The sequence below is a fragment of the Anomaloglossus baeobatrachus genome, chromosome 5 (assembly GCF_048569485.1).
Source record: "Anomaloglossus baeobatrachus isolate aAnoBae1 chromosome 5, aAnoBae1.hap1, whole genome shotgun sequence".
Lineage (NCBI taxonomy): Eukaryota > Metazoa > Chordata > Amphibia > Anura > Aromobatidae > Anomaloglossus > Anomaloglossus baeobatrachus.
The window spans coordinates 532,084,479-532,228,657 of NC_134357.1; the positions used below are offsets into that span (position 1 = coordinate 532,084,479).

The following is a 144,179-nucleotide window of genomic DNA, read 5'->3' on the forward strand; positions in this document are numbered from 1 at the left end:
ATTAACCCTCTAATTTTCAATGGGGTGAAAAGGGGGGGTGATTTGAACTTTTTTTTTTTTTTATTTTTATTTTACTAGTCCCCCTATATAGTGATCAACAATGCGATCGCTCTGCCCTATCTGTAGATCACAGCTACAGAGCTGAGATCTGCAGATACACTGCTTTACTCTCAATGCCGGAAGTATGCCGGCACTGAGAGCACGTGACTCATGTTAGCTACAGGCGTCATCATATGACCCTGTGCTACCATAGCAACCACCAAAAGTCACGTGATCACGCATGTGACTTACGGTGGGGGCGGCGGTAAGTGAAAGTAATTGCCGCGCGCATATACATCTCGCTGCCAGACTTTGGTAGCGAGATGAAAGGGATTACAAGTTGCAGGTCGAAGTGATTCCACTTGCATCTTGCAGGCGTACATGTCAGCTGTTAAAACAGCGGATATGTGCGCGGATCGCCGCATCCTGCCCACGGCAGGGGGTGGGGATTAACTGCACACGTGAAGGGGCTAACTTCGATCATGGATCCGAAAACCGGAAGAGACGAGTGGTCACATAGTCGTCGCATCACAGGAAGTGACGCAGCGGCCATGGGTACAGGATGTGACGCGGCCTCCGCATTGCAACAGTGAGTCACATGGGGCCGCACCATGCCTGCTTTGCGAAGGGGGAGGTGCATGGCGTGGCTGTGGCTATGGCTGTGGCAACCACGCTATCAGGGGAGTCGGAGGTTCGGGTCGGGAGCAGGAGGTGAGAGCGGACCGTACCTTCTGGACCGGGCCGCCCTGCACCTGGGGTCTGTAGTGGGGCTTAAACGCTGCGGTGGACAGGAAGGTCTGGAAGACCTGCGCCCACTGCTGCTGGGAACCGGCAGGAGGGAGCTGGTGTCCACAAGGGAGGCAAGCCATTTGGCTCCCTCCCGTCCGATCCTTTCTCTTACTGCTGCTTCCAGGGGGTCCATCGGCGATGCTCAACCTGAGGGCAGATTGTGGTAAGAGAAAGGAGGGACTCCGGAGGCTGCTTATATGACCTGGAAGAGGTCCCAGCAAGGAAGGGGGGCAGCGGGGGGCATTGCACAGTAGGGAGTAGGGAGAGGTGACCATGGGGGACATAGCGAGGGGCTCAGCATTCAGGGGCAGCGGCATCAGCCGCAGTGCCCTGCAACCTGCGTCCAGCACCAGCAACGATATTTTGAAAATGAACGACGTGTCAACGATCAACGATTAGGTGAGTATTTTTGATCGTTAGCGGTCGCTCGTAGGTGTCACACGCAACGACGTCGCTAACGAGGCCAGATGCGCGTCACGAATTCCGTGACCTTAGCGATATCTCGTTAGCGATGTTGCTGCGTGTAATGGGCCTTTAGATTACACTTTTCTTACAGCTTGTCTATGCCTCACAGATATCACAATTATTTCAGTTACCAAAAGCTACTAAACAAAGTAAAATAATATAAACACAAGACATCGTTATAATCAAACCTATAAACTAATAAAGAAAACAACTGTATACACACAACACTGTGTACATAAAATAAAACCTATGGGCCTGTTAGCTCAATTCAAGACCGGAGTTGAACTCAATATGTCTTCCCTGTTTGTCACACGACCATCTTTTTGCACATGTGGGATAACACAGGAGAAATAAAACCACTTTTCTGGCTATTCTGTTCTTCTACATTGCTACTCTCCTATACAAAATTGCTTGACTTCTCTGGATTCTGGTCCCCATAGACTTATATGAGTTCCAGATTCTGGACCGGATGAAATTTTTTTTTAACTGTAGCAGGTCCCGGTTTTCTGTGAGTCCACCCAGTTCTAGTAAGGACCGGGATAACATCTGTTGAGGAGAGCCATAAGATGATACTTAATTAACCTCTAGACATAGAGCACTGTGACAAGTGTGTTCAATGAAATCAATTCTCTATATATAAGCCAGTCGATTTTCAGAGGAACTCAAAGATGGCCCCCGATGACATCATAGACCCTACCATCAGCATGGATCCACCAGATGACGTCCCTCCCATCACGATCATCATGGATTCATCCACTGAAGTCAGACTCGCCCATCAACAGCAACACGGATCTCCCCATTGGCTAGCCCATGAACTGTCCCATTAAATGGGCATATCTGAACTTGTGTACGCCCCTGGCCTATATCAAGAGGACGCATGCTTGTACCCGCTCTATTCGGTGCCATTTTTACTGTGACCAAGAAGAGATTTCATATCCGTCTGTGTCTGGTGTGAATTCTTTTACGCATGCACTTGGTCCACACCAATTCGGCCAGGCAGTAGGCAACTAGTGATCTCTGGTTAAGAGTTCACCTTAACACACCGTGATCAGATTATTTATGGGGATCGTTAAATGGCGTAAAAACATGGTGCTATTGATTATTTTTCGCTATTAAACTCATAAGAAAAATTAATAAAAATGTACCGCTGAGGTTGCGTTCACACGTAGCGTAAATGCGTTTTTTTCTGCAGGTGTATGCACCACACAATGCAATAACAATCTTCTCTGATTATTGTATCCTTGCTGCTTTGTTTATGCGTTTTCCACGACATTTCATACATGTTTGGTGCAGATGTGAAGTTTTAATGAATTTTAATACTACAAAAAAGTTTTGATTCTGCATTTAGGCACAAAGAAGCCCATAGAGAAAAAAAACACCATAAGTACACAGTCCAGCAGCGTCTTTAGATGCTCAGCGGGCGGAGATTTCATGACGTGTCATCCACTTTCCATGGACATTAAGGCTATGTGCGCACATTGCGTTCTATTACGCAGAGTGTAAGGTCACTGCATGTGCGTCTCACAACGCAGCCGAAAAGCTGCGTTCTGAGACGCATTGTGACTGCAGAATTCCTGCTGAATTCATGCGTTCAGGATGCTTTCAGAACACACATTTTTGACAGTGCGGTCCCACTCGGCTCTGCTGCACCCCCATAGACTTGCAGCAGAGCCGAGTGGGACCGCACTGTCAAAAAGAGCATGGCTGGCTTCTGCGGGAGACAGTCGCGCGATCAGAATGAACTCGGATGAACTTCACCCGACTTCATTGTGATCGCGCGGCTCTGTGCGTGTGCCGCGGCTTGATTTGCAGTCACAGGTGAGACCGCAAATCCCCTGAGTGACTGCAGTGAGCCTCGCAATCACCGGTGCCGTCACTCAGGTTACCCGCAGCCAGCTGGACTCCTCCAACCCGAGACCTGTGGTCGCGGGTAACCTGAGTGACGTCTCCGCTGACAGCGTGGCTCACCTCATTTGCTGCGTGGAGCTGACAAGAGCGGCGGTGTTCTACGGCCGCTCCTGTCAGCTTCATGTAGCAGAGCTGGATGCATCGTGGGACCTCGTGAGGGTTACGTCGGACCTGCAGGGGTATTTTGGGGATTTTAATAAACTGGCGAAAGAGGGTGTTTTTTTTGTCTTTTATTTCAAATAAAGGATTTTTCGGGTGTTTGTGTTTATTTACTTTCACTTAAAGGTTAATCAATGGGGGTGTCTCATAGACGCCTGCAATGATTAACGTAGGACTTAGTGGCAGCTATGGGCTGCCATTAACTCCTTAGTACCCAGATTGCCACCGCACCAGGGCAATTCTGGATGAGCCGGGTAGAGTCCCGGGACTGTCGCATATAATCGATGCGGCAATTCCGGGCAGGTGCTGGCTGATATTTTTAGGCTGGGGGGCTCCCCATAACGTGGAGCTCCCCATCCTGAGAATACCAGCCTCCAGCCGTGTGGCTTTATCTTGGCTGGTATCAAAATTGGGGGGGACCGCACGTCGTTTTTTTAAAATTATTTATATATTTATTTATTTTACTGCACTACATAGACCCACCCAACCGGCGGCTGTGATTGGTTGCAGTGAGACATCTGTCACTCAGCGTGGGGGTGTGTCTGACTGCAACCAATCATAGGCACCGGTGGGCGGGGGAAGCAGGGAATACAAGATTGAATAATAAGCGGCCGGCATTTTCAAAAGCAGGAGAAGCCGCCGGAGGAGTGTGACAGCTGTGCAGCGCCGCGTCGGTGATCGGTGAGTATGAGAGAGTGGGGAGAGGGATAGACCATGTGAGACTGTGACCGGGCTGGTCCATGACGGCCGGTACGTCTCGCCCCGGTTGTGCTCCCTCCATGTATAGTAAGCAACTCCACTCCAGGGTTAATCCTGTTTCCCTGCAGGCTGAAAGGAGGGTTAAAAGGAAACAGGAACATGGGCGTGGTGCCTAGTGTGTGAGGGAGTGAACACAACTCCCTGAGTCTCTGCCGGAGACACAACTGTATGCTGTATTGGACTTTTGTTTTGTGCAATAAACCGTGTGCTGTGACCCTTGGTGCCTGGATCCCGTGTCTTCGGCCGCGCAGCCGACCGCGCTACCTCACATATGGTGGAGAATCGGCGGGCATGCCAGCCCGGTGAGGTGTAGCTTCCATTCCTGGTGACCCGGTGGCACATGTCCTGGATTCAAGCGGCTATACTACAGCCCAAACCCGGCGACGCCATGGAGGACATACTAAAGCAGCTGGTTCAGGCCAATGCACGTCAGCAGCAAGCCTTGCAATTGCAAGAACAAAGGCACCAAGAACAGATGGTTCTACTGGCCAAGTCGATCCGTGCCGGACCGGCAGCAACAACCCCGGGACCGGGTGACGACGGCAGCGTCCGGAAAACAGTGAGACAAGCGTTGCAAAAGATGACCCCGGGGGATGATGTGGAAGCGTTCCTGGCGGTGTTTGAGCGGGTGGCCGAGCGGGAAAAGCTGCCGACCCCCCAGTGGGCTGAGGTATTGTCGCCCTATCTGACGGGGGAGCCCCAAAAAGCGTACCTGGACCTCTGTACCGAGGACGCCATAGACTATGCGACCCTGAAAGCCGAAATACTTGCTCGATTGGGGGTGAATACCTACGTACGGGCTCAGCGGGTAAATCAGTGGTTCTATGAGGAAGCCAAACCCGTACGCTCCCAGGCCTATGACTTGTTGCATCTGGTAAAGAAGTGGTTGCAGCCTGACACTCTGAGCCCTATGCAAATGGTGGAAAGGGTAGTGGTTGATCGCTTTGTGCGTACTTTACCCGTCACCATTCAACGGTGGGTAGGACAGGGCGACCCAAGTACCCTGGACCAATTAGTGTGCCTGGTGGAGCGGCATGTGGCTACACAGGACTTGATACGGGACACCGAGACTTTGCGTGCCGCCCGTCGGTCCGGCCCCTCTAAGCCTCGGGCCAAGGACCCACCGCTGACACCGGTGCGGGAGTCCGCTACCGTCCCATCTGAGGCCGCGCCCGCCGTCCCGGAGGTCCGGAAGGCTATGTACCCTAAACGACAACTCGTCAAGGGGGTATCCTTCCCTATTAGATGTTGGCGGTGCCAGCGGGTGGGACATATGGAAGCTCAGTGTCCACTCACCACGGAGCCCATGGATTGTGGGGTTACCCGGCGGGGTTCAATGTATGCTCAGGCGGTGTATACCGCGGACCTTGTCTCCCCGGAGACTGAGCCCCACTTGTGCCAAATACAGGTGAATGGATGTCTGGTTACAGGCTTGTTGGATTCCGGAAGCTTAGTGACCCTTGTGCGACCAACCCTAAGGGCTAAAATAAAGGCCACAGGACGTACCGTGGGGGTGGTTTGCATACATGGGGACCGCCGAGACTATCCCACGGGGGTTGTCACCATCACAGCACCCTGCGGGCAGGTGCAACATGAGGTGGGACTTATGAACTCTCTTCCCTATGACGTGATACTAGGAAGGGATCTGCCGTATTTTTGGACTCTATGGAAGGGGCCTCCTAAGTCCCCTCAGGTATTGGACAGTCCGGGACTTGAGCCCGACAATCCCGAATCCGGGACGCCTGCCGTAGGGGTCCTCATGATAGGGACAGAGTGTGAACCCGATAGGTTGCCCCTAGAGGTATTGGCAGGAGAGGCTGAGTTGGTCGAGCCCATCCCGGAGTTGGAGACGTCCCCGGATACGTTTGGGACAGCCCAACTCCAGGACCCTACATTAATACATGCCCGGAGTCGGGTGACAGTGGTTGACGGGGTGGCACAGCTGCCCGGTGCCCAGGTAAGGTACCCCCATTTCGCTCTTAAGCAGGATTTACTCTACCGGGTAGATGAAATACGGGGCGTGGGGGTAGAGCAGCTGGTGGTGCCCCAGCCGTATCGCCGGCGGGTCCTCGACTTGGCTCATAAACACCTGATGAGTGGCCACCTAGGGGTCAAGAAAACGCAGGAGCGAATATTGCAAAGGTTCTATTGGCCCGGGGTCTTTGGGGAGGTAAAACGGTTCTGTGAAACCTGCCCGGAGTGTCAGCTTACCGCACCCCTGGCCCACTTTCGCAGTCCGTTGGTACCGTTACCCATTATAGAAGTCCCTTTTGAACGGATAGGGATGGATCTGGTGGGGCCCCTCGTAAAGTCCGCTCGAGGGCACCAACACATCCTAGTGATCGTTCACTATGCCACCCGGTATCCAGAGGCGATACCTCTCAGACATACTGCAGCAAAGCTTATAGCTCGGGAGTTGTTTGCTGTGTTCTGCCGGGTGGGGTTGCCCAAGGAGATCCTTACGGATCAGGGGACCCCATTCATGTCTAAAGTGACCAAAGAGCTATGCCGGCTGCTCCAGATCAAGCAGTTGCGTACGTCTGTGTATCATCCTCAAACGGACGGTTTAGTGGAGCGTTTCAATAAAACCCTGAAAACCATGCTAAAAAGGGTGATTTCCAAAGACGGGAAAGACTGGGATATGATGCTTCCCTATTTGATGTTTGCCATCCGAGAGGTGCCACAGGCATCCACGGGGTTTTCGCCTTTTGAGTTGTTATACGGGCGACATCCCCGGGGATTGTTGGACCTGGCAAAGGAAACATGGGAGCAGGAGCCCACCCCCCATAAAAGTGTGATTGAACACATTTTAGGAATGCAGAACCGCATAAGCGCGGTCATGCCAATTATGAAGGAGCATTTACACGAGGCTCAGGCCGCACAAAGCGGCCGCTACAATAGACAAGCCACCGTGCGGACCTTTAAACCCGGGGATCGGGTGTTGGTATTAATCCCCACGGCGGAGAGTAAATTCCTGGCTCAGTGGCAAGGCCCCTACGAGATAAAGGAAAGAAGCGGGGTGGTCAACTATAAGGTATTGCAGCCCGATAGGCGGAAACCTGAACAAATATACCATGTCAACCTGTTAAAACCTTGGCAGGAACGGGAAAGCCTGATGGTTGATTTTTCCCCATCTCCCTCCTCTTCGGGTCGTTCAACCCCGGCTCCAGCGACCTCCGGAGAGGACGAACCGGAAGTAAGGATTGGAGAAGCCCTCACCAAGCAACAGAGGCGAGAGGCCAGACGGCTGGTTCAGCAGAACACCGATGTCTTCTCCGAGCTGCCTGGTAGGACAAGTCTGATACGACATGACATTGTCACCGAGCCTCACCTGAAGGTACGCCTGAAGTCATACCGGGTACCGGAGGCTCGAAGACAAGCCATATCAGAAGAAGTGAAGACAATGCTACGCCTAGGGGTCATCGAAAAATCCCGGAGTGAATGGGCTAGTCCCATTGTCCTAATACCAAAACCCGATGGCTCCTTAAGGTTCTGCAATGACTTTAGGAGATTGAACGAAATATCCAAGTTCGATCTCTACCCCATGCCCCGGGTGGATGACCTGATTGATAGGCTGGGACAGGCGCGATATTTCACCACGCTTGACTTGATCAAGGGGTACTGGCAGGTGCCACTGACGAAGTCCGCCAAGGAGAAAACCGCGTTTGTTACGCCGGAGGGTCTCTTCCACTATGTTGTCTTGCCTTTTGGGTTACACGGCGCTCCAGCCACGTTCCAGAGGTTGATGGACTTGGTGCTGGAACCCTACCAGGCGTATGCATCAGCGTACCTTGACATCATTATTTACAGCTCCGAGTGGCAGACCCACTTGGACTAGGTACAAGCGGTGGTGAACGCGCTCCAAACAGCCGGATTGACAGCTAATCCCAAGAAATGTGCGTTGGGACTCACGGAAGCCCGCTACTTGGGCTACGTAATAGGCCAAGGAGTGATTAAGCCCCAAATTAACAAAGTTGAGGCGATCCAGAAGTGGCCTAGACCCCTGACCACGAAGCAGGTTAGGGCTTTCCTGCGTATTGTGGGGTACTACAGGAGGTTTGTAAAGAATTTTGCGGGACTATCGGCCCCCTTGACGGACCTTCTCAAAGGCAAGAAGTCCGTCATGGTGCGCTGGACTCCGCAGGCCGAGGACTCATTCCGGGCCTTGAAGGGGGTCCTGTGCGGACAGCCCGTTCTTGTCAACCCTGATTTCCGGAAGGAGTTTATAGTACAGACTGACGCCTCTGAGGTCGGCCTGGGGGCAGTGCTGTCTCAGGTTGTTCAGGGGGAGGAACACCCCGTCACCTTCTTGAGTAGGAAGCTCACCCCTCCCGAGCGGAATTATAGCGTAGTGGAGAAGGAGTGCCTGGCGATTAAGTGGGCCTTGGAGTCCCTACGCTATTACCTGCTGGGACGGCAGTTTCGCTTGGTGACTGATCACTCTCCGCTGGTCTGGATGCGGTCCGCCAAGGAACGGAATGCCCGGGTTACCCGGTGGTTCCTTTCTCTGCAGAACTTCTGTTTTACGGTTGAACACCGGGTCGGTAGGTTGCAGGGCAACGCCGATGCCTTGTCCCGCGGCACGTGTTTGCTGGCGGGAGTTCAACCCCGCGCGCTTGAACTGAGGGGGGGGTATGTGAGACTGTGACCGGGCTGGTCCATGACGGCCGGTACGTCTCGCCCCGGCTGTGATCCCTCCATGTATAGTAAGCAACTCCACTCCAGGGTTAATCCTGTTTCCCTGCAGGCTGAAAGGAGGGTTAAAAGGAAACAGGAACATGGGCGTGGTGCCTAGTGTGTGAGGGAGTGAACACAACTCCCTGAGTCTCTGCCGGAGACACAACTGTATGCTGTATTGGACTTTTGGTTTGTGCAATAAACCGTATGCTGTGACCCTTGGTGCCTGGATCCCGTGTCTTCGGCTGCGCAGCCGACCGCGCTACCTCACAACCAACAGAGAGAAAGACCAACCGACAGGGAGACAGAGACCGAGAGACAGACCGACATTGCAACCAAAATGCACAAAAGAAGTGAGATGTTGCTTTTTAGAACGCAGTGTCTTGGCAGCAGCCGGAACGCTGCGTTCTAAAACGCAATGTAGGGATGGAGTTTGCACAATCTTCATAGATTGTGCTGGGGACACAGGCAGTTATGCTGCGGTGCAGATCGCAGCGTAACTGCATGAAAATATGCAACGTGCGCACATAGCCTTTGTCCATGTTCACATGTAGTGTAAACGCATGTGATTCCATGAAAGACGACGCTGAAATCTGCGGTTTTGGTGCTTTTTTTATTTCTCTAGGGGTTTCTATGTGGAACTCAGTAGCTGCAGTTTTTCTCCTGCATTTTTTGAGCGCAGGGTCCGAGCTTTTCTGTAATGTAAAAACACATAAAAATGCGGCTTCACATCTGCACCAAAAATGCAAGAAATAATGGGGAAAAGGCAGAAGAAATGCAGCAAAAATGGAATAATCAGAGAAGATTGTTGTTGTGTAGTTTGGTGCAGAAACAAAAAACACCGGATTTAACCCCTTCACGACCGCGGGCAGTAAAATTACGTCCTATTTTAACGTGACTTAACGACCAGGGACGTAATTTTACGGCCTAAAGTTCATTTGATTGCCGTGGCCATAGCAACGGCTTTCAAATGATGTCCCCTGCTGTTTCTTACAGCAGGGGACCTTTGCTTGACCCCCCATCGCCACCCCCCATCGACGATCGTTGTGATTGGCTGTTCAAATCTGAACCGCCAACCACATCGTTCGCACTAATTTCGGCAAAAATAATGCCCGAATTAGTGCGAGACTGTGAGATCCAGCTATGAGATGCCGTAGCAGCTACAGCAGATCATAGGTGGATCTCAAACATGCCGCCCCCAGCCCCTGCAGCACTGATTGGAGCGATCGTGCTATGACGCGCAATCGCTCTAATCAGCGTGCAGTGGGGCGGTCTGATCTGCAGGTGGCCGCCCTCCCCAGGCCTGTGCTGGGCTGGGGAGCCTCCCCCAACATGCCTGCAGCGTGCACTGGCTGGTACTTGTGGTACCACGCCACCGCTGCTGCCGCCGCAGACGCCGATGTCACCGCTTCTGCTCCTGCTCCACGTAAGTATTCCGCTCCCCTTGCAGCCCGTGCGCGCTCCCGTTATGGCCCCTGAGCGCTCCCGTTATGGCCCATGCCCCCGCGATCTGCCCCCCCACGCCCCAATCTGCCGCCCGACATCCCGATCTGCTCCACACGCGATCTGCCTGCCTCCTCTGTCATCTCTATTCTGCTTCCTTCCTTCTTTGCTTCTCCAGTATCCCCCCTCTGCCCCTCACCCCCCCTCTGCTCTGCACCCCCCCTCTGCTTTCCCCCCCCCACCTCTGCTCTCCCCTCGACGTCCTCTTACCTGCCTTCAACGGGTCGTCCGAGGTCTTCACCGGCCCGATCACATCTGCCTCCATCTCTGGGTCCTTCTTCCTGGGTCTTTTGATGATCTGTCCAACATCCTGCCTGCTGCTCCTGTACAGCTGTCCATCTCACTGCCTTGTATTCCTCCTGCAGTTCTTATGGTCAGTGATCCTCCTGCTAATCCTCTGGGTACTGTGAGTATAACTTTTTTTTTTCCCTGTATCTTGTCCATTTTTACACCTCATCTGTCCGTGTGTCCCGCCGAGCACTGATCACGGATGCAGATAACGGATCTGCATCCGTGGTCAATTTTTGGCATGACTTTTTTTTCCGTATCCCCAACGCGTTTTGTATCGCATCTGTCTGTGCGTCCCGCCAAGCGCTGATCAGGGATGCACATAACGGATCGGCATCCCTGCTCAATTTTTGGCGTGACTTTTTTCCAAACCGCGACGCTTTTTGTATCACAGCCGTCCGTGCGTCCCGCCGAACGCTGATCAGGGATGCACATAACGGATCGGCATCCCTGCTCAATTTTTGGCGTGACTTTTTTCCGTATTCGCGACGCTTTTTGTATCACATCCGTCCGTGCGTCCTGCCAAGCGCTGATCAGGGATGCACATAACGGATCTGCATCCCTGCTCAATTTTTGGCGTGACTTTTTTTTTTCCGTATCCCCGACGCTTTTTGTATCTCATGCGACCGTGCATCCTGCAGCGGCCGATCAGTGCACCGCGTCTGTGCGTTTGAAAAGTTAAATGGCGTTCCTTCTCTTCTGAGCCCCACCATGTGCCCAAACAATTACTTTCCACCACATATGAGGTATCTGCGTACTCAGGAGAAATTGCACAATACGTTTTATGGTGCATTTTTTTTCTTGATACCCTTGTGGAAAAAAAAGCTACCTGGTTCAAGTGACAGTTTTGTGGTGAAAAAAAAAACTGTATTCATGGCTCAACGTTATCAACTTCTGTGGAGCCCCTTGGGGCTCGCTAAACATCTAGATAAACTCCTTGAGGGGTATAGTTTCCAAAATGGGGTCACTTGTGGGGGAGCTCCACTGTTTAGGCACCATATGGCGTCCGCTAATGATTCCAACCAATTTTGCTGTCAAATGGCGCTCCTTCTCTTCTGAGCCCCGCCATGCGCCCAAACAATTACTTTCCACCACATATGAGGTATCGTCGTACTCAGGAAAAAATGCACTATAAATTTTATGGTGAATTTTTTGCTGATACCCTTGTGAAAAAAAAAGCTACCTAGTTGAAGCAACAGTTTTGTGGTAAAAAAAATAATTTTCTTTTCACAGCTCAACGTTATAAACGTCTGTGAAGCCCCCAAGGGTTCAAAGTGCTCACCAAACATCTAGAAAAAATATTTGAGGGCTCTAGTTTCCAAAATGGGGTCACTTGTGGGGGAGCTCCATTGTTTAGTCACCTCAGGGGGTCTTCAAACCTGACATGGCGTCCGCTAATGAGTGCAGCTAATTTTGCACTCAAAAATTCAAATGGCGCTCCTTGCCTTCCGAGCACTGCCGTGTGTCCAAACATTTGATTTCCACCACATATGAGGTATCTGCGTACTCAGGAGAAAATGCACAATACATTTTATGGTGCTTTTTTTCCTGATACCCTTGTGGAAAAAAAACCTACCTAGTTGAAGCAACAGTTTTGTGGTAAAAAAAAATAATTTTCTTTTCACAGCTCAACGTTATAAACGTTTGTGAAGCCCCCAGAGGTTCAAAGTGCTCACCAAACATCTAGAAAAATTATTTGAGGGCTCTAGTTTCCAAAATGGGGTCACTTGTGGGGGAGCTCCATTGGTTAGGCACCTCAGGGGGTCTTCAAACCCAACATGGTGTCCGCTAATGAGTGCAGCTAATTTTGCGTTCAAAAATTCAAATGGCGCTCCTTCCCTTCCGAGCTCCGCTGTGCGCCCAAACAATTGATTTTTACCACATATCAGGTATCAGCATACTCAGGAGAACATGCACAATAAATTGTAGGGTGCACTTTCTCTTTTCTCCCTTGTAAAAATGAAAATTTTATGGCTAAAGTAACATTTTTGTGTTAAAAAGTAAAATTTTCAATTTTTCCTTCCACATTGCTTTGGTTCCTGTGAAGCACCTAAAGGGTTAATAAACTTCTTGGATGTGGTTTTGAGCAGTGTGAGGGGTGCAGTTTTTAGAATGGGGTCACTTTTGGGTATTTTCTGTCACCTCGGCCTCTCAAAGTCACCTCAAATGTGATGTGGTCCCTAAAAAAAATTATTTTCTAAATTTGGTTGGAAAAATGAGAAATTGCTGATGACCTTTGACCCCTTCTAACTTCCTAACGAAAAAAAAAAATTGTTTTGAAAATTGCGCTGATGTAAAGTAGACAAGTGGGAAATGTTATATAGTTACTATTTTGTGTGACATATCTCTCAGATTTATGGGCATACATTTTCAAAATTTTCGCAACATTTCCTAAATTTTCACAAATAAACGCAAAAATTATTGGTTTAAATTTACCACTGACATGAAGTACAATATGTCACGAAAAAACAATCTCAGAATCGCCAGGATCCGTTGAAGCGTTCCAGAGTTATAACCTGTCAAAGTGACACTGGTCAGAATTGCAAAAAATGGCCCGGTCATTAGGGTGTTTTAGTGGCCGGGGGTGAAGGGGTTAAGCAACGTGTGAAGACGGCCTTATAGGCACAAATAAGCAACATGTCATATAGTAACACATATAAATATAAGAAAATTCTGGCTGCTATGACTATGAATGAACAGTCCGGGACATCTGCTGATTGACCCTTACTGCCAAATGGGTGTGGCTAGCGGTGTGGTCAAAATTTGCCACTGCGCGCGCCACATACTTTGTCCCTCCTTCTCTTCTTCAAAAGTTTGGAGGTATGCATGAGATTTCACAAATCTCAGACTTTGCTGGAACTGGAAAAGGAGCATTGCATGAACATAGCCTAAACCCCTCCTGACCCCACACATAACCTTCCCCTCATCCACCACCATGACACCCAGCACAGCAGAGTCCTGCATGCACTGAGGAGCTGATCATGTGACCCCTGACTCCTCCCCTCCATGTGACATCATCACAGGTCCTGGAAGCACAGAGCAGCCATATATCTAGTGTGCGGCTCTGCAGGTGGAGGTATGTGGAGATTCCCCATTACTGGGCATGATAATAATAATGATAAATCCTCGCTTCCTATTCCACTTTATGTAGACCCCGGGACATGAGATAATCCCCGCACAGCAGATGTAGAGGATAATAGAGGATAATGAGGCCGTTATGGGGGGATTTCACCAACATTGTGCAGGGAGTTTGTCCTCCCTATAATGAGGGATATTTCTCATTCCTAAACCTGATATTTGCCTTTAGCAGCGCTCATTAGTGCGATCATACAACATGGCGGTATTATTATATCTCTGTACAATGACAACACTCGATGCCAGATAGCGAGATACCTGCTCTGTGTAACCGCTACATGTGAGAATCGCTATTGATTGCAGCATATAAGGGGTTAAAAATCCAGATTTTGAATCTTTCAATCATCATGTATAGATCATGGAGAACATCGGTTTATATCTTCTCATTCAGGTCCCTACAATATCAGATCCTGTCAGTGGAGATCTTCTATATCAGAGAATTGTCCTGATTGCCCCATCAAGGATGGATAAGGACAGGGACAAGATGGCGGAGAGGATATTACACCTCACCCTAGAGATCCTCTTCCGGCTTACTGGACAGGTGAGAGATTCTGATGACGTCACATTACATCATTCTTATCTATGGGAATAACAGATGGACAGAACTGGAGAGGTGAGGACTCTGGAAATGTCTGTAGTGAGGTTTATTACTGTGTCTCTCCATATCCAGGATTACACAGTAGTGAAGAAGACCTCTAGTGACCGCTGTCAGGACCCTGTGTCTGAGGGATGGGGAAGACCCCTGAGCCCAATCACAGGCCCTCCACCTCACCCCCCGATACATGAGGACATCAATGACCAGAAGATCCTAGAACTCACCTACAAGATGATTGAGCTGCTGACTGGAGAGGTGACACTGCTGGGAATGCTGGGACATTATACAGTAACGCTATGAAGGGATCGGGGGATGACGGTATCATTGTATGTGTCAGGTTCCTATAAGGTGTCAGGATGTCGCTGTCTATTTCTCCATGGAGGAGTGGGAGTATTTAGAAGGACACAAAGATCAGTACAAGGACATCATGATGGAGGATCCCCAGCCCCTCACATCACCAGGTAATAGACAGGACTAAATACACACGGCCTGTAATTATCTGTATGTAAGGAATGAATTCAGTCCCTGTATGTGTCTCCTCCAGTTCTATCCAGTAAGAGGACAACACCAGAGAGATGTCCCCGTCCTCTTCTCCCACAGGACTGTAAACAAGAAGATCCCGATGTTCCTCAGGATCATCAGGTAGATGGAGAGAAGGTGTCATGAAATCTCCCTATGATGTGTAGACGGCTGTGAAGGTCTTGTGCTCAGTCTTGTTTTATCCTCCAGTATTATATGTTTTATACTTGTGTAATGAGAGCGGTGGAGATGGCAGGATTAGACCTGATCATAGATGTGACTTCTCCATCTGTCTGTGACGTTTACAATATTTTTTCAGGCTGAAGATCTGACCCATGTTAATACTACAGAGACATATGTGAGGGGTGATGAGCGGTGTAAAGAGGAGACTCCTACATATGACTACCCAGGTGAGTAGAAACCACTAAATGCAGAGAAGTCACAGATTCTTCTCAGTCACCGTCTGTGTCTGGTTTATCTGTCGTGTAGTCCGGCCATATCACAAGCAAGTGGTCACCATTCTTCGCTAAACCAAAACTGTCCCCATTACTTTGGGCATTGGAAGTCCTTCTGGTGGAGTGAGATCTGTTCCGGACAGAGATTACAGCCCGGAGAACGCTCCCTACTCTCTTGAATTAGAAGATGCTGACCCTTACCTTCCCAGATCCCTAAACTTCAAGGCCAAATGACAGTATATAAAAGACGTGCTGACAACTTAGAAAATCATGCGAAGAAAAATATAATCCATTTAGTGGGCCTTCTTTTTGTGAGACACCAGTCCTTGTCCTTTTTATTTATATGCTCAAATACGACAGTAGATTCATTAAATAGAAACTGTCCGCAGGTTTTTGCTTCCTCAATTTTATAGCAGCGTGATGTAGGCAATGAGACCCTGAATCCAATGATGTATCACTGTCACGCAGTTGCAAATGGGATTTTACCATGTACCAGGAAAAACCCCAGCAGGTGCCGTAACACACAGGGTAATCAGAAGCTACAATATAATATAGGGCCCTGGCGCTAGGGAGAAGGGAGCAGGTTCACCACCTCCACTCTGTGACTTCTCTATACAGGTTCTTTCACCCCGTTGCCAATCACAATCCTAAGCTTTTGCTTGCCCTAATCTCACCCGGGCTAGTGAGCAGGCCGGTGTGAGCACTAGTCTTGCCTCTGTAATTAACACAAGGGTAAGAAAATAAACAGGGGAAATTGACACAAAAAGGAAAAACACTTCCAAGCATCTATTATGTAGCTAACACCAAAGCTGCAAATGACAGAAAACAAATGCTTCTTCCAGAGCCAGGCTCCTTCCAAAGTGGACCACAAGAAAATGAAGTTTCAGATTCTATCACCAGCATCATATGATCAGACATATGACTTTTCTAGTGATGGCAAAAGAGCTGCACCTAGGATTTAAAGCTTCAGCCAGCAGCCAGACAGGAAAGGGTGCTTAACTGTTACAGCATTGCAAGCAAGTAGATGTCATTTAAGTAACAGTAGTGCATCTGTAAGCAATAAGGTGTTGTGACCTTCTGATCCCACACTCGCTGGAGAGCTGCCCCGGGCAGGACACACTCATGAAAATCGCTTAGATTACTGTGTGCAGCAGTTCTGATACAATCAGAGTTTTTAGATATAGCAATGCAGAAGAGCTCAGAAAGCTGCCCCCACCTACAGAGGGGGATGGGTGCGAACATAGAACGAGGAGCATGGGGGTGATGAGTATGGAGGTCATGAGGAGACCATATGGGATGAGAAAAATGTGAAGAAGCCTTTTTTGCAATATCACATTGATCTGTAAATGGTATAAATAATCTATACTTTGGCTGAATAAACAGAAAACTGATCATGCTCAGTTGAATGCAGGTCCTTTCACCGAGCGCTCGATATTGACAAGGGCAAAGAGGCCTATGTCAACAGGACCTCACTGGTGATCCCTTAAGCTGACTTTTGTGACAAAACAGAACAGCTACAACAGGTGGCACATAGTAGACTGGGTAGTGTGAGGGCAGGTTGGATGCCGACACATTTGGGTAGTGTGAGTGGGGACGGTATGTAGAGGGGGCTGCATGGGGGGACAGTGTGAGGCCACAGCAAGGATCGGACAGTTTGGTGAGAAGGGGGAGTGTGATGAGGGGGAACAGTATAAAGACTGGACAATATAGGGGGTACACAGTATATAGGACAGTGAGAAGAGGCCCCAGTGTGGAAAAGAGAGGACATTGTGGAGTAAATATACCATACGTGGGACAGTGTGTGTGTCATATATTCAAGAGCGCAGTATATGGCAGATATTTTATTCAGGGACATAATTACACTCTTATTTTTTCAGGTAATGTGTTGGGATATGCTGCAGAAAAACAGGGAAGACGTGAGTCTGCAGAGACGAGCTGTGGCCATGAAAAGTCATCATGGCATCAGGACAAGATGAAGAAAAGAAAAAGAACAACTCCAATCAGAGACAACGTCCTCTATCAGGTATCTGGATGTAAATGATCATTTGTGATACTAACTAATTCTCATCTTCTCATCAGTACTGTGGTTCCCGTATGGTCTGATGATGACTGGTAACAACAACTCCCAGTATCTTCTTACCATTAAGGTCATACTGGAAGTTGTAGGTTTACGCTATATGTATATATGTGTGTGTATGTATATATGTGTATGTGTGTGTGTATATATATATATATATATATATATATATATATTAGTGTAGGCCAAAAGTATTGGCACCCCTGCAATTCTGTCAGAGAATTCTCAGTTTCTTCCTGAAAATGATTGCAATCACAAATTCTTTGGTATTATGTTCATTTAATTTGTCTTCAATGAAAGGGAAAAAAAATTGTCAAGCCAAATTGTATATAATTCCACACCAAACATAAAAAAGGGGTCGACAAAAGTATTGGCACTGTTTGAAAAATCATGTGATACTTCTCTAATTTGTGTAATTAACAGCACCTGTAACTTACCTGTGGCACCTAACAGGTGTTGGCAATACCTAAATCACACTTGAAGCCAGTTGACATGGATTAAAGTTGACTCAACCTCTGTCCTGTGTCCTTGTGTGTACCACATTGAGCATGGAGAAAAGAAAAAAGACCAAAGAACTGTCTGAGGACTTGAGAATCCAAATTATGAGGAAGCATGAGCAATCTCAAGGCTACAAGTCCATCTCCAAAGACCTGAAAGTTCCTGTGTCTACGGTGCGCAGTGTCTTCAAGAAGTTTAAAGCCCATGGCACTGTGGATAACCTCCCTAGATGTGGAAGGAAAAGAAAAATTGACGAGAGATTTCAACGCAAGATTGTGCGGATGGTGGATAAAGAACCTCGACTAACATCCAAACAAGTTCAAGCTGCCCTGCAGTCCGAGGGTACAACAGTGTCAACCCGTACTATCCGTCGGCATCTGAATGAAAAGGGACTGTATGGTAGGATACCCAGGAAGACCCCACTTCTTACCCCAAGACATAAAAAAGCCAGGCTGGAGTTTGCCAAAACTTACCTGAGAAAGCCTAAAATGTTTTAGAAGAATGTTGTCTGGTCAGATGAGACAAAAGTAGAGCTTTTTGGGAAAAGCCAGCAACATAGAGTTTACAGGAAAAAAAAGAGGCATTCAAAGAAAAGAACATGGTCCCTGCAGTCAAACATGGTGGAGGTTCCCTGATGTTTTGGGGTTGCTTTGCTGCCTCTGGCACTGGACTGCTTGACCGTGTGCATGGCATTATGAAGTCTGAAGACTACCAACAAATTTTGCAGCATAATGTAGGGCCCAGCGTGAGAAAGCTGGGTCTTCCTCAGAGGTCATGGGTCTTCCAGCAGGACAATGACCCAAAACACACTTCAAAAAGCACTAGAAAATGGTTTGAAAGAAAGCACTGGAGACTACTAAAGTGGCCACCAATGAGTCCAGACCTGAATCCCATAGAACACCTGTGGAGAGATCTCAAAATGGCAGTTTGGAGAAGGCACCCTTCAAATCTCAGGGACCTGGAGCAGTTTGCCAAAGAAGAATGGTCTAAAATTCCTGCAGAGCATTGTAAGAAACTTATTGATGGTTACCGGAAGCGGTTGTTCGCAGTTATTTTGGCTAAAGGTTGTGCAACCAAGTATTAGGGGCACTTTGCACACTACGACATCGCAGGTGCGATGTCGGTGGGGTCAAATCGCACATCCGGCGTCGCTGTCGACATCGTAGCGTGTAAAGCGTTTTTGATACGATTAATGAGCGCAAAAGCGTTGAAATCGTATCATCGGTGTAGCGTCGGTCATTTCCATAATTTCGGAAAGACCGATGTTACAATGTTGTTCCTCGTTCCTGCGGCAGCACATCGATGGGTGTGAAGCCGCAGGAGCGAGGAACATCTCATACCTGCGTCCCGCGGCTATGCAGAAGGAAGGAGGTGGGCGGGATGTTTAAGTCCTGCTCATCTCCGCCCCTCCGCTTCTATTGGCCGCCTGCCGTGTGACGTTGCTATGACACCGCACGACCCGTCCCCTTAGGAAGGAGGCGGGTAGCCGGCCACAGCGACGTTGCAGGGCAGGGAAGTCCATGTGAAGCTGCCGTAGCGATAATATTCGCTGCGACAGCTATCACAAGGTGAACGGATGGACTCTACATGGCTGGTTCCCACCGTGAAGCATGGAGGGGAGGTGTGATGGTGTGGGGGTGCTTTGCTGTTGGGGATTTATTTAAAATTGAAGGCATACTAAGCCAGCATGGCTACCACAGCATCTTGCAGCGGCATGCTATTCCACCCGGTTTGCGTTTAGTTGGACCATCATTTATTTTTCAACAGGACAATGACCCCAAACACACCTCCAGGCTGTGTAAGGGCTATTTGACCAAGAAGCAGAGTGATTGGGTGCTACGCCAGATGACCTGGTCTCCACAGTCACCAGACCTGAACCCAATCGAGATGGTTTAGGGTAAGCTGGACTGCAGAGTGAAGGCAAAAGGGCCACCAAGTGCAAGCATCTCTGGGAACTCTTTCAAGACACTTGGAAAACCATTTCCGGTGACTACCTCTTGAAGCTCATCAAGAGAATGCCAAGAGTGTGCAAAGCAATAATCAAAGCAAAAGGTGGCTACTTTGAAGAACCTAGAATATAAGACATATTTTCAGTTGTTTTACACTTATTTAAGTATTTCATTCCACATGTTTTCATTCATAGTTTTGATGTCTTCAATGTGAATCTACAATTTTTAGGGGCACTTTGCACGCTGCGACGTCGGTAACAATGTGTTACCGACGCTGCAGCGATAGTACCCGCCCCCGTCGCAGGTGCGATATATGGTGATAGCTGCCGTAGCGAATATTATCGCTACGACAGCTTCACATGCACTCACCTGTCCTGCGATGTCGCTCTGGCCAGCAACCCGCCTCCTTCCTAAGGGGGCGGGCCGTCCGGCGTCATAGCGACGTCACACGGCAGGCGGCCAATAGCAGCGGAGGGGTGGAGATGAGCAGGATGTAAACATCCCGCCCACCTCCGTCCTTCTCATTGCAGCCGGGACGCAGGTAGGAGATATTCCTCGCTCCTGCGGGTTCACACACAGCGATGTGTGCTGCCGCAGGAACGAGGAACAACATCGTACCTGTCGCTGCACCAGCATTATGGAAATGTCGGACCCTGCACCGATGATACGATAACGACGCTTTTGCGCTCGTTAATCGTATCAAAAAGGATTTGCACACTACGATATCGACTGCGACGCCGGATGTGCGTCAATTTCGATTTGACCCCATCGACATCGCACGTGCAATGTTGTCGTGTGCAAAGCCCGCCTTAGAGTCATGTGTGTCCAAACATTTGATCAGTACTATATATATATTTCTCTTTCGTTTCATTGGGGGACACAGGACCGTGGGTGTATGCTGCTGTGACTAGGAGGCTGACACTAAGTAGACAAAAAAGTTAGCTCCTCCCTAGCAGTATACACCCTGAGCCGGAGGCGGACTTAAATCAGTTTTTGCTTAGTGTCGTAGGAGGCTGATGTGGGCTCTCTCAGCCCCCCTCAGCCACATTTTTCTTGCGTATTTTTTCATTTTTTTTCTCGGCGACGCTCATCGCTCTCATTCTTCTGCTTCTCTGTTTCTGCAGGTGTCGCCTATTTTCGCCCTCATTCCCTCCAGCCCTGTGGGTACCACTTCCCATGGTCGCAGAGGTTTGAGATGTCTGGCCCTCGCCCCCGTCCATTCCCGTGGTACCACTCCCGGGTTTGCATGTGGGGCAGATCGTACATGGGCACCCCTGATCTGCCCTGCGGTATCACCCCAAAGGGCGCACAGGGACAAACTACAGAGGCTGGACCCCGGCAGCGTTTTCATCTCGGATGGGGCCCGCATTGCTGCCTACAATCGCAGGGGAGTTTTTCTACCCCCACCCGGCGTCCACCTCTCTGCCTCTCCGGACGCCTCTCCACGTGTCCCTGGAGCCCACAGCCTTACCTTCAGGTGTGCGCTGCACACAGGCAAGTGCAGAGCCCTCTGCCTGCACACCGGACCATCCCTGGAGTGGCGCCGCAGATGTCAGGTAGGACAGTCTTCCCCTACCTTCTCCCCCTGGGGCGGCTGAAAATTTAGGCCCCGGTCTCGGCCTAGTCTCCCTGCGTCCCAGCCACGCCCCCTGCTGCAGCGCTATTGGCTGGCCGGCCGTTCTGACCCCGACTCCGCCCACTGCTCAGCCTCCAGGCATCACAGTGTGGGCGGTGGATGCCCTGTTTCCCACCCTCACACGGCCCCTCCCCCAGCCAACTCCAGCTTCCCATCGCCATTTTGCTCACACAGGCAGATTAGCTGTAATCTGTCAGTTATGTGGTTGTAAGCAGAGTGTAAAGGATCTCTAATCACACAGGATCGATTTCATGTGAATGGACTGCTGATGTATGACAACTCACGATATAATACATGTAGAATTCACAAATTAGGTGAAAAATCTCAGTTTTATGTGTTTTTTTAACCCCAGAAGTTTTTTTTCTACAATTTAGAAGAAAAAAAAAAAAAAGGATTTATTTCCAGATTTCATGATTCACTTTCAGCATGTCTATAGCACCGTTCTGCGGTACGTCGGCCAAGATGCCGCCTCCTATTGGATTCTGCAGGTCTCTGGGTATCATTAGGATTTAATTGCCGTAATGTTGGTTTCTTGATTCTCTCATATTTTTAAATAGCAGAATCTGACAGGAACTGTATTACCAGGAACGCCCTAAGGGGAAGGCCACTGCTTCTAGCAAACAAGTATATATGCTTAGTACCAGACAACTCCTTTAGATCATATATCTGTGGGGCCTCAACCCTGTCTTTTCTTAACAATGACGCAGCAGCGCCCTGATTCCCTGGCTCCGGCGTGACCGGGATCCCTCTCTCTCGACTCGGAAGGCAGCACACAGGTTCTGGGTACGATTTGCTCCTACGGAGATAGCCCTCATGTATGAGCGACAGTTTAGTCGTTCTCCTGTCTCCGGCCTAGCAGTCCCAGCGAGAGTACCTTTGCATAATCCCGCTCCGCCCGACCCAAACCGTTTCCCATGCCTTGGTGTAGTTCCCCTAGGTCAGGATGTCCAGCTATGCTCTGGCTGCTCTGCAGACCCGTAGCATCCACAGGACTCCTCTCCCGACGCGGACCCGCCAGGTCTCGTCTTCAGCGCCTTCCCAGGCTTCACTCTCATCCCCAGGTCCAGACTACCACTCCTTCCTGGAGTCCTCCGACCTCCCGGGTGATGATTCAGATGCAGCACCTCTGCTGGATTCCGTACAAGCGGCTGATGTTCGGCGCATGGTGGATAGCCTGGTAGAAGCGGTGAATCAGTCTCTGAGGATACAGGTAGATCCTGTCTCTTTTCAGAGCACCCATGTCCCCTTTCAGCGGACGAGGCGTGTCCATAACGCATTCAGTGGACATCATGAGTTCGCTGAGTTACGAAGTAACCACAGGCAACAGCCAGTCACGGTATGTACCGGCGGTAAGTCCATTATTTTACATTATCCCTTCTCTGAAGGGCTCCGAGAAGAATGGGCAGACTCCCCTGTGGTCAGCCCGCCAGCTCCCGCCTATCTTCTCACTCCTAACAGTGCGTCTCTCAGGGACTCCACAGACCGTACCATTCACAGGTGGGCCCGCTCTGCCTTCGAGCCATCAGGAACTTCCCTTTCCCCGGCCCTTGCCTTGGTTTGGGTTGCGAAGCCGCTATGTCCTGGACGGACATGCTGCGCAGGGACTCTATGCCTTCTCTGCTGTTCCAGAACTGGCTAACATCTCTTCGCAGATCACACTCGCGGGTGAGTACCTTCGCTACGCAGCCCTGGCGCCTGCCAATGGAGCAGCCCAGGTCCCAGCAACAGTGTAGCTATCCGCCGAGCCCTCAGGCTCAGGACCTGGAACGCGGATCTGGCTTCTGAGGGTAGCTGGCTTCCCCTCCGTCTTAGGGGAGCGCCTTTTAGGACCTAGGCTAGTCCAATTGACCTCTGAGGCTACGGGAGAAAAGAGTACTCTTCTTCCCTATTTTCGGCCCAAGCCGTCCGGAACTCCTCATCCTCAGAGAAAAAAAAAACATCCTCCCCTCGGATGGACAAGGGGGCCCCGTCTTTTATGCCCAATCCCTCCTGGCGTTCGCGTCCCCACTAGTCCACGAAGTCCACTTCCAGGTCTCAGCGCCGCTTCTCCGAATGACTTGCGGTCTGCGGACAGCTGCGCCAGTCTAGTGGGGGGCTTCTGTCCCGCTCCAGCAGATCTACCTCCCATTAGAGGCAGATCCTAGGTCAGAGAGATCAGTCTCAGACTACGAAATAGATTCGATTCATTGCCACAAGACGTTTTTTCCGTTCTCGCCCTCCTGAGTCTCCTGTGCGTGGGCGCGTGTTCCTCCCCTCCATGGGGTCGTTCCTCCACTTTGGACGTGTGCAACAGTCCCGCCATCAGAACTTTTCCAGCGGTTTTTATTGCAGTCTCTTGTGGTCCCCAAGAGGGTCGGCTCGGTCCGCCCCCTGCTCGACCCGGAGTTTTTTCTAGCAGGTCCGTGTGACCTCGAGCATTTTGCATGGAGTTCCTCCACTCAGTGTTCACCTCCATTGAAGTCGGTGAGGTTCTGACGTCGCTGTACATTCAAGACGCCTACCTGGCAGGTAGTCCTCGCTTCAAGCAAATGGTCCCTCAACAGGGAAAGCCTCAACCAGATCGGCAACAGATAAGACTCCTAAGGTGGTCCTAATGACCTCCCGAATCGACTGGCAGGTTCCATGGTTCATCGCGGGCTACCATGACCACCTGCCGCTAGGGGTCGACGTGTGGACCCAGTGCAGGCCCCGTCCTTCTTTCCACTGCGGCCCCTGATCCCGAAGGTTCTTAAGAACATCAGGGCGGAAGGATTTCCAGCCATTCTAATGGCTCCAGAGGGGCCCAGACTAGCATGGTTCGCGGAACTTCTTCAGGACCCACGCTGTCCTCCCGGGACGCCTTCCATACCGTCCAGCTCCTTGTTGGCAGAGCCTTCTCTCTCTCTTTCTCTCTTACGAGAACCCAGAGGTCCTAAAATTTGACAGTCTGGCTACTGTCTCCTGGGTAATACCTCAGGCAGGCTTTTCGACAGAGTTAATACAGACAATGATTACAGTCAGGTTTCTATCTTCTGTGAGAATCCACTACCTCACGGGGAGCGTTCTTCCTTCGGTGGTCTGAAGAACACAGCATCTCTTCTCCCTCCCATCAAGGCAGGTCTAGATGCGAGTCTCACATTCTCCACACTTAAAGCCAACTGTCGGCTCTGTCAATCCTGGTTCAGAAGTCTCTCGCTTCTCGTCCACGGATCAAGGCCTTCATTCAGGGATTTGTCCATCCAGCTCCGCCGTATCGTCGGCCACTAGAACTGTGGGATCTTATGCTAGGGCTGGATTTGCTTCAAGGTCCGCCGTTTGCACCGTTCGAGATTCCTTCCTTCTCACCGGTTGTGGAAGAGTGGTGTTCCTCGTTGCCATCACTTCTCTGCGAAGAACGTCAGAGCTAAAGGGTCTTTCGGTACTTACCCCTTTTTGGATTTGTCTCCAGGACAAGGTCGTGCTCGGGCCGGCTCCCTCCCTTCTGCCTAGGGCAGTCTCGCCATTCCAGTCAAATGAGGAGTTTGTTTTCCCTGTCCTCCGGTCCTGGTCCTTCTCACAGCCTCAAGAAGGTCTTCCAAACTCTGGACCTGGTGCGAGCCCTCACACTCTGTGCCTACAGGACCGCACCTTCCCGTGAAACAGTTGTGCTGTTCATCATCCCATCCGGACTCAAAAGGGACATGCTGGTACCCAGGGCCTCAATTGCCAGATGGATCCGTTCCGCCATTTCCGAGGCCTCTTGGATAAAGGACAGATCTCCACCACGGGCAGTAAAGGCGCACTCTACTAGTGCAGTGGGAACCTTTTTGGCCGATTACGCATTAGACGTCGGCCGACCAGGTCCGTAGCACCGCCGCCTGGTCTAGTCTGCATTCCTTTAACAACTTCTACCAGGTTCACACCCAAACATCGGCAGAGGCCATTCTTGGGAAATAGCTTTTGCAGGTGGCAGTAGCACACCTGTACAAGGCGGGTACATTCACTTCTTGGGCAAGCCCGCCGAGGGAGGCCGTTTTTCTTACAATCCGCGGGGCTTGCCGCTCCCCACCCAGGGACTGCTTTTGGACGTCCCACGGTCCTGTGTCCCCCAATGAAACGAAAGAGAAGGATTTTTGTGTACTCACCGTAAAATCTCTTTCTCTGAGTCTTCATTGGGGGACACAGCACCCACCCTGCTTGTTTTATTACATATTGACTGTCTATCTCAGTGGCCCGTGTTCCCTGGACTCGGGTCGCACGACTACTTTGTTTACCTTGTCTTATGTATGGTTGTGTTTTTGTTCTCCTCCTACTGCTTGTGCACTAAACTGATTTAAGTCCGCCTCCGGCTCAGGGTGTACACTGCTAGGGAGGAGCTAACCTTTTTTGTCTACTTAGTGTCAGCCTCCTAGTCACAGCAGCATACACCCACGGTCCTTTGTCCCCCAATGAAGACTCAGAGAAAGAGATTTTGCGGTGAGTACACAAAAATCCATATATATATATATATACAGTGCCTACAAGTAGTATTCAACCCCCTGCAGATTTAGCAGGTTTACACATTCGGAATTGACTTGGCATTGTGACATTTGGACTGTAGATCAGCCTAGAAGTGTGAAATGCACTGCAGCAAAAAAGAATGTTATTTCTTTTATTTTTTTTTTAAATTGTGAAAAGTTTATTCAGAGGGTCATTTATTATTCAACCCCTCAAACCACCAGAATTCTGTTTGGTTCCCCTAAAGTATTAAGAAGTATTTCAGGCACAAAGAACAATGAACTTCACATGTTTGGATTAATTATCTCTTTTTCCAGCCTTTTCTGACTAATTAAGACCCTCCCCAAACTTGTGAACAGCACTCATACATGGTCAACATGGGAAAGACAAAGGAGCATTCCAAGGCCATCAGAGACAAGATCGTGGAGGGTCACAAGGCTGGCAAGGGGTACAAAACCCTTTCCAAGGAGTTGGGCCTACCTGTCTCCACTGTTGGGAGCATCATCCGGAAGTGGAAGGCTTATGGAACTACTGTTAGCCTTCCACGGCCTGGACAGCCTTTGAAAGTTTCCTCCCGTGCCGAGGCCAGGCTTGTCCAAAGAGTCAAGGCTAACCCAAGGACAACAAGGAAGGAGCTCCGGGAAGATCTCATGGCAGTGGGGACATTGGTTTCAGTCAATACCATAAGTAACGTACTCCACCGCAATGGTCTCCGTTCCAGACGAGCCCGTAAGGTACCTTTACTTTCAAAGCGCCATGTCAAGGCTCGTCTACAGTTTGCTCATGATCACTTGGAGGACACTGAGACAGACTGGTTCAAGGTTCTCTGGTCTGATGAGACCAAGATCGAGATCTTTGGTGCCAACCACACACGTGACGTTTGGAGACTGGATGGCACTGCATACGACCCCAAGAATACCATCCCTACAGTCAAGCATGGTGGTGGCAGCATCATGCTGTGGGGCTGTTTCTCAGCCAAGGGGCCTGGCCATCTGGTCCGCATCCATGGGAAGATGGATAGCACGGCCTTCCTGGAGATTTTGGCCAAGAACCTCCGCTCCTCCATCAAGGATCTTAAGATGGGTCGTCATTTCATCTTCCAACAAGACAACGACCCAAAGCACACAGCCAAGAAAACCAAGGCCTGGTTCAAGAGGGAAAAAATCAAGCTGTTGCAGTGGCCTAGTCAGTCTCCTGACCTTAACCCAATTGAAATCTTGTGGAAGGAGCTCAAGATTAAAGTCCACATGAGACACCCAAAGAATCTAGATAACTTGGAGAAGATATGCATGGAGAAGTGGGCCAAGATAACTCCAGAGACCTGTGCCGGCCTGATCAGGTCTTATAAAAGACGATTATTAGCTGTAATTGCAAACAGGGGTTATTCCACAAAATATTAAACCTAGGGGTTGAATAATAATTGACCCACACTTTTATGTTGAAAATGTATTAAAATTTAACTGAGCAACATAACTTGTTGGTTTGTAAGATTTATGCATCTGTTAATAAATCCTGCTCTTGTTTGAAGTTTGCAGGCTCTAACTTATTTGCATCTTATCAAACCTGCTAAATCTGCAGGGGGTTGAATACTACTTGTAGGCACTGTGTGTATGTGTATATGTGTGTGTGTATATATATATATATATATATATATATATATATATATATATATATATGTGTGTGTATGTATATATATATATATATTTATATATATATATATATATATATATATATATATATATATATATTGTGTATATGTATATATATATATATATATATATGTGTGTGTATGTATATATATATATATATTTATATATATATATATATATATATATATATATATATATATATTGTGTATATGTATATATATATATATGTGTATGTATGTGTGTGTATATATATATATATATATATATATATATATATATATATATATATGTATATGTATGTGTGTGTATATATATATATATATATATATATATATATGTATATGTGTGTGTGTGTATATATATATGTATATATGTGTATGTATGTATATATGTATATATATATACCGTATATTACACATTACACTACAGTTCAAAAGTTTAGGGTCACTTAGATATTTTCTTATTCTTGAAAGAAAAGCACTTTTTTTTTCAATGAAGCCGATATTAAATTAAACAGAAATACACTATACATTGTTAATGTGGTAAATGACTATTCTAGCTGCAAACGTCTGGTTTTGAATGCAATATCTACATAGGTGTATAGATTTCCAAGAACCACCACTTCAGTGTTCTAATGGTACATTGTATTTGCTAACTGTGTTAGAAGGCTAATGGATTTTTAGAAATCCCTTGAAGACCTTTTGTGCAAGTATGTTAGCACAGCTGAAAACAGTTTTGCTAATTAGAGAAGCTATAAAATGACCTTCCTTTGAGCTAGTTGAGAATCTGGAGCATTACATTTGTTGGTTCCATTAAACTCTCAAAATGGCCAGAAAAAGAGAACTTTTATGTGAAACTCGACAGTCTGTTCTTGTTATTAAAAATGAAGAATATTCCAGGTGAGAAATTGCCAAGCAACTTAAGATTTCCTACAACGGTGTGTACTACTCCCTTTAGAGGAGAGCACAAACAGGCTCTAACCAGAGTAGAAAGAGAAGTGGGAGGCCCCACTGCACAACTGAGCAACAAGACAAGTACATTAGAGTCTCTAGTTTGAGAAATCAATGCCTCACAGGTCCTCAATTGGCAGCTTCATTAAATAATTTTCGAAAAACGCCAGTATCAACGTCTACAGTGAAGAGGCAACTCCGGGATGCTGGCTTTCAGGGCAGAGTGGCAAAGAAAAAGTCATTTCTGAGACTGGCTAATAAAAGGAAAAGATTAATATGGGCAAAAGAACACAGACATTGGACAGAGGAAGATTGGAAAAAAGTGTTATGGACAGACAAATCGAAGTTTGAGGTGTTTGGATTACACAGAAAAGTGGGAGATTGTACAATATAAAAGGGATTTTAAATAATGAAGGCTATCACTCCATTTTGCGACATACCCTGTAGACAGCGCTTGATAGTGTTTGTCGCACCACCTCTGGCTTTTATAACAGCTTGCATTCTCTGGGGCATGGACTTAATGAGTGACAAACAGTACTCTTCATCAATCTGGCTCCAACTTTCTCTGATTGCTGTTGCCAGATCAGCTTTGCAGGTTGGAGCCTTGTCATGGAGCATTTTCTTCAACTTCCACCAAAGATTTTCAATTGGATTGAGATCTGGACTATTTGCAGGCCATGACATTTGACCTTATGTGTGTTCTTTCAAAGAATGTTTTCACAGTTTTTGCTCTATGGCAGGATGCATTATCATTTTGATAAATGATTTCACCATCCCCAAACATCCTTTCAATTGATGGGATAAGAAAAGTGTCCAAAATATCAATGTAAACTTGGGCATTTATTTTAGATGTAATGACAGCCATGTCTTTACCTGACATGTCTGGCCAGTGTCTTTACCTGACATGCAGCCTCATATGATCAATGACTGGAAATTTACATGTTCTCTTTAGGCAGTCCATTTTTTTTTATTGTTTAGCTTTTCTTTATGTAAATCCCATTTCCTTTTGGCGGTTTGTTACAGTTCAGTCACAGACATTTCCTCCCTTTCGTTCATCATCTGTTTTATTGTGCATTTCCTGTTTTGGAGACATATTGCTTTAAGTTTCTTGTCTTGACGCTTTGATTGCCTTTAACAACCTTCCCATGTTGTTTGTATTTGGTCCAGATTTTAGACACAGCTGACTGAACAACCAACATCTTTTGCAACATTGAGTGATGATATACCCTCTTTTAAGAGTTTGGTAATCCTCTCCTTTGTTTCAATTGACATATCTCGTGTTGCAGCCACGATTCATTCACTTGGTGCAACAGCTCTCCAAGGTGTGATCACTCCTTTTTAGATGCAGACTAATGAGCATATCTTATTTGATGCAGGTGTTAGTTTTGGGAATTAACATTTACAGGGTGATTCCATAATTTTTCCTCCTAATTGAGAGATTCCATAATTTTTCCCCCTGTTTGGTCGTGAAAAGTAACCGTTACTGGCCAGCACATTATGTTTTCATGATTTTTTAGTGTTTCTTAAAGGCAGAAAGTTGCCATTTGAAATAACTTTAGTTTTGTGCCATGTCTGTGATCTGCTTTTTTTAAACAAAAGTAAACAACTGAATGAACATCCCCAGAGCCAGGTAATTCCATAATTTTTGCCAGGGGTTGTACCAGTGACTACTAGAGTAATAAAAGTCCCATAGGAGAACTAAGTAAAAAGAGGTAAAAAAAAAAATAATAACAAAAAATAATAATAATAATAATAATAATAATAAAAAAAAAGAATAAAGCATCTTACAACTTTTACAACATGGTGAACGGCTAAAAACAAGCAATTCCTTAATTACTGTTTCTTCTTAATTCTGCATCAAAAGAGTGTAATACAAAGTGATCAAAAAACATTGTGGCCTAAAATGGTGCCAATAACAACTCCAAAGAACAAGCCTTCAGATGACTGTCGGCAGAAAATTAAAAAAAAAACTACTTCATTCAAAATTTGGTGATGCAGAAAACCTTTATTTTGTATAAAAAAAAAAGTGTTCTTTAGCGTGATAGCAGCCAAACCTAACATAAAATATATAAATCAGATATTGCTGTAGACGTACTGACCTGAAGAATAAAGACGACTTATCACTTATACAGCAAAGTGAAAGGTGTAAAAATAGTAATGAAGCCAATTCTTTAACTACTTTTGATTTATTTATTCTGCCTCCCAAAGATTGAAGTAAGGCTCAGCTCACATTTATCCTGCGCTCTTCATCAACCGCTTACACTGCAGATTATTTGTATATTTCTGAAAAACCAGATTCAGATAAAATTCCCAATGGAAAATTCACTGCAGATGGAGTCACATTGAACTCCTGTTTGGCCTGAGGTCCAGTGGTGTACATCTTTTTACTCGTCTTTTTAGGCGTGCACACAAGTACAGTCAGCAAGAGTTGTGTGCACCTTTGAAAAGGATTACATTGCTGAACAGAGTCCAAGTGGAGTCTGGAGTAATTTTGCTGCCTCATTAGTGATTGGACCTGTCAAAAAAACAAACACTGCCCACCCACCTTAGGAAATGTTTTGCTCTTGGCCATAGCAAAAGACTTCCGGAGGTGGGTGGGCGGTGTTGTATTTTTTTTTTCTATATTCTACGTAAAGAAAACAATTGAGAACGCTGAATGTAAGCTGATCACATACATTCCGCAGCACGCACAATGCTGCGCATCACTCAGACACCAGCACAGCTCAATACTCACCAGCATGATTTTCACGGCATTTTCCAAGCAAAACACCAAGTCTCGAGCCTAAAGTTCACTCATCTCTACTCCCGAGCCCTGTGGTGTGCCAAACAGTACTGTGCAGTCACATTTGGGGTATTGCCACATTCAGGAAAACTTGTATAACACATTATGGTTCCTTTTTTTTTTTAACCTATTTCCCTTGTGAAAATTGGAAATCTGGGGGTAAAGAAACATTTTAGTGATAAAAATGTAAGGAAACCTACTGAATAAAAGGGCGGTACACCTCTCCCACACATCAGTTGGTTTTCAACCTTGGAGGGGGAACCTGCTGGAGACGGTACTCACCAAAGAAGAACAAAGTTCTCGGGCCTCACTCATCTGGATGGTCAGGGGAGGGGTCCCTGCCACGGTGGAAGCAATTGGCCCTGGAGGTGCTGCTGTGGGCCCAAGGGGGCTTTCATGTCATGTGCGAGCGCATGCCATTGCACCTTCCAGAGTGTTCTGACAGACTGCCGCATTGTTCCACGTGCTCATGCGCGAGGTACGCATCCATATGGCACGTTCTAATGACTCGCACACCCGGAATCATGTCACCCGAGTCACATGACTGGAAGGCGGGGACCACTTCCAGGCTACCGGAGGAAGCAGTGTTTGGAGAGGGGGCTGTACCTGGCAGGTCCTGCACTTGGTTAAAAGTGCGGTCTGACTGCGAGTGGAGCACCTTTGGCTCCAGCCCGTTATTCCCTCCAGCAAGATGGAAGAGCAGACACCACAACAGCAGCAACAGTAATAGCAGACCAGGCCCGGTCAGCAGCAGAAGGCCTGACAAGGTAAGCCTGGCGTCTGCACTGATGGACGATCCGGGCGAAATGTTACTGGAACCAGCCAGCAGAGTCACGGATCCAGTAAGATGGACCTGGGAAAAAAAGCGCATTCCGCAGCCTCCAGAGGAAATGCGTCACCTGACTCTATTTATCCTCCTTATCCGATACCCTCAGTGACATCTTTTTGGTAAGTGATATACGTGAAAGTTCACTTTGTAAAGGATTCTTTCTTTATCGTTCCTTTGGGAGACCCAGACCATGGGTGTTTAGCTTCTGCCTCCGGAGGACACACAAAGTACTACACTTAAAAGTGTAGCTCCTCCCTCTGAGCTTATACACGCCCTGGTAGCCAGTCCTAGCCAGTTTATCGCTTTGTGTTCAGGAGGCATACATCCACACATGCATTCTCATCTGATTTGTTTGACTTTTGGAAAGAGTTTGAAGAAAAGCGGGTCCATGTCTGAACTCCCGGCATGTCCCTTCTCACCCCACTGTGTCGGCGGTGTTGTTAAGGTTGCTTTACAAGGCTGAAGCCTTACATGCCGCGCTCCTTCACCATCCCTTCTGGGCTCTGGCTTGAAGTGGGAGCCAGCACGGTCTCCATGCCTGGCAGGAGTCCGGTCTCCATCCACAGCCCCTTGAGGATTCTGTTGGACCGGAGCACTCATCCCCAGGGACATGGCCCTGCGTCTCAGCAGCTAAGTACCTGAGACGTTTATGTTGGGGGTCCCGGTTCTTTATTGTATGGGGAGAGTATGCTGTATGTGATTGTTTTTAACTTTTCCGGCGGGTTCTCCAGCTTTTGCCCGAGAACCGCGCTGATGGTGCCTGCTTGTCGGCCTCGCTGCTTAAATTTAGGCCCCGGCTTTGCCGGAGGCCTAGTTTCGTTTTCCTGCCCTCGCATGTCACTCATGCAGAGGGACAGGTTCGGCTCCTCCCGGCGGCCCTTCTACACAGGGGAGGGACACTCCCCACTGCTGGGGCGTCCCTCCTTCCCTGCAGGTCTTATAGCCCTCCAGTTCCCGCTCTTTTATAGGAACGCCCCTAGTCCCGCCCCCTCTCTTCGCTCCGGCGGCCATTTCTCAGGCAGAGTTCACTCTGCTCTGGGACATCCTGCATTCTGCATCTCTGCTGAGGTGCTGCACACTGGGGGACCGGGCTTCGGGATCTGGAGGGCACACAACACCGCGCTCAGCGGTCTGGTAAGCCACAGCCGGTCTCCGGTTGTGGACCTCTGTATATTCTCCCTGGGGTTCATTCTCTGCAAAGCCCCCACTCCAGCAGCATGTCTCACACAAGGAGCAAGGCTCCAAAGCTTTATTCTGCATGCACTGCATGTAAGCTCCTGCTGCCTGAGCCGAGCATTTATCCACACTGTGATGGTTGCTCTAACTTGGCGGTGCCACAGCCTGGAGTCTCACCCCCAGTGGTCTCTCAGGCTGCTGCTGCACCTGTGATTGAACCCCCGGCCTGGGTAGAGTCCTTTTCTAGGTCCATATCCCAGTCATTTGCTGAGTCCATGGGACTTTTGTCCAGGACTTTGATGAATATGCATCAGCCCCCTTCACAGGGTGCCTCTAATACTCTTGACAGAGGACTCCTATCCTCTGACCTCCGTCAATCAGAGCTGACGGAGGATTCATCATCTGATCCCAGACCCCGTCCTTCTAAGAGAAGGCGCAGGTTTTCCTCCTCCTCCCCATCCCACGGCTCTGTCTCAAGAGCTGACTCTCAAGATGAGGAGGATGCCCTCACTGGGGGCTCAGAGGCTATGTATCCCATCGATTTCTCTGAGGGTGACTCAGATCTTAGTGATTTGATTGCTTCTATTAATTCTGTGCTGGATCTCAATCCGCCATTGTCAGAGGAGCAACTCTCTTTGGCAGAAAAACATCAGTTTACCTCGCCTAAGAGAGTGAAGAGTGTGTTCTTTAACCACTCCAGTTTTCAGACCGCTGTGACCAAACCCAGGGCCTGCCCTGACAAACGCTTTCCAAAGCGTGGTTCTGATGACCGGTTTCCATTTCCACCTGAGGTGGTCAAGGAGTGGTCTCACTCCCCAAAGGTAGACCCTCCGTTGTGTCGGTGGCTGACGGCACCTCACTTAAGGTTCCACTGACCGTCAGATTGACCTTCTGGCCAAATCTGTGTATGAAGCTGCGGGGGCCGCGTTTTCCCCGACTTTTGCAGCAGTGTGGGCTCTCAAAGCCATCTCTGCTTCTCTAGAGGAGATGCATTCCCTCACCAAGGAATCTATGCCTGAGATGGTTACCTTAACTGCTCAGGCTTCAGCTTTTTCATCTTATGCCATGTCTGCCATGCTAGAGGCTGCTCACCGCACTGCGGTGGCTTCAGCTAATTCTCTTGTTATCCGCAGGATTTTGTGGCTTCGAGAGTGGAAGGCAGATGCTTCTTCCAAGAAGTTTCTTGCTGGGCTCCCTTTTGCTGGTTCACGGCTGTTTGGTGAACAGCTGGATGAAATCATTAAAGAAGCTACTGGCGGGAAGAGTACTTCCATGCCACAAACCAAGACCAGGAAACCCACCCAGGGTAGGAATCAATCGAGCTTTCGTTCCTCCAACTGGTCATCCTCTAAGCCTTCCGCCTCGTCCGCTAACTCAGCCAAGGATCAGAAATCCAACTGGCGCCCAAAAGCGCGTCCGCAGAAGACCGCAGGAGGTTCTGCCACTAAGGCAGCTTCCTCATGACTCTCGGCCCGCTCCAGCCACGTCCTTAGTCGGTGGCAGGCTCTCCCACTTTGGCGACACTTGGTTAAAGCAAGTCTCCGATCAGTGGGTGAGAGACATCATATCTCACGGCTACAGGATAGAATTCTCTTCCAGCCCTCCAAACAGATTTTTTCTCTCAACTCCCCCCTGCTCCAAGGCCGCTGCCTTCTCGCAGGCCGTGGCGTCCTTGCAGGCAAACGGAGTGATTGTCCCAGTTCCCGCTCAGGAACGGTTCAGAGGTTTTTACTCAAATCTCTTCCTAGTTCCAAAAAAGGACGGTACCTTCCGGCCCATCCTGGATCTCAAGCTTCTCAACAAGCATGTCCGGGTGCGGCATTTTCGCATGGAGTCTCTGCGATCAGTCATTGCCTCTATGACCCAAGGGGAGTTCCTGGCGTCCATCGACATCAGAGATGCCTATCTACATGTGCCAATCGCAGTGTCACATCAGCGTTGGTTACGTTTTGCGATAGGAGAGGATCATTTCCAATTTGTGGCTCTCCCCTTCGGGTTAGCCACGGCCCCTCGGGTATTCACCAAGGTCATGGCGGCAGTGATTGCGGTCCTGCACCTCCAGGGGTTAGCAGTGCTTCCTTATCTGGACGACCTTCTGGTCAAGGGTCCATCCAGCGCAGACTGTCAGCGGAGTGTTTCGCTCACTCTCGCCACCCTAGCCCAATTCGGGTGGATTGTCAATCTTCCCAAATCCACTCTGACTCCGACTCAGAGTCTCACGTACCTAGGGATGCAGTTCGAGACTTTGCCGGCACTTGTGAAGTTGCCCTTAATCAAACAGCAGTCTCTCCGGCTAGCGGTGCGCTCTCTCCTGAGGCCCCGCCGTTATTCCCTCAGGCGCCTGATGCAGGTGCTGGGTCAAATGGTGGCTTCCATGGAGGCGGTTCCCTTTGCCCAGTTCCATCTGCGTCCTCTGCAGCTGGACATTCTCCGCTGTTGGGACAAGCGGCCTTCCTCCTTACAGAGGTTAGTGGCTCTGTCGCCACGGACCAGGAGCTCTCTTCAGTGGTGGCTTCGACCCCTCTCCCTGTCCCAAGGGCGCTCCTTCCTGGCTCCGTCCTGGGTGATTCTCACCACGGATGCCAGCCTATCCGGCTGGGGAGCGGTACATCTCCACCACAGAGCTCAGGGCACTTGGACTCCGTCCGAGTCAGCCCTTTCAATCAATGTGCTGGAAACCAGAGCTGTGCTTCTAGCTCTCCTAGCCTTTCACCACCTGTTGGCGGGCAGGCACATTCGAGTCCAGTCAGACAACGCGACAGCGGTAGCCTACATCAATCACCAAGGCGGGACACGCAGCCGCCTGGCAATGTTGGAGGTCCAACACATTCTTCAATAGGCGGAGGACTCCAAGTCCACCATATCCGCAGTCCACATCCCTGGCGTAGAAAACTGGGAGGCAGATTATCTCAGCCGTCAATCCGTGGACGGTGGCGAGTGGTCCCTGCACCCGGCAGTGTTTCAGTCAATCTGCCGCAAGTGGGGCACTCCGGACGTGGACCTAATGGCATCCCGTCACAACAACAAGGTTCCGGTTTACGTGGCTCGCTCCCACGATCCTCAGGCCTTCGCCGCGGACGCTCTGGTTCAAGACTGGTCCCAGTTTCGTCTGTCCTACGTGTTTCCCCCTCTAGCTCTCTTGCCCAGAGTCCTGCGCAAGATCAGAATGGAGGGCCGTCGAGTCATCCTCATTGCACCGGACTGGCCCAGGCGAGCTTGGTATCCGGACCTGCTCCAACTGTCCGTGGAGATGCCGTGGCATCTTCCGGACCGTCCAGACCTGCTCTCGCAAGGTCCGTTTTTCCGCCCGAATTCTGCGGCACTCAAATTGACGGCGTGGCTCTTGAGTCCTGGATTTTGACGGCTTCTGGTATTCCTCCTGAAGTCATCTCCACTATGACTCAGGCCCGTAAGTCTTCCTCCGTCAAGATCTATCACAGGACTTGGAAAATTTTCCTGTCCTGGTGTCGCTCTTCTGGCCATTCTCCTTGGCCATTCTCGTTGCCGACCCTTCTGTCTTTTTTTACAGTCCGGTCTGCAGCTAGGACTGTCCCTCAACTCTCTCAAGGGACAAGTCTCAGCTCTATCAGTGCTGTTCCAGCGGCGTCTCGCCCGGCTGGCTCAGATCCGCACCTTCATGCAAGGTGCGTCTCACATCATTCCGCCTTATCGGCGGCCCTTGGATCCCTGGGACCTTAACTTGGTCCTCACGGTATTGCAGAAACCCCCCTTTGAGCCTCTTAGGGAGGTTTCTTTGTATCGTCTTTCTCAAAAGGTGGCCTTTCTAGACTCTCTCTCAGGAGAGTCTCTGATTTGGCTGCGCTCTCCTCGGAGTCACCTTTTTTGGTTTTTCACCAAGACAAGGTAGTTCTCCGTCCGACCCCGGACTTTCTTCCTAAGGTGGTCTCTCCCTTCCACCTTAACCAGGATATTTCCTTGCCTTCCTTCTGTCCGGCCCCTGTTCGTCGCTTTGAGAAAGCGCTGCATACTCTAGATCTGGTGCGTGCTCTCCGAATTTATGTGGCTCGCACCGCTGCGCTTAGGCGGTGCACCTCTCTTTTTGTGCTAACCACAGGGCGGCGCAAGGGTCTTTCTGCTTCTAAGCCGACCTTGGCCCGTTGGATTAGATCGACCATTTCGGACGCCTACCAGAGTACTCAGGTGCCTCCCCCACCGGGGATCAAAGCACACTCGACCAGAGCTGTCGGTGCCTCTTGGGCTTTTAGGCACCAGGCTACGGCTCAACAAGTCTGTCAGGCTGCCACTTGGACTAGCCTGCATACCTTTTCGAAGCACTACCAAGTGCATGCTCATGCTTCGGCAGATGCGAGCTTGGGCAGACGCATCCTTCAGGCGGCTGTCGCCCACTTGTGAAGTTAGGCTCCGCCTACTTCTTAGTTTTTTCTGTTTATTCCCACCCAGGGACAGCTTTGGAACGTCCCATGGTCTGGGTCTCCCAAAGGAACGATAAAGAAAAAGAGAATTTTGTTACTTACCGTAAATTCTTTTTCTTATAGTTCCGTATTGGGAGACCCAGCTCCCTCCCTGTTGCCTGTTGGCAATTTTCTTGTTCCATGTGTTATCACCGGCTGTTGTCGTGGACAGAGTCTCCGGTTGTTCCGGTTCTTACTCGGTTCTACTTGTGGGTGGCTATTCTCCTTCAGCTTTTGCACTAAACTGGCTAGGACTGGCTACCAGGGGGTGTATAAGCTCAGAGGGAGGAGCTACATTTTTAAGTGTAGTACTTTGTGTGTCCTCCGGAGGCAGAAGCTAAACACCCATGGTCTGGGTCTCCCAATACGGAACTAGAAGAAAAAGAATTTACGGTAAGTAACAAAATTCTCTCTTTTTTTTTCCTTCTGTTGTGTTTTGGTAGGAAAGGCCCAGGAAGAGTCTTACGAATACTAAGAACAGGGATTGTGCCCTCTGTAAGGAAGGGTTACCCAGTTCCTGGCCCAAAAACTTTGCTGTCATGTATACAGCAGACTGTCTATGAAGATACCTCTGGATTCGCCTTGGATCTTTAGAGCCATTATAAGATCCGAAGTGAAAAGCTCCCTAAAATCCCTATCTCAGGGAATGGAAGAGAAAGGGAAAAAGAGACTTAGAAGATCTTCCCCTCAGTCAAGTGAGTCGGACAGATCAGAAGGAGAGTGCAGGTTCTCTGACTCCTCCCGGTCACCATCCTCTTCCGACACCGATATTGGAGGCGTCACTGGTTCCATATACAGGATACAGATAGCTTAGTCAGAGCAGTTAGGCCCACCATGGGCACTGTCGAGGAGTGGGGAGGCTACTGTTTGTTATGTTTTAATTAGCGAACACTGATGTCACTCATGATAGAAGTGATGTATAGGTTAGCCATAGACGTCTAATAAGTCTGAATAGGGAATCCCTTATGGCTAGGATGATCACCTATATAATCTTAAGACAGATCATGGTCCTCTGCATTTTTAAATAGTTTGTCCTAAAGATCTTAAAGTAATGAATTAAAAGTTATATATAAATATATTAATTAATCAGTTTTTAGTTTAGGGCTTTAGTTGCCAATGACAAATTGTAAACTGCCGAGGATTGAACCCGCAAGACTGTGGAGGACATCAGCTTTGGGGACCTTGAGCAGAAAAAGCGTCGGGCCTTCCCGATCAATGAAAAATCGGGTCCCTTATCAAGAGGGAGTTGAAGAAGCCAGAGAATAGGGGTCCTCTCCCTTCTTCCTTCAAAAGGAAATATCCTTTTGATGAATCTGCTACAATATCGTAGAGTAAGGCACCGACACTGGAATATTTGGCCAGAGTCCGTCACTGACTAAATCACCACCATTTTTATAGTATCTTCTAATTCCAGAGCTTACAGCCCAGAGAATGCACCCTACTACATCGAATTAGAAGATTGAGGCATTTTTATAGAATCTTCTGAGCTGTAAATCAGACAAGATGTCTAATGTGATTACAGCCTGGCGAAGGCGGTAAACATTCATATAAGCGGCTGGTGGTGATGTCGTCAGTGACTGACTATGGACAAATATTCCAGTGTCGGTAAATGAGACATGGAAGATGAGTCTATGAGAAACATATCCAGCTGCGGACTCCGAGGAAGAAACTGCTTGTGTATGTCCTAAAAAATATATAGGATTTTTTAGTAGTTGTAAAGAAGAAAAAGTAAATACTGTAAAATAATGAAAAATAGTAACACTTCATTGGCCGAAGTAGTGACCAACAATAGCGAGTAAATGGTACAAGCTGACTGTCACCAATTCAACTAATGTTCCAGTGTATACAATCTAAGGATACAACATCTACACATTACATCTCATATGTATCCCCTATTATCTCTGGTGATTGTATCATTATATGGATTATTTACGATGATAGATTTTGTCATCTTCCCATTCAGGTCCCTTCAATATCGGATCCTCTCAGTGGAGATCTATATAACAGAATTTTTCTAATTGACCCGTCAAGGCTCGATATGGACAGGGACAAGATGGCGGAGGGGATATTACACCTCACCCTAGAGATCCTCTTCCGGCTTACTGGAGAGGTGAGAGATTCTGATGACGTCACATTACATCATTCTTATCTATGAGAATAACAGGTGGAAAGAACTGGAGAGGTGAGGACTCTGGAAATGTCTGTATTAAGATTTATTAATGTGTCTCTCCATAACCAGGATTACACAGTAGTGAAGAAGACCTCTAGTGACCGCTGTCAGGCCTCTGTGTCTGAGGGATGGAAAAGACCCCTGAGCCCAATCATGGAGTCTCCACCTCACTCCCTGATACATGAGGACATCAATGACCAGAAGATCCTAGAGCTCACCTACAAGATGATTGAGCTGCTGACTGGAGAGGTGACACTGCTGGGAATGCTGGGACATTATACAGTAACTTCTATGAATGGATCGGGGGGATGACAATATCATTGTATGTGTCAGATTCCTATAAAGTGTCAGGATGTCGCAATCTATTTCTCCATGGAGGAGTGGAAGTATTTAGAAGGACACAAAGACCTGTACAAGGAAGTCATTATGGAGGTTCCCAAGACCCTCACATCACCAGGTAATAGGATTAAATACACACGGCCTATAATTATCTGTATGTAAATAATTAATTCAGTGTATGTGCTTCTTCCAGTTTTATTCAGTAAGAGGACAACACCAGAGAGATGTCCCCATCCTCTTCTTCCACAGGACTGTAAACAAGAAAATCCCAATTTTCCTCAGGATCATCAGGTAGATGGAGAGACAGTGTCATGAAATCTCCCTATGATGTGTAGACGGCTGTGAAGGTCTTGTGTTCAGTCTTGTTTTATCCACCAGTATTATATGTTTTATACTTGTGTAATGAGAACGGTGGAGATGGCAGGATTAGAGCTGATCTTAGATGTGACTTCTCCATCTGTCTGTGACTTTTACAATATTTTTTTCAGGGTGAAGATCTAACCCATATTAATACTACAGAGACAGTGAGGGGTGATGAGCGGTGTAAAGAGGAGATTCCTACAGGTAACCTCCCAGGTGAGTAGTATCCACTAAATGTAGAGACGTCACAGATTCCTCTCAGTTACCAGCTGTGTCTGTTTTATCTGTGGGGTAGTCCGGCCATATCAAAAGCAACTGGTCACCCTTCTCCTGCTAAACCAAAACTGCCCCCACTACTTTGGGCATTGGAAGTCCTTCTATTGGAGTCAGATCTGTTTCGGCCAGAGATTACAGCCCGAAATACGCTCCCTACACTCTAGAATTAAAAGATGTTGACCCTTATCATCCCAGGTCTCAAACTACAAAGCCGAATGACAACTTAGAAAATCATGTGAAGAAAAATATAATCCGTATGGTGGGCCTTCCTTTTATGAGACATTAGTCCTTGTCCTTTTTATTCATATGCTCTAGTACCGTGTTTCCCCGAAAATAAGCTCTAGCAGGAATTTTGAGCATTTTCGGCGTAAGGCGTAAATATAAGTGTGCCGCCCCGGCGCAGACCGGGGTGCTCAGCTCCGGGGTGGTCATGGCTCGAGGGGTCTGGACCCCGGCTCTTCTAACACTCCGATCCTTGGAAAGGGGATATTTACAGGGGAGAAGTTCGTGAAGCCTCCTGCGGGTTGCGGTAATGGGAGTACCGCCGCTGCTGGAAGAAGTACCGGGGCAGATGGTGTGGAGCAGCAAGGTGTCAGTCCCTCCGCAGGTAGGGAAGGCCCCGGCCTGTGGGGATTTTTGGTGTGGGATGTTTGGGAGCTCAGGGCGCAGGGGGAACAGGTTACTCACTGTAGGTAGTCGTGGTGCAGGATGAGGATTATAACGCAGACACTCACACTGATGATAAACCAAAGGCTCTGTGCATCACAGTCTCTACAAGGGAGCCCGTCCAGGTGTCCGCTCCCAACGGTGTCACTTGATAGTCCGGAATCTGCCTCCGTGCACAATTTTAGTTGTCTGTTGTGGTCTCTTGGCATGAAGCTGTTGGGGCCCCCGCTACCTGTGTGTAGGGAAGCTATGCTCTTGATGGCTGGCACTTGGGATTTCATTTGGGCTACTTTTATGGAGAACCCTATCGGGTGTGCTGATGCCTTCAATCTCTGAGCTCTTAGGGAAGTTCATGAAGATACTCTCCCTCCCAGGTTAATTATCAGGATGGATAAATTGTCCTGTACCCCGCCATGCTCGGTACCGGTCAGTTCTTTTGGGGTTCTGTTGTCGACAGTCCTCCTGGACTATGAAAAATGCCACTTGCTAACTTGAAAGTGTGAATAATGAAATGCATACCTGCCATGAATATTAGGAAAAAGATATTTAGCAATCGCATTGATCAATGTAACTGAGCCCCTAAACCTCGTCAAGGTATATCAGCTCTGCCCCTTTCGGCCATGTTTTTTTCCATCTCCTATATAAGAAAGTCCTTGGTTACCCCTCTCCACCCACAGCAGTTTTTAATTGCAATGAGATGACACACAGTTAGGGTCATAGAGCTAGGGACCCCAATATAGAGATATACCTTGACGAGGTTTTGGGGCTCAGTTACATTGATCAATGCGATTGCTAAATATCTCCTTTTTCCTAATATTCATGGCAGGTATGCATTTCATTATTCACACTTTCAAGTTAGCAAGTGGCATTTTTCATTGTATGCTTCAATGTTTTTCGGTATGCTTATAGCATTATACTATTATCTAGCTTTGATGTGCAGCCTTATCCTTATGTACTATGTGTTTTTTTTTTTTTTGCTTGCACTCATAATATATATTAGTGCTCACTTCAGTTATCCTATTTAGTACTCCTGGACTATGTCCGACACACTATTTCCAATGTCACTGCCACCGGTCCCCGACTTCTGTGGTCCTGGACCACCGTCTGCGACCCAACCTTGGTCTCGCTACTACTCCCAGCTCCTCACTCTTTGAGGGCTACTCTCAACTCCCTTCCTTCAGCTCCCCAGGAGCTACCACTCCAGCAACTCTCACGCTGAGAGCTGTCACTCTTCTCCTCAGTCCCTCCAACCAGTCTGCTTGTCCCCTAGGTGGGTGGCCCTACTCCAGCTTGACCATCACACTGGTGTGTCTGACAGGTTTGATGTGAGGTGTGGTTGGGATTTGTAGTGCTGATGGTGTGAAACCGGTTATTGGGAACCTGGAACCATGACGGTTGGGTCCTGCATCCTGGGAGACAGGATGCAGTTCCCTGTAGCACCCTGATATAGTCAGGGGCGCTACATAAGCCCTCCCCGGAAAATAAGCCCTAGTTGCTGTTCAATAATGAAGTGTCCATGCAGCTAAAAAGGTTAAAGAATATTACAGGACACTTTTATATAGAAAGCAAACACCCCCAAAAGAAAGAAAACAAAAAACCCCACACTCATACTTGCCAAACGCAGAACAGGAGGGCCTGCAGTGGAACACATCAAGAACCTGCGGTGGAACGCACACACATCAGATCGCACACCCACACACATCAGAACGCACACCCACACACATCAGATCGCACACCCACACACATCAGATTGCACACCCACACTCATCAGATCGCACACACACCACATTCGGCAATACCGATTGCTTATGGCTGGCAGAGGAACCTGGAATGCAGTGCAGTGGAGCGTGAGGACTTGCGGTGGAATGCATCAATTTTATAGACACATTTTTTTGTTTATCTCATAGATAAATTTGACTTGCAGCCATTTAGCATATGATTAGTTATGCAGATTCTTGTCATGTCACTGCATTGTTACTGTTTTGCTTCTTAGATTCTAAATTTTAATATTTTGTAACTATTTTGTTAATCCACGTTTTGGCTTTCAACACTGCCTGAATCCTTTTGGGAATTCTTTCAATCAGATTCAGGCATGTCTCAACCAAAATCTAATCTCAGGTCTCTTTTACACGTTCCCAATGCTGGTGCATACTGGTTGACTTACTTGTGTATGTATAAAGCTTTTTCTTCAGCTTTACCCACATGATTTCGATTGAATTGAGGTCTGGGGACTGTGGGGGCCAATCCAGCACCTCTACTTCATTGTCATTGAACCATTTCTTTGCCAGTCCCTAAATATGCTTCGGTTCTTTGTTCTGCTGGAACGCTATGTCGTGCTTTTCATACCCATAGTACTGTAGTATATGAAGTAACTCATCTTGTAGGATAGTCGCATATACCTTAGCATTGAGACCACCATCGATTCTGGTCAAGTATCCAATGACTTTTGGCTGTGAAACAACCACAGATAATCAGGCTTCTTCCACTGAATTTCACAGTTCCTTCAATTTCTCAGTATTTTACCCTCTTTTTGCCTCGTTTCTTTAAGTCTTATTTGTGACCATCAGAGCCTACTCTATTGACTTTCATATCCTCACTTGAATACACCCGTTTCCAATAGTCTACTATCCACATTTCCTTCTTTTTTGCAAACTCAATTCGTATGATGATATTGAAGTTGAAGCTTCTTCCCCTTTTTCGGCCACTATTCCTAATTTCTGTAATGAGCGTCGCACAGTGCTTGCAAGGGCATCTGTGATCTTACTATTATGAAGCATATGAGCCACGTCAACGGATGTGTTTGTTCTGCCTGAACTGATAGACCTTGTGATGAACCAACTTGATGACTCCGATATATTGCCCGGAGGTCCACCTCTTGGATTTTGAATGGATGGACTTCATTTCTTATTCTTCTAACTGTCATAGCACCCACATGATGCAGTTTGGTAATTTTTTTGGCCAAGAGACCACCACCAATTAACTGGATGATGCTGTTCTTCTTTTCTTGGGAAATCTTCTTCATGGCTGCTCCTCGATTTGAACTAGTGCCTTTCACTTGGGAATCAACCTAATAACACTGATCTATTAGGGAATATGAGAAGAGGTTGTAATTTGTAGTAGACAGGAAGAAAAAGATTTTTCAAACACCAGAACCCAAACAGTAACAATGGAGTGACATGACAAGAATTTGCATAACTAATCATATGCTATAGCTGCAAGTCAAATTTATGTATGAGTTAGCCAAGATGATTGTCTATAAAATGATGGTATAGTCTCACGCTCAAAGTTGTAGTGGATGGTGAGATATGGAGCCTGAAAATAAAAACATTGTTACCCTTTTGATTGTTAGTATAAATTAATCCAATTGGTAAATGACATAAAGAGAAGAAAATTTAAACACCAAGTTATACATTCTTTAGCCGCAGCAAGATTACTGTAAAATGCAATAAGAGGGGATCATAACATTATATCTGCCCCAAAACAGTATGAGTGAAAAGGTCAGCTTAGGGCGCATACAATAAGTCCTCACACAGCCCCAGATCCCGATAACTAAAAACGTTACGAAACTTGGGAAAATGGCGAAAAAGCTAATTTAATTTTTTCTTAAAAATTTCTGGATTTTATTTCACCAATCAAATAATAATAAACAATTCGTGTTTGGTATCTTTGTAATTGACCTGGCATACTTGTAGTATCAGGGACAGGACGTGACTGGGCATGACTGGCTGAAGTTAGTGGGAGGGAGCGGAGACAGTGGGTGTGACCGTCCGCCCCCCCTGCATAATGAAAGCTTGTTACAGGTCTGCATGCCGGGCCATGCCTACTAAGATGGAAGTATGTCACTTTGATAATGCAAGGGGAGCTTGGCCCCCTCCTGAACCCCCTTTTGTGGGGGTCTTACCCTCAGTCCCTGGTGTCTATTATAAAGAACTCCATGACTACGTGGGCGTAAAAATTAATGTTAACTAAGTCCTGGTGGCTACGCCCACCATCTCTGCACCTACACATTATTGCCAGCTAGTCATGCCCAGTCACTTCTGGTCCCCAATACTATAAGAATGCGGCGATATCAAATATGTGTATATTTTTTATTTTTATAACTGTTCTATTTTCAATGGGGCGAATTGAAGCTCATTTGAACTTTTCGTTTTTTTTTTTATTGTGTAATATTTTTTAAAACTTTTTTTTTACATTTTTAAATTATTTTACTAGTCCCTTTAGAGAACTTGATGGATCAGCAGTCTGATCACCTGTGCATTTCTGTTGATCAGTGCTGCACAGTCCTGATCAGCAAAAATCCAATGTTCCTTTAAGAGCCGCCGCTCTGTCTGCTCTTACAGGAACTACGTCATGACAGCAACAGGGGTCATCACATGACGTGTTGCAATCATCAGCTCTCCATGACGGGGCCACCGATGGTGACTGGGAATGGCTCGATCTCCGCCGCGACCATTTAAATCTCACTGTCACATTTTGACAGCACGATCTAAGTGGCAAGTAGGCACGGGTGGATTGCGAATCCACCCGCACCTGTTAGCCTCACATGTCTGCTGTTCAAATCAGCCGACATGTGCCGGGATCACTGCCGCTGCAGCATACCAGTACGTCATTGGTCGTGTAGGGGGTAACGTACGTGAAGAATCATATTGCCGGGTCAACTTTAGTTAACCGTATAGTGAAAATGGTAAATAAAAAAGAAATATATGTATTGTGGAGTTTCATCTTCCCGCTCTTTTAGCGCTAAGTCCCGCCCCCCGCAGCTGCGATAAGCCCCCCCCTCCCAGTAAAGCGTGCGAGATCTCCATAGAGCTTAAGCCTTCCTGAGGACAGGGCCATCGGCTGATTTTGGTGAGGTGCTTGCTTCAATTGTAGCTCTGCTGAGCATTGCTTCCCCTCCTGGCATACTCCTATTAGGAACATGCAGAAATCTAAGGGCACTAAGAGTGCTAAGGCCCACATAGTCTATTATTCAGCCTGCACTGCCTGACACGCTGAGCTACCACGTAAACACACCTCTTCTCTCTGTGAGTCCTGTGCCTCTATAGCCCCACCAAGACCCCCCTGCCACCACCGCCGCAACCGGCAGCCCAGAGCCAAGGGCTCCCAGCCCACCGGAATGGGCACAGTTTCTGTCCCAATCCATGGGAAAACTGTCACAGAACCTGGTGCTGGCTATGCAATGTCGTCCTCCACACCCTTCTGGGTCCCTGGACGGAACGCAGCCTGGGGATACCCCTATGGAGGATCCTTCTGAGGTAATCCGGGCACATGCTTCACCGATTGCAGGGATCAGGAAAAGAGCACACAGCCGGGTGTCTCCAGCACTCTCTCGTGGCCCCCAGGGCTCTCCCTCGGGAGCACACAGGGCAGGCTCTCCCACACGCTCCACGGCTTCTGAAGAGCTGGAGGAGGGAGAATGCTGTTTATACCAAGAGGATTCCTTGGTTTCAGCCTCCCCAGATGATCAAACTGCAATAGACTCCCTTATAGCAGCAATCAACCAAACTCTGCATGTGGAGGATCCCCCATCCACTACCACTGACCATGCGGTCTCCTTTAAGAGGGCAAGGAAACCCCAAAAGGTTTTCGCTGATCACCCAGAGTTTCAGGATATCCTCACAAAGCAAAGGGAGAAGCCTGACAGGCGCTTCGGTAACCAAAAACTCATGGAGTCCCGGTACCCTTTTGCCTCACCTGCCCCTAAGGGCTGGGCCGATCCGCCCTCGGTCGACCCCCCCCGGTCTCCCGCCTTACCACAAAGATGCTCCTGTCTTTACCCGATGGTTCCTTCATCAAGGACCCGACAGACAGACAGGTGGAGCACCTCGCCCGCTCTGCTTTTGAGGCTGAGGGTTCCTCCCTTTCGCCCTCCTTTGCCTCTGTGTGGGTCGCAAAGGCGATCTCAGTCTGGGCAGAATCCCTTAACACTTCGCTTGAGGAATCCCAGCTCACTCATACCTTCACAGAGGTAACAGCTCAAATTGCCGCTGCAGCAGAGTACCTCATCCAGGCCTCCATGGACGCTGCTACCTGCGCAGCGTTTGCCGCCTTAAATACCATAGCCATCCGTAGAGCTCTCTGGCTCCGACAATGGCGAGCGGACTCTGCCTCCAAGAAGTCTCTCACGGGCCTTCCCTTTTTTCCAGACCGATTGTTTGGCGAACGTCTGGACAAGCTCATTTCTGACGCCACGGGAGGAAAGAGTACCTCCCTCCCCCAGCTGAAGTCCAGGACGTCCTTCACCAGACGTCCACAGTCCTCGTTCCGCTCCTTTCGGAACTCATTTGGTTGGTCGACATCCCGTGCTGTCCCCGCCACCAGCCGCAGACTACGCAGGGACCGACCTTCTCAGCTCTCCCCGAAACCCACTTCGTCATGGCAGCTTAGACCGAAACAGTCCAGGACTAGGGAGACTCGGCCACGACGTTTTCCCCCCTCATGACTAGGACTAGGGAGACTCGGCCACGACGTTTCCCCCCTCATGACTCCTTCGGCGCCCCGGAAGACACACTCATTGTAGGAGGTCGAATGCGGCTCTTTCAACACATCTGGGCTGCCGCCTCAGATGACAAATAGGTCCGAGACCTTGTGTCTTCCGGTTACCACATAGAATTTTGACCCGACCCCCGAGTCGGTTCTTTCTCTCAAACCCCCCAAAGACTCGAAAACGACGCGAAGATTTTTTCTCAGCAATCCACTCGCTCCAAACAGCAGGAGTGATAATACCTGTCCCAGACGACGAGACGTTCGGGGGGTTTTATTCCAACCTCTTTGTGGTCCCCAAAAAGGATGGGTCAGTTCGACCCATCCTGGACCTCAAACACCTAAACAAACATGTGCACGTACGAAGATTCAGAATGGAGTCCCTAAGGTCCATTATTGCATCAATGGTCGAAGGGGAATTCCTTCCTGGGCATGTCCCTGGACACCCGTCGGGGCTTGATCCTTCTCCCTCAAGACAAGGCGATCGCTCTTCAACGAGCGGTACGCTGCCTTCTACGTCCTCCGTCTCGCTCCATTCGATTCAGCATGAAAGTGCTCGGCAGGATGGTGGCGGCTATGGAAGCAGTACCCTTTGCTCAACTGCACCTCCGCCCACTGCAGCTAGCCCTTCTAGCGGCCTGGGACAAGAGCCCCTTCTCCCTGGACAGACATCTTCACCTGACGCCTTCAGTCAGGTACGCACTCCGCTGGTGGCTTCGGTCCTCATCCCTATCGAAGGGGAGATCTTTTCTCCCAGTGAGCTGGCTGGTCCTGACCACGGACGTCAGCCTCCTAGGCTGGGGAGTAGTGTACTGGCACCACACTGCTCAAGGACGTTGGACACCCCAGGAGTGTTCCCTACCCATAAACATTCTGGAACTCCGTGCGATCTTCCTCGCGCTCACAGCGTTCTGCCCTCTGCTAGCGGGTCGTCAGATTCGAGTCCAATCGGACTATGCGACAGCTGTAGCCTATATCAATCGGCAGGGGGGCACCCGAAGCAAAGCGGCTTATCTCGAGGCCCACAAGATCCTCAGCTGGGCCGAATCAACGGGATCAGTGATATCAGCAGTACACATACCGGGGGTAGAGAACTGGGCAGCAGACTTTCTGAGTCGCCAAGGCCTGGCCGCCGGAGAATGGTCTCTCCACCCAGATGTGTTTCTACACATCTGCACTCGCTGGGGAACACCAGACGTGGACCTAATGTCCTCAAGGTTGAATACAAAGGTACCCGCGTTCATAGCCAGGTCACGCGACCCGCAGTCCATCGGCGCGGATGCTCTAGTCTGCTCCTGGCACCACTTCCACCTGCCTTACATATTTACACCTCTACCCCTCCTGCCGCGGGTAATGAGGAAGATCAAGGCAGAGGGAGTCCCGGGGATACTGATAGCACCGGACTGGCCCAGGCGCGCCTGGTACGCCGAATTAGTACAAATGCTCATATACGCACTGTGGCGCCTTCCAGACATCCCAGACTTGCTGACCCAAGGGCCCATTTCCCATCAAAACTCCAGAGCCCTGAAGCTGACGGCATGGCCATTGAGACCTGGGTTTTAACAAGAGCGGGATTCTCCCCCGCGGTTATTTCCACCATGATCAGCGCCCGAAAGCCTGCTTCATCACGCATTTACCACCGTACGTGGAAAATCTTCCTTTCATGGTGCAGGGAAACTAACGTCCAGCCTATGCCTCTGGCCATCCCCAGAATTCTCGACTTTCTACAGTCTGGCTTACAAGCGGGATTGGCTCTCAGTTCCCTTTTAAAGGGCAGGTCTCAGCGCTCTCAATCTTCTACCAATGCCGCATGGCTCAAAAACCGCAAGTCAAGACCTTCCTCCAGGGCGTTTCCCATCTAGTTCCCCCGTACAAACGGCCGCTGGACCCATGGGACCTCAACCTTGTTCTGGACGGTCTCCAGAGGTCTCCCTTTGAACCCCTCAAGGAATCCTCCCTTGCTCTTCTGTCCTGGAAGGTAACATTCCTGGTGGCAATTACGTCCATCAGACGGGTTTCGGAGCTAGCAGCACTCTCTTGCCGCAAGTCTTTTCTGATCTTTCACCAGGACAAGGTAGTTCTGCGCCCCCTTCCAGATTTCCTTCCAAAGGTTCTTACCCCGTTTCATTTGAACGAGGACATTGTTCTGCCTTCCTTTTGTCCACACCCAGTTCATAGGGTGGAAAGGTCTCTGCATTCGTTAGATTTCGTCAGAGCTCTCAGATATTACATATCCAGGAGAGCCCCCTTTAGGAAAACGGACTCTTTGTTCGTCGTTCTTGAGGGGCCTAAGAAGGGACAGGCAGCTTCAAAGGCGACTCTGGCTCGCTGGATTCGTTCTGCGATCCAGGAAGTCTACCGCTTGCAACTCAAGCCCATTCCTAGTGGGCTGCGGGCTCATTCCACGCGAGCAGTTGGCGCTTCGTGGGCCATTCGGCATCAGGCTTCAGTGGAACAGGTGTGTAAGGCTGCGACCTGGTCTAGCCTACATATGTTTTCAAAGCATTAGAGTCCATACCCAGGTTTCAACTGAGGCAAATCTGGGTAGAAAAATTCTGCAAACTGCAGTAGAGCACCTCTCTCAGTAGGCGCTCCAGGCTGTCTGGGACTGGTTCCTAGTCCTTGGGTTGTGTTGTCTTCTTTTATGTTTCTCACCCATGGACTGCTTTAGGACGTCCCATGGTCCTGTGTCCCCCAATGAGGCGTCAGAGAAAAACGGATTTTTGTGTACTCACCGTAAAATCGTTTTCTCTTAGCCATCATTGGGGGACACAGCACCCACCCTGTTGCGCCTTGGTTCTCTCAGTACCTTATTTGGTTATGACTCTTTTTTTTCTCATGTTCCTCTGTTGAGAAGTTTTACTGTTTTTTTCTTTATCGTTCCTATGGGAGACCCAGACAATGGGGTGTATAGCTTCTGCCTCCGGAGGACACACAAAGTACTACACTTAAAAGTGTAGCTCCTCCCTCTGAGCCTATACACCCCCTGGAGGGCCAGTCCCAGCCAGTTTATTGCTTTGTGTCAGGAGGCATACATCCACACATGCATTCTCATCTGATTTTTTGATTTTTGGAAAGAGTTTGAAGAAAAGCGGGTCCAAGTCTGGACCCCCGGCATGTCCCTTCTCACCCCACTGTGTCGGCGGTGCTGTTAAGGTTGATTCCAAGGCTGGAGCCTTACATGCCGCGCTCCTTCACCATCCCTCCTGGGCTCTGGCTTGAAGTGGGAGCCAGCACGGTTCTCCATGCTTAGCAGGAGACCGGTCTCCATCCGCAGCCCTTCAGGATCCTGCTGGACCGGAGCACTCACCCCCAGGGACTTGGAACCCTGCGTCTCAGCAAGCTAAGTACCTGAGACGTTTATATATTGGGGGTCCCTGTACTTTATTGTTGTGGGAGAGTGTGCTGAGTGTGTTTTTATGACATTTCCGGTGGGTTCTCTGGCTGTCTCCCGAGAACCGCGCCGATGGTGCCTGCGCGCCGGCCGCACCGCTCAAATTTAGGCCCCGGCTTCGCCGGAGGCCTAGTTTCGGTTTCACTGCCCTCGCATGTCATTCATGCAGAGGGACAGCGCGGCTCCGCCCAGCGGCCATTCTGCACAGGGGAGGGACACTCCTCACTGAGTACATGTCTCCTCCCCTGTAAGTCTCTATGGCCCTCCAGATCCCGCCCCCTCTCTTCGCTCCGGCGGCCATTTTCTCAGCGTTTTCCCTGCGATCAGCACTGGTCTGCAGCATCCCTGCTGAGGTGCTTGGGGGTCCGGGCTTCGGGATCTGGAGGGCACACAACACCGCTCCAGCAGTCTGGTAAACCACAACCTCTGGTTGTGGTCCTCTGTATATACTCTCTGGGGGTCGTTCTGGCAGAGCCCCCTCTCCAGCAGCATGTCTCATGCCTCAGCCTGGAATCGCACCCCCAGTGGTCTCTCCGGCTGCTCCGGCTACTGTGGCTGAACCCCCGGCTTGGGTAGAATCCTTCTCTAGGTCTATCTCCCTGTCGTTTGCCGACTCCATGGGACTTCTGTCCAGGACTTTGCTGAACATGCATCAGCCCCCTTCACACGGTGCCTCTGCTGCTAGGGCTCTCTCAGGACCGGAGCTCACAGAGGATTCATCATCTGGTCCCAGACCCCGTCCTTCTAAGAGAAGACGCAGGGCTCCCTCTCCTTCCTCGTCCCGCGGCTCTGATTCAGGAGCTGACTCGCAGGACGAGGAGGATGCCTTTACGGGGGGGCTCGGAGGTTAACTCCATGTGCCCCATTGATCTGTCCGAAAGTGACTCAGATGTTAGTCATTTGATTGCGTCCATTAATTCTGTACTGGATCTCAATCCGCCAGTATCAGAGGAACAACCCTCTCTGGCAGAAAAGCACCAGTTTACCTCGCCTAAGAGGACAAAGAGTGTGTTCTTTAACCACTCCAGTTTTCAGGCCGCTGTGACCAAGCCTAGGGCCTGTCCTGACAAACGCTTCCCAAAGCGTGGTTCTGATGACCGTTTTCCCTTTCCACCTGAGGTGGTCAAGGAGTGGGCTCATTCACCAAGGGTAGACCCTCCGGTGTCTAGACTCTCAGCCCGGACCGTTGTATCAGTGGCTGATGGCACCTCTCTTAAAGATTCCATTGACCGCCAGGTTGATTTTCTGGCCAAATCTGTATATGAGGCGGCAGGGGCCTCGTTCTCCCCGATTTTTGCAGCAGTGTGGGCTCTCAAAGCCATCTCTGCTTCTCTGGAGGGGATGCATTCCCTCGCCAGGGAATCTATGCCCGAAATGGTTACCTTAACTTCCCAAGCTTCAGCTTTTTCATCCTATGCCATGTCTGCCATGCTGGAGGCTTCTCACCGCACTGCGGTGGCTTCGGCTAATTCCCTCGCTATCCGCAGGATCTTGTGGCTTCGAGAGTGGAAGGCAGATGCTTCTTCAAAGAAGTTCTTTGCTGGACTCCCTTTTGCTGGGTCCCGGCTGTTCGGTGAACAGCTGGATGATATTATTAAGGAAGCTACTGGCGGGAAGAGTACTTCCATGCCACAAACCAAAACCAGGAAACCTGTCCAGGGTAGGAATCAGTCGAGGTTTCGTTCCTTTCGTTCCTCCAACTGGTCGTCCTCTAAGCCCTCGGCCTCGTCCACTAACTCAGCCAAGGACCAAAAATCCAACTGGCACACAAAAGCGCGTCCACAGAAGACCGCAGGAGCTGCTGCCACTAAGGCAGCCTCCTCTTGACTATCTGTCTGCGCCAGCAACGTCCTTAGTCGGTGGCAGGCTCTCCCACTTTGGCGACGTGTGGTTTCAACACGTCTCCGATCAGTGGGTGCGGGATATCATCTCCCACGGCTACAGGGTAGATTTCTCTTCCAGCCCGCCAAACAGATTTTTTCTGTCAACTCCCCCCTGCTCCAAGGCCGCCGCCTTCTCTCAGGCCGTGGCATCCTTGCAGGCCAACGGAGTAATTGTACCGGTTCCCGCCCGGGAACGGTTCAGAGGTTTCTACTCAAATCTCTTCCTAGTCCCCAAAAAGGACGGTTCCTTCCGGCCCATCCTGGATCTCAAGCGTCTCAACAAGCATGTTCAGGTGCGGCACTTTCGCATGGAATCTCTGCGGTCAGTCATTGCCTCAATGACCCAAGGGGATTTCCTGGCGTCCATCGACATCAGAGATGCCTATCTGCATGTGCCAATGGCAGTTTCACACCAGTGTTGGCTACGTTTTGCAATCGGAGAGGAACATTTCCAATTCGTGGCTCTCCCCTTCGGGTTAGCCACGGCCCCTCGGGTATTCACCAAGGTCATGGCAGCAGTGGTTGCGGTTCTGCACCTCCAGGGGTTGGCAGTGATTCCTTACCTGGACGACCTTCTAATCAAGGCTTCATCCAGCGCAGACTGTCAGCGGAGTGTCTCGCTCACTCTCGCCACTCTAGCCCAATTCGGGTGGCTTGTCAATCTGCCCAAATCCACTCTGACTCCGACCCAGAGGCTCACGTACCTAGGGATGCAGTTCGAGACTCTGCCGGCACTCGTGAAGTTGCCCTTAATCAAACAGCAGTCCCTCCAACTGGCGGTGCGCTCTCTGCTGAGGCCCCGCCGTTATTCCATCAGGCACCTGATGCAGGTGCTGGGTCAGATGGTGGCGTCAATGGAGATTGTTCCCTTTGCCCAGTTCCATCTGCGTCCTCTGCAGCTGGACATTCTCCGCTGTTGGGACAAGCGGCCTTCCAGGTTAGTGGCTCTGTCGCCACAGACCAGGAGCTCTCTTCAGTGGTGGCTTCAGCCCCTCTCTCTGTCTCAGGGGCGCTCCTTCCTGGCCCCGTCCTGGGTGATCCTCACCACGGATGCCAGTCTCTCCGGCTGGGGAGCGGTATATCTCCACCACCGAGCGCAGGGCACTTGGACTCCGTCCGAGTCAGCCCTCTTGATCAATGTGCTGGAAACCAGAGCCGTGCTTCTGGCTCTCCTAGCTTTTCACCACCTATTGGCGGGCAAGCACATCCGAGTCCAGTCAGACAACGCGACAGCGGTTGCCTACATCAATCACCAAGGCGGGACACGCAGCCGCCTGGCAATGTTGGAGGTACAACGCATCCTTCAATGGGCGGAGGACTCCAAGTCCACCATATCCGCAGTCCACATCCCAGGCGTGGAAAACTGGGAGGCAGATTATCTCAGCCGTCAAACCGTGGACAGTGGCGAGTGGTCCCTGCATCCGGCAGTGTTTCAGTCCCTCTGCCGCAGGTGGGGCACTCCGGACGTGGACCTAATGGCATCCCGTCACAACAACAAGGTTCCGGTTTACGTGGCTCGCTCCCACGATCCTCAGGCATTTGCCGCGGACGCTCTGGTTCAAGACTGGTTCCAGTTTCGTCTGTCCTACGTGTTTCCCCCTCTAGCTCTCTTGCCCAGAGTTCTGCGCAAGGTCAGAATGGAGGGCCGTCGAGTCATCCTCATTGCTCCGGACTGGCCCAGGCGAGCTTGGTACCCAGACCTGCTCCTTCTGTCCGTAGAGGTGCCGTGGCATCTTCCGGACCGTCCAGACCTTCTCTCACAAGGTCCGTTTTTCCGCCAGAATTCTGCGGCTCTCAGATTGACGGCGTGGCTCTTGAGTCCTGGATCTTGACGGCTTCTGGTATCCCCCCTGAGGTCATCTCCACCATGACTCGGGCCCGGAAGTCTTCCTTTGCCAAGATCTATCACAGGACTTGGAAAATTTTCCTGTCCTGGTGTCACTCTTCCGGCCATCCTCCTTGGCCTTTTTCCTTGCCGACCCTTCTGTCCTTTCTACAGTCCGGTCTGCAGCTGGGACTGTCCCTCAACTCTCGCAAGGGACAAGTCTCGGCTCTGTCAGTGCTGTTCCAGCGGCGTATCACCCGGCTGGCTCAGGTCCGCACCTTCTTGCAGGGCACGTCTCACATCATTCCGCCTTACCGGCGGCCCTTGGATCCCTGTGACCTCAATTTGGTTCTCACGGTTTTGCAGAAGCCCCCCTTTGAGCCTCTTAGGGAGGTTTCCTTGTATAGTCTTTCACAGAAGGTGGTCTTTCTAGTGGCCATAACTTCCCTCAGGAGAGTCTCTGATTTGGCTGCGCTCTCTTCGGAGTCACCTTTTTTGGTTTTTCATCAAGACAAGGTGGTTCTCCGTCCGACTCCGGACTTTCTTCCTAAGGTGGTCTCTCCTTTCCACCTTAACCAGGACATTACCCTACCTTCCTTTTGTCCGGCTCCTGTTCACCGCTTTGAAAAAGCGTTGCATACTTTGGATCTGGTGCGTGCTCTCCGGATCTATGTGTCTCGCACCGCTGCTCTTAGGCGGTACACCTCTCTTTTTGTGCTAACCACAGGTCAGCGTAAGGGCCTCTCTGCTTCTAAGCCGACCTTAGCCCGTTGGATTAGGTCGACCATTTCGGATGCCTACCAGTATTCTCAGGTGCCTCCCCCGCTGGGGATCAAGGCACACTCGACCAGAGCTGTCGGTGCCTCTTGGGCTTTCAGGCACCAGGCTACGGCTCAGCAAGTCTGTCAGGCTGCCACTTGGACTAGCCTGCATACCTTCTCGAAGCACTACCAAGTGCATGCTCATGCTTCGGCAGATGCGAGCTTGGGCAGACGCATCTTTCAGGCGGCTGTCGCCCATTTGTGAAGTTAGGCTCCGCCTACTTCCTATTTTTTCTGTCTATTCCCACACATGGACTGCTTTGAGCCGTCCCATTGTCTGGGTCTCCCATAGGAACGATAAAGAAAAAGAGAATTTTGTTACTTACCGTAAATTCTTTTTCTTATAGTTCCGTATTGGGAGACCCAGCACCCTCCCTGTTGCCTGTTGGCAATTTCTTGTTCCGCGTGTTATCAGCGGCTGTTGTCGTGGACAGAGTCTCCGGTTGTTCCGGTTCTTGCTCTGTTTTTACTTGTGGGTGGCTATTCTCCTTCAGCTTTTGCACTAAACTGGCTGGGACTGGCCCTCCAGGGGGTGTATAGGCTCAGAGGGAGGAGCTACACTTTTAAGTGTAGTACTTTGTGTGTCCTCCGGAGGCAGAAGCTATACACCCCATTGTCTGGGTCTCCCAATACGGAACTATAAGAAAAAGAATTTACTGTAAGTAACAAAATTCTCTTTTTTCTCCTACTGCTTGTGTACTAAAACTGAGGCTGCCTGGTCCGGCCAGGGGGTGTATACTGCAGAGGAGGAGCTATGCTTTTGCATCTACTTAGTGTCCTCCTATGGATAGGCAGCATAACACTCATGGTCCTGTGTCCCCCAATGATGGCTAAGAGAAAACGATTTTACGGTGAGTACACAAAAATCCGTTTTTTATCCAATGTTCGGCACAGGGTAATTGTAAGAAATGTGGGAGATTAGTATTATCCACAGTGAGTATATGGGTTTCGTTCAGCCCACCCACAGGAGCTTTTCTAAATGCCTCTCAAAATGTAGTTATCAAAAGAAAGAACAGAAATTATTACATAAAGGTCGGATATTTTACCTTCAAGAGACTGAAAGGTATTTTCTGTAAGAATTCTACAAATGTCCATTATATAAGAACTTGTGCTGGCGCCGTCATTGTGGAGTCTGAGAGGCCAGAAAATAAAAATATCCCCTTATTACAAGAGTAAATGAAGTTAACCCTTTGACGACCAGTGTATTTCTCATTTTTGTACTTTTTGTTTTTTCCTTGCGTCCTTCCAAAAAAACATAACTTTTTTTTTGCAACATTGACGTGTTAGCGTTTGTTTTTTTGTGGGACAAGTTGTACTTCTGAATGACACCATTCCTTTTACTATATAATGTACTGTAAAAAAAGGTGGAACGAAATGGTGAAAAAGGCAATTCTGCCATTGTGTTTTGAGTTTTGATTTTGCAGAGCTCTTTTTGCTGTAAATATTGTTAGAAAAATAATTGCTCACATCAGTCTGATTACTGCGATACCAAACATTGATTTTTATTTTTTTTTCCTGTTTCAGTAAACAAACAAAATTCTGAATATTGGGAAAAAAATTTAATTTTGCGTTGCCATTTTCCAAAACTTGTTTACGGATCGTTTAAGTCTTTTATTTGTATCATTCTGACCTACATACTGTACATTTTTTTGTGGCTTAGTATTTCAGTATTTTGGAGGCAGAGCGAACAAACAGAGCCGACCATCATGCTCTACACATTCCTGCTCTGAGCTGTATTGTTGCATTGTCAACTGTTTTAGTCTCATTCAGGGCCGCCACTAGGAATTTCAGGGCCCCATACTGGCAAAATATTCAGGGCCCCCTTGGGACCCTGCCTAGTCTCCACCCCAGCTCCGCCTCCACCCCTCAAACCTCCTACAGTCTCACTGCCACTCTTGGAAAAACGTGTGTGTGTGTGTGTGTGTGTGTGTGTGTGTGTGTATATATATGTGTGTGTATGTATGTATGTATGTATGTATGTGTGTATATATATATATATATATATATATATATATATATATATATATATATATATAATATATTGTGAGGTAGCACGGTCGGCTGCGCAGCAGAAGACACGGGATCCAGGCATTAAGTTCCACAGCACACGGTTTTAATGTCCAAACAAAAGTCCACACCAATATACATGTGCCTCTCCAGCAGAGAACTCAGGGAGTTGTGTTCACTCCCTCACACCCGGCACACCTGCCCTTGTTCCTGTTTGCATTTAACCCTTCCTTCAGCCTGTAAGGAAACAGCATTAACCCTAGAGTGGATGTACTTTCTATCATGGAGTGAGCACAACCGGGGCGAGACATACCAGCCGTCATAGACAACCCCGGTCACAGTCTCACATACCCCCCCCCCTCAGTTCAAGCGTGCGGGGTTGAACTCCCGCCATCAAACACGGGCCGCGGGACAAGGCATCGGCGTTGCCCTGCAACCTACCGGCCCTATGTTCAACCGTAAACCGGAAGTTCTGCAGAGAAAGGAACCACCGGGTAACCCGGGCATTCCGTTCCTTGGCGGACCTCATCCAGACCAGTGGAGAGTGATCCGTCACCAAGCGAAACTGCCGACCCAACAGGTAATAGCGTAGGGACTCCAAGGCCCACTTGATCGCCAGGCACTCCTTCTCCACTACGCTATAATTCCGCTCGGGAGGGGTGAGCTTCCTACTTAAGAAGATGACGGGGTGTTCCTCCCCCTGAACCACCTGAGACAGCACTGCCCCCAGGCCGACCTCTGAGGCGTCAGTCTGTACTATGAACTCCTTCCGGAAATCAGGGTGTACCAGAACGGGCTGTCCGCACAGGACCCCCTTCAGGGCCCGGAATGAGTCCTCGGCCTGCGGAGTCCAGCGCACCATGACGGACTTCTTGCCTTTGAGAAGGTCCGTCAAGGGGGCTGATAGTCCCGCAAAATCCTTTACAAACCTCCTGTAGTATCCCACGATCCCCAGGAAGGCCCTAACCTGCTTCGTGGTCAGGGGTCTAGGCCACTTCTGGATCGCCTCAACCTTGTTAACTTGGGGCTTAATCACTCCTTGGCCTATCACGTAGCCCAAGTAGCGGGCTTCCGTGAGTCCCAACGCACATTTCTTGGGATTGGCTGTCAATCCGGCTGTTCGAAGCGCGTCCACCACCGCTTGTACCTGTTCCAAGTGGGTCTGCCACTCGGAGCTGTAAATAATGATGTCATCAAGGTACGCTGATGCATACGCCTGGTGCGGTTCCAGCACTAAGTCCATCAACCTCTGGAACGTGGCCGGAGCGCCATGTAACCCAAAAGGCAAGACAACATAGTGGAAGAGACCCTCTGGCGTAACAAAAGCGGTTTTCTCCTTGGCGGACTCCGTCAGTGGCACCTGCCAGTACCCCTTGGTCAGGTCGAGCGTGGTAAAATATCGCGCCTGTCCCAGCCTATCAATCAGCTCATCCACCCGGGGCATGGGGTAGAGATCGAACTTGGATATTTCGTTCAATCCCCTAAAGTCATTGCAGAACCTTAAGGAGCCATCGGGTTTTGGTATTAGGACAATCGGACTAGCCCATTCACTTCGGGATTTTTCGATGACCCCCAGGCGTAACATTGTCTTTACTTCCTCCGATATGGCTTGTCGTCGAGCCTCCGGTACCCGGTATGACTTCAGGCGTACCTTCAGGTGGGGCTCGGTGACAATGTCATGTCGTATCAGACTGGTCCTACCAGGCAGCTCGGAGAAGACATCGGGGTTCTGCTGAACCAACCGTCTGGCCTCTCGCCTCTGAGTCTTGGTGAGGGCTTCTCCAATCCTCACTTCCGGTTCGTCCTCTTCGGAGGTCGCTGGAGCCGGATGTGAACGACCCGAAGAGGAGGGAGATGGGGAAAAAACAGCCATCAGGCTTTCCCGTTCCTGCCAAGGTTTTAATAGGTTGACATGGTATATTTGTTCAGGTTTCCGCCTACCGGGCTGCAATACTTTATAGTTAACCACCCCGACTCTCTCCTTTATCTCGTAGGGGCCTTGCCACTGAGCCAGGAATTTACTCTCCGCCGTGGGGATTAATACCAACACTCGATCCCCGGGTTTAAAGGTCCGCACGGTGGCTTGTCTATTGTAGCGGCCGCTTTGCGCGGCCTGAGCCTCCTGTAAATGCTCCTTCACAATTGGCATGACCGCGCTTATGCGGTTCTGCATACCCAAAATGTGTTCAATCACACTTTTATGGGGGGTGGTCTCTTGCTCCCATGTTTCCTTTGCCAGGTCCAACAATCCCCGGGGATGTCGCCCGTATAACAATTCAAAAGGCGAAAACCCCGTGGATGCCTGTGGCACCTCACGGATGGCAAACATCAAATAGGGAAGCATCATATCCCAGTCTTTCCCGTCTTTTGAAATCACCCTTTTTAGCATGGTTTTCAGGGTTTTATTGAAACGCTCGACTAAACCGTCCGTTTGAGGATGATACACAGACGTACGCAACTGCTTGATCTGGAGTAGCCGGCATAGCTCTTTGGTCACTTTAGACATGAATGGGGTCCCCTGATCCGTAAGGATCTCCTTGGGCAACCCCACCCGGCAGAACACAGCAAACAACTCCCGAGCTATAAGCTTTGCTGCAGTATGTCTGAGAGGTATCGCCTCGGGATACCGGGTGGCATAGTCAACGATCACTAGGATGTGTTGGTGCCCTCGAGCGGACTTTACGAGGGGCCCCACCAGATCCATCCCTATCCGTTCAAAAGGGACTTCTATAATGGGTAACGGTACCAACGGACTGCGAAAATGGGTCAGGGGTGCGGTAAGCTGACACTCCGGGCAGGTTTCGCAGAACCGTTTTACCTCCCCAAAGACCCCGGGCCAATAGAACCTTTGCAATATTCGCTCCTGCGTTTTCTTGACCCCTAGGTGGCCACTCATCAGGTGTTTATGAGCCAAGTCGAGGACCCGCCGGCGATACGGCTGGGGCACCACCAACTGTTCTACCCCCACGCCCCGTATTTCATCTACCCGATAGAGTAAATCTTGCTTAAGAGCGAAATGGGGGTACCTTACCTGGGCACCGGGCAGCTGTGCCACCCCGTCAACTACGGTCACCCGACTCCGGGCATGTATTAACGTAGGGTCCTGGAGTTGGGCTGTCCCAAACGTATCCGGGGACGCCTCCAACTCCGGGATGGGCTGGACCATCTCAGCCTCTCCTGCCAATACCTCTAGGGGTGACCTATCGGGTTCACACTCTGTCCCTATCATGGTGACCCCTACGGCAGGCGTCCCGGATTCGGGATTGTAGGGCTCAGGTCCCGGACTGACCAATATCTGAGGGGACTTAGGGGGTCCCCTCCATAAAGTCCAAAAATAGGGCAGATCCCTTCCTAGGATCACGTCATAAGGAAGAGTGTTAAGAAGTCCCACCTCATGTTGCACCTGACCGCAAGGTGCTGTGATGGTGACAATCCCCGTGGGATAGTCTCGGCGGTCCCCATGTATGCAAACCACCCCCACGGTACGTCCTGTGGCCTTTACTTTAGCCCTCAAGGTGGATCGCACAAGGGTCACTAAGCTTCCGGAATCCAACAATCCTGTAACCGGACATCCATTCACCTGTATTTGGCACAAGTGGGGCTCCGTCTCTGGGGAGACCAGGTCAGCGGTACACACCACCTGAGCATACATTGAACCCCGCCGGGTAACCCCACAATCCATGGGCTCCGTGGTGAGTGGACACTGGGCTTCCATATGTCCCACCCGCTGGCACCGCCAACATCTAATGGGGACGGAAACCCCCTTGATGGGTTGTCGTTTAGGGTACAGAACCTTCTGGACCTCAGGATTGGCGGCCTCGGCCTCAGACGGGACGGTAGGGGACTCCTGCACCGTTGTCAGCGGTGGGTCCTTGGCCCTAGGCTTGGAGGGGCCGGACCGACGGGCGGTACGCAAAGTCTCAGTGTCCCGTATTAAGTCCTGCGTAGCCACATGCCGCTCTACCAGGGACACTAATTGGTCCAGGGTACTCGGGTCACCCTGTCCTACCCACCGTTGAACGGTGACGGGTAAAGTGCGCACAAAACGATCCACTACTACCCTTTCCACCATCTGCGCCGGGCTCAGAGTGTCAGGCTGCAACCACTTTTTTACAAGATGCAACAAGTCATAGGCCTGGGAGCGTACGGGTTTGGCTTCCTCATAGAACCACTGATTTACCCGCTGAGCCCGTACATAGGTATTCACCCCCAACCGTGCCAGTATTTCGGCTTTTAGGGTCACATAGTCAATGGCGTCCTCGGTACAGAGGTCCAGGTACGCTTTTTGGGGTTCCCCCATCAGATAGGGCGACAATACCTCAGCCCACTGGGGGGTCGGCAGCTTTTCCCGCTCGGCCACCGCTCAAACACCGCCAGGAACGCTTCCACATCATCCCCCGGGGTCATCTTTTGCAACGCTTGTCTCACCGCTTTCCGGACGCTGCCGTCATCACCCGGTCCCGGGGTTGTTGCTGCCGGTCCGGCACGGATCAACTTGGCCAGGAGAACCATCTGTTCTTGATGTCTTTGTTCCTGCAATTGTAAGGCTTGCTGCTGACGTGCATTGGCCTCAACCAGCTGTTCTTGGTGTCTTTGGTCCTGCGATTTCAAGGATTGGAGCAGGTGTGCATTGGTCTGTTGCTGCTGTGCATTAGCCTGAGCCAAATGCTTTAGTATGTCCTCCATGGCGTCGCTGGGTTTGGGCTGTAGTATAGCCGCTTGAATCCAGGACATGTGCTACCGGGTCACCAGAAAAGGAAGCTACACCTCACCGGCTGGGATGCCCGCATTCTCCACCATATGTGAGGTAGCACGGTCGGCTGCGCAGCAGAAGACACGGGATCCAGGCATTAAGTTCCACAGCACACGGTTTTAATGTCCAAACAAAAGTCCACACCAATATACATGTGCCTCTCCAGCAGAGAACTCAGGGAGTTGTGTTCACTCCCTCACACCCGGCACACCTGCCCTTGTTCCTGTTTGCATTTAACCCTTCCTTCAGCCTGTAAGGAAACAGCATTAACCCTAGAGTGGATGTACTTTCTATCATGGAGTGAGCACAACCGGGGCGAGACATACCGGCCATCATAGACAACCCCGGTCACAGTCTCACAATATGTATATGTATGTATGTATATATATATATGTACATATATATATATATATATATATGTATATATGTATATGTATGTATATATATGTATATATATATATATATATATATATATATGTATATATATATATGTGTGTATATATATAAATATATATAATATATATATATATATATATATATATATATATATATATATATATATATATATATATATATATATATATATATATATATATATATATATATATATATATATATATATATATATATAAATAGACAGACAGACAGACAGTCATGGCCAAAAGTGTTAGGACCCTTGAAGATGTTCTAGAAAATGAGGTATTTGCCTCAGAAAATTATTAATACACCCCTTACACCGACCATCTCCATAATATCTCTGCCACACTGCCTCTATGTATAATATCCACACACACACACTGGCCCTTTGGATAATACACCCCTCCCCCTCACACACACTGCTACCTGCAATACTTTGTTAAGCAAGAAGTAGTGGGCACCACAATGTAATAAATATAAATAAAAGGAGGGGTGCCAACAAAAAACAAAAACTATGCAAAAAAAAGGAATTATAACATGACCGAAAATAAGCTGCAAAGTAAAAATGTGCACACCCAGATATATATATATAATATATATAATATAATGTGAGGCAGCAGCGTGTTCACAACAACAGTCTATTTATTGTTACAGCATAAATAGATCCAATTTCCCACAGTCAAAGTCTCTTCCGGATCACAGCCAGTGCATATAGACAAATCCTGTGTATCAAAAAGTCTTGTTACCTTAGGACCCCGTTAACCGCAGGGATCTGTTTAAGGTTCTCCTAGGCTAACACCCTTGGCATGTGCACACCCAGCTATATATAATATATATCAGTCATGGCCAAAAGTTTTAAGAATGACACCATAATTATATTTTCACATGATCTGTTGCCCTCTGTTTTTTAATTGTGTTTGTCTGATGTTACCATCACATACAGAAATATAATTGCAATAATATTATGAGTACCAAAAGGTTATATTGACAGTTAGAATGAGTTAATGCAGCAAGTCAATATTTGCAGTGTTGACCCTTCTTCTTCAGGACCTCTGCAATTCTCCCTAGCATGCTCTCAATCAACTTCTGGACCAAATCCTGACTGATAGCTGTCCATTCTTGCATAAGCAATGCTTGCATTTTGCCAGAATTTGTTGTTTTTTGTTTGTCCACCCGGCTCTTGATGATTGCTCTCAAGTTCTCAATGGGATTAAGATCTGGGGAGTTTCCAGGCCATGTGAGATAAAGTCCAGCGCAGGAAAGAAGGCACTCTTCAATATAAATTTCCATATGGTTTATTCCATGTGCACAAATATGGAGGTAGGTACAGACAGCCCCTGGGCAGGGGAAGAATGACTAGCGACGCGTTTCGACCGTATTACACGGTCTTAGTCATGCTCTATGTTTTGTTCCATGAGCCATTTAGTGATCACCTTTGCTTTATGGCAAGGTGCTCCATCATGCTGGAAAAGGCATTGTTGGGCGCCAAACTGCTCTTGGACAGTTGGGAGAAGTTGCTCTTGGAGGACATTCTGGTACCATTCTTTATTCATGGCAGTGTTTTTAGGCAAGACTGTGAGTGAGCCGATTCCCTTGGCTGAGAAGCAACCCCACACATGAATCGTTTCAGGATCCTTAACAGTTGGCATGAGACAAGACTTGTGGTAGCGCTCACCTCTTCTCCTAATAAGCTGTTTTCCAGATGTCCCAAACAATCGAAAAGGGGATTCATCTGAGAAAATGACTTTACCCCAGTCCTCAGCAGTCCATTCCCTGTACCTTTTGCAGAATATCAGTCGGTCCCTGATGTTTTTTCTGGAGAGAAGTGGCTTCTTTGCTACCCTCCTTGAAACCAGGCCTTGCTCAAAGAGTCTCCGCCTCACAGTGCGTGCAGAAGCACTCACTCCAGCCTGCTGCCATTGCTGAGCTAGCTCGGCACTGCTGGTAGTCCGATCCTGCAGCTGAAACAGTTTTAACATACGGTCCTGGTGTTTGCTGGTCCTTCTTGGGCGCCCTGGAGCCTTTTTGGCAACAATGGAAGCTCTCTTCTTGAAGTTCTTGATGATGCGATAGATTGTTGACTGAGGTGCAATCTTTGTAGCTGCGATACTCTTCCCTGTTAGGCCATTTTTGTGCAGAGCAATGATGGCTGCACGTGTTTCTTTATAGATAACCATGGTTAACTGAAGAGAAACAATGATACCAAGCAGCAGCCTCCTTTTAAAGTGTCCAGTGGTGTCATTCTTACTTAATCATGACTGATTGATCGCCAGCCCTGTCCTCATCAACACCCACACCTGTGTTTAATGGAACAATCACTAAAACAATGTTAGCTGCTCCTTTTAAGGCAGGAATGCAATGATGTTGAAATGTGTTTTGGGGGTTAAAGTTCATTTTCTTAGCCAATATTGACTTTGCAAGTAATTGCTGTTAAGCTGATCACTCTTTATGACATTCTGCAGTATATGCAAATTGCCATTAGAAAAACTTAAGCAGTAGACTTTGTAAAATTTAATATTTGTAGCATTCTCAAAACTTTTGGCCATGACTGTATAATGTGAGGTAGCAGCGTTACTTGGGCAAAAACGTGAGGCAGCAGCGTGTTCACACCAACAGTCTATTTTTTGTTGCAGCATAAATAGATCCAATTTCCCACAGTCAAAGTCTCTTCCGGATCACAGCCGGTGCATATAGACAAATCCTTTGTATCAAAAAGTCTTGTTACCTTAGGACACCGTTAACCGCAGGGATCTGTTTAAGGTTCTCCTAGGCTCACACTCTTGGCCTGTGTTCACTCCACACAGAGCCAGCTCAGCTCACACAGCATGCGTTCGCTTCATCAAGCCTGGCTCTCACCTGAGACCCACCCTGAGGTGCTCTGCAAGATTTAAACTAAAATCATGGACATGAGGATTGCTACAAAACCTGGACTGAGAGGAAGGATCTGTCTCCCTGTTACTCTTTATGCTATACTCCCCGTAATAGCTATAGCAAACTCAGAGGGTTTCCAGACACATTCTGGGGGACACAAAGCGGTCTTCAAATATTACCCCTGTCACTGCCTCACATATCCCCCCCTCAGTTCAAACGGGCGGGGTTGAACATACGCCAACATACAGGGGGCCCTGGAGAGGGCATCCGCATTGCCCTGCAACCTACCAGCCCGATGTTCTACAGAAAAGTGAAAGTTCTGCAAGGAGAGAAACCACCTGGTGACTAGCATTTCTCTCCTTGGCATTCCTCATCCAGACCAAAGGAGAGTGGTCTGTCACCAGGCGAATGTGTCGCCCCAGCAGGTAGTAGCGTAGGGATTCCAGAGCCCATTTCATGGCCAGGCACTTCTTCTTCACTATGCTATAGTTCTTCTCTGACGGGGTGAGTTTTCTACTCCAAATAGGTGATCGGGTGCTCTTCTCCATCTATCTCCTGGGACGGAACTGCACCCAGACCCACCTCAGAGGCATCTGCCTGTACTATAAACTTCTTTTGAAAGTCAGGGTTGGCAAGGACAGGCTGACCACATAGGACTACCTTTAGCGCCTGAAAGGCTTCCTCTGCTTGTGTATTCCAGTGGACAATGACCGACTTCTTCCCTTTTAAGAGATTGGTCAAAGGCGCCGACCTTCCAGCAAAATTGGGTATGAATCGTCGGTAATACCCCATTATACCCAGAAAGGCTCTTACCTGTTTTGTGGTAAGGGGACGAGGCCAGTTTTGAATGGCTTCGATTTTATTTACTTGTGGCTTGATAACCCCTTGGCCTATCACATACCCCAAGTAACGGGCTTCTTTGAGACCCATAGCACATTTGTGTGAATTCGCCGTCAGACCAGCAGCTCTAAGCGAATCCACTACCACTTGTACCTGAAATAGGTGGGTGCTCCAGTCACTGCTATAGATGATGATGTCATCCAAATATGCAGAGGCATATGGTTGATGGGGTTCTAACACTATGTCCATTAATCTCTCAAACGTGGCCGGAGCCCCATATAACCCAAATGGCAAGACGACATAGTGGTAGAGCCCCCCTGGCGTGACAAAAGCGGTCTTTTCTTTTGCCGCCTCTGTCAGCGGCACCTGCCAGTAATCTTTAGTGAGATCGAGAGTCGTGAAGTACTGGGCCCGTCCCAGTCTCTCAATCAGCTCGTCGACCCTGGGCATGGGATACATATCAAATTTCGAAACCTCATTTAACTTTCGGAAGTCATTACAAAATCTTAAAGAACCGTCTGGTTTCGGGATCAGCACAATGGGACTGGCCCCTTCGCGCGTGGATTTTTCAATAACCCCTTGTTGGAGCATCTTTTTTACCTCCTCCACAATGGCTTGCCTACGAGCCTCTGGTACCCGGTATGGCCTCAGGCGTACCCTTACTTGAGGCTCGGTGACAATATCATGGTGGATTATGGTTGTTCGGCCGGGTAGGCTTGAGAACACATCCGTATTCCGCTGTACTAACCTCCGAGACTCCAGTCTCTGCTGTTTTGAGAGAATCCCCTATCCTTACTCCCAATTCATCATCAGGGGACTCCTCCTTTGTTGTTGTCGAGGCACCTGAAAAGGTTAGGTCCAACGTTACGTCAGCCACCATACATTCTTTGTCTTCCCACGCCTTCAGCAGGTTTACATGGTATATTTGCTCTGGTTTTCTTCTACCTGGCTGATACATCTTATAGTTTACTTCCCCTACTTTCTCCCGCATCTCATAGGGACCTTGCCATTTGGCTAAGAACTTACATTCTGCGGTAGGTATTAGGACTAAGACACGTTCTCCCGGTTTAAAAGACCTGACGGAGGCCTTTCTATTATACTGAGTTCTTTGGGCCGCCTGAGCATCCAGCAAATGCTCTTTAACAATGGGCATTACTGCCGTGATACGATCCTGCATACCCATAACGTATTCCACCGTGCTTTTGTGAGGGGTGGGCTCCTGTTCCCAAGTTTCCTTAACAATGTCCATCAGTCCCCGCGGATGTCTGCCATACAGTAACTCAAATGCCAAGAACCCGGTGGAAGATTGTGGGACCTCGCGGATAGCGAACATTAAATAGGGCAATAACATGTCCCAATCTTTCCCCTCTTTGGAGACCACCTTTTTCAATATAGCCTTCAGAGTTTTATTAAAACGTTCCACTAGACCATCGGTCTGGGGATGGTACACTGACGTGCGTAGCTGCTTGATCTGGAGGAGTTTGCACAGTTCCTTCGTAATTTTAGACATAAAGGGAGTGCCCTGATCGGTCAGGATTTCTTTGGGTAACCCCACGCGACAGAACATAGCAAACAACTCCCGAGCAATAAGCTTCGCCGAGGTGTGACGCAGTGGAACGGCCTCCGGATAACTCGTCGCGTAATCTATCACTACCAGGATGTGCTGGTGACCACGGGCTGATTTTACAATGGGTCCGATCAGATCCATAGCAATCCGCTCAAAAGGCACCTCTATAATGGGTAAAGGTATCAGAGGACTACGGAAACGGTGCGTGGGTGCGGTCAACTGACAAACGGGGCAGGACTCACAGAACCTCTTAATTTCTGCGCCGACCCCTGGCCAGTAAAATCGCTGAAACATGCGTTCCCGCGTTTTCTCTTCCCCTAGGTGCCCACTCATTCGGTGGTTATGAGCCAATTCAAAGGCCTTACGGCGGTACGGCTAAGGGACCACCAACTGTTCCACTATTTCCCCCCGGATTTTATCAACCCGATAGAGCAACTCTCGCTTTAGAGCCATGTAGGGAGTTTCCAGCTTGGCACCAGGCCGCTGAGGTACCCCATCAATTACCTGTACATTTCCACTTCCAGGAGCCAATGTGGGGTCCCGGAGCTGTGCTGTTCCAAAATTATCTGGAGACACGTTCAACTCTGGGATTGCCTCGAGTGGCTCAACCTCTCCTGCCATTACCTCTAGGGGGAACCTGGCAGGGTTACACTCTGTCCCTATACTGGTGACCCCTACGGCAGGTATCCCTGAGTCTGGATCGTCCGGCTCAGGGCCTGGTTCAATCATACACCTTGGAGGGCTAGGTCGCCTCCCACATAATGTCCAGAACAGGGGCAAGTCTCTTCCCAAAATAACATCATATGGAAGTCTTTTCATCACCCCCACGTCATGTTGAACCTCTCCACATGAGGTAGCAATGGTGACCCTTTCCATAGGGTATTCACGTAGGTCTCCATGAATACAAAGTACCCCTACTTTATGTCCCGTGGGGTTTTCCCCGGAGACCAAGGAGGCATGTACAAGAGTCACTACACTTCCTGAGTCCAACAAACCCTCTGCTGTATAGCCATTAACACGTACTTTGCAGAGATGGGGCTCCTCCCCTATAGTAACAGTGCTTACGGCACAAACAGTATGGTCATACATTGATTCCCGGCGAGCGTACCGGCAGTCCATGGGTTCTGATGTGAGTGGGCACTGTGCCATCACATGCCCGAGCTGATGGCACCGCCAGCACATAACAGCAGAGGTGTCCCTGTTTCGGGTGTCCGACTTTGGGGAACCGGGACTGCGGCTGACCTTAGTCTGGGGTTTACTCTCTGCCAGGGCTGAAGACGGGGCAGCACCCGAGGAGGGATGGGAGTCTTTCACCAACTGTGAAGGGGGCGTATCCCTACGGAGTGCCCGCCGTGAAGCAGAGTCCCGGATCAACTCCTGGGTAGCTGTGTAGGGTTCCACCAAATTCACTAGTTGGTCTAGGGTACCGGGATCCCCCTGTCCCACCCACCGTTGAATGGGGGCTGGCAAACTCCGCACAAACCGTTCAAACACCACCCGCTCGATCATCTTTCCGGGGTTCAAGGTCTCCGGCTGGAGCCATTTTTTCACAAGGTCCAGTAAGACATGGGCCTGTGAACGTGCAGGTTTTCCCTCCACAAAGGACCACTGAGTCACTCTCTGGGCCCTGAGATAAGTGTTAACCCCCATTCGTGCAAGGATCTCACCTTTTAGTGTGCCATAGTCCTTGGCATCCTCCGTGCTGAGCTCCAGGTAGGCTTTTGTGGTTCACCTACCAAGAACGGGGCCACGACATCAGTCCAACGGTCGATAGACAATTTCTCTCGCTCAGCAGTCCTCTCAAACACGGAGAGAAAGGCTTCTGGGTCGTCCTCTGCACTCATATTCGTAAGTGCCACTGCCACTCTTGGAAAAATGTGTGTGTGTGTGTATGTATATGTGTGTGTGTGTGTGTATATATATATAATAATACATATACATATACATACAGTCATGGCCAAAAGTGTTAGGACCCTTGAAGTTGTTCCAGGAAATGAGGTATGTCCCTCAGAAAATTATTAATACACCTCTTACACCGACCATCTCCATAATATCTCTGCCACACTGCCTCTATGTATAATATCCACACACACACTGGCCCTTTGGATAATACACCCCTCCCACAAACACACGCACTGCTACCTGCAGTATTTTGTTAAGCAAGAAGTAGTGGGCACCACAATGTAATAAATATAAATAAAAGGAGGGGTGCCAACAAAAAACAAAAACTATGCAAAAAAAAAGGAATTATAACATGACAGAAAATAAGCTGCAAAGTAAAAATGTGCACACCCAGATATATATAATATAATGTGAGGTAGCAGCGTTGCTTGGGCAAAAACGTGAGGCAGCAGCGTGTTCACACCAACAGTCTATTTATTGTTGCAGCTTAAATAGATCCAATTTCCCACAGTCAAAGTCTCTTCCGGATCACAGCCAGTGCATATAGACAAATCCTTTGTATGAAAAAGTCTTGTTACCTTAGGACCCCGTTAACCGCAGGGATCTGTTTAAGGTTCTTCTAGGCTCACACTCTTGGCCTGTGTTCACTCCACACAGAGCCAGCTCAGCTCACATAGCATGTGTTAGCTTCATCAAGCCTGGCTCTCAACTGAGATACACCCTGATGTGCTCTGCAAGATTTAAACTAAAATCATGGACATGAGGATTGCTACAAAACCTGGACTGAGAGGAAGGATCTGTCTCCCTGTTACTCTTTGTGCTATACTCCCCGTAATAGCTATAGCAAACTCAGAGGGTTTCCAGACACATTCTGGGGGACACAAAGCGGTCTTCAAATATTACCCCTGTCACTGCCTCACTATAAATATATATATATATATATATATATATATATATATATATATATATATATATATATATATATATATAATCTCTATCCCCCTTCTGGGCACATGCGGGTATATATGTTCCCATCCTGGTTTCTGACACTTCCTAGTGAATATGTCCTCCTCCTGGCATATATGTCCCATCCTAGGGGCCTCCTGGCATATTTGTCTGCTGCAAAAAAAACCCCAACATTTTACTCACCCTTCCCGGCTCCCACGTTGTACGGCGTCTTCTCTAAGCAGTGAGCCATGATGCATTTCAGCACCCTCCCATGCATCTAGCTGAAGCAAGGCAGGGGCTGGGTCGGCAGGCCTGCGGTCGGCGGGCGGCCCCGAGCAGGGATCAGCTGACAGCCACTCCACCAGCCCCAGCGATCATCTTAAGCTCATAGCACTTACCTATCCACGCTGGCTGCCTCGTCCTCGCCACCTCAACCACTGTTACTTGCAGGAGTGTAATGAGGTCGCAGAGTGATGACCTCACCACCCTGCTGCACGACCCAACAATGATGCGATGGCGCCCTGCTCTGCTCCAATGACCCTGCCTCCACTCCAGCCAGAGGTGTATCTAGGCTTTCCAGCACCCAGAGGCAAGAATTCAGTTTGGCGCCCCCCTCAACCAAGCAGTTTGGGTGGGTGTCATGTGACCAATCACTCGTGTAATTTGCACACTTGGTCACGTGATGATGAGCTTCTCTTAATAATTCTCTCAATGTTCAATGAGCAACGTAGGAAGAAAAGCTAATTGTCAGATGTAAGTATGAAAATCTCATATAAGTGGAGTAGCCATGTGGTGATGCTGGACCCAGCGAGCAGAGCTGAATTGTGACAGTGAGTATATTACACACTGTTAGCAGTGAGGATACTACATGGCTTAATTTTAAAATTAAAGGGAACCTGTCAGGTCAAAAAAGTGTTCTGACCTACAAGCAGGAGCCTTGTACATTTTATTAAGCCCGCTACACACGCTTCAATATATCTCACAATCCGTCGTTGGGGTCAAGTTGTAAGTGACGCACATCCGGCATCGTTTGTGAGGTATCTGCGTGTGACATCTACTTGCGATCAGGATTGAACGCAAAACCGTTGATCGCAAACACATCGTATCATTCTCTAGAATTGAGCGTTTTGTTGCACGAACCTAGTCAATTGTAACGTGTGACATCCCTCATACGATTTTGGTGTCTGTGGCTATGTGCGCAGGTGTGCGCTCTGCACCGCAGCTTAAAAAAGGGCCGCTTCAGAGCGCAGCTGAAAAGCTGCGTTCTGAAGCGCCTCACAATGTCTGTCATTCACTAATCTCTGTCAGTCGGTCACTATCTCTGTCCCTCACTCTCTGTCCATGTCAGTCTATCCCCCTCTCTCATATACTCACCGATCCCCGATCCCCGACGCTGCACGGCATTCACACTGCTCCGGCGGCTTTTACTGTTTTGAAAAAGCCGGCCGCCCATTAAACAATTTCGTATTCCCTGCTTTCCCCGCCCACCGGCGCCTATGATTGGTTACAGTGAGACACGCCCCCACGCTGAGTGACAGGTGTCACACTGCACCCAATCACAGCAGCCGGTGGGCGTGTCTATACTGTGTATTGAAATAAATAATTAAATAATTAAAAAAAACGGCGTGCGGTTCCCCCCAATTTTAAAACCAGCCAGATAAAGCCATACGGCTGAAGGCTGGTATTCTCAGGATGGGGAGCTCCACGTTATGGGGAGCCCCCCAGCCTAACAATATCAGCCAACAGCCGCCCAGAATTGCCGCATACATTATATGCGACAGTTCTGGGACTGTACCCGGCTCTTCCCGATTTGCCCTGGTGCGTTGGCAAATCGGGGTAATAAGGAGTTATTGGCAGCCCATAGCTGCCAATAAGTCCTAGATTAATCATGTCAGGCGTCTATGAGACACCCTCCATGATTAATCTGTAAGTGACAGTAAAAAAACACACACACATGAAAAAATCCTTTATTAGAAATAAAAAACACAAACACATTCCCTCATTACCAATTTATTAACCCCCGACAAACCCTCCATGTCCGGCGTACTCCACAGTCCTCCAGCGTCGCGTCCAGCTCTGCTGCATGGAGGTGACAGGAGCAGCAGAAGACACCGCCGCTCCGGTCACCTCCACGCAGGTAATGAAGACAGCCGGCGATCAGCTGAGCTGTCACTGAGGTTACCCGCTGTCACTGGATCCAGCGGTGGATGCAGCGGTGGCCGCGGGTAAGCTCAGTGACCGCTCAGCTGATCGCGCTACTCACCTCAGTTGCTGACTGGAGCTGACCGGAGCGGAGGTGAGTAGCGCGATCAGCTGAGCTGTAACTGAGGTTACCCGCGGCCACCGCTGCATCCACCGCTGGATCCAGTGACAGCGGGTAACCTCACTGACAGCTCAGCTGATCGCCGGCTGTCTTCATTACCTGCGTGGAGGTGACCGGAGCGGCGGTGTCTGCTGCTGCTCCTGTCACCTCCATGCAGCAGAGCTGGACGCGACGCTGGAGGACTGTGGAGTACGCCGGACATGGAGGGTTTGTCGGGGGTTAATAAATTGGTAATGAGGGAATGTGTTTGTGTTTTTTATTTCTAATAAAGGATTTTTTCATGTGTGTGTGTTTTTTTACTGTCACTTACAGATTAATCATGGAGGGTGTCTCATAGACGCCTGACATGATTAATCTAGGACTTATTGGCAGCTATGGGCTGCCAATAACTCCTTATTACCCCGATTTGCCAACGCACCAGGGCAAATCGGGAAGAGCCGGGTACAGTCCCAGAACTGTCGCATATAATGTATGCGGCAATTCTGGGCGGCTGTTGGCTGATATTGTTAGGCTGGGGGGCTCCCCATAACGTGGAGCTCCCCATCCTGAGAATACCAGCCTTCAGCCGTATGGCTTTATCTGGCTGGTTTTAAAATTGGGGGGAACCGCACGCCGTTTTTTTTAATTATTTAATTATTTATTTCAATACACAGTATAGACACGCCCACCGGCTGCTGTGATTGGGTGCAGTGTGACACCTGTCACTCAGCGTGGGGGGCGTGTCTCACTGTAACCAATCATAGGCGCCGGTGGGCGTGGAAAGCAGGGAATACCAGATTGTTTAATGGGCGGCCGGCTTTTTCAAAACAGTAAAAGCCGCCGGAGCAGTGTGAATGCCGTGCAGTGCCGGGGATCGGGGATTGGTGAGTATGAGAGAGGGCTGCTAACTTCAGTAACTTAGGAGTTTAGCGGTCACCGGTGAGTCCTTCACAGGTGACCGCTAATCAGGGCGCGACACAGACAGAGCCGCAGCATGACCGTGAAGTCGGGTGAAGTTCACCCGAGTTCATTCTGACAGTGCGGCTCTGTCTGTGTCTGCTGTCATCTGCCATTCAGCTCTGCTACATGGCTGTCTGTGTCTGCTGTTAGCGGCCATGTAGCAGAGCTGAATGGCAGATGACATAGTAAAAACGCATCCCTTACACACGCATTACACACACATTACACACGCTTGGCAAGTCAATAAAAAAAAAAAAAAAAAAGGTGCTCAATGCATACGTCACGGAACACATGATCTAAAGGATCGCACACAAAATTGACCAATTTAACATAGACTACTAACGCTCGTGTGACAGCAAATGAACGACCAACGTGAAATCTCATAGATCCCGTATGCAACCTGGGCGTGTCACATCGCAAATGCGATTGTACAACTAATTGCAACGTGTAAAGTGGGCTTTACTTTCATATGTCCTATGTAAACAGCATAGGTCTCTAGCCCCATGGGCGTCTCATCGCCCTGTGGCGTCTACATGCTTTCCATTTTATCACGCCCCTGTGAGCGTGATACCATGGATTTACATGAGCGACTTCACTTCTGCAGCTTCAGAATCTCGCGTGTGCGCACTTACCATTCTCACCGCGGCCTCATCTTGGCGCTTGCTTCTCGACTTCTGACGCACACTGCGCATGACCGGAACCGCAGACGTCTTCTGAGTATGCGCAGTGCGCGTCAGAAGCCAACACGCAAACACCAGGATGAGGCGGCGAGAATGGTAAGCGCGTGTACGCGCGAGATTCTGAAGTAGCGACGGTCAAGTCGCTGATGTAAATCCATGGTGTCACACCAACAGGGGCGTGATACCATGGAAAGCATGAAGACGCCCACAGGGCGATGAGACGCCCATGGGGCTAGAGACCCTGTCCTTACATAGGACGAATGAAAGTAATAAAATGTTATTTTATTACTTTCATATTACACAATATTACAACACAGGGATGGGTAGGAAGGGGTTAGCAGCTCACACAAGCTCCTGCTTGTAGGTTAGAACGCTTTTTTGACCTGACAGGTTCCTTTTAAAGGGGTTGTCCAGGTTTGAGATGAAAGTCTGCTGTGACGCTATTCGTGACTTCATGCTTCTTAATTCTTTAAATGCATGCTCTGCACACTTTTAGGATTCTCCGGTGCCAGTGACGAGAGTGGACGATCATGTGAGCACAAGTATGAGATTTGTACACTTCTGGCCACATTCTGATTTGATGTGTTCAGCCTCACTCAATTGATTTTCATTGAGCATTTCTGTTCAGCATGTGACCACATCTATGTAAATCCTATACTTGCAGCTTCGTAATCTCCCACTCTCGCCGCCGGCACCAGAGAATTTGACAGCATGCAGTGTGCGCACTGTGAGAATTCAGTCTGCAGTCACATAAAGTGACACAAGGAGTGACTGCAGCCTCATCACAAACTTGGACAATCCCTTTAATGCTCCTAACAACATAAATAAAAACATAGTAACCCTTAACTTCTCAGCCTGTACAAGACTTTTATTAAAGAGATTGTCCACTACTTTAACATTGAAGGCCTTTCCTTAGGATAGGTCACCAATGTCTGATTGATCAAGGTCTGGCATCTGGCATCCCCACCAATCACCTGTTCTAGATGCCGTGCCGGTGGCGGCAGGTGCCCGTAAGTGCTCAGTTCTGGATCTGCTTCGTCTTCTAGTAGTGGCATCAGCCGCCTATTAAAATCATTGAGGCGGATGTGCAGTGCCTGGCCACAGACACTATCAGAGGACGGAGCAGATCAGGAAATAAGCATTTTTGGCTACCTGCACCATAAACAGCTGATCAGTAGTGGTCCCTCTGCGCTCACATCAGAAGCAATGCGCAAGTGGAACCGAGGGCTAATGATGGGACATCGTCAGTATCACAAATAAACATTTACATTCTGGTACCTTTTATAGATGATGTTGTCTCTGAGTCGTTTCTTTTTATTCTTCATCTTGTCCTGATGCCTTGATGACTTTTCACATTCACATCTAGTCTCTGCAGACTTACAGCCTTTCTGTTCTTCTGCAGCACATCCCGAAACGATGCCACTAAAAATAGCAGATTGATTATACTTCTATTTAAAAATATCTGCCATACACTGTGCCCCCGAATAAATAATGGCCCCCACTGTATTCTCTGCACAAAATATGACCCTCACACTGTCCCTCTTATGGTGCATACCCCCCTCACTGTTCTCTCCTTTCCATACTGAGCCTACTATTCACACTGTCCTTTACACTGTGTCCCCTTATACGGCCCAGTCTTTATACTGTGCTCTCTCATCCCACCCCCTCCTTCCTGTGTCCATATACTTTTACCCCTCATGCCCCATCCTCCCCACTTGCTCCTCATACCATGTCACTCTTTATTCTGTGTCCTAAAAATTTCTTTCCCGTTTGCCCCCCGTATACATTCCCCCAATCACTCCACATACTATGTCTTAATACTTCACCCCTCATCCTCTCTCACCATACATCACCCTTCATCTTCTCTCCCCCCATAAGTCACCCCTCATCCTCTCTCCCACCATACGTCACCCCTCATCCTCTCTCTTCCCATTTTGTGTCCAAAGATACTTCCCCCCTCCCCATCTTCTCTTCCCACCATAGTGTGTCCACAGATAGTTCACTCCCCCCACCCTCTGTCCCCCCATTCTGTGTCCATAAATGCCTCACCCCATAGTGTTCCTTTTGCGTTTATTCACCTCCACACTGGATCACTTATCATTAGCGCTCTCTGCCGCCTCTGCTCTGTAGCCCTGACTTCTGGGTTAGCAGTGTGAGCAGCTGACCTGATCACACTACAGTCGTCTCTGACCCGGAAGTCAGCACTGGCGGGCACCGCTTCAATTGTCCTCGCGTCTGAAGATACAGTCATGAAAAAGTTTGGGCACCCCTATTAATGTTAACCTTTTTTCTTTATAACAATTTGGGTTTTTGCAACAGCTATTTCAGTTTCATATATCTAATAAATGATGGACTCAGTAATATTTCTGAATTGAAATGAGCTTTATTGTACTAACAAAAAATGTGCAATCTGCATTTAAACTAAATTTGGCAGGTGCATAAGTATGGGCACTCTTATCAATTTCTTGTTTTGAACACTCCTAACTACTTTTTACTGACTTACTGAAGCAGTCAAGGACAATCCACAGACCTGCAGCATCATCTTGCTGCAGATGGTGTCACTGTGCATCGGTCAACAATACAGCGCACTTTGCACAAGAAGAAGCTGTATGGGAGAGTGATGCGAAAGAAGCCGTTTCTGCAAGCACGCCACAAACAGAGTCGCCTGAAGTATGCAAAAGCACATTTGGACAAGCCAGTTACATTTTGGAAGAAGGTCCTGTGGACTGATGAATCAAAGATTGAGTTGTTTGGTCATACAAAAAGGCGGTCTGCAAGGAGGCAAAAAAACACGGCATTCCAAGAAAAGCACTTGCTACCCACAGTAAAATTTGGTGGAGGTTCCGTCATGCTTTGGGGCTGTGTGGCCAATGCCAGCACCCGGAATCTTGTTAAAGTTGAGGGTCGCATGGATTCAACTCAGTATCACCAGATTCTAGACAATAATGTACATGAATCAGTGACAAAGTTGAAGTTACGCAGGGGATGGATATTTCAGCAAGACAATGATCCTAAACACCGCTCCAAATCTACTCAGGCATTCATGCAGAGGAACAATTACAATGTTCTGGAATGGTCATCCCAGTCCCCAGACCTGAATATCCTTGAACATCTGTGGGATGATTTGAAGCCGCGACCATCAAACTTAACTGAACTGGAATTGTTTTGTAAACAGGAATGGTCAAAAATACCTTCATCCAAGATCCAGGAACTCATTAAAAGCTACATAAAGCGACTGGAGGCTGTGATGTCAAATTTAGTTTAACTGCAGATTGCACATTTTCTGTTAGTACAATAAACCTCATTTCAATTCAGAAATATTACTGAGTCCATCATTTATTAGATATATGAAACTGAAATAGCTGTTGCAAAACCCAAATTCTTATAAAGAAAAAAGGTTAACATTAATAGGGGTGCCCAAACTTTTTCATATGACTGTAGAAGGACAATTGAGCAGTGGGAGCCACGCGCTGCAGTTTCTATGAGTGCGGCTGTCAGCTTGACAGCCTCACTCAGAGAATTGCCGGCTCCCACTATGAGGAAGCAATCGCAGCTCCTGGGAGGACTTTCACAGCGCCGCATCAGACAGCCTAACAGCGCCCCCCTGACAGTTGCGACCAGGGCAGATGCCCCGCCAGCCCCCCCTAGATACGCCTCTGCTCCAGCACATGGCTAATTTGCATGCTCTGCCCCTTCGCATGCAAATTAGTCATGTAAGGTAGTGAATCGACAATGCGGGGCCCCTCTGTTGCTGTTGTGACTGGGGCCTGGTGAAGAAAAGGGGCCCGTCCTGCCTGGGTCTTAATAAAGCTAAGTAATTACCCCAGGCCCCCTCTCTTCACTGGGCCCGGTACACCAGTCACAGTAGTAATGCCCTGATGGCGGCTCTGGTCTCATTAAATAACGTAATTTTTCTACTAAACTTGCAATTTCTATGGATATTTTAATTGAAATACTATGTCCCAAGAATGACAAAAGTATATTAGGAGTGATACCTTTATAGGCTAACCAGGAAAACCAGCCCTGGAGGAACATATATTGGGGAAACTAAACAAAAACTACAAACAAGGACACACAGACACACAATAAAAAATGAACTGGACACGGCTGTGGGAAAACATTTCTCTGGACAGGGACATAGTATGACAGATTTAAAAGTGCTAATACTGAAAGGTCATTTTAAAGTTGACAGAGAGAAAAAATTGGGAATTCAAACTAATAAGGATGTTTGGATCTTTAACAAAAGGACTCAATTTAACACCTGGTTTTATGACTCACTACATGGACACACTTCTGTTATGATCGGAACCAGGGAAGATCACCATAAATCATTGGTAAAAGGTGACAAGAGCATTGGCAACTAATCTGGCCGCCATCCCCTTACTAACCATCAACACTAGAAGTAGCTGAAGGGTGAACTAACATCCTGTGCACCGTGAACCCAGCCGGAGAACTAGCTATCCTAAAGGAAGGAAAGATGAATAACTCTCTGCCTCAGAAAATAGAAAGAATAGCAAGCCCCCCACATCCAAAGACTGCGGTGATATAGTAAAACACAATACACAGATAGATGATAGGATTTGCAAAGGTGAGGCATTACTGACTAAATAGGACAGGATAGGAAAGGGGCTGATGGTGGCCAGAGAAAAACCCTACAAAAAGCCAAAAACCTGATAGTACAAAAAGCCCTCAGATCGCTAGATCTGACCTCCGTCCTATACCAGGCGCTCTTGTCATACCAATGAACAGAAAGCAGGAACCATACAAATACAAGAAGCAACAAACACATGGACTTATAGGTGCAATACTCTAAACATAGCTGCAGGGAGCTTCCCAGCTAAGCAACTGAGAGGGAAGATTCCTGCCTGGAAATAAACTGACAATAACCACAGCAAATGACAAACTCCGATAAGAGCAAACAAAAACAACAAATAAAGAGCCAAGCACTTATCTGGGGTAGATGTGGTCTGGAGCAGGCTGAAGCAGGCTAGTGAACAAAGAACTGACATCCGGCATAGCCTGCCAGCAGACCAGGGTTTAAATAGGCAGAGAGTTAGCAATGAAAACTTTCATTGCTCAACACACCTGGTCTCTGTCCAAACCCTTTTTGGCCACAAGAGGGAGCCTCACAGCAGCAAAAGCATAACTGACATTCACAACACACTTCACACCTCCACCAGAAGGACCTCAGAAGTAATCTGAATAGACCACTTCCAACTCATCTGCATTTCTAAGAAAAAACTTCATTTGATTTTCTTGGCTTATCTTTAGGAGGCATCATCTTTCCCATGTCCTGTTGTAACATTCATTTAAATGTTGTGATTTGGTCTCAGTAATTAATTTGTAATTTGCCTGAAGAAGGAGCCTTTGTGCTCTGAAAGCTTGCTAATATAATTTTTCTGGTTAGCCTATAAAGGTATCACTCCTAATATACTTTTGTCATTCTTGGGACATAGTATTTCAATTGATTTTTCTGGCTAACACGGTACCACAATATTACCCTGTATTGCTCATTGTATGGATATTTTAGAAATGTTATACAAATAATTTAAAATATTTTATGCAAAAATAATAATGTTTATTCTTAGCAGGTGACTGTACCATGAGATCAGAGCGAAAACTGATATCTCGAATTTTTAAATCAGATGACCTCATGATCACAGAAGACATAACTGAAGGGAATAACATTACTCCTGATATCCCATCATCCCCTCACAGCAAAGATCTATCATCTGATCCTTTTAAACAGGTCCTATGTTTTGATTCCTCAGAGACTAGTAAAAAAAATATAAGTGACAAAAGAGGCTTTAAAAATCAAGCTGCTTTTAAAGCAAAGAAGACATTTTCAAGTGCAAAATATGAGCGTATTCGCACAGTGGAGAAGCCATATTCATGTTCAGAATGTGGGAAAAGTTTTGCTCAAAAATCACGTGTTGTTATACATCAGAGAACTCACACAGGGGAGAAACCTTTTTCATGTACAGAATGTGGGAAATGTTTTGTAGAGAAATCACATCTAGTTGAACACCAGAAAACTCACACAGGGGAAAAACCTTTTTCATGTTCAGAATGTGGAAATTGTTTTGTAAACAAATCAGTTCTTCTTAAACACCTGATAACTCACACAGGGTTGAAACCTTTTTCATGTTCAGAATGTGGGAAATGTTTTACAAGAAAATCATATCTTGTGAGACACCAGAGAATTCACACAGGGGAGAAACCTTTTTTATGTTCAGAATGTGGGAAATGTTTTGTACAGAAATTACATCTTCTTACACATCAGATAACTCACACAGGGGAAAAACCTTTATCTTGTTCAGAATGTGGGAAATGTTTTGCAGAGAAATCACATCTTGTTAGACACCAGAGAATTCACACAGGGGAGAAACCTTTTTCATGTTCAGAATGTAAGAAATGTTTTACAGAGAAATCACATCTTGTTGAACACCAGAGACTTCACACAGGGGAAAAACCTTTTTCATGTTTAGAATGTGGGAAATGTTTTGCAAAGAAATCAACTCTTGTTATACACCACAGAACTCATACAGGGGAGAAACCTTTTTCATGTTCAGAATGTGGGAAATGTTTTGCAGAGAAATCACATCTTGTTATACACCTTAGAACTCACACAGGGGAGAAACCTTATTCATGTTCAGAATGTGGGAAATGTTTTACAGAGAAATCACATCTTGTTGAACACCAGAGAAGTCACACACGGGAGAAATCTTTTTCATGTTCAGAATGTGGGAAATGTTTTGCAGAGAAATCACATCTGATTGAACACCAGAAAAGTCACATAGGGGAAAAACCTTTTTCATGTTTAGAATGTGGGAAATGTTTTGCAAAGAAATCAATTCTTGTTGGACACCACAGAACTCACACAGGAGAAAAACCTTTTTCATGTTCAGAATGTGGGAATTGTTTTGCAACCAAATCAGTTCTTCTTGAACACCTGAGAACTCACACAGGGGAGAAACCTTTTTCATGTTCAGAATGTGGGAAATGTTTTACAAGAAAATCATATCTTGTGAGTCACCAGAGAATTCACACAGGGGAGACACCTTTTTTATGTTCAGAATGTGGGAAATGTTTTATAACAAAATCAAGTCTTGTTAGACACCAGAGAACTCACACAGGATAAAAGCCTTTTTAAACTCCCAATATTAGTGATCTGCCATTTATTACATTTTCTTTATATCCACAATCTACACCGTGTGCAGAATTATTAGGCAAATATGAGTATTTAGATCTCATGATACTTTTTATACATGTTGTCCTACTCCAAGCTGTATAGGCTTGAGAGCCAACTACCAATTAAGTAAATCAGGTGATGTTCATCTCTGTAATGAGGAGGGGTGTGGTGTAATGACATCAACACCCTATATAAGGTGTGCTTAATTATTAAGCAACTTCCTTTTCTTTGGCAAAATGCGTGACAAGAGAGAGTTGACAGGCTCTGAAAAGTCCAAAATTGTGAGATGTCTTGCAGAGGGATGCAGCAGTCTTGAAATTGCCAAATTTTTGAAGTGTGATCACCGAACAATCAAGCGTTTCATGGCAAATAGCCAACAGGGTCGCAAGAAGCGTGTTGGGCAAAAAAGGCGCAAAATTACTGCCCATGAATTGAGGAAAATCAAGCGTGAAGCTGCCAAGATGCCATTTGCCACCAGTTTGGCCATATTTCAGAGCTGTAACGTTACTGGAGTATCAGAAAGCACAAGGTGTGCCATACTCAGGGACATGGCCAAGGTAAGGAAGGCTGAAAAACGACCACCTTTGAACAAGAAACATAAGATAAAACATCAAGACTGGACCAAGAAATATCTTAAGACTAATTTTTCAAAGGTTTTATGGACTGATAAAATGAGAGTGACTCTTGATGGGCCAGATGGATGGGCCAGAGGCTGGATCAGTAAAGGGCAGAGAGATCCACTCCGACTCAAACGCAAGAAAGGTGGAGGTGGGGTACTGGTATGGGCTGGTATCCTCAAAAATGAACTTGTGGGACCTTTTCGGGTTGAGGATGGAGTGAAGCTCAACTCCCAGACCTACTGCCAGTTTCTGGAAGACAACTTCTTCAAGTTTTTGTACAGGAAGAAGTCGCTATCATTCTAGAAAAACATGATTTTCATGCAGGACAATGCTCCATCACATGCATCTAACTACTCAACAGCATGGCTGGCCAGTAAAGGTTTAAAAGATGAAAAAATAATGACATGGCCCCCTTGTTCACCTGATCTGAACCCCATAAGAGAACCTGTGGTCTTTGATAAAATGTGAGATCTACAGGGAGGGAAAACACTACACTTCTCGGAACAGTGTCTGGGAGGCTGTGGTGGCTGCTGCACGCAATGTTGATGGTAAACAGATCAAGCAACTGACAGGATCTATGGATGGTAGGCTGTTGAGTGTCTTCATTAAGAAAGGTGGCTTTATTGGTCACTAAATTTTTTGGGTTTTGTTTTTGCATGTCAGAAATGTTTATTTCTAAATTTTGTGCAGTTATATTGGTTTACCTGGTGAAAATAAACAGGTGAGATGGAAATATATTTGGTTTTTATTAAGTTGCCTAATAATTCTGCACAGTTATAGTTACCTGCACAAACAGATATCCTCCTATCTAAAAAAAAAACCACCCCACTCCAACTTCCAAAAATATTAAGCTTTGATATTTTTGAGTCTTTTGGGGTGATTGAGAACATAGTTGTTGATCAATAATAAAAAAAAATCCTGTTAAATATAACTTGCCTAATAATTCTGCACACGGTGTACGTAAGAAGAAATGTCTTTATGTATACTACAATAATAAACTTATATATGTTGTAAGTTACTATTTACATCTACACTCCATTACCTTTTTGTAGGATAGTCTGATGTGATCCATTTTTTAAAACAGTTCCCATATAGAAGATTTTTTACCATCATTAGTAACTGATTCCTTTCTCCATAGCCCAATACACATATTAATAAGGGGACTTTGATTTTAAATAGTTACTCAATTGTCTCATAAACCTGCCCCCCCCCCAAAAAAAAACAAATGAACACTTTATATCATAACAATATATCATGGGTTAACCCCTTAATTAATGACCACCGATATGTTTTTTAATGTTAGTCGTTCAGGGTACTTTTTCCGCAGACCCGTTAAAAAGCGGCGCTGAGGAATAAATACACTGAACGACTAATAAATGAATAGCACTGCCCAGCGGTTGAAATTCCTGCGGGTGACTGCTGTACATCACAGCTGACCCCCGTGGGAAACTTCTCCAATTTCTGGAACCAATCAAGGCGGATTAACCCTTTAATCCTGCAACAGCCGTACAGCAGTGCATGAGATCAGTGATCAAACTAAAAAATATTCATGTCCAACAGCGGGACTAAGGGAGAAAAATAAAGTTAAACAATATGCATAAAGAGAAAACCCACAACAAAAAACACACACAAAAGCCCACGCAACATCACTGCTACATCGGGGGTCACACGATACGGTCACATGACGTCTGTGTAGAAGGAACTTAATAATATATGTAAAGGTATTATTTATATACTGTATATGTATGTGTCTTTTGTACAAGATGGTGGTCAAACAAAGGAAACCATGTGGCTTAACGTTACCTTTGTTAGTTGGGAGGAGTTTCCAACACCTGACTATACACACAGCCCCATGACATCATGGGTTTACAGCCAATCATAGGGGAAAATGAATATTAGTCACAGGCCCTTATATACAGTGCCTTGCGAAAGTATTCGGCCCCCTTGAATTTTTAAACCTTTTCCCACATTTCAGGTTTCAAACATAAAGATAAAAATTTAAATTTTATGGTGAAGAATCAACAACAAGTGGGACACAATTGTGAAGTTGAACGACATTTATTGCTTATTTAAGTTTTTTGTAAAAAATACAAAACTGAAAATTGGGGCGTGTAATATTATTCGTCCCCTTTAAGTTAATACTTTGTAGTGCCACCTTTTGCTGCGATTAAAGCTGCAAGTCGCTTGGGGTATGTGTCTATCAGTTTTGCACATCGAGAGACTGAAATTCTTGCCCATTCTTCCTTTGCAAATAGCTGGAGCTGAGTGAGGTTGGATGGAGAGCATTTTTGAACATCAGTTTTCAGCTCTTTCCACAGATTCTCGATTGGATTCAGGTCTGGACTTTGACTTGGCCATTCTAACACCTGGATACGTTTATTTGTGAACCATTCCATTGTAGATTTTGCTTTATGTTTGGGATCATTGTCTTGTTGGAAGACAAATCTCCGTCCCAGTCTCAGGTCTTTTGAAAACTCTTAACAGGTTTTCTTCAAGAATGATCCTGTATTTGGCTCCATCCATCTTCCCATCAACTTTAACTATCTTCCCTATCCTTTCTGAAGCAAAGCAGGCCCAAACCATGATGCTGCACCTGCCACCACCATTTTTGACAGTGGGGATGGTGTGTTCAGGGTGATGAGTTGTGTTGCTTTTACACCAAACATATTGTTTGCATTGTGCCCAAAAAGCTCGATTTTGGTTTCATCTGACCAGAGCACCATCTACCACATCTTTAGTGTGTCTCCCAGGTGGCTTGTGGCAAACTTTAAATTACACTTTTTATGGATATCTTTGAGAAATGGCTTTTTCCTTGCCACTCTTCCATAAAGGCCAGATTTCTGCAGTGTACGACTGATTGTTGTCCTATGGACAGACTCTCCCACCTCAGCTGTAGATCTCTGCAGTTCATCCAGAGTGATCATGGGCCTCTTGGCTGCATCTCTGATCAGTCTTCTCCTTATTTGGGATGAAAGTTTGGATGGACGGCCAGGTCTTGATAGATTTGCAGTGGTATGATACTCCTTCCATTTCAATATGATCGCTTGCACAGTGCTTCTTGGGATGTTTAACGTTTTGGAAATCTTTTTGTAACCAAATCCGGCTTTAAACTTCTCCACAACAGTATCACGGACCTGCCTGTTGTGTTCCTTGGTCTTCATTAAGCTCTCTGCGATTTAAACAGAACACTGAGACTACCACAGAGCAGGTGCATTTATATGGAGACTTGATTACACACAGGTGGCTTATATTTATCATCAGTCATTTAGGACAACATTGGATCATTCAGAGATCCTCGATGAACTTCTGGAGTGAGTTTGCTGCACTGAAATTAATGGGGCCGAATAATATTGCACACCCCACTTTTCAGTTTTTTATTTTTTACAAAAATGTAAAATAAGCACTAAATTGGGGGCGTGGCCTGCAGGCAACATGAGCGGTCGCATCTGAGAGCAGCTCCGCAGTCCAACACCTATATTTGAAATTATTTGAAAGTAAACAAATAGACCAGCAGACTCCCTCCGGTGCAGTGAGCATTTCTTTATCGTTCCTTATGGGAGACCCAAACCATGGGTGTATAGCTTCTGCCTCCGGAGGACACACAAAGTACTACACTCAAACGTGTAGCTCCTCCCTCCGGGCTATATACACCCCCTGGATGACAATCTAACCAGTTCAATGCTTTGTGTTTCAGGAGGTACACACACTTGCATTCTCTGATATTTTTTTTTTTTCATTTTTATTTTAATTTTAAAGATTTGGAAGAAAAGCGGGTCCAGTCTGGACTCCCGGCATGTCCCTTCACACCCCACTCTGTCGGCGGTGCTGTTAAGGTTGACTTATAAGGCTGGAGCCTTCACATGCCGCGCTCCTTCACATCCTCTGAGAGGCTCTGGGTTGAAGTGGGAGCTTCCACGGTCCTCTCTGCTCGCAGAAGACCGGTCTCCATCCGCAGCCCTGTCTGGTTCCTGCTGGAAGGAGCATTTACCCCCCTCTCCAGGGACATGGCCCTGCGTCTCAAAGCTAAGTATTGAGACGTTTTTCAGGGGTCCCGGGTATTTTTACTAGGGGGACAGTATGTGTTGTATCGTTACTGTAAATTCCGGCCGGTTCTGGGGGTTTCCCCTGAGAACCACGCCGAAGGTGCCTGCTCGTCGGCCGCACTTTAAAATCTAGGCCCCGGCTTCAGTTTGGGCCTAGTTTCGGTTTCGGCTCCTCTGCATGTCATGCATACAGTATGCAGAGCGTGGCGCCGCCCACCGCTCGACCAGCAGGGGAGGACACTCCTCTCTGGGGAGATGTTTCCTCCCCTGTATCTCTCCCTGGCCCTCCGTTTTCACGCTCTTGGGCTAATACACGCCCCCCCTCCTCCTCCCAGCGCCATTTTCTCAGCGTTCTACACTGACGGCGCTGGATGCTGCAGCTGCTGCTGTTTGGGAAGGCTGACGCTTCACTGGGGCTTGGAGTTGTCTAATCCGGAGGGCACACAGAGAGAGCGGGCTGGTAAGCCACAACCTCTGGTTGTGGGCTTTTTATTATACACTCTCAGGGCATTCTGCAGGAGTGTATTCTTGCTGCAGAGCTGCCACCTCAGCAGCATGTCTGTCACCCGAAGCAAGGCTGCAAACATGTACGCTATATGCACTGCTTGTAAGCTCATTCTGCCAGAGCCAAGCACATACCCACATTGTGATGCCTGTGCTAATATGGTTGTGTCTCAGCCTGGAGCCTCCTCAGGGGTCCCTCTGGCTGCTCCGGCCCCGGTGGCTGAACCCCCGGCTTGGGTAGCTTCCTTCTCACAAGCTATTTCCCAGTCTTTTGCCGACTCCATGGGGCAGTTGTCCCGGACACTGCTGTCCATGCATCAGCCCCCTTCTCAGGGTGCCTCTGCTGCTCCGAGCTCTGCAGAGCTCTCAGAGCATGTCCTAGGACCCCGTCCCCCTAAACGGAGACGCAGGGACCCTTCTCCTTCCTCGTCCCACGGCTCTGATTCACAAGCCGAGGTGCAGGGCGAGGAGGACTCGTTTACTGTGGGCTTAGACGCTACCTCTATGTACCCCATTGACTTGTCTGAGGGTGATGCGGATGTTAGTGACTTGATTGCGTCCATTAACTCCGTACTGAACCTCAACCCACAAGAGTCAGAGGAACAACCCTCTCTGGTAGAGGTGCACCAGTTTACCTCTCCTAAGAAACCTAGGAGTATGTTTTTTAACCACTCCAGCTTTCACACCACTGTTAACAAGCCCAGGGCCTGTCCTGACAAACGTTTTCCGAAGCGTAGTTCAGACGACCGTTTTCCTTTTCCACCAGAGGTGGTTAAGGAATGGGCACAGTCCCCAAAGGTAGACCCTCCGGTGTCCAGAATCTCAGCCCGCACAGTCGTAGCTGTGGCTGATGGCACTTCTCTTAAGGATCCCACTGACCGCCAGGTTGACCTTCTGGCCAAGTCTGTATATGAGGCGGCAGGAGCCTCGTTCTCCCCGTCTTTTGCGGCAGTGTGGGCTCTTAAGGCAGTCTCTGCCTCTCTGGCGGAGATACATTCCCTCACCAGGGATTCTATTCCTGAGACGGATACCTTAACTGGATACCTCCATCCTGGAGGCTTCTCACCGCTCGGCGGTGGCCTCCGCTAACTCCCTCGCGATCCGCAGGATCTTGTGGCTTCGAGAGTGGAAAGCAGACGCTTCCTCTAAGAAGTTCCTTGCGAGTCTCCCCTTTGCTGGGTCCCGGCTGTTTGGGGAACAGCTGGATGACATAATTAAGGAAGCTACTGGCGGGAAGAGTACTTCCTTGCCACAAACTAAAGCCAAGAAACCTGTCCAGGGCAGGAACCAATCGAGGTTTCGTTCCTTTCGTTCCTCTAACTGGTCATCCTCTAAGCCCTCGACCTCGTCCACTACCGCAGCCAAGGATCGTAAACCCAACTGGCGCGCAAAGCCGCGTCCTCAAAAGACCGGAGGAGCCGCTGCCACTAAGGCAGCCTCCTCTTGACTATCTGGCTGCGCCAGCAACGTCCTTGGTCGGTGGCAGGCTCTCCCACTTTGGCGACGTGTGGTTTCAACACGTTTCCGATCAGTGGGTGCGGGATATCATCTCCCACGGCTACAGGATAGAATTTTCTTCCAGCCCGCCAAACAGATTTTTTCTGTCCACCCCCCCTGCTCCAAAGCCGCCGCCTTCTCTCAGGCCATGGCATCCCTGCAGGCCAACGGTGTAATTGTTCCGGTTCCCGCCCGGGAACGGTTCAGCGGTTTCTACTCAAACCTCTTTCTAGTCCCCAAAAAGGACGGTTCCTTCTGGCCCATCCTGGATCTCAAGCTTCTCAACAAGCATGTTCAGGTGCGGCACTTTCGCATGGAGTCTCTGAGATCGGTCATTGCCTCAATGACCCAAGGAGATTTTCTGGCATCCATCGACATCAGAGATGCCTATCTGCATGTGCCTATTGCGGTTTCACACCAGTGTTGGCTACGCTTTGCAATCGGAAAGGAACATTTCCAATTCGTGGCTCTCCCCTTTGGTTTAGCCACGGCTCCTCGAGTATTCACCAAGGTCATGGCAGCAGTGGTTGCGGTCCTGCACCTCCAGGGGTTGGCAGTGATTCCTTACCTGGACGACCTTCTAGTCAAGGCCTCATCCAGTGCAGACTGCCAGCGGAGTGTCTCTCTCACTCTCGCCACGCTAGTTCAGTTCGGGTGGCTTGTCAACCTGCCCAAGTCCACTCTGACCCCGACCCAGGTGCTTTTGTACCTAGGGATGCAATTCGAGACTCTGCCGGCACTTGTCAAGTTTCCCTTAGTCAAACAGCAGTCCCTTCGGCTGGCGGTGCGCTCTCTGCTGAGGCACCGCCGTCATTCCATCAGACACCTCATGCAGGTGCTGGGTCAGATGGTGGCGTCAATGGAAGCGGTTCCCTTTGCCCAGTTCCATCTGCGTCCCTTGCAGCTGGACATTCTCCGCTGTTGGACCAAGCAAATCTCTTCCTTGCACAAGCTGGTGGCTCTGTCGTCACAGACCAGGAGCTCCCTTCAGTGGTGGCTTCAGCCCCTCTCTCTGTCACAGGGACGCTCCTTCCTGACTCCGTCCTGGGTGATCCTCACCACGGATGCCAGCCTCTCCGGTTGGGGAGCAGTATTTCTCCATCACCGAGCACAGGGCACTTGGACTCCGTCCGAATCAGCCCTCTCGATCAATGTGCTGGAGATCAGAGCTGTGTTTCTAGCTCTCCTAGCCTTTCACCACCTGTTGGCGGGCAGGCACATTCGAGTTCAGTCGGACAACGCGACAGCGGTTGCCTACATCAATCACCAGGGCGGGACTCACAGCCGTCTGGCGATGTTGGAGGTTCAACGAATCCTCCAGTGGACGGAGGACTCCAAGTCCACCATATCTGCAGTCCACATCCCAGGCGTGGAAAACTGGGAGGCCGATTACCTCAGCCGTCAAACCGTGGACAGCGGCGAGTGGGCCCTGCATCCGTCAGTGTTCAGATCAATCTGCCGCAAGTGGGGCACTCCGGAAGTGGATCTAATGGCATCCCGGCACAACAACAAGGTTCCGGTTTACATGGCTCGCTCCCACGATCCTCAAGCCGTCGCAGCAGACGCACTGGTTCAAGATTGGTCTCTGTTCCGTCTGGCCTATGTGTTTCCCCCTCTGGCGCTCTTGCCCAGGGTTCTGCGCAAGATCAGAATGGAGGGCCGTCGAGTCATACTCATTGCTCCGGACTGGCCCAGGCGAGCTTGGTACCCAGACCTGCTCCGTCTGTCCGTAGAGGTGCCGTGGCATCTCCCGGACCGCCCAGACCTTCTCTCTCAAGGTCCGTTCTTCCGCCAGAATTCTGCGGCTGTCAGATTGACGGCGTGGCTCTTGAGTCCTGGATCCTGACGGCTTCAGGCATTCCCTCTGAGATCATCTCCACCATGACTCAGGCTCGGAAGTCTTCTTCGGCCAAGATTTACCACAGGACTTGGAGGATTTTCCTGTCCTGGTGTCGCTCTTCCGACCATGCCCCTTGGCCGTTCTCCTTGCCGACCATCCTGTCTTTTCTACAGTCTGGTCTCCAGCTAGGACTGTCCCTCAATTCCCTCAAGGGACAGGTGTCGGCTCTGTCGGTATTGTTCCAGCGGCGTATCGCCCGACTGGCCCAGGTGCGCACCTTCATGCAGGGCGCATCTCACATCATTCCTCCTTACCGGCGGCCCTTGGATCCCTGGGACCTTAATCTGGTCCTCACGGCCTTACAGAAACCCCCCTTTGAGCCTCTCAGGGAGGTTCCCTTGTTTAGACTTTCACAGAAAGTTGTTTTTCTAGTAGCCATAACTTCTCTCAGGAGAGTTTCTGATTTGGCTGCGCTCTCTTCGGAATCCCCCTTTTTGGTGTTTCACCAAGACAAAGTGGTTCTTCGTCCGACTCCGGACTTTCTCCCTAAGGTGGTGTCTCCTTTCCACCTTAACCAGGACATTTCATTGCCTTCTCTTTGTCCGGCCCCTGTGCATCGCTTTGAGAAGGCGTTGCATACTTTGGATTTGGTGCGAGCGCTCCGAATCTATGTGTCACGCACCGCCGTTTTTAGGCGGTGCACCTCACTTTTTGTGCTAACCACTGGTCAGCGCAAGGGTCTCGCTGCTTCTAAACCGACCCTAGCTCGTTGGATCAGGTCGGCTATCACCGATGCCTACCAGTGTTCTCAGGTGCCTCCCCCGCCAGGGATTAAGGCGCACTCGACCAGAGCTGTCGGTGCCTCCTGGGCTTTCAGGCACCAGGCTACGGCTCAGCAGGTTTGTCAGGCTGCCACGTGGTCCAGTCTGCACACTTTTTCGAAGCACTACCAAGTGCATGCTCATGCTTCGGCAGATGCGAGCTTGGGCAGACGCATTCTTCAGGCGGCTGTCGCCCATTTGTGAAGTTAGGTTTTGCCTACTTCTCAGTTGGTTTATTTCCCACCCATGGACTGCTTTGGAACGTCCCATGGTTTGGGTCTCCCATAAGGAACGATAAAGAAAAAGAGAATTTTGTTTACTTACCGTAAATTCTTTTTCTTATAGTTCCGACATGGGAGACCCAGCACCCTCCCTGTTGCCTGTTGGCAGTTTTTTGTTCCGTGTGTTTCACCGGCTGTTGTTAGTAGACAGAGTTCCGGCTATTCCGAGTTTTACTCTATCTCTACTTATGGGTGGATGTCCTCCTTCAGCTTTTGCACTGAACTGGTTAGATTGTCATCCAGGGGGTGTATATAGCCCGGAGGGAGGAGCTACACGTTTGAGTGTAGTACTTTGTGTGTCCTCCGGAGGCAGAAGCTATACACCCATGGTTTGGGTCTCCCATGTCGGAACTATAAGAAAAAGAATTTACGGTAAGTAAACAAAATTCTCTTTTTTGATTAGCATCATGAGTAGGGGACGCAGTGCAGCGGCGGCCGAGAAGCTGAAACAATTTGTTCGGGATCCCCAGCAAGATGACGCCGGCAAGCAGACAGCGCGGGAAGGCAGTGAGGTGGAGGACGAGGAGTGCGCGGACGCCGAGTACGAGGGAGCGCAGGAGCCGACCTTGCAACAGGTCTCTACACAACTCCGAGCAGTGATTCAGGATTCTAAAGTGGCGCTCACAGGCAAGATCGAGGAGGTGAAAATTGACGTAGCCTTCTCAAACTAGACCTGCAAAACCTCCGGGAGCGTGTCAAAGAGACGGAGCAGAGGATTTCCACTCTGGAGGACGACGCAAGAGCGACGCCTGGTAGGCTTACGTCTCTGGAGCAAGCGGCTAATAACAGGGCGCAGAGGGCTGACGACCTAGAAAACTGTTTACGTCACAACAACCTGAGAATCCTGGGGTTACCAGAGAGAACGGAAGGCAGCGATCCATGTAAGTTTATGGAAGCTTGGCTTATAGACACTTTCCCTGATGCGATGTTATCTTCATCTTTCGCCATAGAGAGAGCTCATCGGGTCCCAGCTAAACCCCCTCCCCCGGGAGCACAACCCAGACCTCTTCTGGCTCGGCTACTGAGCAGCAGAGATAGGGATGCCATCCTGAGTGCTGCAAGACGCAAGGGACCGATACTACATAATAATGCATCTATATTGATTTTTTCCGACTTCTCTGCGGCCCTTCAGAAAACGAGAGCATCTTTTATCCAAGTGAAGAGGCGCCTCAGAGAGCATCAGCTGGCCTACTCCATGATCTTCCCAGCCCGCCTTAGAGCGGTTTACCAGGATCTCTCCCTGTTCTTTACCTCTCCTGCGGAAGCAGAAGACTGGATCAACTCACTGAAACTTGGGAGGAAACACTGATGCGTCCCGGAGTTCTGAAATATCTTTGGAATCGCTACTACGTCGAGTGGGCACTCCGTTTGACCTGCAACTCTACCATCTTACTCCCCGGGATAAAAGGGAAGATTTGGTTCCGGCCCTCGTGCGATGTGTTCAAGGTCGCTACTGAGTTGGGTTACGACCCCTTTGTTTGAATCCCATTATTTTTAATGGCTGGAAAGAAAGCGTTGATACGAGCCCGATTCCTGGGCGAAGGGTTTAATGCCGCTATTGCGTTCAGCCCCGATTCCCTGGATTGGTTTATCCATTGCCTCACTGTTGGGAGGGAAAAGCTGTTGTGGACCCAGACTCAGCGATGCCTCCAAGATCACTACTGCGTCCAGCATGTATCTCCAGTACCTTGGAATTCCATGACCTCTAATATTGGAAAGGTAACGCAGCTGCGGGTCCGGCTTTTATGATGATTGCAGCCGGGACTGCGCCCGATTAGCGATCGCGTTGGATCGGGGCCTCGCAACCACGGTCGCTGGTGAATCGTCTTAAGTCGCCCATACTACTGAGATCATTGGCTATCGACCGGGAAACCTGGAATCTCAATCCCTGGACGGGTCTCTAGCCTGGTCGCTTCTGCGTTGCCAAAATGCGGTACACAGAGGACTCGAGTTAAACAGCGTTCTTAGTCATAGGACGGACTGGACTCTCAATTCTGGAAGATTGTATCCTGCATCGCAGTTAAGGTTTAAGATTTGTATGACCCCCAGTTATGCTTGTGGCTACTGTATGTTATAGGTATACATGTCTTGGGACTAACTCTCCTACCTCCTCCTTCACTTCTTCTTCCCCCCCTTGCTCAGATCCACCCCCAGTCGATGACCCATCATTTTCCCCCCCAACTCCCTCCTGTCAGATAATCACATTACTGTATAATACCACCCCATCCCCTGAACATCAAGACTCCTAATTACTCTCTCCCAACCCCATATCGCGTCCCCCAGTTGCCCTCTCACCCCCCCCCTCCCGTCCCATCTTTGACTCACTCCTCTCCCCCTCCTTGGTTTCTCCTTCCTCAACCCCCCCCCCCCTCTGCTTTTCTCCAACACAGTGCCTCCTATTTCTGGTGATATACTCTCCCCACCCCTTTTTTTTTTTTTTTTTCCCTTTCCTACCCCCCTTGGTATTCCCCATCTTGGTTCGGTCCCCTCTCTTATCCCTACATTTATAATTATAATAATCATACACTCAGGATTACGTATAGTTGTAACAAGTTGGACTGCTGGAGTGGCTCAGGTCCTTGTTGAAGGACTTCCCCGTACCAAACACAACACCTAGCCACGTTAGTTCACCCTAGACGTTCTAGGGACAATTTCTCTGATCACACTACTGAACCTTTCTTTGTCGTCTGCCTTAGGCAGTCGAGTGTTTAGAGTTTAAGGGTACGTTTACCCACATTAAGTTGTAGGTTGAGAATTTGACATAATTTATTCAGCTTCACAGGAGATATTTACTAATGGTGACAAATTTAATGACATAGAATGTCAGGGGACTGGGCACGGCCAGTAAAAGAGCGGCAGTGTTCTCACACATCAAAACTTCCAAAGCTCAGATTGTATGCTTACAGGAGACCCATCTGCTGTCTGAGACAGTCAGATTCCTTAAAAAGCCATGGATTCAATGGTCTGCTCACTCTACCCACTCTTCATTTTCCAGAGGGGTATCGGTTTTGGTTCATAAATCAATGCGCTGGGACCCGGGAAAAGTTATAACAGACCCTGAGGGTAAATTTGTATTCATCCAAGCCTATATTGATGGATTAATGGTGGTGATTCTAGCTATCTATATCCCTCCCACGATGGGCACCTCTCTTTTGTATGAGGCGGCTAAGTTTGGTTCCCAATACCCTCAAGCACTGGTATTCTGTATGGGTGACTTTAATTTGATCAATAACCCAGAGCTAGATAGATTTAGCACCCAACGGACCTCTATCCCTCAAACGATACAGACCAGATTAAGCGCATTTCTCAAGGAGGTGGGGTGGTGTGATATGTGGCGACTTCATAATCCAACCCTGAAGGAATATACCTGCTACACCCCCGGGAAACACTCTCTATCTAGGATTGATTATATTTGTAGGAATGAGAGGGTATGCTCTTATATACAATTGGTATGCCACCTGCCTCGGTCTGTTTCAGACCACTCGCCAGTATTTGTGAGTGTTCAATGGGAGGGATGTACATCATATAGATCAACTCGGAAGATTAACCCCTGGTGGCTGGCACTCTTTGGAGACAATGACAGGATCCCCGACCAAATTAAGGCATACACTGAATCAAATTCTATTGAGGGAAATTATTCAGCCTACTGGCATGCACTCAAAGCATATCTGAGGGGCTGTTGCCATTCTTCTATTTCATATACCAAGAAACAGGCGGCCAGGGAAGAGCAGGCATTGGCTACTCAAAATAAATTATTGGAAAATAGATTTACCTCTGATCCGTCTGAGTAAAACAGGACCCGCTGGTTACAAGCTGGGAGACAATACCTTTTATTTTTACAGGACAAGGCCAAAATGCATGTCTTTTTCACGAACCAGAGGTACTTTGAGCAGGAAAATCAGTCTAGTAGCCTATTGGCGTTTCTGGTGCACCAGTCCAATAGCTCACCTGCGGTACTCAGGATTAGAGCTTCTAACGGTGAGATCGTCACTTTCGTCTCTGACATTTTGGAAGTATTCTCGTCCTTTTACAAGTGCCTATATGAGTCCAGGCTGACTTTCTCAAGGGAAGAGATCTCTGACTATCTGCGAGACCTTAGGCTCCCCAGATTGACATCGGAGCAGAGACTGGCTATGGATGAGATCATTAGTCTGGAAGAGGTGATGGAGGCGATAGGGGCCCTTAATAAGGGTAGGTCGTCCGGACCGGACAGACTCCCGATCGAGATATATATTAAATATCAGGGGGAGATTGCTCCGGCCTTCCTAGAGGCGATTGGGGCTTCGTTCCGGACGGGACGACTTCCCGACTCCTTCTATGAGGCCACTATTGTTTTACTATTGAAGCCGGATAAGGACCCCCTGGACTGTGGCTCATACAGGCCAGTCTCACTGCTAAATTCTGATTACAAAATACTTACGAAAATCCTGGCAACTAGACTCAATAAAGTGATCTCCTCCATAATACATAGAGATCAGTTTGGATTCATCCCGGGCAGGAGCACTTCAGATAATCTGAGGAGAGCGCAGGTGGTCCTACAGATTGGTGCAAAGATGGACAAGGACTGGGCTCTGGTCTCATTGGATGCGGCTAAGGCTTTTGATTCCATTGAGTGGCCCTTCTTGCTGGAGGTGCTGCGGGCATTTGGGTTCGGCAAGAACTTCATTCGGTGAGTTGAAACTATATACAAAGCGCCAATGTCCAACATTCAGGTGGGTGGAGGTGTATCCGAATCCTTTTCCCTGGGGAGGGGAACCAGGCAGGGGTGCCCCCTGTCTCCCCTCTTATTCGCCTTGGCCATGGAACCGTTGGCGGTGCGCATACGGGAGGACTCATTGTACAAGGGAGTGAGGCAAGGAAGGGGGGAGGAACGTCTGTCACTATATGCGGACGAAAAGCTGGTGCTTTTCGCTTCTGATCCAGACTGCTCCATTCCCAGAGCCGTTGAAATTATTGACAGGTTCGGTGAATTCTCGGGCCTGGTGATTAATTGGTCAAAATCATATCTCCTATTCTTGTCCCAGAGCAGGGATGTCTCGGTAGGCACATACATATGCAGAATACCAGTGGTTGATCAGTTTAAGTATTTGGGGATTATACTCACTAAAACACCAGCGGAGATGATTGCTCGTAATGTTGCTCCTCTTTTATCACACTTGGGAGAAACATTTAACAGGTGGAGTCGGCTCCCCCTCTCAGTAGCGGGAAGGATTAATCTCCTTAAAATGATAGTACAGCCGAAGTGTCTTTCTTTTACCCAGCATATCTTTGTACAGATCCCTCGATCCTTTTTCCGCTCCATGGATTCCTTAATGATTGCATTTGTCTGCGGCTCCTGTAGACCCAGAATCCGATTAGCTACATTGCAAAGACCTAAGGATCTGGGGGGTATGGTCCTCCCGGACTTATATATATATTATCTAGCTGGACAATTGAAATATCTGGCTGTTTGGACGTTGCCGGGTGTAAGAGGCTCCCCGGAAGAATTCTTGGTGGATTTCACGGGTATAAATCTCCTGTGGCCCCTATTAACTGACCACAGAAGAGCACTTGAGGGCAAAATTCTTCCCATGCACAGACTGGGGGCCAAGATTTGGAAGGAAGCTAAGTCCACTTTTGGATTTCAGGATGTGCCTATTGAGACCCCTGTATGGGATAATTTGGACCTCCCGCACTTTTGCGGATTGCTGGGTTTTGCGGAATGGAGAAAACGCGGTATGATATCCCTGAGTTCACTAATCCGTGATCATGGGCTCCGCCCCTTTGCGCAGCTGCAGGCCGAGTACAATTTGCCGGATTCACATGGGTACCAGTACCTCCAGGTTAGACATGCTTTCCGGGCTCAATTCCCTGGTCGTGAGGTAAGATTTTCCTCATTCCCGATTATTGGAATTATTAGATCACAGGGCCCTGGGGGCCTAATTTCCAAATTATACTCAGCCCTTATCCGGGCCAAGGCCATGAACAATCCTCTTTCCATCTTGGAGAAATGGAAAAGAAGGATTTTTGTGTACTCACCGTAAAATCTCTTTCTCTGAGTCTTCATTGGGGGACACAGGACCATGGGTTATGCTGCTGTCACTAGGAGGCTGACACTAAGTAAACAGAAAAAGTTAGCTCCTCCTCAGCAGCATACACCCTGAGCCGGAGGCGGACTCAATCAGTTTAGTGCACAAGCAGTAGGAGGAGAACCAAACAACTCTAGATCAAACTAGGTAAAAACTATAACCAATTATTCATGCGACCAGTGGCAGGGAATATGGCCACTGAGGCAACAGGCAGGTAATATGCAACCAAAAAACACAAACAGGGTGGGTGCTGTGTCCCCCAATGAAGACTCAGAGAAAGAGATTTTACGGTGAGTACACAAAAATCCTTCTTTCTCCATCGTCTCATTGGGGGACACAGGACCATGGGATGTCCAAAAGCAGTCCCTGGGTGGGAAGAGAACCATCACCGGAGATCGGTAGGAAACCGCTTCCTCCTGTCGGGCTTGACCCAGACCTACAAAGACCTACCTTGGTACAGGTGTGCTTCTGCCGCCCGCAAAGATAACGGCAAGACTGGCCTCTGCCAAAGCATGTGTGTGAACCTGATAGGAACTAGTAAAGGTATGCCGAGTAGACCAGGTGGAGGCCCGGTGGACATAGTCGACCAACGTCTGAAGTCCAATCCTCCAAGAGGCTCCCCTTGGACCGTAGAATGCGGTAGAGGTCCGTCCACTATGCAATAGGCTTCACAACATCACGGAATGAATCCATGTGGCAATCTTGGACCTGGGCGCTGGCATGCGACTCCTGGGAGCGAGTGAAAAGAGGACCTGACTGCCGGCGTAAACCGAAAGTCCGGTCCTGAAGACATAAACGACTGAGGGCACGAACCAGCTCAGGAACAAACTAGGCCCCTTTTTAGGCTGAGAGAAGAGACTAGGACCGATTTCGAAACTCAATCTCCTTATCTGGAAGGAAGGCAGTTGCCTTGGCTCGAAAAGGGGGAGTTGTGGCCGGAGCACCCCCCTTGTCCTGCTGGAGGACCCGGAAAAAGGGGGGAAAAAGCAGCAAGAGAGGGCTGTCCGCCCTGATGCCCCTTGCAGAAGAGACGGCCACGAGGAGCCCACCTATCCAAACAGGTGGGAGTAGAAAGCACTCGGCAAGGTCCAAACCGGGAGCCAGGTCCCGCGTTTCTAGTGGACGGTGATGCCGCCGAGCCAGACGGACGCTTCTCTGCGTGAAAAACCTGATCGTGTGACAAGAAGTGATAAGTCTCTGAAATTGAAATGACCGCGTCGACACTCGGCCCCTAGAGGGACGCGCTAGAAAAAACCGCATCCAGATCTGACTGCAAGCATGGTAGCAGTGCCGGAAGGGAGAGAGAGAGAGAAGAGAAGAGAAGATGCGCTCCTCACATCCCGGAGGAGCTCTTCACGTGTGGTAATAAACCATCTTCCCGGTCTCCATCATTGTTTGCATCCTTCTTGCCAACCGGCCTGTGCAAGCAAGTACCCGGGATCCGCTATTAAGGCCGCAAACCTAGGACCTTTGAGACCTCGTGGAAGAGAGGGCCCCGACTCAGAAGAACTGGACGGTCTGGAAGGCGCCACGGAGTATCTGCGAGGAGTTGAGTGAGTTTTGTTAACTATGGTCGCCTGGGCCACTCCAGAGCCACCCTCTGCCTTGGTCCAACTTGAGAACCCTCGAGATCATGGGAAGCCGTGGGAAGATGCCCAAGAGATTGAACTGGCCTCCCGGCCGGGTGGGGGCATCGACACCTAGTGCAGAGAAGGAGGACACCCTTGATGCCCCGTTGACTTAAAGTTGGATCGGGAGGTCCATAGGACCACGACTGTAGGTTTCCCTTCGTCGTAGATCTGGCTGGTGACGACCCTGTTGAAAAGCCATTTGCCTAGGCGAGGCTCTTCCTGCCGGGAAAAAACGGCCGTCCAAACGTCCATGGTAGGGATTTGTACTGCCGAGATTAGAGAGCGACGAGATCCGGCCCAGAGCAAGATCCTCTTAACCTCTTCCCTTGACATGACACTCCTTGCGCTTCCCCGGTGTATGATGCACGCCACCGCTGTGGCATGGTTCGACTGGAACCTGACCGGGTAACCTCGTCCCAGTGAAGAAAATCGTAACCAGCTAACCGGATGGCTCTGGCTTCCGGAATGTTGAAAAGGGGGGGGCAACCTCTAGTGGTGACCCTCGGGACCGTGTTGTGGGATGGTGGGATAGCGTACCCTAGCACAGGAGACTGGTGACGGTAGATACTATCCTCCAGAGAAGAAGGAGAGAGGACCCTCCCGAGGGACGGTTATGAAGACTGGTCCACTAGGAAGGGGTTGGCGGGTTCCCAGGGCAAACGGAAGCTACCTGTCTTCGTTCTTCAGTGGGATCCCGTGGAAGGCCAAAGATGAAAAATTGGTAAGTGTACCGCTGCTATCACCTCCACCAACAGCCAAGGACTCGCATACCGAACCCGACTCGGTGCGGGGAAGAAAACTACTCCTGCGTGAAGAGTAACTTCCCTCGGACGGGCTCGAATACCGTGCCTAAAGGAATGATCTACCGGGCCGGGGTCTGATAGGACTCCAAGCGGTAGCTCAGCTACCCTAGTAGCGGAGGAGTAACAGTGACTGTCTAAACCCCAAGACTAGGGGGAAGTCTAAACCACCAGGTCGTTTCTGGGTGGAGTGAACTTAGCGGCCCTGTCGAGTAGGCTGTGCAGGGACAGCCGCCCTGATCCCTGCAAGCGCTTCTTAAACAAAGCTGGAATGGTCCGCAGCGATGCAAGGCGGAGGGACTGCTGAGAGATAGCGGCGCCCTGACGTTTGCGGCTCGAACGGACTGGGATCGAGCGGTGAGGCGACGATCCCGAGCGTCTGGGCCGATGCTGGGAAGAGCTGTGCTCTTCCCTCACGTAGCCTAGGGGAAGGAGTATTCCACCCTCACGTAGCCTAGGGGATCCACTGGATTAGCCTATCTCCGACGGGACGGCCACCTAAGGGCGTAAGGGAAGTCAGCGACTCCTTAGATGCCGCCTCCGCGTTTCAGATCCTGAGTCAGAGGTCTCGACGGGTGGTCACACTGCTGCTATAGGCTCAGGCCGTGCAGCTGGCAGACGCCAGGGCTGTGATGATAAGGTACTTACCGAAGATGTCAACCAGTCCTGAATCGGCAGAGATGGAACGTAGTCCGCTGGACAGAGATGGAACGGTGTCCGTGGAGTCCCTGAGAGACGTCACGTTAGGGATGATAAGCCAGGCGGAACCCTGGCGGGCCGATCACAGGGGGCCATGCCCCTTTTCTCCGGAGCCCCTTTGGAGAAGGGATAATGACAATACAAGACTTACCGCTGGTAAACGTCGTGTCTGGTTGTTGTCTGTGATGATGCAGCAAATCGGCGAACTACTGGATGTCCACTGGATACATCACGGGATTGCCGGAAAAGTCCTAAAGGAAACTTGTGTGCTCAGAGAGGAGAAGAGGACTATCTGTGCGCTTATGGTCTGACTCACCATTTCCTCCAGTCTATTCGCCCTGCGCCAAATATCGGGCGCCTGCTCGGAATCCAGCAGAGGTGGTACGCCTGGGTCATCACCAGAGATGTCGGAAGGCTTCCGGTGGAGCGGTAGCTTGTACCTGGGAATGAAGGAAAAACCAGGGGGAGGCGCCGAAGGCGAGACCTGGCGGGTCCGCTTCGAGTAGTGGATAAAGTCCCTGGTACGGGACTCCCCTCCCCCGGCGAGTGCACAGAGAAAAGGGCTGACCGTACCTTTAAGGCTTGATTCATCATTTCAACCAGGCTAATCGTTATGCGCCAAACATCCGGGTCCTCCTGCTTGGAGTCCAGCAGAGGTGGAACGCCTGGGCCATCACCCGAGAGGTCGAAAGGCTACCGGAGGAGAGGCAGACTGGACCTGGGAATTAAGGAGAAAAACCTGGGGGCCTGCAGAAGATGAGACCTAGCGGGTCCGCGTTGAGCGGGGGAAAAAAGGGGGCCCCTGGTACGGGACTCACCTCCCCCTGTGCGTGCCCGGAAAGAAAAAAGGGCTGTTCGCACCTTTATGGCTTGACTCACCGTTTCTACCAGGCTATTCTCATGTGCCGAACATCATGCGCCCGCTTGGAATCCAGCAGAGGCGGTACGCTTGGGCCATCACCTGAGAGGTCGAAAGGCTACGGAGGAGCAGCCGTCTGGACCTGAGGATGAAGGTGAAAACTCCCCGAGGGGATTGCGCCAGTCCTGTGTAGGTATGACAGAGCATCAGCCAGGGACGCAGCGTATGCGCACCGATCCGAAGACATCAGCGAGGGGATTTATGGTTTGAGCCCGGGGCGCTAACCAGCCGGCCGGGGCGGGATGCCGGGACCTGCTGTGTCAGGGGCTGCGGTGGCTGTGATCACTAAATCTGAAAGATTTGGGTGAATTCACAATTGAGGTATTATTCTGGGAATATATCTTGGCAGTGAAAAAACCACCGTTCCCTTCTATAAGTCTGTATCTATAGCCAACTAGTTGCCTGTACAAATCAATCTATATATATATACCCATATACATATATATACACATACATATATATATATACACACATATATATATATATATACATATATATACATACACATACACACATGCACATGAAAACACTATAAAAACACAATCCTCATATGATTGTGGCTCTTTTGAGGGCTTGTTTTAACTGTTATAACCGGTTGCTGCAGCCTCAGCAAGCCGCACACCGGGAGTTCTATTTCTTTTCTACTTTTTTTTTTTTTTTTTTTTTTTTTTTTTTTGATAAGATGAAGTCTGGAGAGCGGGAAAACACACAGCCACCGCCCCCCCTGTGATGCCTGGGGCAGAGCGGAGGGCGGAGACGGACGGCCGGCGACCAATCGCACTGTAGTGGAGGGCGGGCCTGGGACACTGGAGACAAGGCCCGAGCCGGGGCCTAAATTTTGGGGCTGCCGGCTCGCGGGGAGGTAGAGACCGGCGGTCCTACCTGCAAACAGTGGTGGGGCAGCGGCGATGACCGGAGCGCCCAGAGAGAGCTGTGGGCTTGAGCTGGCGCGCGCCGCCGACTGCTGAGATGTGGCCGGGGCGCAGACTAGGCCGAGACCGGGGCCTCAATTTTGCAGCCGCCTGGGAAGAAGGTAGGAGAAGGTCGGTCCTACCTGATCTCGGTGGCGTTGGTCCAGAAATGGATGCGGTGCAGGCAGGGCGTCCTGCCCCTGCCTGTGTGCCGTGCCCCCGTCCAGGGAGACTGCTGGCTCCGGGGGAGCAGCGTGCTGAGGCAGGGAAATGGGCATCATGATGGGGGAAGGAGCCCCCCCTCAGGAGAAGGCAGCGATGCGGGCCCCATCAGATTTCAGACGCGCTGCTGAGGTCCCATCCCTGCTGTATGCCCCCTGTACGCCCTTTGGGGTGATACCGCAGGGCGAATCAGGGGTGCCCACGACAACCTGCCCACACGAACACCCCCAGGAGTGGTACCATGGGGATGGACGGGGGAGAGGGCCCAAAGTCTGAAACCCCTGCGACCCTGGGGAGTGGTACCCACAGGGCTGCGGAGGATGATGAAGAAAATACCTGCAGAAAACAAGAAGACAGGTATGAGAGCGATGAGCGGCGCCGAAAATAGGGAAAAAAGGCACAAAAAACAAATGGCTGAGGGAGGCCGAGACGGCCCACATCAGCCTCCTACGACACTAAGCTAAAAACTGATTGAGTCCGCCTCCGGCTCAGGGTGTATGCTGCTGAGGAGGAGCTAACTTTTTCTGTTTACTTAGTGTCAGCCTCCTAGTGACAGCAGCATAACCCATGGTCCTGTGTCCCCCAATGAGACGATGGAGAAATCAAAATTCCTGAATTAGATGGTGTAGTTTAGGACGACATTGTCGAATCCCACACCTTGGTTTCTCCTGCAATTAACAATAGACTCATTCAGCTATACATTATCCACCAGAGCTATATCACACCAGTACGATTGAATAGAATGAATGTCACGGTCGCGGATTTGTGCCCGAGGTGTGGGAGAGGAGACACAGATTTTTGGCACATGATATGGGAATGTAGTCATGTTTATTCTTATTGGAGAGATATTACACAAACGCTCTCCTCGGTGCTAGAGAAAGCAGTCCCTATGAATCCGATCCCTTGCTTGTTTGGAATATTGAATACCAACTCCTGGTCCCAACCCGAGAATATGTTATTAAACAGGGCCTTGTTTCTGGCCCGGAAGGGAATAATACTAAATTGGATGAATCCCCGGCCCCCATCCAGAGCTTCTTGGATTGCCCTAGTGAATGCCATTATCCCTTTAGAACAATTTGTATTCAAGAACAGGGGCTCCCTGAATAAATTTGGGAATATTTGGGGTGGGTGGCTGAGTTCGCCTTTGACTGGGGGTTCGCCCAGTTCCCTGACTACAAACCTCCATGACCTCTTATCTTAAAAAATATGCTGTGATGCCCTTTTTGGTACAATACATACTCGAACGATGTAACATGATCGTATGCAATGATCTATAGTGGGGTGATGGGAAACAAATTCCAACACCCAACAATTATATTGGGTAACTTTGGGATAACATGCAGTCTGGATATAACATGTTCATGTATAAGTTTATTTCTGCTACTGTGTTACCTTTAATGTTCTGTGTACAAAATGCTGATCTGATTACTGACTTTATGTTATACTTAACCTTCAATAAAACGAGTTTAAAAAAAAATAAGCAATAAATATCGTTCAACTTCACAATTGTGTCCCACTTGTTGTTGATTCTTCACCATAAAATTATTTTATTTTATCTTTATGTTTGAAGCCTGAAATATGGGAAAAGGTTGAAAAATTCAAGAGGCTCTAATACTTTCGCAAGGCACTGTAAGTTGTCCTTATACCCTGCTAGGGTCTCTTTGCCTCTTTTTCTTAGGCTCTTTCTCTTCCTCTCTGGATGGCCACACGCAAGGACAGCAAGACCGTGTGACTAAGATGGCTGAGTATCATCTCTAAAACGGATAGTGTTAATTGTTGGGTGGGTTATTACCGTATTTTTTGGACTATAAGACGCACTTTTTCCCCCCAAATGTTGGGGGAAAGTGGGGGGTGCGTCTTATAGTCTGAATGTGGCTGCGGGGAATGAGGGTGCTGCGGTGGAGCGGGTTATCGGTGGCATGAGCAGGCTGTAGCATCCTGCCGTGACCACGTGGGCCCGCTCATTTCATATGCACGCCCATCCTCCCGCCAATCATCCCTCAGCACTGAATCTGGCGCTGCCGGATGATGGGTGGGGGGTGCGCGCATAATTAACAGCCAGCCCGCGTGCTCACCCCTGGCAACTACAGCCTGGAGTGATCATGTGTGGCTATATTCACTGCTCCCCGCACATCATCATCAGTGCGGGGCGCAGTGAATAAGGTTGGTATACTCACCATTCCCCTGCAGCATCGCTCATCCTCCTGTCTGCCGGCTAGCTGATCTGTGTAGAGAGCGGTGAGCACATTGATGACATCATCACTGTGCGCACCGTTAGTTTCCACATAGGTCAGCTGACAGGCAGACAGGAGGACGAGCGATGCTGTAGATAACGGTGACGGCTCTACACTCCAGCGGCGCTGCTGACAGCACTGACTTGAGGAGGAGCGATGCTGCGTGGAGCGAGTAAAGGTGAGTATAAACGTTTATTTTTTTTTGTGTGCCACAGGATACAGGCCATATAGCAGGATGGGGGTATATAGCAGGATGCGCGGCCACATACCAGGATTGGATGGGAGTATATACCAGGATTGGATGGGGGGTATATAGCAGGGTGAATGGGGGGTATATAGAAGGATGGATGGGGGTATATAACAGGATAGATGGGGGTATATAGCAGGATGGATGGGGGTATATAGCTGGATAAGGGCATATACAAGGATGGCGCTATGTTGCAGGATGAGGGCTATACCATAATGGCGGTATATATCAGGATGGAGTACATGTATACAAGGATGGGGATCATATACAAGGCAGGATGATCATTACCAGGATGGTGTAACTTAGTAGAGAATTAGGGACATTACCCCCATAATAGTGTCAGCAGCAGATCCTCGACCCATAAGTGTGTCATGACCACATTTTTTGCTTAACATTTTATTTTTCCTATTTTCCTCCTTTAAAACCAGGTTGCGTCTTATGATCCGGTGCGTCTTATAGTCCGAAAAATACGGTATATGGTGTGAGTGCTATAGTCTGCTGGGGTGGTATGTAATTGTGGGTTTAATATTGTATTTGTGGGGGCGTGGCCTGCACGCTGATGGCGAGGGCTGCTTGAAGGAGAGCTCTGTGCTGACAGCAGGATAAACCGGCTCTTATCAGCTCACAGATAACAGGATTACCAGCTACAGGAGGTGTGAGTAACCCCAGCCCCCAGCTATGCCTAAAGCTGGGTTTACACGCTGCAACATCGCAAAGGACATCGCTGTAACGTCACCGGTTACAGGGGGAGACCTAAAAAAACTTGCACTCCAGCCAAACTGACAGACTTCTACTTCCTGGATAGGGATCTCTCCTCACCAAGCAAGATGGCGCTGGCTTCCCACTCAGCTTCTTCCCACTCCTCACAAGGAGATACAGGCTGCTTGAGAGGCTGCACAGGCATTCCTCTGACAGAGGAAACAATGCAATCTCTGCTGAAAACGCTGAGGGCTTCCCTGCAGGCTGATCTCAGAGAAATAGTAAGAGAGCTGAAGGAAGAGATCAGGTCTCTGGGTGATCGCACAGAGCATGTAGAAACTAAAATGGCTGAATTTGCAACATCACATAACAATCTGATAGATGCTAACACAGCTTTGGAAAAGGAGGTGGAGGCACTAAAACTTAAAATCAGTGATATAGAGGACAGATCCCGAAGAAATAACCTAAAAATCAGAGGGATTCCCTCATCAGTAGCAGATAAAGACCTCCAGGAATACTTCCACAAGTTTCTGCAGTTTATACTCCCTGGATGGGACACCAGAGACCTGATAGTGGACAGGATTCATAGAGTCCCTAAATCCAAAGGCATAGATCCAGCTCTGCCTAAAGATGTCCTGGCTAGACTTCATTTCTATAAAACAAAAGAAGCTGTGCTGCACACACTGAGGGGAAGTCCAGCCCTGCCAGACACTTTCATGGGACTAAAAATCTTCCCAGATCTTTCTGCTGCAACTCTTAATAAAAGAAGAGAATTTGCCCACCTTTCTAAACTCCTTAGAGATCAAGACATCAAGTACAAGTGGGGTTTTCCGGTGAAGATGATAATTTTCAAAGATGGAGGCACTCACATATGTCATACTCCTTCTCAGCTGGGCAAATTGCTGGATGACTGGGGAATAGCCCACCCACCAAACCCTGGTGAGCGGGAGAATCAAAGAGGCCCTCCAGACAGGATTAACCCTGAATGGTCAGTAGCTTAGCTGGGACTCCTTCCTGCTTATGGCACCTGCTGTCCCTGCTCCTGTGCCACGGGATGTCACGTAGCCCCCCTGATGTTCTCGCCTATGGCGAGCGGTTATACACCAGGCACCCTACTCGGGGCAAACCGGTGTTGTTGGAATTTTTTTGTTTTTGTTCCTCTTCTCACAAATGTTCCTTAATTTTTTCTGGAAATTTCTCTCAATTCCTTGCTGGTCTAGCCCCTCTTATCCCTGATGGCGTTCCTAGGAATTCAAACCCCCCTGCGGCTCCAATATGAGAATTAAGATATTGTCTATTAATGTGAACGGACTCAACTCCCCAGCAAAAAGGTCAATGATGTGGAGAGAGGTGAAGGCATCTAACTGTGATATAGCGTGCATTCAGGAGACCCACCTTCTTTCCACAGATAATAAACGGCTACTTCATCCAAGGTTCCAACACACCTTTTTTGCTAATGACTCAAAAAAAGAGGAGGAGTGGCCATTTTAATAAAGAACTCAGTGGCCTTTAAATTGATAAATGTCAGTTGTGGAGCGGATGGAAGATATATTATTTTGTCTTGTTATATCAACAGCGTCCCTTATACCTTGGCAACGGTCTACTCCCCAAATTCATCACAATTGACCTTTGCTAGGAAATTTTTCCAAGCATTCAAAGATACTGCCACAGGGGCGGAAATCATCTGTGGAGACTTTAATATACCTGTTATACGCTCCATGGATTGCTCCAACATCAGCATCCCACATGCTAAGGAACTTAAGCATCTCATCAATGAATTCCATTTTCATGACATCTGGAGATATTTGCACGCATCAGAAAGAGACTATACATTCTTCTCTTCCAGGCATCGCTCATACAGTAGAATTGATTTTTTTTTTGGTCGACAGCAAATCTATAAGTAATTGTGTGGCAGCTGATATTGGTTTAATTACTTGGACAGATCATGCGCCGATCTCTTTGTCTGTTCAGGGTAGCTTTAATGTTCAAAATTCCCCTAGGTGGAGACTGAATACCAGCTTGCTTGGTAGGCAGAAGGTACATGATGAAGTAGAGTCAGTGTTAACAGAATATTTTAAACTTAATAATAATGGGGAAATTTCTGACGAGATTCTGTGGGCTGCTCATAAAGCAGTAGTCAGAGGGCAGCTCATAAAAATTGCCTCCATCCAAAAAAGGAAAAAAGACGCAGATATTAAATATATATTAACCCGTATTCATCACCTTGAATCCCTGAATAAAGCCAAAGCATCCCCTAACTTGACTAAAGAAATTGTAACCCATAGATTCCAACTAAGATCCCTACTCCTGCAAAAATACGAACATAATCTTAAAAAAAATAGATCGACATTTTATGCTATGGGGGATAGAGCGGGGTCCTTATTGGCAAGAAGGACGAAAAAACGTGAGATCCAATCTAAAATAGAATTCCTGAGGGACCCAAACGGAACAATCACTAGACATCCCATTGAAATAGCAGAAGCATTTGCGAAATAATATGAGGCCCTGTATAATCTAAAATATGATTCCAATACGTCACAGCCGACTCAAGTGGATATACAGGGTTTCCTAGACACCCTGGATCTTCCCCGGTTCTCAGATGAGCAATTAGAGGAACTTAATCTTCCCTTTACTACACATGAAATCCTAGGTGCCATCAAAATGACTAAGTCTAACTCTGCCCCGGGCCCCGATGGGCTGCCATACGAATATTACAAACAATTTACATCCACTCTGTCCCCCTTTATGTCAAAAACCTTCAATTTTTGGCAAAATAAAGGGTCAATTTCCCCAGACAACTTAGAAGCGATAATTATCACGCTACCCAAGCCAGGGAAACCTGCAGACACCCCGGGTAATTTTAGGCCCATTTCACTCCTAAATTGTGATGTTAAAATTTATGCCAAACTAGTGGCAGATAGACTTCATAAAGTGATCCCGACCTTAGTGGCTCCAGACCAAGTTGGGTTTGTGACAGGCAGGCAATCTAAGGATGGCACCAGACGGATGCTTGACTTGATTGGACTGGTGGAGATATCGGGTGAACCCAGTGCATTCCTGTCTCTTGATGCTGAAAAAGCCTTTGACAGGGTGCACTGGGGATACCTGGAGAGAGTTCTAACAAAATTCGGGTTCTTGGGGAAAATCAAGTCATCCATTCTAGCCCTCTACTCTTACCCAAATGCGTCAGTGTTGGCATCGGGGTTTCTGTCATCTAAATTTCAAATAAGTAATGGCACCTGCCAGGGGTGTCCATTGTCTCCCGCTATTTTTGCTTTAGTGGTAGAACCTCTGGCGGAAGCTATACGAAAAAACATAGCCATTTCTGGTATAAGAGTTGGGGAATTTGAACATAAACTTGGTTTATACGCAGACGATGTGATAATTTCCTGTTCTAACCTTGCAGTGTCGATTCCAGCAGTGGTGAACACATTATCAAACTTTTCTAAAGTGTCGTATTATAAGCTTAATGCGGCAAAGTCTTTGATACTGCCGCTTAATGTACCGGTGGAGGCCAGGAGTGCGCTGGAGGGGGCCTTTCAATTCAAATGGTGCGACAGGGGGATACCTTATTTGGGTATTAAGCTGACACCATCACAGATGTTAATTAAAGAAAATTTGGAACCTCTGATCCAAAATTTAGAAAAGGAATTGGGAAGGTATGAAAAAATATCATTGTCCTGGATGGCCAGGATACAGTCCTTTAAAATGGTTTTCTTACAATATTTTGGGTATGTGCTCAGATGCCTTCCCATCAAAATTTCTCACAAAATCCTGATGAAACTTCAATCGTTGACTAACAAATTTGTCTGGGGTAATAAAAGGGCTAGGGTCGCAGGTAAAGTGTTATACCCCCCATATGACTTAGGGGGATTGGGCACCCCAAACATATCGGCATATTATAAAGCCTTACTAATTGAATCACTAAAGGAATGGTGGCGTCCAGGTAATTCACATAGATAGGCTCAGATTGAAAATTTCCTGTCCCGCCAGGGCTCGGTCAGAAGAATGATGGAAGCAGAATATTTGAGCCGTTCACGGTTCTCCCTGTGTGTTCCCACCATGTCAGCCTCCCTGGAAGTCTGGCGAAATGACTTGATTCATAAGATTCAGATTCCTCTTTCAGAGATTTCCCTCAAGTCGTTGGAATCTCAAATCCCCTTTTTGAATCTGGCCAGGTGGGAGCGATCGGGAATTACAGTGCTGGCGGATCTATACTCTGATATGGGTGTTAACCCCTTTAATGAAATAGTACGGGAACACCCCTCTTTAAAGGGCTGTTTCTATCAACACATCCAAATTAGTCATTTTCTGGCCTCTAAATTTCCTCCAAAGTCGAATCCTCTGTTACCTACAACAAAGGCTTTGGTATTTAAAAAGATAATTAAATCCAAAGGTATCTCCTCGACATACAAATGGCTCAATAACCCCCCCGAAAAGCAAAAATCTCCTTATATTAATAAATGGGACGTGGAGTTGAGTGTCTCTACCTCTCCTTCAAACTGGCACTCAGCATCAGCAAATATCCAAAAATATTCCAAGTGTATAAATCATCTGGAGCAACTGAAAAAAGTACACCTGCGATGGTATCGGTCCCCAGCCAACTTAGCACAGTTCCTCCCAAATTATTCGCCACATTGTTGGAAGGGCTGCCTCCAAAGGGGTACTCTTAGTCACTGCTAGTGGGCTTGTCCCAAGGTTTTCTCGTTCTGGTTGGAGGTGTTTGGCCTGATGGGTGAGCTGACAGGCAATCCTATTAATCCGAATCCAGGTCTGGCAGTGCTAAACGTGGGTATAGAGGAGTTCTCTTGGGAATCCAGGGGTTTATTAGTTCACATTCTAGTAGCTGCCAGATATTGCATAAGTTTGCACTGGAAATCCCCAAAGACGCCTACATTAGTTGAACTATATAACCGAATTAATCTCCAATGCCAATACGAGTTCTGTCTGGCTCACTCCATCCGCGCCAAAAACAAAATACTTCAGATTTGGGACACATGGCTAAACTCTGTATATGCATCCCCTGTCAGGCATCTTTTTCCAGGGCAAACTGTTGATAATTAAAAATGGGTCAAATAGGGTCAAAGAGAGTGTTACGCAGGGTGTTCACCCATACCACATGTCAATAGTCAAGGTGTTTAAATCTCTGTTGTTGTTACTGCTCAGGTTACCCCGAAACGCCATCCAATTCCCTCCCTCCCCCCTCCCCCTCCCTGGTTGCTTCCTTGCAACCATCCATGGTTCTCCCCCTCTCCCCCACCTCTCTCTCCCCTCCCTTTTCTTATCTTCCTTTCTTACTCTCTGGTTCTGGTTGTTTGGATCCCTCGTTTTGAGGATTAAAGAGTAAATTGGTAGGTTGACTCTATACGTATTGGGTATTGATTAACCTAAAAAAGTTGCAACTTGCATCAGACATGATTGGTGGTGGTGTGACAGGACATGTGAATCATAATCAAAGGTGATACTACCACGTGTTACAGCGTTGTCCTCTTTGTGTATTATTGCCAATGATACCTAAATTTCTCCTTTTTGTAATGTAACTTCCTACAATAAAAATTGATTGGATTAAAAAAAAAAAAAAATTGTATTTGTAAATATATTTAGTGGTGTTTTCCTGTATTGAATGTGTATATAATTTAGTATATGCTGTTCACATTGATTACATGTGCTAGTATTATATAATGTATTAAACTTAGTCTTGTTAGTGAATAATAAATTGTTATATTTTATTATCAAAACAAAGTGTCTTGAGTCTATGCATGTTTGGGAAACACCAGGTAGATCGGACAAAGAAAAAGTAAAGGAAAAGTATCAGATGAATTATACCCTTGGGAATATATACAGTATATCTGTGACATTGGGAGTAGATCCTTTGTGCAGGAATAAGGGCGGCTTTGCACACTACGACATCCCAGGTGCGATGTCGGTGGGGTCAAATTGAAAGTGACGCACATCCGGCATCGCATGTGACATCGTAGTGTGTAAAGCCTAGATGATACGATTTACGAGCGCAAAATCGTCGTAATCGTATCATCGCTGCAGCGTCGGCGTAATCCATAATTACGCTGACGCGACGGTCCGATGTGGTTCCTCGTTCCTGCGGCAGCACACATCGCTGTGTGTGAAGCCGCAGGAGCGAGGAACATCTCCTACCGGCGTCACTGCGGCTTCCGTAGGATATGCGGAAGGAAGGAGGTGGGCAGGATGTTTACATCCTGCTCATCTCCGCCCCTCCGCCGCTATTGGTCGCCTGCCGTGTGACGTCGCTATGACGCCGCACGACCCGCCCCCTTAAGAAGGAGGCGGGGCGACGGCCAGAGCGACGGTCGCAGGGTGGGTCAGTGCGTGTGAAGCTGGCGTAGCGATAATTTTCGCTACGCCAGCTATCACACGATATCGTACCTGCGACGGGGCGGGGACTATCGCGTGCGACATCGCAGCATCGGCTTGCGATGTCGCAACGTGCAAAGCCCGCCTAAGTATAAGCTTCCTGCCCTTTTTTCCCCTATGGTGTGGGAATAGCCAGTCCTTTTGCACGGTGGCAGGACTATTCCCCTAGTATAATAAAAGGAGGATTATTCCCACCTGTAGTAAAGATGAGGTCTTGTTACATCCCTTTTACAATACGAGATCACGACAATACAGTTGCTGGAAGTTTTGTGCTGGATTAATATGTGTCTGATCAACCCTATAACTGATAATAGTTCAGGATGGAATGAAGTATTATACTTGGGTATCTAAACATCACCCATTGTGGTAACTCCTCCCTGCCGTACTGTAACAGTGTCCATCCACAGAATATACCATCTTCATCCTGGCATCCTGGAACTGCCTGGTGTCACAACTGGTAGTAGGCCTGGCCACGTGGAGCCCCTCCCTTATTCTGGGGTACCATTAATCATGGCTTGTCTACACACCCTCAATCTGCCATCTTTTCCATCCTGGCATGATGAGGTATGAACGACATCATTGCCAATCCTATAGTATCCGCCTTTCCAAAGTCTATTATTGCTGGTCAGCCTCTAGAAGGGCTCCACCCACATAGACCATAGGTTGCCCACGTATTTATCCTTTACCCTACCAGACTTACCATTGATGAGGTTCATCCATGAGTAGATACATAGGTTTATGCATAATAGGTCTGAATTTTTAGGGCACGGCGTGATGTCAGCAATACTTTTTAAATCAGGTTCATTTTTATTTATCAACAAAATTACTCAACACAAATAACAGTTTGTTTCCCCGCAAAAACATTACAGAGAAAGGGAATAAACAGTGTTCCTGTAGTCTATGCCCCACATCAGTATGGGTCACAAAGTAAATATTATTTTCCAATATACTACCCATAATTTAAATTGCCCAACATCTTTTAGTCACCATGTGTGTCCCAGCAACACGCAATTCACCCCATTCCATTAAATTATTAACCAGTTACGAGAAGAACCTGCTCTCCCACACTGTCTTGCAGCAGTGCCAAGGAAGGAAGGCCCGGAGTATCCAACCACGCCCCCCAGATCTTATAGAACTTCTTCAGTGCATTTCTTTTAAGGTATACTCAGCCTTTCCAGCCGAAGTATAGCATTAACTCTTTTCCTAAGATCCCCGATGGCCAGAGGAGCCGGATCCAGCCAGTGGTAGGCCAAAAGTTTCCTGGTCTGATAAGAAACACGTAATACCGACCATTAGCGGCAAACTCAAGTCCACTTCTTCTCCAGGAGACCCAGAATACATGTAACAGGTTTTGGCTGTAAACGTATATTAAAAACTTGCCCGATCAGCTCTAATACAGCCCTCCAGTAGCTTTCAATATTCCCACAGGACAACATAATGTGCATCAGAATAGCACCCTCCTGCCCGCACCTAAGACAAAGATCATCTGTCCGGATCCCCATCTTATATAATAGAGTAGGTGTCCCGTACACTCTATGCAACAAGAATAGCTGCGACAGTTGTTAGCCTTCAGATTCAGCAAGACTTGGAGTCTGAGACAGGATCTCATCCCATTGTTCGTCTGTCATGGGGCCTAAAGCGGGCTTTACACGCTGCGACATCGCTAGCATTGGCTAGCGATGTCGAGCATGATAGCACCCGCCCCCGTCGTACATGCGATATCTGGTGATCGCTGCCGTAGCGAACATTATCGCTACGGCAGCTTCACACGCACATACCTGGTCGGCGACGTCGCTGTGACTGCCGAACAATTCCTCCCTCAAGGGCAGATGCGTTCGGTGCCACCGCAACGTCACCGCGACGTCACTAAGCGGCCGGCCAATAGAAGCGGAGGGGCGGAGATGAGCGGGACGTAACATCTCGCCCACCTTCTGCTTTCCACATTGCCGGTGGACGGAGGTAAAGAGATCTTCGTTGCTCCTGCGGTGTCACACATAGCGATGTGTGATGCCGCAGGAACGAGGAAGAACATCGCTACTTACCTGACAACGATTTTTTGTTATTAAACGACCTCCCCAAAACAAACGATTTTTGTCTTTTTTGCGATCGTTTTAGGTCGCTCCAGCCTGTCACACGCTGCGATGTCGTTAACGTCGCCAGATGTGCGTCACAAACACAGTGACCCCGAAGATAATACGTTAACAATATCGTAGCGTGTAGAGCGCCCTTAAGTTCCTCTCCAGACCTAATTTCTCCAAAATTGCCCATAAGAAATTCCTTTCAATTATATCAAAGTCCTTGGCTGCATCTAATGACAGGACTGCCCTCTCTTTGTTTCTCCCCTCAGAACTAAGTTGCAAGATGTCAATTGCACCTCAAAAATATCTCTAGAATTTGACCTTTTCTTACCATTGACTCTGCAAAAACTACTGTCGCTCTCATTCATTCTCGCCTGGATTATTGTATTTATTTACTAATTGGTCTCCCTGTTACTAAACTCTCCCCTGTCCAATCCATTCTGAATGCCACAGCCAGGATCATTTTCCTCTCCAACCGCTTCACTGATGCCTCTGCTCTGTGCCAAATCCCAAACGAATTCATTGCACTCGTTGTATGTGATGCAAAATGTGACAAATTTTATTAAATAAGGGATTGCAACTATGCAATTAGACGTTTCGACCCACCTGGGTCTTAGTCAGGAGTCCCTGTATAGTGGGTGTCTGGAGGATGAAAGATGAGATGCACTATAGCACTAATGCATAGAAGAAGGTGCCTTGAGGATTGTACACAGGGTTTGCAGGCGCAGCAGAGCTGTTGCTATTGACATAGTGAATGATACTAGCCTATCACTTCACCGCCCTGATCTAATCTATTCCCTTTCTGCCCTTCACAAACTTAACTCCAATTCTCGTCCCCTGTATCTTCTGATTACTCTCCATGTACATTTTTACACTCGCTACCTGTATAAATTCTGGCTGGCGACTGGTCCACGCAGCTGATTTTGAATTTCCTATTAAATTGATGGCTGGACCATATATGACAAGCTTCCCCCCTCCCCCATTCACCTTTTCTGCCTCCCCTATTTCCTCATAGACTGCAAGCTTACGAGCAGGGCCCTCACTCCTCTTGGTATCTTACTTTTGATATTTTGTATTCTCATATTGTCTGTACATGTCCCCTCTGAATTGTAAAGTGGAATATGTTGGCGCTATAGAAATAAAACTTATCCCCAGAAATAAATGTTGCAAATTAATGGAAGTGGATTTATTATGGATGAATCCGGTCTGATCCTCGTGAATCAGTGATGTGATCACCCGGGACAGTCTATTGGCTAATATTTTGGCAATTATTTTAATGTCTAATGTGGGAAGCGAGATGAGGCGGTATGAATCAGGCGCTGTTGGATTCTTCCCGGGTTTCAGAATCAGGACAATAATACCTTCCTTCATGGATGCAGGAAGGGACCTCTGCTCCTCAAATGGGTGAAAAATGTGTAAAATTCCCCTGGGAGCTCGTCTGTGTGGCGGGCGGGGAGGACGCCGTCGCTGCTGCGCTAACGCTCGGGTCCGGCGCTGCTGCGGCTGCTGCTGCTGCTCGGTGGCTCGAGCGGTGGGCTGGATCCGGGGACTCGAGCGGCGCTCCTCGCCCGTGAGTGAAAGGGGCGGTTGGTTTGGGGGATTTAGTCCGTGACGCCACCCACGGGTCATGGTGAAGATAGGAACCACCGCTGCTGATGACGGGGATCCCGGGAGCGATGGTAAGGAGCAGCTGGGATGTTGTTTTCCCCCTCCGTGGGTAGGGGTCGGTAGTCCCGGGGCCCGGTGATGTTGTGATGGGGAGGCAGGGTCGGTGAGGTGCAGGGACAGCGCGGCGCGATGCCGGATGGCATGGGTGTACTCACTCAGAAAGAAAGGTACAAAGTCTTCGGTAAACCAAACGGCTGGATGGACGGGTCCCGCAGCCGGCTGCAGTGCTTCTCCCCGGACAGGTGATGGCGGCTGTCTTTCCCTGCACCTTGATGTTCTCTTTCTGACTACTATGGATTTCCAACGGTAGTCCACTCCCCGGTGTATGGGTACCGGAGGAGCCCGTTTGCCCGCAGACGCTGGCCCTTGGGTCTCTAGCCTTAGGCGGTAGCTGTATACCCTCATGGTGTGAGCGGTTGCCTTTAATCGGGACTTTTGCTGTTGTGAAACCCCTGGGGTTCCAGTCACATTCGGATCTGACTATTGTCGGCGGCTCCAAGCCTGGTCGGGGTCCGATGGCCCTGCCTGTGTGTGCTGGCTTCACTTCACTCCCCGGTCGGTACCGGCGGGCCGTCGCCCGTCCCCGGTCCTACGGTTCCGCGTTGCTCCACCACTCCTGCAGACGGCCACCACCGTCTGCCAACCTTGCTGTCAGTGCCTGGGCCACAAACCCAGACACCCAAGTGCTTGCCCCTCTCACTTCAAACTCCAACACTGAACTGACACTTTCCCGCCTCCAGGCCTGTGAACTCCTCGGTGGGTGGGGCCAACCACTTGGCTCCGCCCCACCTGGTGTGGACATCAGACACTGGAGGGAGGCAACAAGGATTTTTGTTTGGCTGGTGTCCCTGTCTAATGGGGGTGGGGGGGGGTGTTTGTATGTTATTTGTGACGACCTGGTCAGGGCGCCACATCTGCACCTGGGGCCTTTTCATTTTGAATCTGACCAAGTGCCTCCCCTAGCTCCTCCTGGTCTTTATCTCTATTCAGGGATTCTCTTTCACTGTCTGGCAAGCTGGGAGAGTAAACTTCTCCAGAAAGTCCTGAAGTTCTTCATCCCATGCGATTTACAGGAGTATAACTGTATATAATGTTGCATGATCTCTACAATCCTCCCGCTGTTCCACACGTCCTCTCCAATGACAAGTTTCAGTATGGCAATATAGGCCAATCCCTCCTGTGCCTTGGCGATCGTAGCCAGCAGATGTCCCACACTCTCCCTCTCCGTAAAGTACACTGTGTGCAGAATTATTAGGCAAGTTGTATTTTAGAGGATTTTTTTATTAGTGATCAACAACTATGTTCTCAATCAACCCAAAAGACTCATAAATATCAAAGCTTAATATTTTTGGAAGTTGGAGTGGGTTTTTTTAGATTTGGCTATCTTAGGAGGATATCTGTTTGTGCAGGTAACTATTGCTGTGCAGAATCATTAGGCAACTTAATAAAAACCAAATATATTTCCATCTCACTTGTTTATTTTCACCAGGTAAACCGATATAACTGCACAAAATTTAGAAATAAACATTTCTGACATGCAAAAACAAAACCCCAAAAAATTGGTGACCACCTTTCTTTATGATGACATTCAACAGCCTACTATCCATAGATTCTGTCAGTTGCTTGATCTGTTTACGATCAACATTGCGTGCTGCATCCACCACAGCCTCCCAGATACTGTTCCGAGAGGTGTACTGTTTTCCCTCCTTGTAGACCTCACATTTTATGAGGAACCACAGGTTCTCTATGGGGTTCAGATCAGGTGAACAAGGGTGCATGTTATTATTTTTTCATCTTTTAGACCTTTACTGGCCAGCCACGCTGTGGAGTAGTGGGTTGCATGTGATGGAGCATTGTCCTGCATGAAAATGATGTTTTTCTTGAACGATACCGACTTCTTCCTATACCACTGCTTGAAGAAGTTGTCTTCCAGAAACTGGCAATAGGTCTGGGAGTTGAGCTTAACTCCATCCTCAACCCGAAAAGGTCCCACAAGTTCATCTTTGATGATACCAGCCCATACCAGTACCCCACCTCCACCTTGCTGGCGTCTGAGTCGGAGTGGAGCTCTCTGCCCTTTATTGATCCAGCCTCTGGCCCATCCATCTGGCCCATCAAGAGTCATTCTCATTTCATCAGTCCATAAAACCTTTGAAAAATCAGTCTTAAGATATTTCTTGGCCCAGTCTTGATGTTTTATCTTATGTTTCTTGTTCAAAGGTGGTCGTTTTTCAGCCTTCCTTACCTTGGCCATGTCCCTGAGTATGGCACACCTTGTGCTTTTTGATACTCCAGTAACGTTGCAGCTCTGAAATATGGCCAAACTGGTGGCAAATGGCATCTTGGCAGCTTCACGCTTGATTGTCCTTAATTCATGGGCAGTTATTTTGCGCCTTTTTTGCCCAACACTCTTTTTGAGACCCTGTTGGCTATTTGCCATGAAACACTTGATTGTTCTGTGATCACGCTTCAAAAGTTTGGCAATTTCGAGACTACTGCATCCCTCTGCAAGACATCTCACAATTTTGGACTTTTCAGAGCCCGTCAAATCTCTCTTCTGACCCATTTTGCCAAAGAAAAGGAAGTTGCCTAATAATTAAGCACACCTTATATAGGTTGTTGATGTCATTACACCACACCCCTCCTCATTACAGAGATGCACATCACCTGACTTACTTAATTGGTAGTTGGCTCTCAAGCCTATACAGCTTGGAGTTGGACAATATGTATAAAAATGATCATGAATCAAAATACTCATTTGCCTAATAATTCTGCACACAGTGTATTGTTGCTTAAGAATAAAACGCTTTTTAGTGGCCAGGGTAGTCATATGGTCCCTCAGAGCCCTCTGCAAGTGCCACTTAGTGTCATCATTAGGGTTAGCTATAAGGTGCTGTTCTGCGTCCCCCAAGGTGTCCATCAGGTTCTTAGTGTGCTCCCTTGTTTTCGCCTTTTGGGTGAGATGTACTTGCAGTGGGGAGTGGTCCAATACCCCACAGGTATGCGACTGAGGCTACATAAGGCAGCAATTGAGCATTGCCGATGGCCAAGTCAATCTGGGACAGTGAATGATGAGAGCTGGAATAACATGAGAACTGTCGGACCTGTGGGTTTCTAATGCACCAGGTATCTGCATACCCCATCTCTTCTATCAATCTAGCAAGGGAAGTAGCCGCCTCCCCCTCGGAGATATTCCTAGTGTGTAGCTTATCCCAATATCCCAATACCAGTGCAGGTAATTGTTGTAGTCTCCTATTAATAGGGTGGGGACCTCAGGGAGGGAAGCAATAAAGTTAAGAATACGTTTCAATGGTTCACTTGCATACGGTGATGGGATATAAATTGCAACTAGAATACAGAGCACATTATGAAGAACACAGTAAAGACACACATATCTACTCTCCTGATCCACAGAGGATCTGAAACATTCAAATGGTACCATCCTGTATACTAGGACACAACACCCCCCCTGGTATGTGTGGAATATACGGAATAGTACTTGTGGCTATCCATTTTTTTGTGCAGCAGGTTTTTTCACCAAATGCGTTTCTGATAGAAATATTATTGCTGGCTTAGGCTGCTTTCACACTACGTTTTTAGCATGCGTCATGAAAGTTTTTTGCTGTAAAAGCGGATCCTGCTTTTACAGCAAAGAAACGCATGTGTTATTTTGCAGGATCCTGTCACTTTAAGTTTATGGGCGGGCATTAGAGTCATGTGATCGGGAGTCAGTGGAACTGAACGTGATAGACTGGGAGCCGGCTTCTGACAGCTGCGGAGGCTCGTAACCAAGGTAAACATCGGGTAACTTGCTTGGATACCCGATATTTACTTTGGTTACGAGCGTCTGCAGCTGCTAGGAGCCGGCTCCCTGCACACGTAACCAAGGTAAACATCGGGTAACTTGCTTGGATACCCGATATGTACATTGGTTACGAGCGTCTGCAGCTGCTGGGAGCAGGGCTGCCTGCTCCCTGCACACGTAACCAAGATAAACATCGGGTAACTAAGCCCGCAGTTACCCGATATTTACCTTGGTTACAAGCATCCTTCACTCTCAGGCGGGGAAAGAGGAGAGAGAGGGAGGGGGAGAGAGGGAGGAGGGGGAGAGAGACTGATCACGCGAGGCTGGTTCTGGGCATGCTCAGTAGAGCAAGCAGGATCCAGTCTATCAGCATGCCAGCGTTCACATGCGTTTGCATGCGGTTTAGTCAGGATCCAGCAATTTGCAGTATTTGGACGCAGCTCAAAAACGCTACAAGTAGCGTTTTTGAAAAATGTTAAAAAACTGCAAGTCGCTGGATCCTTACTATAACGCACACAAACGCAGGTGAACGCATGTTGACGCGAGTCCATTGCAAATGCATTGAAATGAAAACGCATTTCCACTGGATCCGTTTTTGCGTTAAAAAAACGTTCAGGACGCATGTTAAAAAAACGTAGTGTGAAAGCAGCCTTAAGCTGTTGTAGGAACAGGAAAACTGCACATCTTTTGGTGGCTTCACTTAATCTTCGCACATTTCACGTTACTATATTAACCTCCTTCACCATAGGGGTGAGTATACACATGTAACAGCAGATCGCAGCAGGAGGGCACTTCCAGACCCATCTGCAGCATTTCCCTAAAGACGAGCATAGACCGAACAGGTGCATACAAAAAACTCAGACAACACAAGCACATACAATAATCCAGGACACTCCTCTCAACAGAGGGAAGTGGGGCTAAACATAACCCAAAGAGCATACAAAAGGTTAAATGCCTGAACAGTCATTAACTGCAAAATAATTTTTCCGGGGGGTTCCCGCCAACCATTCATAAGGCTATGTGCGCACATTGCGTTTTTTCATGCATTTACGCAGCGTTTTAAACTGCAGCGTAAACGCATGCGCTCTGCATTCCCAGCAAAGTCTACGAGAATGTAGCAAATTCCGTGCGCACTTTGCGTTTTAAAACGCAGCATTTTGAATGCCAAATTTTTTACAAAATCTATGCGTTCTAAAAAGCAACATGTCACTTCTTTTGTGTGTTTTGGATGCTATTCCCACTCTGTCTATGGCAGAGCAAGCATCCAGAATACATGAATTCTGCATTCACAATGCATCCAAAACGCTGCAGAATATTTGTCACGGCAGAATGCAACGTGCGCACATACCCTAAGTGTTCCAGCCTGGTTAACATAATAAGTTCACTTCCACAGATCCAACAGCAAGGAAATAGCAGTAGCCTTTAGCGAATATTTCTGCACAGCACTTATTCATTAGTGTCGAGCCATGATTGTTCCGGATCTACATATCCCAGCCAGTAAGCGAGGGTGAGGCTGACTTCACATCAGCGTTTTTTTGCCTGAAGGCAAAAAAACGCAAACTGCATGTTACTGGATCCATTTTTTTTGGATTCCAACGCCACCGCTAGTGACCTGAACGTTTTTTAACTGGATCCGTCTACCGGATCCAGCATAAAAATGGACCATTCACTTGCGTTTGCATGCGTTTGGGTGCAGTTTTTTGGCTTATTTTTGACGGATCCGTTTTGTCTATGTCATCTGCCATTCAGCTTTGCTACATGGCCGCTGACAGCAGACACAGACAGAGCGATGTAGCAGAGCTGAATGGCTGCTGACAGCAGACACAGACAGAGCCATGTAGCAGAGCTCAATGGCTGCTGACAGCAGACACAGACAGAGCCATGTAGCAGAGCTGAATGGCCACTGACAGCAGACATAGACAGAGCCGCACGATCAGAATGAAGTCGGATGAACTTCACCCGACTTCATTGTCATCCCGCGGCTCGGTCTGTGTGGCATGGCCCCTGATTTTCAGTCACCGGTGAAGATCTCATTGGTGACCGCAAATCCTCTGAGCGGTGCCGTCACTCAGGTTACCCGCGGCCACAGCTGAAGTCCTCCCGCAGAGATCTGTGTCCGCAGGTAACCTGAGTGACATCATCGCTGATAGCGTGACTCACTTCAGTCGCCGCGGGGAGCTCACAGAGAGCGGTCGTGCTCTGTGACCGATCTCTGTCAGCTTCCGATGTAGCAGAGCTGAAAGCGTTGTGGGACCGTTGTGGATTACGTCGGACATGGAGGGGTATTTGGGGACTTTATTAAAATGGTGAAAGAGGTTGCTGTTTTTTTTCTTTTCTTATAAATAAAGGATTTTTTTGATGTGTGTGTACTTTCTATAACTAACAGGTTAATCATGGAAGATATCTTGGGGAGACATATGCCATGATTAATCTTGGACTTAGTGGCAACTATGGGCTGCTTCCATTAACTCATTATTACCCCGATTGCCAATGCACCAGGGCAATTCGGGATGAGCCGGGTACAGTCCCGGGACTGTTGCATCTAATGGATGCGTCCATTCCGGGCGGCTGTTGGCTGATATTGTTAGGCTGGGGGACTCCCCATAATGTGGGGCTCCCCATCCTGAGAATACCAAACTTCAGCCGTGTGGCTTTACCCTGGCTGGTATCAAAATTGGGGGGGACCGCACGTCGTTTTTTTTTATTTTTTTGTTATTTATTTATTTAACTTCAAGATATAGACCCGCCCACCGGCAGCTGTGATTGCTTGCAGTGAGACAGCTGTCACTCATCATGGGGGTGTGTCTGACTGCAACCAATCATAGGCACCGGTGGGCGGGGAAAGCAGGGAATACGAGATTGAATAATGTGCGGCCAGCATTTTCAAAAGAGGAGAAGCCGTCAGAGGAGTGTAAACGCCGTGCAGCGCCGCGCCGGTGATCGTGGATCGGTGAGTATGAGAGAGGAGGGGAGAGGGATAGATGCATAGAAATATATCTATATAGATAGAATGTAAGCAAGATTATGGAAATAAATATATATAGATAGATAGATAGGTTTATTTTTTAATTTTAAACAAAAAAAAAACAAGTTTGTTAGCTTGCTATAGATAGATAGATAAAGATAGATGAATATTAATAGATATATTGTAAAATATAAATATAGATATATAGATATTATAATATATCTATATATATATATATTACACCAATAACCACAATAACCATATGAGGCCTCTATTGCATGATTTCAAAATAGCCACCAAAAAGGAGTATGCAAGCCATATTATATAACAATCATCTTTATTAACAACATAAATTATAAAAAATTTTTTTAAAAACACATAACAATTTAATGGAACAGCCCAGGAGGGACGGATGGAATAATGTGGACACCGGGCACTTGTTATACTATCATCAATGGAATCCATAAAACTGGATGGTATGAAATGTTGTTCTGTTTATACATTCATAGGTAACTGCAACCTTTTCCAGTAGTAAATATCAATTGGTATATAGCATTATCAAAGGTATGGTTTGCAGTACAATAAATAGATGAATACAACATAACATTACCAGGGAGTCCAAAACGTAAGATTGCCACGGCCTCCAACAGCCACACTGACGCGCGTTTCGCACCTGAAAGTGCTTCGTCCAGGAGTGATCTGTACTGGAACCGCTAACCTCTTTATAGGCAGGAAATCCCTCATAGATGTAGAGCCGGTGTGTAGTTTGGTGACGAGATATCCAGATTAGATCATGTGACGCTCTGGTTACCATCACAACAGTTGAAACGTACTTGCTCATTTGTTAAAAGTCCGTAACGTCATTTCCGGGTAAAAAAACATGTGACACTGGTAGTTATGGCAACATGCGTATACAAGCGGTTACATTCATTAGGGATCCGTAACATCATTTCCGGGTAAGAGCATGTAACACTAGTAGTTATAGCAACATGCATATACAAGAGACTACATTCATCCAAGGTCCGTAACGTCATTTCCGGATAAAAGCATGTGACACTAGTAGTTATAGCAACGTGCATATACAAGCAGTTACATTCATAGAGGGACCGTAACGTCATTTCCGGGTGCCTCTCATTAATGTTTAGCACTCCGGTAACCATAGAAATATGTAAATAAACAAGTTCGTAACGTCATCTCTAGATTTAGATGTAACCCACTCCGGTAAATATGGTGACATATACAGGTGAGCAATTTCATTCATAAAGGATCCGTAACATCCGTAATATTTATTCACAGAAACATTATGCCCAATACTATATCACCATTAAAAAGTAAATCTATAATTATAGATGCCAACCAGCCTCCGTCCGAAATCATTCGGGCAGATGGTGGGAGCATAATAAAGTGCATGCGTGAAGGAAATATATATATATATAGTTATAATAATAAGTGCATTAATAAGGGATCCGTAACATCATTTCCAAAAGCGACATGTTGATATAAACACTCCGGTGACCATAAAGATATATGTAGATGACCAATTCATTCATAAAGAAGATAGTAACGTCATTTTATATTAATTTTGTGACTATAGTTGTATGTGTAACCAAATAATCTAAATCATGAAAAATCCATAGCGTCACTTCCAGAGGTGTTATATCCATCAACTCTAAGGTATCAAAAGGACATATTGGGTATAAATTTTAACATATTATTCACAGGGACATTGTGCCCATAAATGCTTTATCAATACTATATCACCATTAAAAAGTGAATCTATGATTATAGATGCCAACCAGCATCCGCCCGAAAACATTCGGGCAGGTGGTGGGAGCATAATAAAGTGCATGCGTGAAGGAAATATATATATATATAGTTATAATAATAAGTGCAGTTAAATATTGACCGATGATCCATTATAATAAAACAAACCAGTATCCATGCATAGAAGGAAGAAGGAAAAAGAAAGGAAAAAACCCCAATGTGATTTATAAGTGACAAAAAGTGACAAGGGTGACAAGAAAGAAGAATTTTTTTAAAAAAAAAAAATATAACAATAAATACAAGATTAAAAAATTGTTATAATTCTCAGATAAATTATATAGTAATAATAATAAAGCACTGATAATACAAATACTTCAAAATGGTACATAGTTAATCACTCTGTAAATATCTGATATATAGTGGGAACCAATATATACAGTCTTCAAAATTATTAGATTCCATTAACGACAAGTGCCCAATGTGAACCACACAGAATTCCCACCATAATCCAATTAGTACATCAACAATCAATATATAGTCCCAATAAATAGTAATATAATATGGTATCAGAAAAACACTCCCAATTCCATCATGTATCAAGGTTAATATAGAAAAGTACATAAATACACAAAGAACCGGCAAGATCAACATGGAAGAAAAAAGAGAAGGAAATTCCAGCCCTAAAAGGAAAGATAAAACCATACATTAAAACCACATATTAAAGTTTAAAATAAATATATTTTAATATTAAAACCAATTAAAACAGAATAAAAAGCCCATAAAACCGCACTGAAAATTTATATTTATATAGGAAGAAAGGGAACAAAACTGTTGTGATCATTCAAACCGTTTGGCGTAAGGGTATTCAATTTATAGATCCACATTGTTTCTCTCTGAGCCAGAAGTCTCTTCCAATTACCACCTCGCATACCAATCAAGATCCTGTCTATACCTTTGGCTTGGAATAGAGTACTATCACATTCATGTTTTAATTTGAAGTGACGTGGGATGGTTTTTAATTTATTAGGATCCTCTTCTTGCTTAGCATTTTCAATATCTAGCACGTGTTCACGGATCCGACGTCTCAATTCTCGAGACGTCATTCCCACATATGCTAATCCACAAGGACAGGTTGCTTGATAGATCACTGCTTTGGTTGTACAATTAATACTATGAGTGATTTGATATGTCCTCTCATGATTTGAATCCTCAAAAGTCTGACTATTGCTAATATTGGCACATGCTACACATTTGCCACATGTAGTGCAGCCCCATTTTGGGCCTTTTGCACCGAATATAGGTTTTTGTGACTCAAATTCATAGTGACTCCGTACTAATGTATCTCGAAGATTCCTAGATTTTCTATATGTGACTGATGGATATTGGTGTATATGCCCTGCAATAGTTTTATCTAGCTGAAGAATCGACCAGTGTCTTTCCAGGATTCTTTTAAATTCATCACTCCGAGAGTTATAGTCCAGTATGCAACGTACCTTAGTATCCTTCTGTTCAGTTTTCGTCCTATATTGCAGCAGATCTGTCCTGTTTCTTACGCTTGCGTTCCTGTATGCCTCACAAATGGTTTTCTTATTGTATCCCCGATCCCTAAAACGAGAACACAGATCCTCAGCTTGTTTTTCATATAGATGATCATTGGAACAGATTCTTCTAGCTCTTAAGAACTGTCCCTTAGGGATATTTCTAATAAGATGTTTCGGATGTTGGGATGTGGCATACAGGACTGCATTAGCTGATGTGCTTTTTCTATATAGGTCAGTCTGGATGAAGCCAAATTCATCGGTTTGTATAAGGATATCCAGAAATTCAATCTTTTTCTGACTATATTTATATGTCAGCCGGATATTGATGTTATTTTTATTCAATTCCTGAATAAAGGCTTCCAAATCCTCCACCGACCCCTGCCATATCATCAGCACATCATCTATGTACCTACACCAGAATAATACCTTCTCGCTCAGTCTGGTAGTCTCTGTTTGGAAAATACGTCTCTCCCACAGCCCCAGAAACAAATTAGCATATGAGGGCGCACAAGCCGCCCCCATTGCTGTGCCCTGGAGCTGTAGGAAGAACATTCCCTTAAAGAGGAAGAAGTTATGGCTCAGTAGAAAGCCCAATGCTTTAATGAGAAATTTACAAAGGTAGGTATCCAGTCCACTCGATCTCAGAAAAAATTCTGTGGCTGCAATTCCATCTTCGTGCCTGATGGATGTGTATAGTGACTCAACGTCACATGTTACGAGCCACATATCGTCCTCTATTTGGACCCCATCTAGTTTGCGAAGGGCATCGGTAGTATCTCTAATGTACGAAGGGAGGTTCTCCACCAGGGGTTTAAGATAATAATCAACAAAACCACATAGCGGTTCACAAAAATTATTAATGCCCGATACAATTGGCCTCCCTGGTGGCATAAGTGGGTCTTTATGAATCTTGGGTAGTAAATAAATACTTGCCACAGTTGGTTCTCTGATCCATAAACCATCCCTTTGTTTACTTGATAGAACCCCATCCTCGACAGCTTCATAAAGTAGGGAGTCCAATTCCTGTTGGTATTTGGACAGAGGGTTAAAGGTTAATTTCTTATAACATACACCATCTTTAAGTTGTTTGAACATCTCTTTCTCATATTGGTTTATAGGCCAAATAACTACATTTCCTCCTTTGTCTGATGGTTTTATGATTACTTCTTTAAGCTGCATAAGGTCCTTCAGGGCTCGTCGCTCTGATACTCCAAGATTGTCTCTTTTTATAGATTTTGGGATTTTCTCAAGATCACGTGAAACCAGCCTCACAAAAAGCTCGATCTCAGGGAATAAAGAGATAGGCGGGAAATTTTTAGATTTCGGAAGTAAATGTTGAGGGAATTTACCTTTATATGTATCTTCCGATTCTTCAGCCAATTCTTCTAGCGTTTGTAGTGCTTCCCTCTCTGCAATGGAAGAAAATAATCCCTGTTTGTCCTTATCAGAGAAGAGCTTTTTAAAGGTTAACTTTCTTGCAAAAAGCTGGATATCTTTAAAAGCAAGAAAGTGATTAAAGCTAGATGAAGGAGAAAAAGACAATCCCTTCTGCAACACAGAAATCTGAACTGGTGTAAGCACAATATTTGACAAGTTGATTACCTTTAGGGAGTTGGTGTTTCCTGTGGATTCTCCAAAGTTAGATTGTTTGCGCTTCTGACCATATTGGTATCGAGTATTGTCTGCTGGTCTTGTTTGGAATCGTTCTGTATATATTGAGGTGGTACTGGAGGCGACACTAGAAGTGTCACTCAAAGAGACATTAGTAGATTCTGACTGATTTTTATGATTCCATCTAAGATTTGGAGAATCCACAGGAAACACCAACTCCCTAAAGGTAATCAACTTGTCAAATATTGTGCTTACACCAGTTCAGATTTCTGTGTTGCAGAAGGGATTGTCTTTTTCTCCTTCATCTAGCTTTAATCACTTTCTTGCTTTTAAAGATATCCAGCTTTTTGCAAGAAAGTTAACCTTTAAAAAGCTCTTCTCTGATAAGGACAAACAGGGATTATTTTCTTCCATTGCAGAGAGGGAAGCACTACAAACGCTAGAAGAATTGGCTGAAGAATCGGAAGATACATATAAAGGTAAATTCCCTCAACATTTACTTCCGAAATCTAAAAATTTCCCGCCTATCTCTTTATTCCCTGAGATCGAGCTTTTTGTGAGGCTGGTTTCACGTGATCTTGAGAAAATCCCAAAATCTATAAAAAGAGACAATCTTGGAGTATCAGAGCGACGAGCCCTGAAGGACCTTATGCAGCTTAAAGAAGTAATCATAAAACCATCAGACAAAGGAGGAAATGTAGTTATTTGGCCTATAAACCAATATGAGAAAGAGATGTTCAAACAACTTAAAGATGGTGTATGTTATAAGAAATTAACCTTTAACCCTCTGTCCAAATACCAACAGGAATTGGACTCCCTACTTTATGAAGCTGTCGAGGATGGGGTTCTATCAAGTAAACAAAGGGATGGTTTATGGATCAGAGAACCAACTGTGGCAAGTATTTATTTACTACCCAAGATTCATAAAGACCCACTTATGTCACCAGGGAGGCCAATTGTATCGGGCATTAATAATTTTTGTGAACCGCTATGTGGTTTTGTTGATTATTATCTTAAACCCCTGGTGGAGAACCTCCCTTCGTACATTAGAGATACTACCGATGCCCTTCGCAAACTAGATGGGGTCCAAATAGAGGACGATATGTGGCTCGTAACATGTGACGTTGAGTCACTATACACATCCATCAGGCACGAAGATGGAATTGCAGCCACAGAATTTTTTCTGAGATCGAGTGGACTGGATACCTACCTTTGTAAATTTCTCATTAAAGCATTGGGCTTTCTACTGAGCCATAACTTCTTCCTCTTTAAGGGAATGTTCTTCCTACAGCTCCAGGGCACAGCAATGGGGGCGGCTTGTGCGCCCTCATATGCTAATTTGTTTCTGGGGCTGTGGGAGAGACGTATTTTCCAAACAGAGACTACCAGACTGAGCGAGAAGGTATTATTCTGGTGTAGGTACATAGATGATGTGCTGATGATATGGCAGGGGTCGGTGGAGGATTTGGAAGCCTTTATTCAGGAATTGAATAAAAATAACATCAATATCCGGCTGACATATAAATATAGTCAGAAAAAGATTGAATTTCTGGATATCCTTATACAAACCGATGAATTTGGCTTCATCCAGACTGACCTATATAGAAAAAGCACATCAGCTAATGCAGTCCTGTATGCCACATCCCAACATCCGAAACATCTTATTAGAAATATCCCTAAGGGACAGTTCTTAAGAGCTAGAAGAATCTGTTCCAATGATCATCTATATGAAAAACAAGCTGAGGATCTGTGTTCTCGTTTTAGGGATCGGGGATACAATAAGAAAACCATTTGTGAGGCATACAGGAACGCAAGCGTAAGAAACAGGACAGATCTGCTGCAATATAGGACGAAAACTGAACAGAAGGATACTAAGGTACGTTGCATACTGGACTATAACTCTCGGAGTGATGAATTTAAAAGAATCCTGGAAAGACACTGGTCGATTCTTCAGCTAGATAAAACTATTGCAGGGCATATACACCAATATCCATCAGTCACATATAGAAAATCTAGGAATCTTCGAGATACATTAGTACGGAGTCACTATGAATTTGAGTCACAAAAACCTATATTCGGTGCAAAAGGCCCAAAATGGGGCTGCACTACATGTGGCAAATGTGTAGCATGTGCCAATATTAGCAATAGTCAGACTTTTGAGGATTCAAATCATGAGAGGACATATCAAATCACTCATAGTATTAATTGTACAACCAAAGCAGTGATCTATCAAGCAACCTGTCCTTGTGGATTAGCATATGTGGGAATGACGTCTCGAGAATTGAGACGTCGGATCCGTGAACACGTGCTAGATATTGAAAATGCTAAGCAAGAAGAGGATCCTAATAAATTAAAAACCATCCCACGTCACTTCAAATTAAAACATGAATGTGATAGTACTCTATTCCAAGCCAAAGGTATAGACAGGATCTTGATTGGTATGCGAGGTGGTAATTGGAAGAGACTTCTGGCTCAGAGAGAAACAATGTGGATCTATAAATTGAATACCCTTACGCCAAACGGTTTGAATGATCACAACAGTTTTGTTCCCTTTCTTCCTATATAAATATAAATTTTCAGTGCGGTTTTATGGGCTTTTTATTCTGTTTTAATTGGTTTTAATATTAAAATATATTTATTTTAAACTTTAATATGTGGTTTTAATGTATGGTTTTATCTTTCCTTTTAGGGCTGGAATTTCCTTCTCTTTTTTCTTCCATGTTGATCTTGCCGGTTCTTTGTGTATTTATGTACTTTTCTATATTAACCTTGATACATGATGGAATTGGGAGTGTTTTTCTGATACCATATTATATTACTATTTATTGGGACTATATATTGATTGTTGATGTACTAATTGGATTATGGTGGGAATTCTGTGTGGTTCACATTGGGCACTTGTCGTTAATGGAATCTAATAATTTTGAAGACTGTATATATTGGTTCCCACTATATATCAGATATTTACAGAGTGATTAACTATGTACCATTTTGAAGTATTTGTATTATCAGTGCTTTATTATTATTACTATATAATTTATCTGAGAATTATAACAATTTTTTAATCTTGTATTTATTGTTATATTTTTTTTTTTTTAAAAAAATTCTTCTTTCTTGTCACCCTTGTCACTTTTTGTCACTTATAAATCACATTGGGGTTTTTTCCTTTCTTTTTCCTTCTTCCTTCTATGCATGGATACTGGTTTGTTTTATTATAATGGATCATCGGTCAATATTTAACTGCACTTATTATTATAACTATATATATATATATTTCCTTCACGCATGCACTTTATTATGCTCCCACCACCTGCCCGAATGTTTTCGGGCGGATGCTGGTTGGCATCTATAATCATAGATTCACTTTTTAATGGTGATATAGTATTGATAAAGCATTTATGGGCACAATGTCCCTGTGAATAATATGTTAAAATTTATACCCAATATGTCCTTTTGATACCTTAGAGTTGATGGATATAACACCTCTGGAAGTGACGCTATGGATTTTTCATGATTTAGATTATTTGGTTACACATACAACTATAGTCACAAAATTAATATAAAATGACGTTACTATCTTCTTTATGAATGAATTGGTCATCTACATATATCTTTATGGTCACCGGAGTGTTTATATCAACATGTCGCTTTTGGAAATGATGTTACGGATCCCTTATTAATGCACTTATTATTATAACTATATATATATATATTTCCTTCACGCATGCACTTTATTATGCTCCCACCATCTGCCCGAATGATTTCGGACGGAGGCTGGTTGGCATCTATAATTATAGATTTACTTTTTAATGGTGATATAGTATTGGGCATAATGTTTCTGTGAATAAATATTACGGATGTTACGGATCCTTTATGAATGAAATTGCTCACCTGTATATGTCACCATATTTACCGGAGTGGGTTACATCTAAATCTAGAGATGACGTTACGAACTTGTTTATTTACATATTTCTATGGTTACCGGAGTGCTAAACATTAATGAGAGGCACCCGGAAATGACGTTACGGTCCCTCTATGAATGTAACTGCTTGTATATGCACGTTGCTATAACTACTAGTGTCACATGCTTTTATCCGGAAATGACGTTACGGACCTTGGATGAATGTAGTCTCTTGTATATGCATGTTGCTATAACTACTAGTGTTACATGCTCTTACCCGGAAATGATGTTACGGATCCCTAATGAATGTAACCGCTTGTATACGCATGTTGCCATAACTACCAGTGTCACATGTTTTTTTACCCGGAAATGACGTTACGGACTTTTAACAAATGAGCAAGTACGTTTCAACTGTTGTGATGGTAACCAGAGCGTCACATGATCTAATCTGGATATCTCGTCACCAAACTACACACCGGCTCTACATCTATGAGGGATTTCCTGCCTATAAAGAGGTTAGCGGTTCCAGTACAGATCACTCCTGGACGAAGCACTTTCAGGTGCGAAACGCGCGTCAGTGTGGCTGTTGGAGGCCGTGGCAATCTTACGTTTTGGACTCCCTGGTAATGTTATGTTGTATTCATCTATTTATTGTACTGCAAACCATACCTTTGATAATGCTATATACCAATTGATATTTACTACTGGAAAAGGTTGCAGTTACCTATGAATGTATAAACAGAACAACATTTCATACCATCCAGTTTTATGGATTCCATTGATGATAGTATAACAAGTGCCCGGTGTCCACATTATTCCATCCGTCCCTCCTGGGCTGTTCCATTAAATTGTTATGTGTTTTTAAAATTTTTTTTTTATAATTTATGTTGTTAATAAAGATGATTGTTATATAATATGGCTTGCATACTCCTTTTTGGTGGCTATATATATATATATATATACCTTTATATATCTATTTATAAATATATATTTATTAATAAATATATAAATATATATTATATATTATAGAATTTTAGTATAAATAAAGAATTAGAAGATTTTAATAGATAACTATGTGTTGCAGACCATGTTAAAAACGGCAAAAAGGGTCCATCCAGCCGCATACAACCGCAAGTGTTAAAACAGGATCCGGCGCCCATTGAAATACATTGCAGCTACTGCTGCAATGTACTGGATTCGGTGAGCTGCAGTTTTCGGATGGAGGCAAAAAACGCTACATGTTGCGTTTTTGAAACATGGTAAAAAACTGCAACTCACCGGATCCAGACACTGCCGCATGCAAATGCATGTTGCCGCAAGTCCATTGACATTGCATTGAGCTGACAACGGATCCGGCAAAATGTGTTTTTCGTCAGAAAAACTCTGATGTGAAGCCAGCCTTACTGAGCTTGTGAGGGTGCAGATTGTTTCGGATCGACATATCTCAGCATATCCCAGCCAGAAAGCGAGGGTTACTGAGCTTGTGAGGGTTATTGAGCTTGCGAGGGTGCAGTGAAGTCCGAAGGAGCAGGTATGTCCTTTAAGCACAATATCATAGCTGGACACGAGCATAGTTTGGATTTATCCTTACAAGTTTTCCATTGTTTTTTTTCTACTTTTTTCTGTACTGTTTATCCCCACTTAATAGGTGCTCCATGGACAATGCTACCAAGTGTGTATGTTATGAGATGTATGTGTGTCGCCCTGGGCAAGCCAGGGGACACAGGTCACAACACCACCACACCCCACACTCCAGGTAGGCACATCTGCTAACCAGAAATCCTTGTTGCCTTCCTCCATGAGTCTGTTGATGCACACCAGGGGGTGGGCCAGGCGGTTGGCTCCGCCCACCGAGGAGCTCACAACTCTGGAGGCGGGAAAACCAGGCAGATAGCCCCGGGCAGGGGAAGAGTGAAGTCCAGTGAAGGGCTAGAGTAAACAACCAAGAAGTGAAAGTGGAGGAAAGAAAAGGAGTAAAGGAGGAAAGCAAGAAGAGGTGACAGAGCAGAGAGTGTGCAACGCCTGAGAGCCCAGCTTTGTGTAGGGCCAGAACAGCAAGGTCAGCGACGGCGGTGACTGTCCGGAGGGGGACCGTTTGGAATTTCCTGGAAGGACCCCGTTGGCTGTGTGCCCGGTGGTCTGGAGCAGTGTTCCGAAGGACAGTCAGCACCAGGGCAGGGGCCTCTCGGACCCCGGCAAGGCTAGGAGTCGCCAAATTTGCCGAATCCGTCAGTGAAGGGGACGTAGATCCCCCAGCAACCAAGTCCCGATTGACGGCAACAGCCCGACCATTACAGGGGAGACACCGCCACCGCCAGGGCACCAGTTTCCCCAGGGCCAGCGCCTGCGGGCAAAGTGTAGAGCTCCTCCGGCCCAGATTGCAGTCGGGGAGCGGGTAACCGGAGGGAATCCACCGCTACCATCAGTCAACACAGGTGCAAGGAAGAGAGACATCACCGTCACCTACCGGGAGTGCAGGTGCAGCCGTCTGTGGGACCGTCCTACCAGCCGTTTGGTTTACCGTACAAACTGTGTCCAAGTCTCAGGCTGAGTGAGTACCACAGTGCCGCAAGGCACAGCGCTGCCCCCGCGTCCCTGCGCCCTCCAGGCCCTACACTTTACATCTCTTCACTGGGCCCCGGGATCACCAACCCCTACCCACGGAGGGGCAACACAACACCTGGCTGCTCCGCATCACCATCCCCGGGACCCCCACACTGAGCAGCGGTGGTGCAATCACCACAACCGTGGGTGGCGTCACGAACTATAACAATCCCCACACCCAACAAACACCCCCCCTTTCACTCACGGGCGAGGAGTGTCGCTCGAGAAACCCTGGGATCCGGCCCACCGCTCGAGCCACCACTGAGCAGCTGCCGGACCCGAGCAGAAGGGGTGAGCGCGGTGTGCTGACACCCTCCTCCCCGCCCGCGACATATGCATGCCTTGAACAGCCGTTCGAGGGTGAATATGTCTGTACTCGATGCCAGCATGTTACATATTTGGAAGCCCAGGTAACTGATCTAAATATGCAGCTTGCAACAATCAGGACAGGAGCATTGCAAACCTGCAGAGGAGTTTAGAGCTCACTGGGCATGCTCTGGCTGGGGTCAGTGCTATGGAGGAGGGTGGAGATGGGGAAGGTCAGGACCTAGAGCAGGGGTCTCAAACTCGGCTGGGTGTATGGGCCGCACAGAGGAAAAAAATAATTTGAGGGGGGCGCATTCCTTGCAGGACAAAGTGACATTTTTATTGGTACCATATATATATTATTTTTTACACACCTTTGTATCACTGATTTTGAATACTTTTCACTTGTTTATTATAACAAATGTGCACATTCTTTGTTTAAATATAAAAAAAAAATAATTTTGATGGTAAAAAAAAAAATGTCATGCCTTATTTTGAGTTTTGGTTTTTTTTGTATTTTATTCCTTTCTTGTAACTAATAGTGGTATAGTTAGCACTATATAGATATTTTGGCCAACATCTTTTTGTAATGTTCCCCATCTTGTTGTAATGTGCCCGTCCTTGTCCCCTTGTAGTATTGTGCCCCATCCTAGTCCCCATCCTACAGTAATGTACTGATCCTTGTCCCCATCCTATAGTAATGTTCCCCATCCTTGTCCCCATCTTGTAGTACTGTGTCTCATCCTTGTCCCCATCTTATAGTAATGTGCCCATCCTGTAGTAATGTGTCCATCCTTGTCCCCATCCTATTTTAATGTCCCCATCATATAGTAATGTCTCCATCCTATAGTAATGTCCCCATCCTATAGTAATGTGCCTATCCTATAGTAATGTGCCAACCTTGTCCAAATCCTATTGTAATGTCCCCATCCTATAGTAATGTCCCCATCCTACAGTAATGTGCCAACCTTGTTCCCATCCTATAATAATGTGCCTATCCTATAGTAATGTTCCAACCTTATCCCCATCTTATTGTAATGGCCCCATCCTATAGTAATGTCTCCATCCTATAGTAATGTGCCCATTAGTGTAATGACAAACATTTTTTTTTATGATACCATGTGCAATCGAGGAACTTTTATGGGTAATTTAAGAATAAGTATTGCTTTTTTTTGTTTTTTTAAAAAAAAGTTCCCCCTTTCATTCAAATGAAATAAGGCAAAAATTATTTTTCCCCCCAAAAAAGGAAATGCAATTTTGCATTATTGAAACGATAATAGTAATAACTAAGCAACTTTTATTATTCATTTTTTTAAAAATACGGTATAAAAGAGTTAATTATAAGTACAATATGTACAAAAGAAGTGTTTAAGAATTATTTTTTCCTATGAATTTTAGATTCAAAAATTCAATTTTTTTCGATTTCGCATGTAGTTCCTCCATCAGTTTTACAGCACGTTCGGCATTTTGGTTAGATCTGGGAATGTCAATTAATGACTCCGCGACCAACCAGTGCGCCTTCAAACACTTAATTGCCTTCTTGCACTTTGTTTTGGTGAGTGAGGGTAACAGTTCATTGAAGGACGCTTCATTGTAGTGTTGCGACTGGAACCAGGCATTTGCCCATTCATAGCAGATGAAGTCGCATGCTATACCGAGGACGCGGCACCACTCTGGGATCAGAAAAAATGCTATAACAGCATATACAGCTCGCGAGTTCCATCTTGCCATGTGCAGGTTTGGGAGTTTCTTCCAACTGATTCGAGGCCAACGTGATGTTGTTTTGTAATGACGATATGCCTAATATAGTTCATATAAGAACTTGAAATCATCTCGCCATCCAGGATTCTCGCCTGTGTTGACATCATCTGTTGCAACTTGGTTGTAATCAATCTGAAGTGAGGCATAGTTTTCTGTTAATTTGTCAATGAAGAAATAATTGAGTTCTGATTTCTTCGTTGACTCTGGAATAAGGAAATTCATGACGTGCTTCAGTAGGAGGTCGAGTACATGGTGTTGACAGCCAATGTATTGTGGCTTCTGAAAGCCCTTTCTCAAGACATCATCCTGTATCAGCGTTACAATCCCGTTAAAACGACCAGTATTTACAGATGCCGTGTCGCAGATTATCATGTAAATATTTTCCCAAGCGTCGTATTCATCAATTAGCTGATGTAGATCCTTGTGAATAGCCGTGGCAGAACCATTCTCACATTTCAGAATACCGAGTTTGATTTCGGTTGTGGTATTTTTCAGCAGAACTACTTGATACTCTTCCCCTTGGATTCTTTTACCATCGAAGTGGAGACCATAGGGATCTTTGCTTTGAAGTTTTTTAAAAATTTTGGTTTTCATTTTCTGTCCTTCTGAGATTATTCGTCTCCAGACACCCGACTGACTTGGAACCGGTACATCATGACCTTGTTCAGCAATGGTTGCAAGCACTTTATTTGCTTGCCTACCCCTGTACGCACTCTTTCATATCAACATTTACTTTCTTATTTTCTTTCCCAATATTACTTAGAAATCTATAAACATTTACACTATTTATTTATTACGATAATTTTATCACTTATTCACTTCAGATACACTTTTTAAATTAAAAAACTTATTCACAGTAAAATTCACTTTCTAGTATCCAAGATGGCTGCCTGACTCCAAATGTACCACATGCTTTTCAATTCTTTCAGCTCTTCTTATAGTACATGTTTGTAAGGCTAGATCTAACTTTTAAAGAAAACGTTAAATATACATTTTTAATGGGTAACAATTAAAAATGTCATTTTTTTCACTAGATTATTCTTATTCTAGATGTCCTAAATTATTCCTGAATATTCTAAATCATTCCAGAATCATCAAAAAATTAAAACACGAAAAATCGTTTTTTTTCAAAATTTTGAAATGAAATATTTTACAAATTTGATGATACTAATGTCATTTGAATGCAATTGTTCCTAAAATGTAAGCGTTTTCATTTTCGTTTTGCAAAATGTTTAAAATAGTCATCACACTAGTGCCCATCCTACATTAATGTGCCAACCTTGTTCCCATCCTATAGCAATGTCCCCATCCTATAGTAATGTGCCCATCCTACAGTAATGTGCCAACCTTGTTCCCATCCTATAGTAATGTCCCAATCCTATAGTAATGTCCCCAGCCTTATCCCTATCCTATAGTAATGTTTCCTATCCTTGTCCCCTTGTAGTGAGGCCCCTATCCAGTAGTAATGTCCCCATTCTATAGTAATGTCCCCATCCAATAGTATTGTCCCCAGCCTTGTCCTCATCATATAGCAATGTGCCCACCTTGTAATGTCCCCATCCTTTAGTAATGTCCCCAGCCTTGTTCCTATTCTATAGTAATGTGCCCACCTTGTCTCCATCCAATAGTATTGTGCCCATCCTTGTAATGTCCCCATCCTATAGTAATGTGCCCACCTTGTCCCTATTCTATAGTAATGTGCCCATCCTGTAGTAATGGGTCGGTGGGTAGGCAGTGGTAGCTGAAAGTGGGTAGTGGCTATAACTTACCGATCGCTCTCAGCAGCTTCCACAGACACCGGAGTGAAGCTGAGGCGAGAGGTCTCCGGCCCCAGATTCATAGTGATTGGAGAGATCGGTCACAAGGCCGGTCTCTCCAATCAGAGTTGGGGGCAGGTGAAACAGAGGTCACCCAGCTCCAGCCAATGGTCAGTGCTATAGCTGCACTGATCACGGCTGGATTTGAATGTTTCAAAAATTTTCAATGGCTGAAAAACATTACAGTGGCTGTGATTGACTGAGCGGCGTTCGTCAGCCAATCACAGCCTCCGAGGGTCCGAGGAGGAGACACCACCCTTCCTGAGGTCAGGCAGAGGTCCCCTCCTCCCCGAATCTAAGGTATTTGCTTTGCAAAGTGATCACAGCCACCGGGGCTTCGGGGCTGCAATTTTTCCATGACGTACTGGGAATGTCATGGGTCCTTAAGTACCAGGGAGCCATGACGTACACAGTACGTCATAGGTCACTAAGGGGTTAATGTGCCATCCTTCACATCCACACACACACACAAAAAAAAAAAAAAACACCATTCTTCTCACTTGTCCCGCGTTCCCTCATCTCTGCTTCTTGCTGTCTGCAGGCCCGTGCCCCTGTTCACTATCGCGGCCGGTGCAGGGGCCGCAGCCACTGTCAGCGCTTTATGTTATGGACTCTGAGCGCAGCGCCGGCAAAACATTCATCTAACATAAAGCGCAGATAGTGGCTGCGGTCCCTGCACCTGCCGCGATAGTGAACAGGGGCAAGGGCCTGCAGACAGCAAGAAGCAGAGATGAGGGAAGAGGCTGACCTAGAGGTAGGTAGCTGGGTAACAGCTAGAAGAAGAGGTTGCGGGAAAAGTATCAGGGAGCCTAGTCCTGATCTGGCACAACCTAGTAAATATACCTGTTTGGCTGATATTAAGAATGCAGGTCCAGGTCTAGGATCACTACAGCAGGAAGTTGCTTCTAGCAACCGAGAAACCGTCAGCTGTAGGAACGAGGGAAATAGGAGTGCAGCAAAGCCCAGACAGATGTTGGTGGTAGGGAACTCTATAATTAGGCGGAAAGGCAGGGTCATCTGTTGCCGAGACCGTAAATGCCAAACAGTGTGTTGTTTGCCAAGTGCTCAGGTTCGGCATATTGCATATCTGATAGATAGATTGCTGGGTGGGGTTGGGGAAAACCCAGCGGTCATGGTGCACATTGTTACTAATGACAAAGTTAGTCAGGTGGAAGGTCCTTTAAAATTATTAACCCCTTCAGCCCCCGAGCGTTTTCCGTTTTTCTGTTTTGTTTTTTTTTTTTGCTCCCCTTCTTCTGAGAGCCGTAACTTTTTTATTTTTCTGTAAATCTTTTTTTCTTTTTAAATTCGTTTATTAAACAGTAAAAAATTTTTTTTCTCAAATACAGAGCAAAAGATACATTAGATATACACATACAGGTTTGCTATGAGCCACTCAAGAAGGCTCAACAAATAGACATGTCGCTATATTGCTAAATAAATGTTCATTTTAAAACTGCTATAGTGTCTTACAGTCAATGAGATAGCTGATTACATTGCATTTGAGTGTATGGTGAATACTACAAACAGACAAAAAAAAACAAACAAACAGTAAATAACTAATAACTAGCTCTGCTGATAACACAGTTCTAGATGTTGGAAACTGTCATCCTCTACAATCAGTTTTGTATTCAGTATTGGTAGAGACATGTGAATATCTAATACTCAATCAGTTAAGGTCAAAGGGGAGGAGTTCCACATTTCCCATATCCGGTTGAATTTCTCCGGACACCCTCTGTTTTGATATACAGTCCGCTCATATGGGAGCATTTTGTTCACCAGTTCTATCCATGCTCGCACCGTAGGAGGAGAGCCGCCCATCCACCGCATGGCTATGAGTTTCCGGGCCATAAAAAGGGATTCCCGCAGAAATATTTTGGGATAGTGTGACCATGTCCCTTCATCCATAACCCCAAATAAACAGAAGTGGTTCAAGGGGTATAGGAAAAAGAGCCAGGGAAGACAAGACTGAGACAACCCCCTTCCAAAAGGTGGCAGCCACCGGACAGCCCCATATCATGTGAAGGAAGTCAGCATCCCCCCCATAGCACCGCAGGCAGTAAGGGGTTGCCCGGTGTCACATTTTGAACAACCTTAAAGGGGTTAAATACGCTTGGTGTATGATATATAGTTGGGTCATTCTGTTATTAACTGAGGGTGATACCTTATTTGGGGATTCAAGAATCTCCTCCCAGTCCTCCCTTTGTAAGTTCGGGACTAACAACTCCGATCTCCTCCTAACAGTCAGTGGCTGGGATTCATTTCCCACAGACAGTAAGTGGGTGTACAGAGATTAAATCAGTCCTTTAGGGCCCTGGGACCGCAGAATTCCAATTAAAGGGGTTATCCGGCTTATTTTGACTTTTTTTTTTTATTATTTCCCTATTGGGCTACATTGGGGCAGGTAAGTACTGTAGATGAACACCACTTGCCTGCCCTGCTGTCAGCCCCTCTCCCCCGGCTCAGAGTGGTCATGTGACCGCTCCTGCCGCGATTTTGCTGCTTCCGGTCATTTCGTCAACATGGGCAGGGCCATGTTGACATGCAAATGTGGAACAGCATGTTGCCGCCCTGCTGGGCTGTACAGTGCGTGGAGTCCCCGCCCCCTTCCCTGCACCCTCCCACACATTCCCCCGCACACCGTACTCTCCCCACAACCTCCCCCTGCACTGCTGTGGGGTCCGTCACCTGGGGGAGGGGCCTGGCGGCGGCTGCCGTTGTGTCAGCGCCAGCACCGGGCCCCCTGCTCAGGATCACACATTCAAATGTACCGGCATCACAGATCACAGATGCCGATATATTTGAAAGCGCTGATGAGAAGGAGCACAGCGCTGCTTCTCATCACTGTCCCGCTGTCTGTGCTCTCTTCAGCACAGCGGTGACGTCACTACTGTGCTGATATGGCCAGAGCACAGACAGCGTGCGAACGTGCAGGAGCGGCGGGGACCGAGGACGGGTGAGTATGTATTCCCTACACGTGTTCCCCATGGGGGTAGGTGGGGTCGGTGCAGAGCGCGATGTGGTGTGCGGTGCAGAGCCATATGTGTATGTGCGGTGCAGAGCCATATGTGTGTGTGTGGTGCAGAGCCCTATGTGTGTGTGCGGTGCAGAGCCCGATGTGTGTATGCGGTGCAGAGCCCGATGTGTGTATGCGGTGCAGAGCCCGATGTGTGTATGCGGTGCAGAGCCCGATGTGTGTATGCGGTGCAGAGCCCGATGTGTGTGTGCGGTGCAGAGCCTGATGTGTGTATGCGGTGCAGAGCCCGATGTGTGTGTGCGGTGCAGAGCCCGATGTGTGTATGCGGTGCAGAGCCTGATGTGTGTGCGGTGCAGAGCCTGATGTGTGTGTGCGGTGCAGAGCCCGATGTGTGTGTGCGGTGCAGAGCCCGATGTGTGTGTGCGGTGCAGAGCCTGATGTGTGTGTGCAGTGCAGAGCCTGATGTGTGTGTGCAGTGCAGAGCCTGATGTGGGGCTGTTATTTCCAATGCTGTAGTGATGAGAAGTCAGGTGCTGGGGCAGAATACTGACATGGAATGTGTGTGTGCAGGGGGCTGGATACTGAGGGCGGGCAGGGGGCGAGGCTGGACACTGAGGGTGGGCAGGGGGCGAGGCTGGACACTGAGGGCAGGCAGGTAGCAGGACTGGACACTGAGGGCGGGCAGGAGGCGGGGCTGGACACTGAAGGCGGACAGGGGGCGGGGCTGGACACTGAGGCTGGGCAGGGGGCGGGGCTGGACACTGAGGCCGGGCAGGGGGTGGGGCTGGACACTGAGGCCGGGCGGTGCCAGCTGTGACTGGGAGGTTTAGCACAGGAAGTGGTCAGTTTGCTTGTGCTGAATGTAAACAAAAATCTGCAGAGAATAAAGTCATAATTCAAGAGGAACAAAAGTTAAAAAACAAAAAATAACAATGTAGGGGTGTTTTATATGACAATACAGCACAGATTAGCTTAAACTCAAAAATGTTTATGTCGGACAACTTCTTTAAGAGAAAAGAGGATATAAGGGCAGCTCTCGTCCTATTCTGCATGTGATGTTGGATTGCTGATCTAAGCTGCAGATATCTAAAGAAGTGACATCTAGCCACGTTAAATCGGGAGTGGATTTGATAAAAGGACAACAGGACATTTTGTTCATAAATGTTACTCAGAGTGAGTGCGTCATGTGAACTCCAGAAGACAGAGGACGGGTGTTCTAATAGCGTAGGGAAATACGTGTTCTGCCATAAGGGCATCTCGGCAATAATACACGAGAAACGCACCACCCTTTTAGCTTGTCTCCAAACCAGTCGTGCCAACCTGAGAAGCGGTAACATCCTAGACGGGCCAGTTCCATCCAGTTCCAGAAACCCAAGTAAGCACCTTGTTCCAGCAGCGTGTGCAAGGTGGCTCTCTGAGTTCGGTAGGTCGGATCCTGGCATCTACGAGGACAGCGCCCTCAGCTGGCCTGACAGGTAGTATAAGTAGAAATCCGGCAGAGCCAGCCTGCCCTGTCGCTTAGATCTATGTAGTGTGGTCAGTTTCAGTTTAGGTTGTGTGGTGCCCCAAATGAACCCAGACAATAACGAGTTCAGGGAAGAGAAAAAGGATTTAGGAATTGGAACCGCACTATGCTGGAGGAAGTAATTGAGTTTGGGAAGTAAAATCGTTTTCACCAAATTGACACGTTCCGGGACTGATAGGGGCAGCTTACTCCATAGCGAGAACTTAGTTTTGGCTACTGTCAATAGAGGGTAAATGTTAGACTATAGGTCCTGTCGGCTATCTCGATTTATAATAATCCCCAAGTACTTAAAACTAGAAACCAGCGGCAACGGGGACAATGCCTCCAAGCCTGACATCGGGCTGAGGGACAGGGGCATCAAATGAGATATATCCCAATTTATGTAAAGTCCTGAAAATTTACTGAATTCGTCAATAATGTCAACCACCCAAGGCAGAGACTGCTCCACATCCTCCATGAATATGATCATGTCATCCGCATACAGTCCTATGGTATCTACCCGACCTGCTATGCGTATGCCCTGAATCAGTCTATCTGATATCTGATCGAATCTTAATCGCCAGGGCTTCGATGGCCAGAGCAAAAAGAGCCGGGGACAAGGGGGACCTCTGCCGGGTTATTTTTCTGTAAATCTTGCCATATGAGGGCTTGTTTTTTGCGGGACGAGTTGTACTTTTAAATGAAACCATAAGTGTGGAAACTGCAAAAAAAGTGTGATGGCACAATAGTTTTTGGGATATTTTATTCACCGTGTTCGCTATATGGTAAAACTGATATGTCGGTGTGATGCCTCAGGTCAGTGCGAGTTTGTAGACACAAAGCATGTATAGGTTTACTTGTATCTGAGTGGTGCACGTTTTGTGCCATTTTCTGAACCACGTAGCGTTCTCATTTTTCGGGATCTACGGCTTATTTTTTGCGTCTCGAGCTGACGTTTTTAATGGAACAATTTTTGTGCAGATGCTATGATTTGATTGCCTGTTATTGCATTCTGCGCAAAACTTGCGGCGACCAAAAAACGTAATTTTGGCATTTGGAATTTTTTTGAC

General features: G+C 47.5%; 2 protein-coding genes across 3 annotated transcripts; both read left to right on the forward strand.

The window, feature by feature from the left end:
• Positions 1-14,115: 14,115 nt before the first annotated feature.
• LOC142312916 (oocyte zinc finger protein XlCOF29-like) lies at positions 14,116-14,617 on the forward strand. Its single transcript, XM_075351905.1, has 2 exons — positions 14,116-14,263; positions 14,393-14,617. The coding sequence occupies exons 1-2, from the start codon at positions 14,186-14,188 to the stop codon at positions 14,615-14,617; spliced, it is 303 nt and encodes a 100-aa protein (XP_075208020.1). The 5' UTR covers positions 14,116-14,185.
• A 265-nt stretch (positions 14,618-14,882) lies between these two features.
• On the forward strand, positions 14,883-85,332 carry LOC142312118 (uncharacterized). Of its 2 annotated transcripts, none has more exons than XM_075351003.1 (9): positions 14,883-14,959; positions 15,156-15,246; positions 17,169-17,314; positions 39,689-39,835; positions 39,965-40,144; positions 40,229-40,352; positions 40,428-40,525; positions 40,723-40,810; positions 80,778-85,332. In XM_075351003.1, exons 3-9 carry the CDS (start codon positions 17,264-17,266, stop codon positions 82,328-82,330), a joined length of 2,241 nt encoding a protein of 746 aa, XP_075207118.1. In that variant the 5' UTR covers positions 14,883-14,959; positions 15,156-15,246; positions 17,169-17,263; the 3' UTR covers positions 82,331-85,332. The 2 variants fall into 2 exon arrangements, with proteins under 2 accessions (XP_075207118.1, XP_075207119.1); XM_075351004.1 differs by having other exon boundaries at positions 80,781-85,332.
• The last annotated feature ends 58,847 nt before the right edge of the window (positions 85,333-144,179 follow it).

Excerpts from the sequence above, each read along its gene's own strand:
- LOC142312916 (XM_075351905.1), top strand. The coding sequence starts at position 14,186 with ATGGATAAGGACAGGGACAAGATGGCGGAGAGGATATTACACCTCACC. Across the intron at positions 14,264-14,392 it reads TCTTCCGGCTTACTGGACAG|GATTACACAGTAGTGAAGAA; the intron begins GTGAGAGATTCT and ends CTCCATATCCAG.
- LOC142312118 (XM_075351003.1), top strand. The coding sequence starts at position 17,264 with ATGAAGAAAAGAAAAAGAACAACTCCAATCAGAGACAACGTCCTCTAT. Across the intron at positions 40,353-40,427 it reads CAAGACCCTCACATCACCAG|TTTTATTCAGTAAGAGGACA; the intron begins GTAATAGGATTA and ends TGCTTCTTCCAG. Across the intron at positions 40,526-40,722 it reads ATTTTCCTCAGGATCATCAG|GGTGAAGATCTAACCCATAT; the intron begins GTAGATGGAGAG and ends TATTTTTTTCAG.